Consider the following 113,892-nt stretch of genomic DNA (forward strand, 5'->3'; position numbering starts at 1 on the left):
TGGATAAAGATGTGTTTTTCTGTGAGTCCATCCCTGCATGGTCACTCAGCTCCTCCTCCAAGGGCAGCCCTCCCCCTCCCATACCAGCCAAGCACTCTGTTCATATTTGGACAGGGCTGGCTTTTCTGAGCAGAATGTGTCAAGGGACAGGAGGCAAAGGACTGCAGGTGAGTGGCACAAAGGTGTCCTCTATTCTGAAGCCCTTCCATGTTGCTGAGGCTTTGGTTTATCTGAAAAGAAGAGAGAAACAATAAAAGAAATAAAATGCAGTAAGACCAAAGCAGTGCAAAACATCACCTCATGCTGCCTGCCACCAGAAATGAGTCTCCAGCACATCCTCTCCCTGCAGGATCCTGGGATATCCTGCCCTCCATCTCTTCCAAGCAGCAGTGCAGGGGACAGGCAGATGCTCTTCTCTGCATCTCGACCACAAGGGAAGAAGCTCAGCATTTTAAACTCTCACTGTTCTTCTCCTGAGCACAGTGAAGAGGTCAGTGATGATGACAGCAGCAATAATATCCCCCAGCTGTCCTTGGGATGTCCCTTGCTCTGCAGAGGAAGAGAAGGGTCACTGATGTTGCGTTGCCTGGAGCAGTGGAGGAGCCAGTGAGTTGTCACAGCTAAAACAACACAGCAGGTGGCCGTGTGCGTGCTCCTGCCACACGTGTGACAGGAAACAAGTGAGCCAAAGCCACACAGACTCAGGGCCAGGTGTGCTGGCTGCACTGATGTGTCATAACTCGTTAAACTGCAGGCATGGCTTGCTGTTCCCTGCTGGGTCAGAAGGAGATGCAGGAGCAATGTGGCATCAGCAAGGAGAGTGCCAGCCCCAGCAGCTCCAACAGGGGGAAGCATTTTTTGCTATAGCTCTCTAGTAGCTTCAGCATCCAGCTGAACACTGGGTGCAGCCGTGTGCCTAACTCCTTGGGGCTTGGCCGCTTTCTTGTGCCTGTCCACTGGGGTCCAGCCCACTTGCTACAGACTTTTGTTCTGTTGCTTCACCTTCACTCATAAAATCTTTTTTCCCCTGAAGGAAATGAGATGTTTGCTCCCTCAGAACCTCAGGGAGTTAAATAAAAGATGAAGAAGTGAAAGGGTAGAGGAGGACAGAGAGAATGGGTATGAGAGCACACCAGAAAGAAACCATGGGGAACCAGGAAGATGTGGAGTGACTCAGAGGTTTTGATCCCCATGGTGGGTAGATGAGGTGTGGGGAGGTCTGGGCAGGATGAAGCACTTGTCCCTCTGCCCCTGATGCCCACCTGGTGCCTTGGTGAGATGGGCACCCACAGAGATGGGCTCTGCCAGGGCAGCTCTAGGTGGCTGGAGCCTGTGCTGGGACTGAGCTGATGCTGAGGCAGGAGGTGATGCTGGAGGGGCCATCTCAGCTTTGCCAGTGCCTGGAGAAATGTGTGTGTGGGAGAGGAATTTCTGCGTTGGGGCAGGTCAGACTAGTCTTCACATCTTTCTGAAATGATGCCACTGCTGGAATGACATGAAACTTGGAAGTTCTGGAGGAGGTAAACAGGGAATTGATTTGTTGATAGCACAGTACACAAGTCTGTGACAATGGAAAGAAGTTGAGCAGCCTGTGACGATGGGTGTTGGGAGCAGTGGTAGGAGAGTGCAGGGCAGTTTCAATTCCTGAGGACAGGGGACTCTTGTTGCCCCCCAGGCACTTCCCTTCCTCACTGGCAAACACAGCTGGGTGATTGCTGGGCTTGGTGCTGTGGGGTGGACACACAAACAAATGCTACATCTCTTGTCTCCCAGGCTCAGTCCTTGCAGCCAAGGGATGGGTCCCCATTTCTCAGCAGCTTCGATACAGCCTCATTGACTTTTGGCCATCTGGTCACCTGTAGCCAGCCCTGTTCCCTCCTTGGCTGCTGCAGTGGGTTTTTCTGAGCAGCAGGACAGTGCTGACCCTGCTGGAGAGCCACAGAGTGACCATGAGCCAGGACACAGGGCAGAGTCCTCACCAGCCTGCTGAAAGCTGTGTGTGGGGATCTCAGGGTCCACCTCCTCCCCATCCTAGACCATACACAGCAGGGATTCTGCGTGGGGGATGGATACTGACTGTCAGTGGATCCCTCTCACCCTGTACCATTTTCCTCTCTGGAAGAGCATTCACCTTTGGGAGGACCCTCTTTTCGCTGGGTGACCTTCACTACAGGGGTGGGGGTGCAGGAGAAGCCTCACACTTGCCACCAGAGCTGCTTCACTTTCACTCTGACAAAGCTGCAGGGAAAAAACCCCTACATTTACGCCTATAAACTCTTCCTGCACCAAGCTTGGGAGCCTGGAGGCAGCAGGGAAATGAGGCACAACCACTGGGGTCGAGGAGACCTTCCCAACCTGCAGTGTTTGAAAGCAGTCACCTCTCTGCATATTTGCTTTTTAGACTACTTTATCTTTGTGAAAAACTTGGAGGCTGAAGTGGGTTTCTCTTTTTCTTTTTCTTTTTCTTTTTCTTTTTCTTTTTCTTTTCCTTTTCCTTTTCCTTTTCCTTTTTCTTTCTTTTTCTTTTTCTTTTTTCTTTTTCTTCCCCGCAAAACCTTCTTCAGCTGGAAAGAAGATGGTTGCTCTGCAGTGTCATGAGCAGCTCCAGCTCCCCTTTAGCCCAGTGGGCGTGTAGTGCCACCAGCAGCTGCCAATTCAGCCCTGGCTTTGCAGGAAGAAATGTCAGTGGGGATAAAACAAGCTGCGAGAAAGGAAATGGATGAGCTCTGAGGGTGTTTAACTGCATTTTCTCTGTCTTTCAAACACACAGGGAGAAGTTGGCTGCTTCTCTGCTTCTCTGTTTCCTCTCCCCACAGTAACAGAACTTACCTCGCTGTGGCCAGCTAAAATCATGGATACACATCTGCAGGAAACCATGATAACCACCAGACACAGCTCAGAGGTCTGGGTACAGCCTTACCCTTTGCATCCCAGTCCCTTCTTCACCCACCAGTTCGGTCCTGCTTGGAAAAGCCTCACAAGGAATATTAACTCTTCCTGCAGGAGCTATGCTTAGGAGCCTTGAGCTGTCAGATGTGGCCAGCTGCTCTGCCTGGTGCTCCCACTGCCTCTCCAGGGTAAGAACACACACCTACCAGCACACTCTGTGAGTCCCTGCCAGTCTGAGATGCACTCACCTGTGCTCCCTGGCCCTACTGGTTATTGTCCAGCACTATCCATGCTCTCAGAGGGGCACCCACATATTCCAACAAAGCACAGCTTTACCATGAAGGCGTCGAGTTCAAGGGAGCCATTCAGTGGTGCTACAGCTGCTGGGAGAGCGCTGTGGATCTGTTTTCCTACTCAGGGAGATCAAAACCTGCTAAATCACTATGTGATGACAGATAAGGAGGTATCAGTGAGCAGAGGCCTAGACATCAAGGGGAGAGAATACACTCATTGTGATGAGAGAAGCAGCAGCAGACAAAAGCAGCAGCCAAAGGACCATCTAGTATGGGAAGCAGGTGAGGCCAGGGCGGCAGATGCCGGTGTGCTGAGGGAATCTCAAGTGATGCTGAGGAATCAGAGGAGTGATGCTGGGAGGAGACTCCAGAGGCCTCTGCTCCAACCTCTGACTCACTCTCAGGTCACCATAATTTTGTCTAACCAAATCTGGAAACCTTCCAAGAGTGGAGATACTGCCACCTTTCTGGGGACCTGTTCCAGTGCTGCTTTTTTATCCTTCTGGTAAAAAACTCATTCCTGAGGTTCAGCCTGAACATACCAAGTTTCAGCTTGTTGCCACTGTCCCTTGATCACATCAGCTGCTACTATTGAGAAGACCTTGGCTCCATTATCTTTGTAATCACCTTCTAGATATTGGTAGGAAACAACACAGGGTGTAAACTAGACACCAGGCAAGTACCAGGAACATGGTAGTTTAACAGTCATCTCTGGTGTAAAATATTCTGCTGTTCAGGGCTGGTAAAAAGGAAAATAAAACCAGTTCATTAATATCACATGTATGATGTTACAGGTTGTTTAGATGGAACTCAGAAAGATAAAAGAGGCTTTTCTCTGGTGCAGCTCAGTGCCAGCCATGAACTGCTTGAGTTCATACCTGGGTATGTAAGGAGAGAGCAAATATTAAAAGAGATAAACCCCAGTAAGGACTCTGCCGACATGGGGAAAACAGCTTCAGAGTTATGGACCAGTGAATCATCTCTCATCATCATAATGGGCCTCAGGCCTATGATTCTCAGCATGACATGACAAATTCCGTCACCAAACCATCACTGAACTTACAAAAGATTTGTTAGCTGTAAATAGCAATTAAGTCATAGAGCAGGTGGCCATCAAAAATAAATTTGGAACGTGTGATCATAATTTCCTTACATATAAATTCTGTGGGAAGATAAATAAGAATAAGCCTGCACTGCACATGCATGTTTTGTTTCAAAAGAAATTAAACCCCAAGGAATTTGAGACTCTTTAGTGTGGAATGCAGTGGTAAGGAAACTGCATGTGAAAGATGCTCAGAATTTCTGACAGAGATCTGGAACCTGCAAAGCAAAGAAGCAAAAGCCCCTCTGTAGCTATCTGGATGAACAACCACAAAGTGAAGGGTAAGGAGAAAACTTTTCTTCATATGTTTGTACATATAATGTAGCATTAATCTGGAAAATGGATTTTTTAAAGAAGAGATAGCTTTTCATTTAAGTAAATAACTGAACCAGGAAGGAGAAAGTGGCTTGCAAAGAAGATGAGGTCAAACATAAAAATATTTGTTAAAATTAAATAAATATAAAACATACATAAATAAAAGTCTTCAACAAGGAAAATGATAATGAAGAGCAGAGCAGAGGACAGGAGCATAATGAATATGAGAGTACAGGAACTGCCACACCTGATTTGAAGGCAAAACATACATTTATGTGATGAAGTCAAGAAAAAAAGGTAAGACCTGAATTTGAATGGATTTTTTAATGTCATAATAATTTTTATTCCTAAGAATGCAACAAGGAGTTACAGAGTTTCACAAAACAACAGGCACTGTTCAGATAAACATCACCTTATCTGTGCTCTCTCAGTTTTGGGAGTTGGAGGTCCATCAAAAAATTCCGCCCTTCAACCCAGACTTAGGATACATGTCAGTAGGTCACTTGCCCTTTCACCCCTTAAAAATTATCATCTGCCCCATGTTACTGTTGGGAATTTCCAGAATCTTTGTGAAGGAAATGCTTTTATCTGGAAAACCTCTGGTTTTGGCAGCACATCCCAACTCCTTTCATTCCTGTGCCCTTTCACCTGTCTCCTCTGGCCTCTCCTGACACCACCTACAAAGAGGCAGGTCTCTCTATCCAAACCCATTACCTTTTCTCTTTCCTGTCTTCTCTTGTCATGAGTTTTTTTGCCCTGCTCTGACCTTTCTGATTTCCACGATTCCTTCATTTCACTTCCACTCTTCCAGTGAGAGGAAACACTGCAAGACACATCAGCCTGGAGTGTGTGGAGTATTGCTCTTGCACTTCACAGGACTTGTGGACAGCACAAACAAGATCAAAGTCATGAAGATCCAGAGTGTGGGGGCTGGACTGAGAGCAACCTCAATGCTCTGCTGGAATTGGATCCCCTTTTCCAGTTCAGACCCTGCCAAAACAATAGACTATTTTGAAAAACACCACATGCTCAGTTTCTTCTAATCAAATTACTCAAACTGAGATTTAACCAGTTTTCTTTTCCAAATTATAAACTCAAACCAGGAGCTAAGGACTTGCTGAACCCAAACCAGAGCCTCTCACCTTTTAAATAAGCCAGCATTGTGCTCACCAAGACACACAGTGCAGGAAAATTCAGTTCCTTCCAGCTCCTAAATCTTCTGCTGATTCTGCTAATAGCAGGACCATCAACACTGAGCTAGCTTGGCATGTTCCTTTGATTAATAAAACTGCACCTGACACCAGGTCACAGCTCTCCACTCCTGGTAAGGCTGGGATGAAGTGAGAAGCAGCTCCCTGCTGACATTGGCCAGGTGGGTATGCAGAAATGCAAGGGTGATCTCCCCTTCCCTGTACAGCTTTGCCTCTCCCAGATCAGGTTGACCAGACTAACCTGGAGATTTTGGCTGTGGATTTTCAGCTTTGACTGGATATGCTGAAAGTTACTTAATCAAATTTACAGTTTGATTAAGTACAGAAATACACCTATATATTCACAGGAGCAAATATGTCTCTCTGTGAATGAACACTCTGTGTCTCTCCAGCATGCCCTGTAGGAATACCAGAAGGGAAATGATCCTGGATGTTCCATGCACACCCTGGCTGATCCCACGAGGTAGAGGTTGCGATATTCCTAACTGTGACCTGCACCATCAACCATTGTATTTCCAAAGGTTGCACCCCCTGAAGTCTGACTCAGGCACCTCCTGTGGAGGGAAGAAGCAGGATCCATTTTAATAAGGCTGGAACTGAAGTCATGCCATCTCCAGGAGCAGGGAGTGGCAAGAACAAAATCCTCTGGAACTGACAGAAGGCAGCCAGGAGCAGAAAGGCAGCAGTGCTGGTGACACTGGCACTAAAGGTAAAACGAGCCAAATTCACACCTAACATAGGCCACAAGTTCAGGGCAGCCACAGCACTTCACAGCAGCTAAAGTGGCTGATCATGTGAGATCTTGTTCACGGGCTGAAATTTTTCATGGTCTCCTGCCAGCCTTGAACACTGACTTACTCTGAGACCTTATTATTTAAGCAACCCTTTTTCCATCCTCCCCAGATTATCCATAAAAGTAAGTGGCTCCATTTTCAAGCACCGAGCATAGATTCTGGCACCCAATTTTTGGACATGCACTTGCAGATACTGTGGTCTGCAGCTACAGTTGGGTGCTCGGCATCTTTCAAAATCAGATACATGATAAGTGAAGAATGAGGCCCTGATGTAGAGACTTAGGAATTCTAAGTTTCTTAGGAATTCCTAGAGACCTAGGAAGTCTAGGAATTCTGGCTGTATGTTTTCACATCTGTCAACTTTGCTGGGTAAAACAAGGAGATAATATTGGGCAACTCATGTTATATGGAATGTTTTGAGCACAGGAGAGTTTTTGTAAGCTGCTTTAAAGGATGGACAGTTTGTTTTTGTGCAGAGGCTTAAACCTCAGGACGAAGGATCAGAGTGGTTCTAACTGCTCCTAGCCCAGCTTAGGTTCCATGTGTTCATTTCCTTCTCTTTCCTCTTCATAAACCTGGGATGCTACTTGAGTTTTCTACAGGATACCTGTGCAGAGAAGTTTATTTCATGTCTAAAGCATTATGAGACTTCCCAGAAAGGATCTCTAGGGGCAGAAAATAGAGTAGAATAAAGAAAAAGAAGAGAAAGAAGAGAGAAAGAAAAAAGAAGAAGAAAAAGAAGAAGAAAAAGAGTGCTGCTTTTCTTGTTACTGGGACCATTCCACTGTCCTCACAGCTCAGACTGTAAGCTCCTGAAGGTGTGTGTCTGGAAATGAAAAATATCCTCATCTGGTTAAAAATCTCACTGGGACCACTTAAGCTGCAGATGTAGGCAAGGCTGAGCTGCACTCGGGGTGGTTTGGGTCACCACACAATTCATGCCTTTGGTTACCAAGCACTCAGCTCAGGTGCATCAGCAACCTCTCTGGGTAAGAGAGGGCTCCTTGCATGGCCACCTCATCCCTGCACCAGGGTCAAGGATGGCAAGTGCACACGTATCCATCTGCCTGAGCCAGTCTGCACCTGGCCAGCCCAGGTGAGAAGAGTGGTGGTCCAGGCCAGCAAATACCCCAGCTCCCAGCTACGTTCTCCTGCTGAAGACAGAGAGATGAAAGCCAGACCTGTCCTGAGCTCACACTTCTGGGTATGAACTTAACAAAGAAAGGGTGTGAGTCAGCACCCTGTGGCAGTGCAGTGGCTGGAAATTGTCCTAAGCTGACACATAAATTTATGGCTGTTTCAGAGGAATCTCACCCGCCACCACATCCATGGCATTTCTGACTAGCACCACTGGAATGGTTTCAAGTAGTGTAATGAGACAGACACTGCTGGTAACATGCCTTTTCCTCTCATCTGTTGCCTCAGCAAGCCCATTCTGGTTTAAGATAGTGTATTTATTAAAAGATAAACCAAATCCTAATCACTCTTCTGCTCTGTAAAAATGCTATGCTCCAGACCATTCAGCTGAAGCAAACATTATCCATACTGTTACTGAATGGGTTATGAATTACTTTCCTTTTATGGAAAAGTATATTATTTCTTTGACATCCTGTTTTCAGTTGCTTGCAATTAGAATTTGCAATTTACAACTGCATAAGTGAGTTGGTAAGGCATTCTAAAAATATTCTTCAAATATTCTTTAGTGGCTTTAATGAATTTTCAGATAAAACACAGAAAGCTGTTACCTTAAAATATGAAAAGTCAATTGAGCCTCTGAAATTGTTTGCCACTTGGTTACTTCTAAAAAAGAACAAGTTTGCTTGCATTGGTTTGGTTTGAATGCTCCCATGAGCTCAGCTTTAGGCTTGCACTCAACTGGGTGTGCTTGCCTTAGTCAGGGTCCTAAATGATGGTCTGTGGCTGCTTGAATTCCCAAGTTCTCAATGGAGTTCTAATTAATTCACCTAATTTTGGGGTGTCCTTTTCTTTTGCCCACATCTCAGAGCAGGTTAGCAGTCCCTAGGTCTGCCAGGCAGGAGGACACCTACTTGTGCTCCAAGAACTTGGCTTTCCAGACAAACCTAAAGTGTTTCACATCTATTTGAGCTAAGTACATTAACTGCTCTTGCTTCTCTCAGGCATATGGTAAAGGAGCAGCAGCCTACCTTCAAGGATGTAAAAATGCTGTTTTCAAATAAGATCCTCATTGCTTTCTTCAGGATGCTGTATTAAACCAGGAACAGAAAACAGAAAGCATGTGATGTTAGTAAGCAGTGGTTGAAGCTTTAACAATTTAACGCAGGGAAAAAAAATGCAGAGGTTTCAAACGCAGGTGGGGAGAAGCCAATTTTGTACGTCCAAAGGAGAGTTGGAAGCAACAATCTTTACACCTGAATCCCCAAATCTTCATCTCAGAGCCCTGAAGGGAGCATGTCAGAGGGGAAGAAAGTTGTTCAGACTCTGTGCTTGAAAGTAGAGACCAAAGTCTTTCGAGTCTGCTCCCGGGATTCGCTCATGCCCATCAGCAGCACGGGGTCTGTCCTGTGCTCTGCCTGGTAGAAGGGACAATTCCTCAGGTGCTCTGACATGCTTGGGACATCGCTGTGCTGCCAGTTGTGAACTCTGGAGAAAAGGCTGCTGAACTGCCAGATCTAATGCAAGAGAGGAGAAAGGAATTGGGGAGAGGAAATGAGGATTTTAAATACCTGTTTATGCCTACAGTGGGTGTGCATTACTCACTCTGGACACTGCAATGAATGTCTGATGGTGCAGGGCTGGCATAGCAAGTGAAAAGGGGGTCTGGATTGTTATGTACCTCACACTTGCTGGTTTTGCTGCTTTAGTTATCACCCGCCATTTTTAATGGGGATGGTAATACTTAAATATCAGGAATTCTTGTTCTCAGTGCCTAGAAATGGTGCACATGGAAACCCAAGATGAGCTTGGGTGGGGACTTTCAGCTAGTCAGAGAATGTCTAGTTACACCTTCATCCTTTTGCTAGATGTACTGCACTCTACAGCCCTGGGCCCTGAAAACAAACCCCCATGCAAATTCACAACCTCATGAACCTTCCCCACATCTGCATGTTTATATGCAGCTTTTCTTGTTGTTCCCATGTTTTATCTGAAGAGAACTCATGACTCTTTTCCCCAGTGTCACAGCCACTTGCCTTTTTGCGACCTCTCCAAGAAGTACCACCATGGGAAAATCTTTTTTTCTCCCAGACCAGCAGGACCATTCCCCTCTCTTGAAGAAGAGTGGCACAGATGTCCCTCATGAGCACTGACACTTGTGATAGCTGAGATAAACTGAAGCTGTCCAGGAATCCTGCAATGTACTTGAGCACTTCCACTGGGAGGCTGCTCAGCAAGTCCTTGTTTCTCCCTCGAATATCCACTATGGGATTGCCTGGTTCAGCAAGAAGGGTGTCCACTTCTGGTTTAATAGCAAATGTCTTGAGAGGTTTGCTGTAAATAACCTTGGCCTTAAGTCCCTCGGGGCGGAAGTGATTTTGGACAAAAGGACACCCCAAGTAGGCCAGTGGGCAGCGATGCTGGAACCATCCATCCAGGCATGACTGGATATCAGCATGCACATTCTTGAAGTGGAATGGGAACTCATCCCTCCTAAAGAAATGACTGCAAGTGAACGTGAAAGCTGAACTGCTTTTGTTGTGTCTTCTGGTTACACATTCAGTGTAGAGCTCCATGTGCAGTTCTGGTGGGCTGTTTTCATCCAGAATATCTGCTAGAACTGCACTGGAGGAGAAGGGCTCCAAAGGAAAGCTGTATGTCTGTGTTGCAAAATCCACAAAGAGTCCATCGATACCTCTTGCTTCAGAGATCTCATGACCTTTCAGCTCTTTCTCCAGAGCACACAGCAGTGTGGCTTCAACTATATTTGTCTTAGGTAGTTCTTCTATGTTTATTCCCAGTTCTGAGGTATCCACTGACTTGTCTGAAGTTGGCATCTTGTGGCCCAGTGCATCTCCTAGTCGTGCTCTTTTGCCACAGTAACTAACTGGCACTTTGAAGGTATAGACAGTCTTCACCTCCTGGGCTTCCAAGTTCCCATAGACAAAGTCTTTTTCTCTGGGAGTGCAAGCAGCCATCTGGCCAAAGCGGATGAGCATTCCCCCGTGATGTACCAGATACATGTTGTAATCCGCTACACCGACTTCCTTCTTCAGCCTCTCCAGGACCCCTTCCTGCCAGGGAGCCAGTCCATTCAGCTCTCTACTCGGTGTTACTTGTTCAGACTTTTGACCCTTTCCCTCTTCTGCATTACCAGCTACTTCCTTTGCCTTCTCTGTGGAGCTGGCAGCACGAGAGGCTGCTGCTGTTTTCTTGGAAGCCTCCTCTGTCTTTTTTCCTGAGCTGGTTGCTGAGCCTGTTACCTGGCAAGCCAGAAGCTCTTTGCTGAAAATGTTCTCCCATGTTTTGTAACTCCCCAGATCCATTCCCTCTTTGTCCTTTGCCAAATCTTCCCGCTCACGTTGGCTGAGCTCAGACTGGTCATTGCCCTCTTGGGAACCACAGGCAGCTCCTCCCACAGCACCTGCTTCCCCACCCATGGCTTGATCCATTAGTTCTTCCAGTTCATCCTTCTTCCTCCACTCTGGAAATAATTCAGCTACTTTCAAAGCCCTGAAAAGTATCTTCTGGTCTCTGAGTGCCAAAGCTGTGTCCAGACATTCTTCATTCAAGGTCTCTTTCATAATGTTCTTGTGCAGCGTTGTGTCAGAATCCACGTTTGGCCAGCGGTTCCATTCCATGGAGCAGCAGACAACACTGGCTGGACAGACCTGGAGGTGCTTCCCCAGCTTAAAGCGGGCCATGGTGAAAGGGCAGCCATAGGCTGAGTTGAGGCAGGACACCTGCTCCAAGGGGCAGAGCAATTTGTGCTCCTCCTCCTTGCACATGTGGAAGGTGGCCCCACAGTGGAGGTGGCAGCTGATCACCATGCAGGACACGGAGACCTCAATGGGCGCGCGGCAGTGCCGGCTGAAACATCGCTCGCAGTGCCTGTGTTGCCCAGGGGGAGATTTCTGGGCCCGGTGCTGTGTGTGGCAAAGGCAAGAAGACAAGAGTTATTGTCTGAAGGAAGGAGGGTGGCCACAGACCCTCCATGCCAGTAGTTGGTTTCCACTCATGAGGTGCTCACGTGCACGTCTGGTGGGAATGAGGCTGCCAGCTCCACACAGTCACATACCACCTCTGACCCCCATGGTACAACCTGGCCTGGTAGCAGCACACATACAGACAAGGTCTTTACTCCTTAGCTCAGGCAGCCAGGGTATGAGCTGTTTTCTGTCCCAATATTTCACCAGGCTGCTGAAATCAAGACTGCTAGGGGCACAGTGAAGGAGCATCCCACTTCCTCAACACTGAGTAGGAAAAATTACATTCCTTTTTCCTCTCTAGATTTGGCCTAGGCCTCTTCTCATCTCCCCACAAAGACATGAATGTTGAACAATGAACCTTCCTTTGCTCTACACCACCAAGGTCAAGAGTGAGAATTGTCTTCAGGATGCCAGCTCCCACTGTGGAAAACATCCTGGGTAAGAGCTAGTTTCCTTGGCCCTCTTTACTCTGCTTTCCTGATTTACCCTTACACTCCAATTGTTGGCTTACAGAACTAGAGGCTGCTCAGTCACTACTTCCCTGGATACCTTCAACTGCTATCAGTAACTTGGCCCATAGAAGACCTGCTGCAAGTAGAAACCTCCCAGCTTTTCACTTCCTGCTCCTTACTACAGGAGTTGCATTCCAGCCTGATTCTGGAATCACAGTGAGTCTTTGTGGAAAGAAAAAAGCTAATGATAAGGAGGAACTCAAGTTTTCTTTTCAAACAGGACCCAGGCTTTTCTTTTTCATGTGGAAATAGGAAAAAAATGTTGACAAACCTTCACACACTCCTCCCCCCCACCCACCCTGCTCCATTTCATGCAGTAAGAGCTACCATAGGCCCAACAGACTCTCACTTGGCTCTGAGAAAAGACAGGTATTGGTAGTAAAATAATTTAGACTTTGTTTTATTTTTCCTAGGTTAAAGAAAACAAGTTATAGAAAAGTAGTGTTTACCTAGATGTGTTTTCTTTTGCAAACCCGGGGTTAAGTGACCTAGCCCTTGGGGGGAGAGGTGTGCTGCAGAGGAAGTGGGCTCGGGCTTGGGGGAAGAGGTTCTATGTGAAGAACTTCCTCTCTCTTTCTTGAAGGTGTTCTCTTAGCTTCATATCTTTCACACCTTTACACCCTGGCAGTGGAAGCCATGACCACCACCAGAGAAGGAAAGACGTCTGGGAAAGGCAATGCTTGTGGGTCTCTGCACTAAATACCAACACTCATATTTGAAAATTTGATGTGCGTTAATTGCTCAACACAACTTTGTTCCATCTTTTGCAATTTCCAGTGCTGATCAATACCTGCTTACACCTCCTAATGAATTAACCCCATTCCCTCTTGGCCCTGCAGAGTAAAGGAACACACAGCCTTGGTGGAACCTTTGCTCAGAGACAAACTTGCACTCTCAAGTGAAAGGTACCATCACCTTTGAGGGAAAGAGCTCAAGAGAGCAATGCAGAAAATACAACTTTCTGACTTACCATTATAACATCCCTGCCTTGCCTTAGGAAACACTGGCTTCTGCACAGAGGTGCCACCAGGGTGCTGGCCAGTGTGGCCTCAGCCACACCAAGCCCTTAAATACATGTGGTTTGGGGTGGCACCTGTCCTGCTTTAGGCTGTTCAGTTACATCTACTTTTATGCAGCTCGGAGAAGCAGGAGATACAGATGGGTTTATTTCACACTGGCGGCATCCTTGCCGCTCTCATTCTTGTAGCATTTTGCTGCAAATATAATCTCTAAAAATAGTCCCAGACATGACTTGCATAAGGTCAGAGGAAGGCTGGGTACATTACACTGCAATAAAACACGACTGTGTGAACAATACTTTCCACTGCAAAAGTAACTCTTGGGGAGAAATAGTTGATAAAAAACCCCCCTACATTAGAGGCATAGGCCTTATTGTTCTCCAAAACACAGAAAGGGCTGATGACAAAGTTTCTGGAGAGAAGCCTGCTTTCACATTGTTGCATGCTGAAATAAACCCCATCCAAATCATGTGTAGAGAAAGAAAATACATGCTTTGTTTATGAAAAGTGACCATATCACAGCATTCAGATGCAGAATCAGTCTTCCTCGTTATTCAGGCATTTTTTAGTTTAGTTTACCTCATCTCTAACTTGCATATGCTGTTCTTTTCAGACAAAAGATGTCTATTCCTTTCTTCTCATTGTCAAATCTGTGAACATATAGGGCAGGAAGAATGGACAGAGAGTTTCTTTCTGACATTTATCAGGGTTTGAATGCTTCTTATATTCTGACATGCCAGTAATCAGGAGCTCTGTATTTTAATTGATAATTTAGTTGGCTGTGGTTTCGTTGATGGTATTATTGCAAGTACAGAAACTGAAAACTCAAAACACTCAGCAGAAAGTTTACAAATTTTGCCTCAGTAGGTTTGATACATAACATAGAGAGGCAGGTGACACACAGATAAGTCAGGTGACAAAACATTTCTCTAAACTTGTACACTTCTTGATTCCCTGCAACTTGCAAAATTTCTCAAGGTCTGGGTTAGGAAACAAAAAAACCAAACAAGCCAGAAATTATTATTTCAATCATGTTCAAGCTACTGTGTAAGGAAAGAATGCACATTACAGTCCATAGTCTGTCCACTTTGGTAAATATTTTTAGACCATCATGACAGCAAATCAAGTAAGGTTTAAAAATATACAGCTGCTATTTTAACTGCAGCTATGTCTGTGTCTGGAGAGGGCCTGTTCAGTGGTAATAACTTACACTTTATCAACCAATTAAAATTTATTTCCAGGAGACATATATTTAATTAATTTGCAGTCAATGAACCAAAATAATACAAGTATTTTCTCATTTGGCATGTGACTGACCATTTGACATACTAAGGTCATACACTGTACCTGAGCTCTTTGCACAGAATCAAGGGGTACTTCCCAGTTTGAAGAAACATCAAAAAGGGCCACCAGAAACCCAGATAATGACCTTAAAGAGTGCCTCTGAGATGAGATTGCAAATGACCATAAAACAAACTTTCTAAATATTACAACATGATAACAAGCTCCTAAAAAAAATCTCATGAAAGTTCACATCCAAATGCTGGAGCCAAGAATGCTGAAGTTATATATAATGTTACAACAGAAGAATGTGAATACTTTTGGTGAACTGGCAGATAGGCAGCGTTCTCTATTTCTTTTAACCCTTGTTACCTAGCATATAGTGTTTATCTCATCTTTATCATACTGAAATCGTGAGGGGAATAGTCATTAATTTTCTTACAATATAAGAATTTTCATGTCAGTATATTTACTATCTTAGATCTGATTGTGTTCACAATAATGAATTTATCTTTGCAATACTAGAGGAGCACTTGAGGTTGAAAAATACTATTATTTCTATTTGACAGATATAGAATTAAAGTTTAGAAAGATGAAAATACATAGAATTAAATATGGTATTTTATACAAATATGTAAATGCCAGGCAAAAATGCCAAGCATGGAGATGCTCAGGTTCTTATGTTTCGCTTGCAGTTGCATGCCTCCTGCACAAAAACTGTGGCAGAGCCAGATGTAGAATCACATTTTCTAGGACACCAAGTAAGTCTTCTTTAACTAGTGATTTTCTTTTCCTTTCCTGCACTGCTCTTCCTCAATCACTACTTGCTTAACAACCTTGTCAAGAAATCAGACTTGGGTCTCCTTTTGATAAATAGATGTTTTTACTTCTTAGAGGTGAGGACAAAATCACTGTGCCATTGGAAATCATAGTGTATTGCATTTGTACATGAATCCCAGGAGCCCAAGTTTTCTTAATTCCCCTCCTTAGACACAAAATAAAAAGCAAATCCAAGAATGCCACCACCTGGAATCGTGGAGACCTCTAAATAAGTAAAACTCCACACCTCAACACCCACAGCAGGGTCAGCTAGAGCTTGGGTGACCCCCTTGGCACTCAGCACAGTGGGTCACTGTCCTTCATGGCACCCCTGCTCTGCAGTTGCCATTCAGACTGACCTTGTACATACAAGCTGCTAGCCAAGCTTCAAATGAGGTAGGCAGTGAGTATGGTACAGCTCAGGGCAGGTGGAAAGGGAGAATTAAAGGTGTAGATGAAATCTTCATCAATAACACTAATAGTGAGCATAAACAAGACTTACTTTTGAGGTGACCTCAAACGAGTTCACATGGATTTTACAGGGGCACTTTGAATCCAGGACAATCCTGGTGAACTTCAAATCCTTAGTATAAGACATGAGGAGGAGTAAGATTTTCTGTGAAACAACTGACTTGTTGGATAAGCCCAACAATGGAAGGATGAAACTGTGAGAATTAGGGAGCTACTGCCTGTATTTCCTACCTGGGGATCATCTGGATGAGGCTGTGGTGTTTCATAGCAATAGCCACTATTTCAGAGTTACTGAACAAGCTGGAATTGCTTTATACGGAAAAAAATAAATCCACAGTATAGTGCATCTGTTGGGCAAGGACTTCAATCCATCTCCTTGCCTTTCTTCCGGAGCATGCCTGTTGCTCAAGTTCTCAGAACAGCACATCAGCTTCTCCTCAGCTCCCTGCACCTGACACGCAGGACCATGGAGATCGAGAGAAGCTGTTGCACCATCAGGCCTCCCCCTTGCCTGGAAAATCTGTGCTGCACACAGGCAGTAAAGTGGCACCAAAATTTGCCTGTGCAATTTCTGTCTGGTGAAATGCACTAAAGCTGTTACAGGAGGAGCAGGGAGACTTCAGAGCAGTGAGGTACAGGTAACACAGGGCACTGCTGGTGGGAACCCTGCTCTGCACTCCCCACTAGAACATCTGGATCAGCAATGTTTCTTGCTTCTCCCTACCTGGTGCAATGTAGCCATAGGTCATCTGAGAGAAACCCACCCAAAAATTCCAGGCTTTGAAATGGTCCCCTGGGCTGGTGGCATAGTGCAGGATAGCTCAGCATCAGTATCATGTGTAGGGCTTGTTGGGGAGTCCCGTGGGAGACAGGCAGATCAGCAGGCTGTGCCATGGAACTGCTCTGCTGCTCCTCGGACATGTCAGGGGTCCCTGTGCTGTCCTTGGTAGACACAGTCAAGCAAACTTTCGCTTTGCATTGGTAACTAGGAAATGGGTTTGGTTTTGGTTTGAGTTCAACAAACCAAAAGAATAGGTCCAGTATGGTTGCAGTATAAGGAAAAAAAAAAAAAAAAAAAAAAAGGAGGGTAATGGTCCAAACCGTGTTTTTTTTCTCTTTGGGCTCAGGATCTATTTTATGCTCTGGTAACAATCTCATTAACATACTTTTCTGAAAGGTGCCCAGGGTAAAGAATCTCAGAGCTATTGGTTAAGATCTAAGTCATAAAATAAAAAGAGATTCATTAATAAAAATTGCTAAGCAGTTACAAGACTAAATGGTACGTAATACCTTTAACTCTTGCAGTTCTTACTTCATCATTCATTCAGTCTAGATTGCCAACGTAAAGTTTGCAGTCTCAATCTACAAAACTCATTTAATTTTAAGTACAAGCACTTTTGCCAAGAGATTGCTCTTGCCTTTCCTCTGACCCTTACTATATCTTCTTGCCTTCTCTGAATTTCCTGAAAATAACAGAAATTGAATTTTTGATTTATCATCTGATCTGCTGCTGAAGCTCCCATCTTACAATCAGCATCTTAGGTTTTTTTTAAATCCTGCATACAGTGCTGCAAACTACAGCTAATTCACTGAATATATTATGGAGGGTTTTTTTTAGAGTAGTATGTCACAGAAGTGCTCACAGTTACCAGCTGCCTCTGTTTTAGAGTGTCATTTAAGACATCTCATGATTATTCTATTTCATCTTAATTACTAAGGCTGTTTTGAAGATGTCTTGATTTTCATAGCTTGCTACAGTAACCATTACAGTGCATCAAGGTTTGTCCAAAAAACCCTCCAACTCTATTTACAAAGTCTTACCTTGATCATAGAGTCCCTGTGCACGTACCAAACACTTGTCTCCTGGTTGTGCTCAGCTGGGCTGAAGTGAGGTGGGTGAGGGAGAACTGCACACAAAGAAAGAGATCAGAAGGACACGGAGCAAGCCCAGGCAGAAACATCAAGTAGTTTTGGGATGTTAAAAATAAAACCTGTGCATGTGACCATGTAGCTCAGCTTACAGAGCTGTCTCTTCCACTGTATTTGTTAACTCTGTCACTCCTGGAGTGATGCTCTGCACACAAGTGGAGAGGCAGAACCAATAGCACTCTGTGTCCCCTGCATGAGAGGAAAAGATCAAACCCCTTCCCCAGCCCTGTGTCAGCTGCCTGCTGCTCTCTGATGGAGGTTTGCCCTTTACAACTTCACTCCCTTTAGCGCCCACACCAGTTTGTGGTTTCTGCAATTAGAATTGTCACCCAGTTCCCATTGTCACTGGACACAGCAGCTGGCACAGACAGCAATGGTGGTTTTCTGATCTGTCCAGGCAGGGTGGACATAAGGAGAGGAAAGTGGGAATGGCCTAGACTTGAGCAGCTGGGCAAAGGTGCCTGCCCTCCTCCTAGGGACCCCCAGGAGACTCCCAAGCTTCAATCCCTCCACTGCACAGTGCAAAGATCCCACCAGCCACCAAGAGTAAGCCTGAGGGAACAGCTCCCAGCCCCACCCTTCCTCAGCCAAACCTGGGGAAGCAAAGGAGCAGAGCAGAGCAGTCATGCTGTAGTGCAGGCATGGACTCATTAAAGCATTTCATAGTGACTTCCATGGTGAGCACTTCATACTGATGGTGAGTATGGACAGGTCGTCCATGCCAGTGAGGTTCAGGGGTGCAGATGGGGCAGGTGCTGCTTCTCCTCGGGGGTGCTCACCCCATCTGGCTGCAGACATCCCTTGTGACCCTGCTGCTGTTTGCTGCCACCTCTCACTGCCTCACAAACACAGAACAATCCTTTTGGCTGTGGCGGCCTTGAGATCCTAAATCATTATGAACTTGATACTTTGCCTTATCTTTCTCTTTCCCATCTGTGAGTCCTCAGTGACTCTCACGGCTTGAAACATTGCAGGCAACTGTTTTCATTTTTAGGGCTGAACAAAATGTCAGTGGGTGACAACCAAGGCTTGCTGGTGCCAGTTGCAACTTAGTAGAGCTAAATATGGTCAGCAGTCTGGCTCTGTGGCCTTTTTTAGAAAGGGCTGTATTATCGTGATACCATTTTCTGGCATCCCATTGCACTGGGGGAAACAAGAACCAGGGGTATTTTGCCTAAACTTGAATTTAACCCAATCACAGCGTGATGGCTGATCTGTTTACTCTGTCCACTTCCACTTTTCCTCCCCCAGCTCACGGTCATTTGTCAGCCTTCAATGTTGTTGTCATCTTTTCAGGCTGTGTTTAAAAACATGCTGAGGGTGTGCCTCATTTTTGCATGAAGAAAAATTCTGCTCAAAACTGTGTATTGGTTTAAGAGTAAATTCCCTCCAGCTGAATTAACTCAGGTTACAAAAACTCTCAGGGCTTCAGAAGTTGTTGTCAGAAATGAAGCTACCTTCTGTCTTAATTTTACCTGCATCTGATGTCAGTCTGGTCCCAGGTATCTCTGTTTTCAGACAGTTGGAATTCTGGTGGTGCTTTTTGCTGTGACCACAGACCCAGACAGCCTGGACCTGCCTCTCTCTCTGGTAGGCTGCCCCACAGCCTCACCCCACACAAGGCTCCACACAAGTTTTGCAAATCCTTGCCTGCAGGTGATGACTGTGATCCAAAAAGGTGTCATCTGTGATGGCTGTTAAGGGCAGGTTATCACAAGACATGCAGAATGAACATAACTCACCATGCCTGAAAATATGGGCTTGGTGGGGAGAAGGGAGCAGAAGAGCAGAGAGACAGGAAACAGGAATTCATCCTTGTACCTGCATTGCATTAGCTCTGTTGCATCTGAAGCCAGACTTTCACCAAAACCAGGAGAACCTGAAGATCTCTGCTGCCACCCATAACTGTGCTAATTTGATTCAAGGTATAGCAGGAATGCCAGCCAGTACTGTAACCAGACCTCCTGCTGCATTACAGATGTGCTTAGGTAGGGTGCAAGAAATGCGAAATCCCTGAAAGAAAAGCGGAACTGTTTTTTTTGTATGTTTATTTGGTTTTTTTTTTTTGGTGAAGATGCTTTGGGAGAAAGCTGTTGCCTCTCTGCTTTAATCTATCTTATCTCAATTCAATGCGTACAAATGCTGTGCTTCTATATGAAGCCCTGTGAAATATACCAGTGTGTGTATGTACACAAATATATATTGATGTGGCAAAATTGTCTGAGATCTGGTAGCCTGAGAGAGGTGAGGCTGCTGCAGCCCCATGCCCATGTCCAAGCAATAGCCAGACAGAGTTTGTATTCCCAACATGCACAAATTCACGTATGCACCAATTAAGCACACATGGACACAGATTACACAGATCCATCCACACAGAGCACTGCCACACAGCACTGGCAGCCTCATCCCACACTCTGCTCCAGCTGAGCAGGACGGAGGTGCACTAGTGAGTGTCCGTGTATATCTGTGTATTTACAGAAGTATTTACACACGTGTACAGTGTCTCCTTCCAGCAGCTGGCCTCAGGCAGTGCCCAGAAGCTGCCCCTCAATCCCAGCCCCTCCAGCCCCCAGCAGCAGCTCCCTGTGGTGCTCTGACCACGAGTTCCTCACGCAGGGCAAAGTGCAAAAGGAGTTTCGTGGGAAGACCCGACAGGCTGCGCAGATCAGGTGCAGGACGTGGACAAATCATCACAAACCATTGACACATGACTGGCCCTTTTATTCCTGTATGCTGTATTTGTTTCTCTGTGTGACCTAGATCACCCCTGGCTCCTGCCCTAATCACTCCCTAATGAGTCCTGTGCAATCCCCAAATGCTCTTCCCCTGCGTCTCGTCCTGTGTCCCACACCCCTGGAGACAGCTACACCTCTAATCCTAAAGGTGCTCTGGGGCTGAGGCTCCTGGGATGGGGCTGGACAGGGTGTTCCTTTCTCTGAGTCCTTAATTTGTGTTCCCACCTGCCACTGTGCTCCTCAAAATGGGTCTTTATTGGGCTGATGGCTCCTGGGACGGGCCTGGAAGTGGATACTGCCTGGGCTCCCCCTCCTGCCACCATCACCCTGTGCTCCTGTGTGGGTGTGCGGGCCCGCTTGTGCCACACAATCCAATGTACGTGTCTGTCCGTCACACACCGTGGCTGACCCGCAGCCTCTCCGGCCGCGGCATCGCCCGTGCCACAGCGAAATGGCTCCGCTGCTTGCCGCACCCGCAGTGACGCGGTCTGCGGTGGCACCGAGGCCACCGCTAGGGGACCTGCATTAATTAAAGTGGAAACATCAGCCCGCTGCGCTGTTCTGGGCCGTAACAGCCCCGGGAACATCCCTGCCCCTTTCAGCGCTCCCCAGCACGGAGCTCCCTGGCGGCGGCGCTGGCGGGCGGCGCGTTGGGGCCTAACACCGCCGTGACATTGGCGGCTGCTGCGCCATCGCTACCACCGCCTCCGTGTCCCGGCACACGACCCCCGGCCGGCGGCCAGCGCCCCTCAGGCGGGGAAGGGACGGGGCACCTCCTCCCCTCTCCCCAAACCCCCCCGGGCGCGGCGCCACCACCCATCGGACTACAACTCCCGGCGTGCCCCGTGGCGGGAGAGACGCGCCCGCGCGGCGGCGCGCGCTGCTTGTCGGGAGCCGTAGTCTTTCCTTCGGGGCCGCGCCGTCCTGAGGAGGGCGCCGCCGCCGCCGGCCGGTCTCGCCGGAAGGGCTCTTCCTCCCAGAGGGCGCCGCGGCGCGCCGCGCGCGTGCGCAGTGCCGCTGCCAGCCAGCGCCGGGCAGGCAGGGAGGGAAGGAGGGAGGCAGGGAGGGAGCGGCGCTCGCGCGCCTCGGGCCCGAGAGGAGACAGCGCGGTGCCGCGCCGGGCCGGCAGCAGGTACGGGGGCGGGGGGGGAGCCCCGTTACCTCGGCTCCGGCGGAGCGAGCGTGACGGCAGCCGGCGGCGCGCGGGGCCGCGTCCCCGCGGGAGGAGGGACCGGGCGGGGATCCGCTGCCGGCGGCTCGGGCCGGCGCGGTGGGAGCGGCGCGCGCGTGGGCCGGGATCGGAGCGGGACCGGGACCCGCACCTCGCGGGGGAAATGGGGAGAGGCGGGCCGGTCTCGCTCTGTCCGGGGAGAGGCTCCTCGTGGCTGGAGGGACTCTCTTGGCTTGTGCCGGTGGCGGGGCCGCGCGCGCCGGCTTTGGAAGTCATCGTGGTTGGCTGAGCGGAGTCGCACAAGTCCGTGCCGCGGGGACGGGATGGCCCCGTGCCGCTGCTCCCACGGCGGGACGGCGTGCGAGCGGAGGCAGGGCATCAGCTGGACGAGAGGGCATCGTCGTAGGCTGAGCCGGGGGAGGTTTAGCTTGGACAGCAGGAGGAATCTCTTAACGTGGTTAAGCATTGGAATGGGCTGCCCTAGGAGATGGTGGAGTCACCGGCTCTGGAGGTGTTTGAGGAAAGACTGGACGTGGCGCTCAGTTCCGTGGTCTGTTTGGCGTGGTGGTGTTGGGTCGCAGTTGGACTCGGTGATCTAAGAGGTCTTTTCCAACCTGATTAATTCCGTGGAGGGGAAGGGAAACTTTCTCCTGGATCTTCCAAGCTTTTGGTTTTTTGAATTTTTCCCCTTGTGTTAGTTGTTCTTAAAAGGCTCTGCCATCTTCCTGCAAATATCACCCCGTAGCCTCGCATTATGTCACTTACGATGTTATTTCTCTGACTGCCCGTGTACGATGGAAGGTTAGTGCTGGGTGGCCGTTTCCAGTTGTCCTGTTCCAGAGACTTTATATGCAACAGAAACTTGTCCCATTCATAGTCTGTAAATCTGTGCTGCCCGTAGCGCGGTCCCTGTAACAATGATTTTAAGCTTTGCCTCTTGAGGGCGTTTCATGAAAATGAAACTCCGGGCTGAAAGGATACGTCATGAGCTGTGAAAATACCGGGCTGCTGTTTCTGCAGAATTCCCAAATGGTGCTGAATGGTGGTGTTTAATGGTCCCTTTATCCTTTTTTAAGCTGGTGTTCCTCTGGATTTTTTTGTTTGCTGGCGTTTTTTCTGCTCTGACTGCTTGATGTTAATGAAAGACTTACCAAAGTTGGGATATGTCAGTGAGCTCTCAGGAAATGGAATTGCAACTTTATCCTCAGAAGCTCTTTATTTTAAAGCTGTTTTGTATATACCTCGGGCAGTTAGTAGTTGGAGTAGAATTTCCTCCAGCTGTTAATGAAGTGCTGTGTAAATTAATAGGTTGTATCAAGCTGGTCTTTTGTGTATTTGGGCTTATTTTTATTGTAATTTCATTGTGTTCTCCTTTCAGTGTTACCACCTGCATTGTATTGTGAACTAGCTCATTCAAAACAAGTTTTGAAGTTTCTACTTGAACTGTGGTTGCACCTTTTAATTACCCTTTAGACATACCCATAGGCACAGGGGAAATGAATCGTAGCTTGAGGCACGGTAACTTAAGGTGCCACATGAGGTAGAGATTTTTCTCAGCATGGATTTTCTTGTCACAGTCTTTCAGAGAGATTCAGTGATGCTTCGCTTCTGAGAGATGTGACTGTTTTGGACCTTGGCATCCCCCCACTGACCCCCAGCTTCAAAGCAGAGTCTTTGTTACATCCCATCTCTCACTGACACTGTACCAGGGTGTTCCCCTCTTGCTGTCAGTGTGCCATGTGCTGATTTTCTCTGATGCTGTGTTCTGTTGATGACTTCAGAGCTGGCATGCTCATGTGGTCCTCTATATTCAGCTGAGTGCTGGCTCCTGGAGAAGTCCCAGTTTAGTCCATTTGGAAATGGAAAGGCAGCAACAGCCCGTGGGCAGCAGCGCTGGCCCAAATCACCACGAGAACTAAAAAGTCCTACAGTCAGTTGTAGCAGTTTCTGAAAGGTTCTTTATAGAAACTTCTTATTTAAGCAGGTTATTTGATAGTCTTATTTCAGCTTTGGTGTTTCTGTACAGTGCTCTTTACTTTCTTTTTTTTTTTTTTTTTTTTTTTTTATTTCTGACACTTCTGTTGAATAAGCTCATGTTAATAGACTGATACATTTTCTTTTATGGTCCTGTTTCTGCAGGCTTGCTTTAAAATCTTTCTGTTTGTCCCTCAAAAAGGCTGTGAATTTTTTCTTCTGAAGTGTTTCACAAGTTCTTGAGGGGGCTCAATTTCTGTCTTTAAGAGCACAAAAGTACCTTAAAAGGCAACTAAAAAAGTTCTTAAGTTGCAAAATATAACTTTTATGGCAAGAGGTTAATGGATGTAAACCAGTGCCTCCCTGAAAAACTGAAATCAAGTTTTTCCAAAATAGCATATAGCACATAAAAAAACCTGAGTGATGTGATTTAGGGCTAGAGGCTTTAATGTTAATTTGCAGCATAAACATAAGAGAAGAACAGCAGCAAATAGCTTAATTTATGGTATTTGTTTAAATACTTCTGAAGGCTAAAGGGAATAGTGAGCAAACCTAGTAGGCTGTGAGCAAGTCAAGAAAAAAAAAAAGACATTAAAGGAATTACACACTTGATGAAATATTCTGAGTGGCTGAAATATCTGCACAGTAGGTTCTGGAATGATGTAATGGACAAACAAGTTAGAAAGACCAGACCACCTCTTTTTCAGAGAACAAGTGGAAGCTGAACTGATAGAAAAATTATTCAGCTTCACACTAAGGAGCAAAAGCATAATGGATGTACTTGTTTAAATAATGCAATAATACTAATAAAGAGATGTTGATGTAAATTACAGAGAATGGAGGCAGCATTATGAGAGCGAGTCAGCTTTTTTCTGCTCTGAAGGAAAAGACTGTTACAGTTTTTAAAGTCTGTTAAGCAAGTAAGTGGATTAAACTGCTCGATGTTATTTCCAAAAATAAATGTGGAGTTTTCAAGATACAAAATGCTAGCAGTAGAATGCAAGGCCTGTAGAAGTATCAGTGCTTTTAAATTATTGTGGACAAGGTAAAAGGACTCTGGAAAAACAGAAGAGGTAATTTTAAGCTAAACACTCTAAAAGCCTCTACTGAATATAAAATCTGTAGGCCAGTAGGACTGGAAATGATATTATGCCACCTCCTGAGTGTCTTAAATTGCATTAAACATTGTGCAGACTTAATAATTCATTTTGAGGATAAAAACTAGGGATAGTCTAAGACAGGTGACAGTAAATTTCCTTTCACCAGGATTGATTTATAAGGGATGTTAGTAGCAGGAAGGTATGAAAAAGTGTTAGAAAGTTGTGGTAGGCTGCACATCACAGGGTCACTTCTGCTGGTCTGTTCATGTTAGGCAGGAATAAATGGAGTTCAGTGACAGAAGAAATTTGGTTTGGAATAATGTGAACGCTTTATTGAAACAAAATTATTGCGTAGTGTCCTGAGGAGACAGACGCTAAAGCTCATTGGACCTGAAAGACAAACAACTGTTCCTGGATGTGTGTGGAGAGTTACGGACTCTGAGCTTTCAGAGTGGCACATAAGATTTAAGATTTAGCCAGTCACCTGCTGCTGACAGTTTCCTTGTGATCCAGAGTATTTATTTTCTCTGGTTTTGTGTTTTTGTTGGTAGTTCCGAGTGCTTGTCAGGCTCAGCAGGAGGATTCATCTGTTCTGTGAGATGCCAACTGGTTTGACACGCACAGATCTTTATTTTATTTTATATAACTATTATATGTAAGTGATGTGCTGCTTCTAAAACCATAAAATAAATACCCTGTGGCTAAATATCCTGAACGTATCTTGAAACAAGGCTTTGTAAGCCTGTCAAATTTAGTGCCAAGGTAACACTTGAAAGCAAATTCACCTGTTGAATTACGAAAATGGGCAAACAAGCCACCTATTGGTGGATCACAAACTATAAGTATCTATAAATAAAGTCCTATGATGTTGTGATTAACATTAGGTTTTTGTGGTTTTTGTCTGAAAAACAGACAAAAGGGTCTGACTGCCTCTTAAAAGACACAGGGATTCTTTGTAGAGGTTCCACATGATCCTTTCTTCAACTGCCTACGTGTTCTTATTCTACCATTTTGTTGGTATTGATGAGTTACCAGAAAATAGAAGAGGTGTCTCTGTGAATGTGCTGTTAGTTGGATTCAGGAGCTTTTGGTGGGAGGGGTATTGGGTGTAAATGGGACGAGGGAGGCAGAATGAGTGTAACTAAGCTTTGAAGGGCCTGTGGGTTTTGGCTTGATGTGGTTGATACCTCAGTGCTGTGTGACTCTTTCATTGCTGATGTCCAAAGCTAGGATGAAATCAGAAGAATTTTGATGTACTGTTATTTTGTTGGTTTGCACACATATCTTCCATAGTGCTGAGTCACAGCAAATGATACAATTGTGGCAGGCAGATTTGTCATCATGGGAAGCATGAGGTAGCTTTGCTTTCAGTGCCTTCTGATATTTCCAACCCTAAACAAAAGCTGCTTGAAACTACAAAGTCGACTTAATTATTAATTTATTTTTAACCTAATTTGTTTTAAGCTGTCAGAGCTTTCTTCTTTTTGTTGTGTGAAATTCTGAAAGGTGCACTCTTGTTCACTTATAAATAATGTTTAAGGCAAGTTAGGATTTTGGAAATGTTAGAGTGATCTTTTTTTCTGATAGGTGATTGTCAAATGTGGTTTTTCAAGCAGTCCCTCTTTTAGATATGACCTTACAGAAAATACATAGTTGGCCAGCCCATTTTGTGAATGCTGGGGGGATGTGCTGTAATCTTGATCAAAATACAAATGTATCTCCTCTTCAAAAGAAAAACAGATTACATTTTCATTTGGCACACAGGAATAATCACTTCTGTTGTTTCATGTGGACCGACACATTAACATGATTTTTTTTTTTTTTTTTTTTTTTTTTTTTTTTTTTTTTTTTTTTTTAACGTCAGTATAATCCTGTGTGGCTGAATAGTTTAATTCCCCATCACTTGCTGCTTTGTGTTGTGACTTGTGGGACCTTTTGGTTCCAGGTTGATTGTGGATTGTGGGGTTATAGAAATGAAGGTGAGGGTTTTTAAATTTAAACAGATTTATTGCACTGCTGCATCTTTGAACACAGCAAAGGAATTTTGTGTTTTCAGCTCAAGTCAGAAAGTCTCAGTTAACAAATTTGAAGATGTTTTCATTTTAAATTGACCTGACTTTGACAGTCAGTCTTTTTTACCTTCTCACTGAAGTTAAAAGCTTTCTGGAACTTTGAAAACTGTATCTGCTGCCTTGTTAAGTCAAAAGGGACCTTTTAAAAATGGAACTCAACATCTTGTAAATATCTTCATGGTAGTAAATGTATAGTGAAGTGCTAGATACACTGTATATAATTTTTACTGTACGTGTTGCCTTGCTAAAACTGTTTTCCAGTAAACCTTTAAATGCATTACTTCTTAATCTGTTCAGCAGTGTTTCTTCAAAAAAGAGCAAAAAAAAAAAAACCAAAACCCACACAATCCTCAAACTTTTAAAAATTAAGTGTCCAGCTCTATGGCTGTCAGTGGGTTTAACTAGTAATGCAGGCTGATGTGCCAGGTCAGTTTCTGAGGTAGTGCCAAGTGTCAGGTAATTCTGTTTCTGTTAGTGGTTGGTTTCTTTATGCAACCAGAAATATATTTCCTTAATTTTTTTTCCCTATGGGTTTGTTTTTTTTTTTAGTGTAAAGAAGATCAGGAGCCTGGCAGGCTGATGTTGGCCTGGTTTTAAGTACATCTCTTAAAAAATAGGTACTTTTTTTTGTAGGGACAGAAGATCTTTCTGAATGTTACCTGGAGATATAATCAATATATCCTTCAAGATCAGTAATTTCGCAGAAATATCTTTGATGTGGTAGTTGTTTGTCTTTACTTTAGCCAACTTTTCAGCCCTTTCTTTGTTTGTGGGTGAGAAAGTCAGGATGAGGTGTTGAAATGTGACAATCTGACATCCCTGCAGATTTGACAGAGGTGTCTCAACATTGTTCAGATAGCACACAATGTATTACTCCCCCCCTTTTTTTTTTTTGCCTTTGAGCAATATTAAAGTTTGTAATTTGTAATATCACATTCCATGTTGTGCAATGTTGTTTGTCTTTTAGGTCTTGTATTAATTGTTTTAAGGTTATTCTTATTTTTAAGCAAGAAACAGTCCAACTTGCCAAGTGGTCTAGAGCTAGAACATGCCAACTTAGCCATAGATTAGGGGGGTTGGTACTTGTTTTGCTATTTCACAGGGTTATAAAAGTGCTAGAACGGAAACAATTGTGAATTAAGGCTTACCACTGGGCAGGGAAAAAACCCTAAGAGGACTAGGAAGCCTGCAAAATAAAGCAGATTTGAAAGATATGGAAATGGGCAGCAGTTCCATGAAGGAATCCACTTCTTAATTCCAGTTTTTAACAGAAAGTCTCTTAAAGTCTGAACCCTGTTTTGAGGCTATACATTCTATTCATGTTTGGCTACCATTCTTATGTTACATTTGAAGCTCCTTTAATCTTCTGGCCTTTTGGATAGCAGAGGGTGGTGGTTCCTTTTCTTCTCCATTGTTCTTGTATGCTTGTTTCCCTAGGAGTGTGGATCCCTGCTGGTCGGCTGCTGCAGCTTTCATAAACCACAGAAAATGAAATTCACAGGATTGTTTTGTTTCTTTGTTAGGGCTGGAGCAAAACTTACTTTACAGGTCTTTACAAATACTGTAACTACTGATTTTATAGTGACTGTGAGATGTGTTTCCCAATCCTCTTTTACAGCTAGAGAAAGGCAAGCAGAAGTCTTGGAAATTGGCTGTGCTTTGCTTGAACAATAGCTATTTGTAGTTGAGATGATTAAATATCCTTTCCTGTAGATGTCCTGAGCTTTACAAGAGTCTGAGGACAGAAAGTATCGCCTGTCCCTCAGGTGATAGGGACCTTCTGCTGATGGGCATTCCCACAGACCCCTGTAAGCCAGTATGGTTTGTCAAATAGTTTTACATTAGAAGTCAGTACAACCTCATCAAAGTGTTTATCTGGCTGAGCTGGCTTTTGAAAAACAGGGGACAGCAGTGAAGAGGGAAGTCAATCTGTTGATTTCCTTTATTTTTCTTTTTCTCTCAGATAACACTGTCAACAGCATAGAGACTTGGTGGATATGTTTTCATCTCTGTAGGATGATGCCAAATGTAGGGTTTTGCTCTAGAAGTTTTTCCAGGGAAATAGCATTAATCCCAGGTGACACTTGTATCATTCTATGCCCTGTATTATTCATGGTTTTGTTATGAAGGGTTTTTGTTTTCTGTCTTCTCAAGAAAGCTGACTGTTTACTTCCCCGAGATTTGCGTCTGTTAGCATCCTGACTCGTTGCCTGTTAATTGCCAAAAAGCAAAAATCATAAGGACTTTCCAAAATCTACACTTCGTAGGGAAAAAGCCCAGACACATTTGTGGCCAAAATTCTGATTTTTTTTTTTTTCTTTTTTGAGAATGTGTTCATGAGGGCAGTGAATGACCAAGTGCTGCTGATTTCTGGTTGGCTTTTTAAATTGGATAGGTTTTCTAGTCTCACACAGAAGAGTGTCAGAAGGTGATGTATCCTGTAATCAGAGCTCAGTGAATTGCTCAAACATCTGTCCAGGCTGTGCTGTAGGTATTTGGCTTGATGTCAAGAAGTGTGATTGGGAGGAAACTTCTTCTCTAGGACATGTAGAATTTCATGGCAGAGCCAGTAAACAAACTAAAATCTCCTTGGAAGTAAAGCTTTTCTTCCTTGAGTAATTCCAGCTTCTCTCACTGCTTGACAGTGCCATTTCTAACATGAGTTGTCCTTTCAGGCCTGATAGTGCCTCTTGTATCTTTTCTGTGTCTCTCTGGCAGCAATCTAAAGGAGAGACAGCAGTGTGACAGCACAACAGAGCTCCCAAGTCTGCCTCCAGTGACTCCTTTCCTTCTGACAGCCACCTCAGTTCGGAAATGTACTCTCATAATATGGCAAATCATGGGTATTCTGATAATTTTTTATCACACTGTTTCTCTTCAAACTCCTATTCTGCCTTAATTTTCAAGTCTTCCCCTTCTGACCTATTCCCATTGTGAGGCATACTGTCATGTATAGATCTACACTTCTGAAACATATTTTTTTTTCATATTCTTGCCCCTATTTCCAAAGAAGTAAAGTCTGTCTGTAATAGTCTTTAATATTGGGAGTGTATTTGGTAATCTTATTTTCATTATGTATACATAATGAAATATGGTACATATATGGTACCTATATGCTATTACATGTGTAAAACAAATGGAATATATATATATATATATAATTATACAGCTCTTGATTTGTAAGGGCTTTATTTTTACATTTCGGTACCTCTGACGTGTGAAATATCCAAGAGTATTAGTCACTAGGTATTCCTTCTGGCAAAGCCCTTAAGTCTAGTGACAGTGATAGCTGATTTAAGAAGGCAGGGAGTTCATTTTTATTCCTATCTAGATGATTGCTTAGGACAAGGTAGCTCATGGCAGTAAGTGACTCTGTGTTTCCCAGTGCTTCAGAGTTTCTTTGACTTGATGAGCAAGGAGAAATGCAGAACTTCCTATCTCCCCTAAAAACGTGTGCTTAGAATACATCCACATTCAGTATGGTTCTTGTCTTAATCAGCAAAAAAATTTGGGATCATGTTTGCCCTATGGAAATGCAGATATCCAGGAACAGTGAGTTTGATTTTGCTAAAATTTGTTTTTATGCAGACAAACTGAGAAGGAGAAAGTGTCATATGGGGCTTGAGTGGTGTTTCACAAAAGCCCAAGAAATACACCGTGAAAATTCCTTACCAGATCTCCAGAGGTTTTTATCTGTAGCCAGGAGTATCAAAAACTGTGGACAATGCTGTGCTATCTTTAGGAAAGAAAAGATGGGTAGAACATTTCCATGACAACCACCACAGATTTTCTCCAGAAGCAGCATTAATTTTGACAATGCAGAGAAGATCGAGGGTATGCTATTTGCTGCAAGGTTGAACTTGAAGTAACCACTGAAAGATTTTCAGCTAAGTCACACCAAAGCTGCTGAAGACCAGAGAGACAATTTGAGGTTGTTTTGCTTCTGTGGTTTAGTCTGGGGAAAAAGCTACATCCTCAAAAATGGAGGAGGAGATTTATAGCAAACAATCCTTGGATGACTGTAACAACTAACACAGAGTTATTACATTTTTAGTCCTAAAAAGCCGTTGTGTGCTCACACATTTGAATAGGTCCAAAGATGCTGTCAGTATGTGTGGGCTGGATGGAATCCTTGTTGCACTCGTTGAATTTTTCACCAGTACTCAGGAAACCAGTAAAAGAATAGTAAAGAAAAAACTGATATTAAGGTATGTTCAGAATGTAAGAATTACTAATAGAAAATAACTATGGGTTTAACAGTTATAGAGATTAGACAGACAGGTGTATAAAATAGGTGTGTGGCTGTGTGCTGGGATTCTATTTACTGCCAGTGACAGCCTAGTATAAAATAAGGTATTGAACCCATCTCTAGTTTGATTGGTAACTTCTCAGTGATGAAGAGAGTTTAATCTTTTCACCTTTAATGAACAAAACTCCTTCCCAGTCATTTGGTGGTGGGTGTTTGTACTCCCAGGCAAAGGACAGTATACTATTTTGAAAGGATTTTAAGTGTACGGTTTACTCATGAAGTAGAGGAAGGGGTTAGTCAGCTGTGAGCTGTCTTGAAAGTTAGAAATAAGCATAACAAAAACCTGCATCTACAGCTTGTAGAGGGTGTAGGAAAGATAATACCTGTGAAGCTGTTGGGTAGAGAGCTTGCAATAAAGTCAGAGAAAGAATTCTAAGTAAATCCTGTACCTGTATTTTCAATGAGTGAAACAATAATTTTGGGTACAAGAGGAGGGGCTAAGAGTATTCTGAGAGGAAAATGGAAATTATTACCTTAAAGACAGAAGCAAAATTAATTGGAAGAAAATCAGTATGCATACTGGGAGACGGGGGGGAAACTAGGTTAATCAGTACAGAAAGGAAGAATACACTTGAGGAAACTTACTTGTGACGAAGTTGGTTGTGTCATTGATGTTTAGAAACATTGGAACATTATATGGAGGCTACATAATAGAAATTAGATGAAATTCAGTATTAAGTGAAGTAGATGTTCCCTGTCAAGAATTCAATTAAATGAAGAACTTGTAGGTGTTGAAAGTGAAGGTGTGAAATGACCATAGGAGTTATCGAAGTCCTGAAATCCCAAATAAAGGCAAATACAGTCTCATGAGTTGGAGAAGACAGACTTCAGACAAAAATGGAGAATTTTTAATAACACTGGGGAAGGCCTGAGATGTTATCTGGGCTGTAGTGTATGCCTGTGTTTATTCATGGTCAGGAACTGAATGACCAGAGTGTCTGCAAAGCCATTTTCCTGTTAGGAATGTCCTTCTAGCTCATGATTGTCCACCTAGTTTGAGTTCAACTTGCTTATTCTAAAATATATAAAATACTTCGTTCAAAATATTTTAGGAATGCAAGAAATTTTGAGTGTTTGTTGACTGAACTTCTTTTTACAGTTAAAATCCTAGGCTTATTTAAATAGTATGTGTGTTGAATATGAAGGTAGTAGTCACTTAAACTAAAAATGTGAAGGACATTTAATTGCCACGCATACTGTAAGAAACACAAACACTTGAAGCGCAAACATGTAAACACAGGAAGAAAGGTGTCTCAAAGCTGTTAAGAAAGATGTAGGGAACTTCTGGTGCTGTGAGGTTTATCTTTTTGTCATATCTTTACTAAAAAAAGGCCATTTCAGGAGAGCCTTTTCAGCCAAATTAGGCTGCTGAATTGCTTACCCATATGCTCGGGTTGTTAGTGTTGCATTTGGTGCAATCTGTGATTGACCATCAATGTAGTAGTTCTGTGTCCCTGAACAGTTTTTTGAATCTCAGTTTTCAGAATACAGTAACACTTAAAAGTGATGTCCAAAATGTTTTCTGTGAAAGTCAGTTCTGATTGTCAGAATTCTTGTAAATGGTTGTCAGGTAGTAGCAACTTAAAAAGAGGCTCTCTAACAAGAAGCATATTTGAGTATCTTTTTTAAAATTACTATTCTGTTACAGCTCTTTGTGCTAACTGAAAGAAGAGTAGTTAGAGTAGACTCGATATACATTTGATGTATTTTAAAGAGGAAACCTAAGCTGTTGAGAATCTGTACAGACTCATGTTGCTTCATTTTAAAGTAGAAAATGCACAGGAGATCATTTATCATCGGGTGATTCTGTGCTTATGGAATTTGAGGTAGGTAGCTTATTTAATACAACACATTAGAGCATTTGAAAGAGACCTTTGAAAGTCCTGTAGAGTAACTTTTTATATAGTGCAGCTTGCTAAATTCTATGTTACAGGATTTACAGTATGTTGGAGACTCTGCATCTCTGTGAAGATGCATGGAAACACTGACGTGTTGAGAATTTGATTCCCGAACTCTTTGGATTTAAAGGGATGATGTAAGGAGAGAAGTAGCAGCAGAATGGAGCACTAAGAGTAGAGACCTGATCCAGACCCATTACTTTCAGGGGAATGAGTTCTTTCCACACAGTTCTCCACCTACTGCTTTATGCTAAGTGGCTCCAAAGTGTGGTGTTGTACATGTGCAAATCATCATGGGCAGCTATAAATGCCGACCCACTGAGTTACATAAGACAGATGGAAATCACAGACTGAAAAAAGGCCCCTCTGCATAAACAGTGGCAGCATTGGGGGGTGGGGAGGAGGGGAACAATAGCACTGCTTTCTTTGCAGGACAGAGCATTTTCAATGGTTAAACCGTCTTCACCTAAAATTCTTCTTTTTGTTTCAATTTCCTTGTAGCCCTTGTCTGGATAGGAAGAACACACGGTTTCTTCAAGTTTCTTCAACAGAGTTGTGTTGAATTAGCTTGAAATGTTGGCTATGAAGTGTGAAAAAAAAGCCCCTGTACTAACATGCAAAGTAAATTAAGATAAAAAGCAGCCAAGACGTCTTTACTTTTGAGTAAAAACAGGAGTATGTAATTTGGCTAATTCTCTGTGTGGAGAAACATTAAAATTTTTAGTATAGTTTTCTTTTTAGCCCGTGCTATATACTCTGCCTTGTAGACCTTAGTTCTTAGTAAAATATTTAATCTCCAGTGCCTCAAAATGATAAAATAAAAGGTTATTGAACTGATGTAAAGAACTTGAAGTGACACTTGAAGTGCCACACTGAAGTGACAATTCTGTGAAATTTTGATTTCCACCTTCTAAATTTTATTAGAAGTTAGGTGATGAAATACAGGGGGGCAGCGGCTGGAAGTTCATGGCTGCAGAGTTGAAGGAGTGGACACAATATAAAATTATGTGTTGTTGAAGAGTAATTATGTCTTCTTTTTTAAATTGTATTGTGAAGGAATCATGACGACCTCAGGAAAAGAGAATTTCCGGCTGAAGAGCTACAAGAACAAATCTCTAAACCCTGATGAGATGCGTCGAAGGCGGGAGGAAGAGGGTCTTCAGCTACGGAAGCAAAAGAGAGAGGAGCAGGTAAGGCACAGCAGTTGAGATATCTGTGTCCAGTCCTTTAACAGTCCTGTCTTAGTGTCTCTGACTCTGCTTCTCTCAAACCCCGTAGTTGTTCCTGCCCTCCAAATTCATACACGGTCAGTCTGAAATCAGAATCACTTGCACACTTAACTGCTTCTTCTGCAGGCTCTACAAGACATAGAGTGAGTGCTCCTCATTCACTCAAGAGTAACATTGGCCAGGGCAGCTTGAGGGTTTGAAAAAAACTGTCTGACCAGTAGCTGTAGCCTCTCCAGCTCTTCTCCAGGCATCTTAAACTGGATACCTTCTCTAAGTCATAGCAACCAAATTCTGCTCATTCCAGTACAATAACCTATGGATAATCATCCTCCAAAGCCCTCTTTGCTTCTGTAACTCGACTGTCAGAGCCCCTGCAGGTGTTCTATGAAGATGTGTAACACACAGGAGTTTATCAGGTCTCTGAACCCCAGCATCCTCTGCAAGAAAGCAATGGTGTGGAAGCTAGAGAGCTTGTAGATGGAGGCAGATGGTGAAGAGGAGAAGGGCACATCAGTGAATAGTTTTCCAGAACTGTTAGGAACCAATATTTTAGCACATTGCTGTTTTAGTTTTCTCCATGTGCTGTCAGTTGAAGTGCTGTAGCCAGTGTGCTGCCTTCTCTCGGGTGATAGCATATGTAGTTTTTATAGCAGCCTAATGCAACATGCTGTGTATATATTAGCTATCTGTATATTGGCTATGTATATTAGATATATATGTTAAATGCTTCCTCTCTTTAGTTGTTTAAACGCCGAAATGTTGCAACGGCTGAGGAAGAAGCGGAGGAGGAAGTGATGTCAGATGGGGGCTTCCATGAGGCTCAGATGAACAACATGGAGATGACTTCTGTAAGTGATGAGAAATGAATACAGTGTTGGTTGAAGCTGGGCAAGTCTATTGTGAAGTAATATGATGGAAATGAAATTCCAGAATGATGTGAAGAATGCATTCAGAGATGGGCAACTCTGAAACACCCATGTCAATGAACCACCCTGAAAAAGATTACACGAGAGAAAAATGCAAGGGACATATACCGAGTGGTTTTTCAGAGGATTTGTGCTCAAGAAAATGAAATAAAATGTCATTGTCCTGGCAGGCTGATCACTTCCTGGATTTAGTGTTCACCATTATGGGTGATTCTGTCAACTGTTGCCCAGAGTTTTTTTTGATCTGAAATTCATACTGCTTGAAACATGAAAATGCAAATCAGGCAGTGTGTTATTGCAATTTACGAAGTTAAAAAGGGCTCAGTGGAAAGCTTTCTTAGCAGACTTTCAAGTGGCACCATTTTTAACCTAAATGTTGGAAACACTGCTAGACCTAGCTTAACTGTCTGCATGAGACCTTGAACCCCTTTCCGTGCTAGAATTTAAAACTACAGAAAAATACTTTTGTGGGAATTAGACTTTTTTACTTTCTCTCTGGAAAGAAAAATGGTAAAGGTTTCAGTTCTACAACAGAAAAGTTTAAAGAAAGTGCAGTTCTCACTTAAAAGTGTCGCTGATCTTCACAGTGTCTGTGTTCAGAGTATGCAAGTGATGTTTCCATAGAAATCAGGCTGAGCTATTGGTATTTGTATGAGCCTTGAAAATTACTGGGAAACAGAGAAATGCTTATAAACAGTGTGGTAGATCCATAGTAGAATATATGGTCTTACTCATCAAGATAGTATTCAAGTATTGGGCAAGTCCTAAATACCATTAATCATTTGTGTGGCAGCTTATATTAAACAACTAGAGAGTAAAAAGTAAGGAAAGGCTTTTGCCTAATTGATAGTGTCATTACACAGTTTGCTGTGTTAAATGCCATTAATTTCAGGCTCTTAACAGTTGGAGCTGTTGGCTGTTACAGACAATGCTTAGGTATTTTCAGCACTGTCATCTGTCTCCCTGTCTGTCTAAGGGTTGGGATCAGATGGATCTGAAGATTAGATTAGAAGTGGAAGAAAAAAAATCTGACTTTTCTTATGCTTCTTTTCATGGGTACATGTGTGGTGAACAGAATGTCAGATTTTACCTAGCATAAGAAAGGTTGCTGATTTAAGTTATTCATATTATTGGAAACTGTCAGTATTATGTAAAATTTAATACCTCTACTTGATGTTGATAACAAGCATTAGGGTTTGTCAACTCTTCTAGAAATGACAGGTCTTATACAGTTTGGTGTAAGAGAGTAAGTCAAAGTGTACATCTTAGGGAAATCTAAATGCTAACATAATTACTTTTTGTTAAAGCTGACAATTTTACATTTATTTTAGAGGGAAGGAGAGAATACTAGTGAAAAATTCTGAAGAGTAATTTTCTTGCCATATCTTGAGGAAAATTTGAATTTTGGCTTTCAGTAAAGCTGAGTTGCATTTGAGAAAGATGCTGCCTTATGTAGATGTTCATATATAATGATTCCTTTGTTGTCCATAATGGTTTTACTTAAGTTTTTATTCAGTAAGAAATAAACTTTATACTGGTTTAGCAAATGTAACCTATATGTCGCTAATTCCAGATTTTTCCCCCTTTTGCTCTCTATCACCCTCATTCTGTTTCCCCATGTAAATCCTAGAGTGCAGTCATCACTGCTGATATGATTGAGATGATTTTCTCCAATAGTCCAGAGCAGCAGCTCTCAGCCACCCAGAAGTTCCGAAAGCTGCTTTCTAAAGGTAAGGGCTGAAATTACTTAGAGAAAAATGTAGAAGGCTCCCTAGCATGTGGTTTTACTTTGACAGCAATAAAAATTGAGTTTCACACTGAAATTTCAGGGTCAAGCTCTGCTTGACACAATGTCAGCTTGATGTATGTAATAGTCACTTCTTTCCTTGAAATGTGTACTGAGTGTTGCAGATGTGAGATCTCCTCTTGGATGTGAGTTTAAATGTTGGAGGCAGTGCCCAAACATGCTGTACACCAAAGGTCCTCTGCATGTGTGCCTGCCAGAGTGACTGCACAGAGCTGCTGCTCTGAAATAGTGTGCCTAAACTACTGAGTGCATCAGTGCTTTGAATCACATTGTCTTATTACCTCAAAACTCTGGAGTTTTCTTATGTTGACAGATAGGAATCCATTGCTTTTTAGTGAAGTATTGTAGAAAAAGAACACACTCCAAGAAAAGAGCAGTCAGTTTGTCACTGGATATTGTTTTGATACAGTAATTTGAGAATTTTCTTACATAGAAATGAGTGTATCTAACTTAACTTCTTATTTTAAACAGAACCAAATCCTCCAATAGATGAAGTCATAAGCACACAAGGAGTAGTGGCCAGGTTTGTGGAGTTCCTGAAGCGGAAAGAAAACTGTACATTACAGGTACAAAAATATAAATGTATCTGCATTCCTAGTTTAGGAAGGCATTTGGTGATGCAAATTAGATAGGAAAAAAAATTAGTGATTTGTTCAGCTGTACTTCCTCTCTTTCCTCACTATGTTAAAAAAGCTATTTTATCTTCAGAATTTCTGGCAAGACCTCTGGGTGCAGGACAGGATGGAGATGTCTGACGTGCATTGAGTGATTGATAGGATGGGATCTTCAGACTTCAGCAAATACAGAACTTGAAATCTGAAACTCAAAAGATGAAAAGCTATTAAACAAAACTTTGTCTTCTTTGTATGAATTGAAGTCAGTTTTAAATCTTTAGAATTAGATTTAAGTTTTTTGATTAAAATAAAAGAAGCTGAGAATTAGAAATACAATTAGAATTACAATTTTTATGCTTATCTGTGGTGATAAGCATAGAAAGCTGGAAACCTTACTATGGTTTGAAAAAACTGAATAATACTTGCTGCAATGGTGGTTAATTTTTCTTTACCTTTGTCTTATTTCCAGCTGTGCATTTTTCTGGTCAGTCTTCTTGGCTAAGAGAAAGTGAAAGAAAACAAATCATCTGGTTAAGGAAAAAATATGTTAACATGTAACCATTAAATACAACACTTAGATTAGAATCATTGTTCTTTCAAAATGCATAAGACAACAGGTTTATGAATGCCATGTGAAATCCAAATTTTGTTGACTGGAAATATGCAAAAAATTAGGTTTTTTACACATTAGAGAAAGCATCTACAGGTATTACTTTTCAGATTGTTATCGATGGACTTCCAGAGGTCTGTTAGCTTCCTTTGAGGAGTCTAGGGACAGTAACTAGGAATATGTATCAGATTTAAGCTGGATGGTTTGCAGCTCAAATGGAAGATTTGTAAGCCATCTGTTGTTAAAAAAAAAGAATCAAATGCCTTTTATTTCTTATTGGGGCCAAGCATAGAAACCTATGCTTGATAAATGGAAGCAATTCTTGTGGCCTCATTAGTGTAACGTTTATTGATTTTTACATTAAATGGGAAAAATCAGTCAGAGTGGAAATGTGCAAGCTTGTCCTAAAGAGGTGGTAGGAAAGCAGTGAAAATACAAGCTTGAGTATGTTGCTCCTGATACTCCATTCTGCCTGGGTAATTTTCCTTCATCTTGCCAAATCTCTCTGCCTGCTTGGCAGTTTAGTGTCTTCAGGCAGAATTTTTTGCTGTGATCAGCTGGGAAATTCTCTGGAACTCACCTTTTAATGTTTTTACTTGTTCTGTCATTGTTTCCAAAAATATTCCTTTGGGCTTGGCATTCTAGGCATTTCTAACTGTAACCTAGTCTAGTAGGAAAGGATTTTAACTCATTTTGAGACAGTGAAGTATAATTTATAGCTGCTTTCATGATGGATTGAATATGGCAACTTCCATGTTAATGAACTTGGGACTTTATGGGAATTTATGGTCTGTTTTTCTTCTATGTTGTCAATGGAATATCCTGTAAAAACTAGGCCTCTGAGATCAGTGATAGGAAGGCCTAATTTGTTAGTAATTCCTCTGTCTTGTTTTTGCTCAAGGTAAATGGAAGACTTTAAAAAGCTCCCTTGTTCTCCAGGGTCACTTTAGCCATACTTGAGCAAGTGCATTTGTCCCATGTGGAGAGAGGAATATTATAAAAGAACAGCACCACAAAGATATCTTTGCCATTAATGTGTGACTGTTCCTTAGTTTATACATCCTGGAGCATCAGGTGTCCGCAGAGAAGAAGGAGGAAACTGTCACTCTCTAACCTTTCTTGACTTGAGACAGTGTGAGTCTCCAAGCTGTGAATTGTTCAGGCTGGTGGTACCAGTAGGAAGCTGGAGGACAAACTTTAAAATATGGATAAGAGACCTTTGTGGTTGAAAGATGAGTAATAGCTACGTTATAATGTACCCCAGAACACTGGATACTCACTTCAGAGAAAGTAGAATTGCAGGAAAGCAATGTTTTATGTTTGCCTAAGTTCTGGTCACACTGTTTTGCTTGTTGTTCATTAATGATGAATCTTGCCGTTTTGACTTGGTTGCTACTTTATTTTGCAAACCATGCTCCTCGTGCATTGCAGTGATGTATTTTGAAATTGTTTATTCTGATCACATCTTACTAGAATGTTCAGTTTATCAGAAGGGCAGGATTAATTGTATTGTATTAATTGTATTAATTAATTGTATTTTCAAAACCAAAATCTTTAACAACATTTAGAAATGAAAACCCTTATAAGTGTGAGCTTAATTCTTGAGTTCATATTTCAGGCACATTTCAGGATTTGGTGAAACTCCTTAGCAGGAGTTGTTTTTGTAACTAAACCCCAAATATAAATCCTGCTCTGTCTCTTCAGACAGAGGCAGACAGTTTTTAAAGGTATGTTAGTATTTCCACTGGAATACTGCTGGATCAGCATCTTTCGCTTATGTCAAAATCATTCATTTATGGCTTACAACTTTCCATTTTTACTGTTTGTTAGATTTTACTTTTCATTCAACTTTTAGCAGTCTTTTAATTCTATAGATTCTGAATGTACCTAATGAGTTGTAAATTTGCTAGAGTAGTGTAATAATCTTCGGGCTGAAAGCATGCAGAAACCTACTCAAACATGGATTTCTGGAATCTGTTTTCTGAGGCCTGAGGTCTCAGGTAGGGTTAAAATTTGCATTTCATCTTTATGCTTTTGCAAGTTGACTTTAAAATAATAAATGACAAAAACAGTTGAAAATGCAAAGTGTTCATCTGGATCTCACTTTTTCTTCAAGTCGTGAATAAAAACATCATACGCTAATAACATTTGGCATCAGTACTGATCACCAGAGGTGGAGAGAAGTTCTTTGTGTTGTTTCTTAGAAATCTGTTTTTGTTTGTTTGGTTTTTTAAATCTCTTTTAGATCTTTTTTTTGCTTCATATCCATGCAGTTTTGTCAAACAATGTCTTCTCCTGCATCTTCAGGAATATCTGTGGTGATTCAGTGAATGCAGGTGTCATGTTGTGGGAAAGCACATTGTTTTGTGTACAAGTTCTTAGCTAGTAAGAAAGGCAAAGGTAACATAAATGCATAGCAAAAAAAAAAAAAAGATTTGAAAAGCCACAGCCAACCCAATGTTCTCCTAAGGAGCTGCTACAAATTTTTGTTTCAAGTGATAGTGATAACTCTTAAATACATGGTTCTGGTTCTTTGCAAATTGTCTGTTAATTAGTAATGCCTCTCATTTTCCCTATGCCAAATCTGCCAGATCTCTCTGGTTTTAGAAGACATTTAGTCTCCATGTTTGGTGTGGCATAGAAAGCTCCTAGTAAACTGACTTGTATTTTGTTTTACAGTTCGAAGCTGCGTGGGTGCTGACAAATATCGCCTCCGGAAATTCCCTTCAGACTCGAATAGTTATCCAAGCAGGAGCTGTCCCCATCTTCATAGAGCTGCTTAGTTCAGAGTTTGAAGATGTACAGGAACAGGTAAAGATTGAGAACAGTGTTGAATTTTGGGTGTGTGTTAATTTGTGGAATTTGAGGCTTTTTTGTTTGTTTTGTTTGTTTGGTGTTTTGTTGGGTTTTTTTTCCCTTCTCTGGAAAGGAACAAGGCTATCCTGTAAGAAAGCCTTTAGAGAAAATGCAGTGTATGGCAATTTCACACAACAGTTGCTTTGTGCTTAGTATGTGTTAAGTTACCTAAGCAAGTATTGTATTTTTCTCTTTCTGAAAATTATATACTTAACCATAGCTAATGAGGTAATTAATTTTGTTCTCTTAACAGGTTGGTATATTTTTGTCTGTTGAGGAATTCAGGGAACCTTGATTGAATAATTGCTTTAGACATGAAAAGTTTGTGCCTGTTTCTCCTGAAGATAAAGCATGAGTAGAAATTATAGTTTGTTCTCCAAGCTCCTTACAGCATAGATGAATATTCTTCAAGGCCCACAGGGATCAGTATAAAGTGCAGACCAAACATTTGATTCAGTAGTTTCCATTTGAAGTCTGTAACTTGTATTTAAGCAAGGATGTACTTCAGACATATAATCTTGCTTTGAAGACTTAGGGTGATGAAATATTAATGATGTTAACAAATTTAGTTTCAGCCAATCTTAATTCTAACTTGAAAGTATGTACCTTTACTATACAAATTTGACTAGCTTTGGGTCCAAGTATTGCTTTTGTTACATTCTTTACTCCATTAGTAAGTTCTGTGGTTTTTCCTGTAGCTACTTGCAGACCATGGCTTAGGCTTTACTTGAGTAAATGAATTCAGTGAGCACTGAATTCTCATTTTGAGAATGTTTGTGTTGGCTGGTTTGTTTTTTGGTGACCTTTTTCTGAACATTTCTTTGTTTCAGTATCTTTTCGTGGTAGTGAAAGGGACAAGCGCTGGTTCAATACTTTGGTGTGTAAATATTCAGTGTCTTTGTGGGCTCCTTGCCGCAGAAGCTGGCTGTGTGCTCAGGTTAAGCTGATTATCCAATATGATCCATTGTTCTTTTCAGAGTCACTGACTTCCAGGGTTCAGTTCTCCATCCTGTAAGTGTGACCTCTGTTCTGTGTTCCTAGATATCTGACCTTGCATTTGGCTGAATTGAGATGCATGATTGATTGGAGGAGTCCCAGCTCATAAACATTGGACTGCTTTGTGTAACTTGCCTTTCTTTCTTGTAGCTGGCTCAGAGTGTACCACCTGTATTTAAGGTTGCATAACATTTTCCACAACACAGATTTTTTTCTTAGTTGTTTGTAGCTTTCAAGTTACTCCACTTTGTATCTTTCCATTTTCAATGTTCTGTGTCAGACTATTATTGTTGAGAAGGTTTTTAAAGAGGAGTGGAATTCAGATGTTTGGAAAAATGTTAAAGAAAATAAGAAATATTTTTGTCCGTTACTTTAGCTTTGAGGATTTGAGTCTGCTGTCATTGTAGAAATAGAAATGTGATAGGGAGCTTGCCAGAATGGCAGATAAATGCTGTGTTCTGGCTGTGTGAAAATCCATCCAGCCTTAGCTATACGGATCCTTTCTGATTTTGTGTTTTGGGGGTTGAACTGGGTAGCATTGCTTTCCAAATTCAGCCATCACTTGAAGAGTGCTGTTCCTGCAGAATGATTGGTGCTTTGTACATAGTAAAGGCTGCTCTTACTTATTTCTCTCCTAATGGCTGATCTTCTGTGCAAGAGCTAACTTGCTTTTTTTGTTAGGTTGTTATCATGCCTGCTGATGTTCAGGGAGCAGGTGGGAAGAGCAAACCTGTTTAGATTAAGTTGTGCAGCCTTCAATCTTTAAATGGGTGAATTAATGGAAGAGCTTAGGGGACACAGTTAAGTAGTTTATCCGGCTCTTTCCCCCCTCCTTGCCTCCTAATAAACTGGTGACATATTAAAATTCAGATTGCAGGCAGGCAGAGTGGCTTGGTTGTCATTACTGAAAAATATTCTTCCATGCAGTTCAAGTGCTGCCAAATTCATGATCTCTCTCTTACTGGTATTCTCAAAGTACCAGTGACAAATTGCTCCTAGTAAGCTGTGCTGAAGAAGGAAAATGTTCCATGGCAAAGTGTTACACTGTTTTGTTGTGGGTTTCTCTGCTGCAGCTCTGGACCTTGCAGCCCTGCTCACAGCTGACTGACATGGGGTTTAATGCTGGCTAACAAAAGAGGAGTTCTGCTTTTTTTCCCCAAGAGCTTTAAAAAGCCCCAAGCACTTCACCACAGTATCCTCTGAAACAAAAATTAGGAGCATATAAGCACTGAGAAGTTAGCTCCTGTACTTCTGAATTACAGGATAGCAGTAGTACGCAATTGCATAGTATTGTTCCAGATGACTCTTGTCTCATTCAGTATATGCACAGATTGTTGCCCTGGTAACAGATGAGTGGGTAGTAAAGGAGGCTTTTATTTGTCACACTATGACCCTGTTTGTTAAAGTTGGAACAAATTATAGTGCATGGAGGAGCATAGGGAAGAAATTCTTACAGTTAAGCCTGATAGTAGGTTTGTGAGAAAAATGTTTCTACTGCTTAGTGTCTGATGCGGGATGATTTCCTTCTCTGAGTTTTCAGTAAGTGGGTACTTGTTCTGGGGTTTTTAAATGCTCAAGGTGAAATATTTCTTTTTCATTTTGATGTTGAGGACAACTCAGCAGTGATTTTTATAGTTATGTGTTTTGAGCAGGTCTGATCCTGGAGTTCTCAAGTTGGATCTGTGATATTTCCCTACAGTTTTCTCCTAAAATGATCACCCTAATTATTTCTCACAGTAGTACTGTGAAGATTATTATTTGCAAGCAACTGCATTTGTAGCAAATTATAAAATACAGAAAATATAACAATGTGTTCAGGGCAGAGGGGCCAGAAGCTAACCGTGTAATCATATAGGAAAAGATGAGGAGAGAAAGAAGTATTGAAGGCTGTGTTCTAATTGGGATGGCAATTCTTTAGAAGGAAACGTTAGGTGGTAACATTATTTTGGATATGTAGCATGGCATAAACAAAAAATATGTACAATATCTTACTTATTGGCTAGTCATGATCCACTGTTTTTGTTTTACAGTAAGTCAGTTTTAAAGATTTATGTGTCTACTTTGTCTTTTATTTCTAACTTCCCTTAGCAATAGCTCAGGAATGGATATCAGTGTACTTTATCTTCTGATCACAATGTTCCTAACATGTGTTTTTCATATCTATAAGTCAGTTTTAATTTTACACTTTTTCCTTTGCATATGCTAGTTTCTGAGTCTAGTGAAGATTCTAAATCAGCTGTTTTATAGAAGTCTGTCAGGGAATCTTTATAGCTATGTTTAATAAGCAACATGTATGTTAATGAAATGATTCCTTACGTCCTTTTACAAGATCTGTTTCCCATTAAGTTGTGCAGGCCTGATTTAATTAGCCTACCATCCTTTAACTCTTTCATTGCTTGTATTGGATGTCAGTCTTCCTCTGTGATCAGTGGTCAAACCATTTAGCATACGTTTTTCCATCAGAGAAATTGAATTTATCACAGAATCTACATCTGCATTATTTATGAAAAACACTGGCTACATCTCCCTTTTCTCCCCATTTCTGTTTTTGGTGTACTGACTTTTAGGTTTAGTCAGGGGCACATGTCCTAGCCCTTTTCCACTTAACACAGGTTTTTTGTTCCAAAAGACATCTATAAATTTTGATCTACCTGTCTGAAAGGATTTGTATTGAAAGATTTGATCAAAGCTCTTTAGACACACCTAAGATTGATGTGGCTTCAGCAGTGTCTTAGCTGCAATTCTTTTCTGACTTCCCCTGCTGTGGTACTTAAAACCCAGATGTCAGCTTGGGTTTCCGTGATGAACATGGAATTTCCTTCCAAACCCATGCAAGGCGTTGTGCTGCCTGTCGAGGAGGATCATGATTGTCTCACAGTGGCAGGTATGTGACAGATGGTGGCATGAGCATCTCCTGCTGCCCTGTTCCCCTTTGGGAAAGTTTGCATTTTCAGCTGAGGCAACCAGTATGTTTCTCCCTCAGTATTTTTCCATTTCTAGTTGTACTGCTATTCCTTTTGGTTACCATCACTTTCTTGGCAGAGCTGACCTGTGAGTCTGGTGTCCAGGCTCTGTTTGGCTTTTACATCAGCAGTCCTATTAACAAGCTCTCGGTAATCAAAATCAGGACAAACAGTCAAGGTGTGAGGATGAGCTACTTTCTCTGTTTGTCAGATGAGATATGAGAAGGAACTATAACCACCCCAGCCACTGAAAGGATGATGTTTTCTGTGTTAGGACATGGTAGCAGTCATCTCCTAGGAATGTGTCCTTCTGTATCTTTCCCTGTGTTCACTTAGCCAATCACACTTGCATGCAAGCTAATCTCCACCATCTTCATCTCAGCATTGGATCCTTTTCCCAAGTCAGCATCCAGATGTTGAGAAAGGGTTGATTCTTCGTCATATTTCTTCTCCACTGAGAGGCAAACTCTGCACACTGTTGGTGATTGGCTTAAGCACTTAGTTTAAATATCCAAAGAAATAATGGCTGAGAGTCTTCAGAATCCAGGGGATAGTGGAGAGTTGTCAGAAAGCACATGGATTATTCACAGAAGGCATCATGTAGTTCTGCAGTACTCCACAAGACTTGCACTTTACTTTTACTAACTATTGAAGTTGTCCAGCACTGCAGGAAAAAACTGGAGTTCAGTGATGAGTAAAATAAATTGAAGATTTACAACAAACCTTACTCCGTTGTTAACAACAAATGGAAAAGTGTATAAAAATAGGTGCTGTCAGTTAACAAGGCAACATTTGCACTTTCAGTTTGCACAGAGCTTTCTACCTAAGATGTGGGTCAAAATCAGGCTACAAATCTTAAAATCAATGTAATTTTTAAGTTGGGCTTTAGATAGTAGAAGGTACTGAAATGGATTTTTTTTAGTCAAATAATTTTTGATTGATTAAGCTCTAAAATCGAATGAACATGAAAACATTTAAGTTGTGTAGAACGAAGCCAAAGCCAAAATGTTGTGGCAAATATTTGCGTCTTGAGGAGTGCATAAAAGAAGAAATGGAGATCATTTAACATTATTCAGACAAACAAACTCTGAAGAAACTTGTCATTGTTCATGTGTTTGTGGAAACCATGGCAGAGCTTTGTATTTATGGCAGTGTTTGATGAGAAGAGTTTAGATGAGCTTGACTTCCATTCCTTACTTATCTGAAGAGCTGAAGTAATTCCCTAAGGAGAGACATCTTCCTTATTGAATGAAACATTGCATATTTTTCTAAAGTCTAAGGTCACCCCAGGACATGGTATTTAAATTAATTGGCATCTTGTGTCCTATCAGTGATTAGCATTACGAGGATTTGTTACAACGTCTCTTACCAGCTCCTGTGACACCAGACCACACAGCCAGACTTTCCTTGCCTTAAAAACAGTGAAGAATGTGAAAACAGAGGTGCTATTTGACTTCTCTGGTCAGACTTTTTGATGTGAGATTTGCTGTTGCAAAACTAGTCAGTCATTCAGGGTCAGAATGGATTCTTGGATTAAGTGATTATCACTCTTGTCAACCTTAAAAATAGCTATCGCTATAATGGCAGAAACAAAGACCACAGAAAATGAAACAGGGCTTCCTTGTTTTTCACCTGTGTAAGGGTGTCCAGGCAAGGAGATTGTGCCTTCATACAAAATCACTCACATCTTCAGTGAAAGAGAATTATTCTTCCCTGCCCGAGTATTTTCAGAAGATTCACAAACTTATTTAGGACTCTCTGAAATCTTTGGTTCATTCCTCAGGCTTCTCCTTGCTGTAGAAATGCAAGTATTGGAGTGAACAACAGGTGTGGCTCCTTAAAGTTCTGATGTGAATGACATTTACAGGAGGTTGCATATATTCTGACTCTTAAGCTAATTTTTTCTGGTAGCTGTCTTCTGTGTGCTGAGTCCAAGAGGCTGCCAAATCAAAGTTACACTTTTTATATCAACTGTTGTCACAATAGTTGTAAAAAAGAATAAGAGCTAGAATGAGAAATGATGATGAAGTTCAGTTTTGGGAAAACATTGTGAAGTTATAATGGCTGTGCTGTTTCATAGCAAACACAGGTCAGTAAAGTCTCGTGCCCTGCCTCTGACTGTGGCTGACAGCAGAAGCCTGGAAAAGAGTAGAAAACAAAACAAACTAATCCTACCCCAGAACAGTCGCCTGCTCTCTTCACAACTTGCAGTTTAATGGCTCCGATCCTGTGCTGCTGTTGGTACAGAGGAGGAGTCTTTTTATTTTCTATCTAGCATGCTGACATCTCCATCTGCATTCTGTATGTACTTCTGGTTTTAGCTGTATTAATTTTGCAGGGTTTGCTAGTGCATTTGGGCCTCTAGAGTGGTTGGAGTCTTGTTTTTTAAAGTAGAATCTTCTTGCCACCATTTAAAAACATCATACAGGAGAAACCTAATACATTTGATTTCATTGGCACCATATTGAAAATTAATAAATACATTTATTTCAGGTTACCCAAAAATTTCCTTTAGGTAAAAAAATTGGCAATTATGTTAGTTTTTTTGAGGAGCATTTTATTTTAAATAGGTATAGAGAGATGGAAGAACATGTTTGTTGTGTGTGAGGAACTTGCTTTGTTCAATTGGAGAAATGGTTATGCACTATAACTCATTTTACTGCAGCTAAATATGTAGCCTTCAACTGAAGAGAAATTTGGGGAGGACATTCAGCTGCTATCCATGACAAACAGAATTGCTTTTGTCTTCTGTATGTAGAATTTGGAGTACTTCAGTGGTTGTGTAGATCTGTGTGTAAAGCCAAAAGCCAAATGAGCCGACCAAATAAACAGATACATGTATCTATTTGATATGACACTTAGTTTTCTGCTAACTTGAAGTAAATAGCAAATGTGAACTTCATAAGCTTTCTTGTGTGACAAAATATTGTAATTTGCATGGAATTCATAAAATTGCTTTTATACTTTACATATTTCTACTTTGTAAAGTTATAACTCTCATACGATTGGACAGTGATATATATAAAACACCACTTGGCCCAAATGTATAAATCAAAACCAATTGAATCTTTTGTTCTCAACATATTACACAGGATGGATTTCATGCTGCTTTAATTCTGGTATTTTTGATCTTCTCAAAATGAAGTTGGGGTAGTACTGATAGCCAAACCCTTACATTTTGCCATGCATATGACTTAATCAGCAAAACTGGTTCTTTCTCATAAAGTTTTATTTTAAAGAATGTATGTCCAGGCCCACCTGAACTCTTTGGTTCTGAGTATTGGTTTATCTTGAACATAGATTCTCATTTTTATCTATGATTGTGTAAACAATGTTTGCTTTTGTACCTTTGTAGTAAATACTAATGTGGGCCGTTCCACACAAACATTTTTGGGTAGATACAGACTTGCTTGACCTGTGCTACAAACATCTGGTTTTAAATTAGGTGTGAACAGGGAGGGTAGAATTAGAATGTTCCTAAGCCTGTGGAGGTGAGCTCATCTCTTACATTGTGGTCAGAGCAAGGGTATGTCTGCCTTCACAGTCTGTGGAGACATATGTCTTTGCTGTTATGGTGTTCTTCTTAGATATCCACAAATATTCCTGAATCATATAATGAGCTCGAGTGTATATATGCAATACGCAACCAGAATGCATTTCCCTTCTGTACATTGTCCAGGACCTAACAGAGAGAACAGATTATCTCACAATTCTATTACATATGTTAAACTGGTGGAATTTTGAGAATAAAAGCAATTATTACTCTGTTTTTCATTGCAGGCCGTATGGGCTCTTGGCAACATTGCTGGAGACAGCACTATGTGCAGAGACTATGTTTTGGACTGTAATATCTTGCCCCCTTTGTTGCAGTAAGTTTGTTTTAATATGTTTTTCAGAATTTTGCTTGAGTGCCTGATAGGACTGAAATTTGGGTTTTGCCTTGAAGAATAATAATACTGTTTTCTTTTATTGTGGACTAACCACAGTTTTTAAAGGGGAGTCCTGAACTACTTTTAAAATGAAGCTAAAATGGAAACATTTTAGAAGCAGCTAAGCTGGAACTATTTTGTCCTACAGTGTGGGTGGATGTCAGGGCTTATTGTAGACTCACAGAATAATTTAAATTGAAAGGCACCTTTGGAGGTCATCTAGTCAAAGCCTTTCTTCACAGCAAGTGAGATCAGATTAGATTGCTCAACTACTTAACCAGTCAAATTTGGAACATCAAAAGTAGATTCTGTAACTACCTGGGGTAACCTGTTGCAGTGTTTGACCATGGTGTGGTGAAACACAGTGTTCTGATACCTAATCAGAATTTTCTGTATTTTACCTCTTGATGTTGCCTCCTGTCACTGTGCACCTTTGAGAAGGATCTGCCTTCCTCTTTTGTATATCCACCTGTTAAAGTGTTGTTGGCAGCAGCTGTGTCTCCTCTCGCAGCTTCTCCTTCTAAGGCTGAACAAATCCAGGTCACTGAAGTCCCACTGCATGTCATTTCTCTAGCCTGCTAATTATCTTGATGATCCTCTGTTTAAGAAGCATATCATTGCTGAAACAGTGACACCATCTTGTGTTGTCATGTCCAAATTACAATTACTTAGTCTCTGTCCTTTGCAGACTCTGCAGCAGGAGAATTCTCCTGTCCTCTCATAAAGACATTGGTACAGTGGGAGATGGCTATGAGAAAAATAAACTGAATTGTTACACTTGTGGGAAAATTAGGTCTTTCTGCATTTTCCTAGGCCAAAGTGGCATTCATAGTCTGAGACTGACATAAAAATGCAATTTAGCTATGAGAGTTCTCTTCAAAACTACCTACATGTCCTCCTCCTTAGAGTAATTTTGTCACAATTCCTGCACCTCATTTGACTGTTAATCTGCCACGTCAAGCATCTAAGTATTTGAGTGAAATTTTGTGTAATGTTTACTGTTCTTGTTGAGATACTAGGTACTGTGTCTAGCATGTGTGTTAGTAGCCATCAAGGATGATTTTCTTTAGGATGTGTTTTCATAGAAAAAAACTATCATATTTTGCCCTGGTGTATGTTAAAAAGAATTTGATTTAATGGTTCACACAATTAATGGGATTGCCTGGCTTTGATTTTTTAAAAGCAAGGGTTAGAATTTTTTGTTGGTTTGTTTTAGATTGCTTTCAAAACAGAATCGTCTCACTATGACCCGAAATGCTGTATGGGCTCTGTCCAACCTCTGCAGAGGGAAAAATCCTCCTCCTGATTTTGCCAAGGTAAGAGATGCTTGAAAGAAAATGTGAAGTAGTGGTAACAAAATTATTAGTTTAAGGTGGTGAAACTTAAACTAAACAGAAGGAATGTTTCATCAGAGAAATTCTGAAATACTTGATGGCCGTCTTCCAGGTGAAGTTTTTTGTTTAGTCCTTTGGGCAGACATTCACAACCATTGTTTTAACACGGCTGTCTTACACTTTTTTGTTACTGTTCATGTACTGGAGATGACTGTCCCACAGCAGAACAGAACTCTGCACATCTTGGCTGCTGTAGAGCAGCACCTGGCAAATCTTAGTGAACAAGTCTGAGTTTCAGTTGTAGATGTTGTTCTGTAGAGGCTGAAGAGTTGCTGCGATGCTGTTCTGGAGACATGCTTCTCTATGCTTGTACAGCTACAGGCCTGCACAGAAGGGCTGGCTAGGTCTGAAATTTTCTGGGTATTGAATCTTAAGATGCCACTGCCTAATCCAGTAATGACATACAAAATTAGCTGACATAATAATAGGTCTTCTGGCCCTTTTAATTGTATGTATCTCCTCTTAATGTCTTACAGGTTTCACCTTGTCTTAGTGTGCTTTCCTGGCTGCTCTTTGTTAATGATACAGATGTATTAGCTGATGCCTGCTGGGCTTTGTCCTATTTGTCTGATGGCCCCAATGATAAAATCCAGGCTGTGATTGATGCAGGAGTCTGCAGAAGACTTGTGGAACTGCTGATGTAAGAAATCTGTTGCAAGAAAGCGTCACTCTTTTCCCTGACATCAAGATTATAACAATAAGGAGTTTAATTAAATAGGTCTTGAAATGTTGTGATTTCCAAAGAGCAAGATTTGATTTTTTTATTTTACCTGTCTGTTCAGTGTTCTCTATTTGTCATGAGTAACAAAAGCAATGGACTAAGTGCTTTTCTTGTACTAATTTTGCTGTTTCTCAAGAGATTTTTTTTCCTGCATCTAAAAGCTACATTTTTGTAAAATCCATAATGCATATTGGAATTTTCCTTGTGTCATTGAAGTCCATATTATAGTTACCTAACAAGGAAATTACCTAAAGGATATCAAAGATAAACTATAAGAAATAGTTCAATTTACTGGAGTTGATAGTACCAGGGACTTGAAATATAAGTAATTTCCTCAACCCGTAGTGTAGAAGAGTAGATGAGCATTTTGGTCAGTAAAGTGTAGCTGTGAGAGTTGGGGTCACTGAGACTGGCCTTGTTCAGAGCTGTTCCTTCAGATCCAAGGTCAGGACATGGACCATTCAATGGCCTAAGAAAAAGGAATAATGGTTTTCAGCGATGTAAATAAAAAGACATTTCAGTGATGTAAATAAAAAGACAATTAAGACCTCTAACATTAGAGCAAATGTATTGCTGGATTAATGAATGGAATATATTACCTCTAAGTAGCTTTTTATAAAGAAGTTTTGATTTGAGAAAAACATTTCTCACTTCACCTTTCCTATTCCAGTTCTGATTTAACAGTGATGATGAAGGGATGAATATGATGATGGAACATGACAAATAGCTTTAGATGGGTTAAACACACAACTTCTATCCCTGTTCTTCTGTCTCATTCTTGGCCTTTGTGCATGCTACATTAAGTGTATTTTATAGTTAATGATAATTACTTTTTCCTCCCAAGGATGCTTGGAAGTACTCTGAAGTGCTTTTATTCTTCTAATGTTTTATTTTTATGCTGCTGAATGACATCTAAAGGTCTAAATATTTAGAAACACTAGAAAGGTTTGCCATTAGTTTAAAATCAGTTTGTTTATTTAGATAGTGAAAGTCAGATTTATCAGGGAAGTTTTCCCCTAGCTGGTAGATGTTCCTTCCTTGAGAATGTGAAGCTGGGGATGCTTTGGGAAGGTTAATACTTGCATTTTTCTTTGTGAATTTTAGGCACAATGACTACAAAGTTGTATCTCCTGCCTTACGAGCTGTGGGAAACATCGTTACAGGAGATGATATCCAGACCCAGGTATGGATGAACTTTCTCTTGTGTTGTACTGCAGTTCATCTTTCTGTTAATTGTGGTAACCTGTTCACAAGCACCTCCTCTTGTTCCTTTTGAAGTTTGAAAATGAAGGTTGATGACACTAATTGCTTCAAAGTGTGGTGGTTTTCCATTTTTCTGTTCAGTCCTGAACTGGTGATGGTTCTTAGGTAGCTGTGTCTGGGGCTTTTGGGCACCTGTGCAGTACCCCTCAAGGGTGGGATGTTTTTGGTGTATTTAAAGCAAATCTGTCTCTTAGGCTGAATTTTGTGCTGAGTGATGTACGCTGGTAGTGCCGTCAAAGGCCTGTCACATTCAGTGCTGTTGCCAGTCTTTGATGAATCTGTCATATATGTGATGAAAATATGTCATATTTATGGTGGAAAACTATGGTTGGTGCCCCATGTGAGGAGATGCGAATCTTGACTCCATGTTTCAGAAGGCTGATTTATTATGATATAATTATATTAAAAATTATATACCAAAACTATACTAAAAGAATAGAGAGAAAAGATTCATCAAAAGGCTAGAAAGAGCACGAAAAGAATGAATAACAAAAGCTTGTGACTCTCAGAGAGTCTGAGCCAGCTGACTGTGATTGGCCATTAATTGGAAACAACCAACATGCACCAATCACAGCTGCACCTGTTGCATTCCACAGCAGCAGGTAGTTATTGTTTACATTTCTTTCCTGAGGCTCCTCAGCTCCTCAGGAGAAAAATCATGGCAAAAGGATTTTTCACAAGATATCATGGCTACAGAAAACAAGTGTCCGGTCATATTTTGGGTGGTGTGTGGCTGTGTCTGGACATTTTTTTGGAGAAACATAGGTAGGAGGCAGTGACTCCCACCACTGTATTGGAATTAAACTGGAAGGCAGGAAACCTGGTGCTTCAGAGGCACTAGGTTGTCACTGGGATGCTTCTGTAGTTCTGTGACTCTGAGACCAGAGTTAGAGATGGGTTAGCAGCACTAGGGCAGTGTTTCAGTGTCTTATTCCTAGGAGGAAGATAACATGATTTTTTGATTGTTACAATGTATTTTGTTTTGCTGAATTGCAGAGGCATTGTTGTATTCTTCTCAGTGGCAGTTTTTTCACAGATCAGTCATAAAGAATGATTGAGGTGGGATTTCATAATTTCATTAAAGATAAAACCACAAGGGATCACTAATTCACATGCAATACAGGTTATTAAATACTGCACAAATCTTAGATTTTAATTAAAAATTTAAACATTTTTGTTGTGCATAATTTTTTCCGAGGAGCATACCATGGGCATTCCTAAAATTCTGGAGAACTATATAGGTAGGATAGTATGATAGTCCTGCCCACAGACTGTGCTGTATGCTAAAAAGTGATACAGGATGCATGTAAAAATCACTAATTAGAAGGAAGAGCCCAGCACTGAGAGCTGATACATTTCTGAATGTGAATGCAGCATACAAGTTTTTCAAGAACTTCTCTGTAAAACCTTTGGGCACAAACTTGCTTTTACTTTTTCTTTCATTTTCAGCTATTAACAATTGGCTTGAACATGGCTAAAACCATGAAGTATGCATGAAGAAAAAAAAAATTGTCCCAGTAGACACCTGAAAAAAATACTGAATCATAATCTTTGGTATTTTGATCTTATTGGGGAGTATAAAGATTTTAACACTATGGGGTGTTGCAAGCAAGGGAATTAAGTCCTCAGATTCCATGATCAGAAGTCATGACCGTGATTCAGCTTGACTGGAGTATTTCTCATAAAATTCTGTACCACACTGTACTTTCTGAGGTGCTGCTTTTGCTGCACGAGGCAAAACTGCTGTGCCTCTTGGTATACTCTCCCAATTTTTGGCTTCATTGTTAGAAGTTAGAATTGATTTTTTTTTATATAAAAAGACTGTTAATTTGTCAGCTTTTGAATCTTGTTATGCCCTTTTAGCAAATCAAGAAGTCCTTCACTATCGCACATGACATAATGAAGAGTGCTGTCTTGTAACATCGAAGTTCCAAGGCATTTTCTGTTGTATTTCTGTCATTTAGGAAAAGGAAATTTTATTGCAGTTTTTCTGCACTGTAAAATTGCAGGGTTTTGGCAATTTTTAAGTAAGAATTGTCCATTTGTAATGTCACTGCATACAATACTGGTCACACTCTGCACCATAGTGCCAGCAGATGGGGAAACAGAAGTAGTTGATGCTTACAATTGTACAAAAATACGGTAAAATACCATAATTTTTGTTTGGTCATAATTGCTTAGTATCTTCTTGTTTTCATATCACACTGAAGTCATTATGAAGCTGTAATCTCTTACCTGAAAAACTTGGTAGTTTTTCTCTTTAGTTTTTCTGCAAACATTTATTTCTTAATTCTTGCTATGGGTTTTCTTTTTTTTTTTTTTTTTTTTTGGGGGTTTTTTTTTTTTGATGCATATATTTAGTGGGTTTTTAAAAAAAAAAAACAAACAAAACCTCTGTGATCATCTAATGGAGTATGCTTTTTATATTTTCAAGACATTGTACTCCTTGTTCCTGTGGTTCTTTATCCTAAATTTCTTCTATGGTGTGTTTTGTTTTTCCTGTTGTATTCAGGTAATTCTGAATTGTTCAGCTCTGCAGAGTTTGCTGCACTTGCTAAGCAGCCCAAAAGAATCTATCAAAAAGGAAGCATGCTGGACAATATCTAATATAACAGCTGGAAACAAAGCCCAGATCCAGGTAAGCTTTTCAGCTATGATCAGTAATATTTGTCCTGCAGACTAGAAGAAACACAGGTGATTTTTTTGTGTATAAAGTGCATTTTTGTGTGTATGCGCTCTCACAGATGTATAATTACATACAAGAAGTACAGTACTGTGTGTAATTAGTATATTTCAATGGCCCAGTCATCTCCAAATTAAAATAACTTAATTTTCTAATCCTCTACACATTATAAGGGGGCAGACAGTCATGGCAGAAAATGCCAAAACCTGGCTAAGCTCAAGAAAATTGTCTTAAATAATTTGCTTTGTGCTTTTGACAGTCGCTAAGATACAGAAATTCTCAAGTATGAAAAGAATAGGCTACAAACTTTGAGAATCAAATAATTTCACATATTTCTTGGTTTCACCATCAGACACAGACATACATTTGAAAGTACTTTTTATTTCTGTTTTATATATTTTTCTTATAATTCCTTTTATAAGTTTCATAAAGGGCCTTATAATGCCCCATTGTAGGCATGTGTGCTTAGCCAAATCTAAGTCTACTATTTATAAAACTGAACAGTAATGGAGGCTATCTAACATGTTGTCCTGGGATTTGCCCTTTCTGATTACACTAAATGTTGTAATCCCTTCATATTAAGTGGTAGCACACAGAAGCAAATGAGTCCCATTCTCTTACGTCAGCCATTACAATTAGGCTCCAAAAGATCAAATCGTTGTTCTGAGTCTGGACTGAGAAGAATTCCTAGGACTTGTCTCCAGGTGGTATAAATGAGAGATGGAATATTTTTTCCTCAGAGAAAAGGCTTTGGCTAGATGAAGAAGAAACAGCTCAATATATTTTGTTTTCCCTGAATATCAGGTTTTGTTCAAGAACAGCTCTACTAGGGAATATTTTACTTATCTTTCAGAGATGTGGTTTGGCCTGATGGGATGTCAGGTGTTCCCCATAGGTGCTCTGTGACTCTTCTTGTCAACTGTTCAGGGGGGAGAAAACACAAGGGAAGTTTCATGAGTTGAGGTTAAGGACGGGGAGAGATCTCTCACTGATTACTGTCATAGGCAAATCCAGACTCAACTTGAGAAATTAATAGAATTTATTACCAATCAAAATCAGAGTGGATAATGAGAAGTAAAACTAATCTTGAAAGCACCATTCCCCCACCCCTCCCTCCTTTCTGGACTTAACTTTATCCCTGATTCTTTTCCTCCTCTCCTTGGCAGTGCAGAATACAATCAGTTCATCACAGGTTGTTTCTGCTGCTGCTTCCTCCTCAGGGAGGGAAGTCCTTTGCCTGCTCCAGCGTGGGGTTCCTCCCAGGAGAGATAGTCCTTCAGAAACTGGCTACTCCAGCATGGGTTCCCTCTGGGGTCACCAGTCCCACCAGCAAACCTGCTCCAGAGTGGGCTTCTCTCTCCAAGGGGCCACAAGTCCTACCAGGACTCTGCTCCAGTGTGGACTTCCCAGGGGTCACAGACTCCATCAGGCATCCACCTGCTCTGGGGTCTTCCATGGGCTGCAGGAGGGAATCCTGCCCCACCATAGTCTGCACCACGGGGCTGCAGGGGAATCTGTGCTCTGGCACCTGGAGCACCTCCTGCCCTTCCTTCTGCACCGACCTTGGTGTCTGCAGGGCTGATTCTCTCACATAGCCTCACTCCTCTCTCTGGCTGCAATTACTTTTGCCCAATAATTTTTTCCCCTTCTTAAATGAGTTGTCACAGAGCTGCTGTTACCATCTCTGGTGGGCTCAGCCATGGCCAGTTGCAGGTCCATCTTAGAGCCAGCTGGCATTAGCTCTGTCAAGCAGAGGGGAAGCTTCTGGCAGCTTCTCTCAGAAGCTGGTCCTGTAGCTCCCCCCACTGCTGCCAAAACCTTGTCATGCAAACCCAATACAAAGAACATTGCCTTGTTCCTTCTCTTTTGCAAAAGTGTTGGAAAAAGAGATTGTAGTCAATGATAAAATCATGAAGGCTTGGTTTGGAAGGTACCTTAAAGGTCATCTAGTTTCAGCCCCTCTGCCATGGGCAGGTATGCCATTCAATAGATCAAGTTGCCCATCTAACCTGGCCCTGAAACCAGGCTTTATCTGATAAATGCAAGTGTTTCTATCAAGGCAGATAAATAAGAGTCTCATGTAAATCAAATTTAGTTCTGAGGTTTTGTTTTTCAATTCTTTTTTCCCTCATTGGATACATAAAGTATTTTCAGAGATTGCAGAGGGTGCATGAAAGTCTGGCTGGAAACATTTGTTCTTTTAGAAATGGCAATAAATGTCAGAAATATTAGACTCTAAAAATATTTATCTTACACACTAGTAACCTGGAAGAAACAATGTTTACACAGAAAGTGAACCAAACCTCTTAATACATTGACAAAAGTAGCCAAGATGTACTTGTTGCCTCTGTTTTCCTTGGAAGGCAGCCTGATTGCTGCTTTTACAATAATGACTCTGGATTACTCATTCTGTATGATCAGAATTAGCATGAAGTGGTTAACCTTCTACACCTATGAGGTGGAGTTACTTCTCTTTTTGCAGAAAATTTGCACCATGAAAAGGCTGCATATTTTTCCTGAGGAATAAGTGTATTGTACCCTTTGCAGGTGACGCTTGGAATCTTTTCAGTTTACACTTCCCTTACAAAGAACATTCAGCTGCTGAAGGAACAAGCATAAAGCTTTAATGCCTTCAGTGAGAGCTTCATCTCAGAAGGCATAGGAAATAAAATTAATACCTTTGTGAAAGATACTTCAGTCTTTGCTAAGATACCTGAAATTCCTGAAAATGAGAGCCAGTGATTATCTAACGTTCAGAGATCCTTATGTTAGGAAATCAGTAGGCAAAACCCAAAAACTTAGGTGGAAAGCTCTGTAGGTCCTTCTTGTTTGATGTAAAGATGTGACTAAGATGGAAGTGGGATTGTGAGGAAAGGAACCCCCTACAGTGGTATTTGCTCTGGCTTTCTCGGTCAGGATTTTGTTTTTACCACTGGAGGTCATGTTTTTTGTCAGATACAGAGAATGATATCTAACCTTGGCAGAGCTCCAAGAATTTTGATTCTGCTTTTATTGTGGTTTGTGTGTTAATCTGTGGATTAGCTGAATTTCTAACAAAAAGTGCTGTGTAAAATCAGCAACTGTACCACTGTTTTTTTTCTCACATCAGCAATTGTAATTGCTGTGCAAGTAGCAATGCCCAGAAGCTAGTTACTGCTGCTTGTACCAAGGTAAAAATGTTTTTGCCTTTGTATTTCTTGTGTTTCTTCTTCTTCTTTCTTTGCTCTTTATCTCTTCAACACCCACCTTTGAAATACAATATTTTATCTCTAGAAGGGCATTTCTGCTTTTTCTGGAAAGTCTAATAATATCTTCTGAGGAACAGTACATCAAATATATTGTCTTAAGTTTGCGCTTTTTCTCAACTCTATTGGAGGGTTGCTTCAGGGTGTGTAATTGTATAGGGATGTTCCAAACTTAAGAAGAGCTTCAAAAAGCCAGATACCTATACAAGTCATTCCATAAAGACATATCAGAAGTGGCAATGGAAAGTAGTTTGTTGTTAGAGCATTTGTTCAAAGCTTTGGAATCTCTATTTTTCGTATTCTTCATCTACTGAAGATACAGTTATGAAGAGTCCTAGAGGTAACTCGAATTCTAGTGCACCAGAAGCTATTTCAGTAGTGTAATCACTTCTGTAACTTCTTTGTAAGTATTCACTGTACCACATTGTCCCGTTTTCAAGTGAAGGAGGAGATGCCTGTCCTTGTTTGCACACAACTCTTGCACCTGGTATTCACTGCTCAGGCACAAGTGAGGCTTTAGCTGAAGAGTCCTGTCTGTATCCTGGTAATCCTTGGTCTTCTAACGCGTCTAAAGACGTGTTATCACGTCTTTATTTGAAAGTGAGTGAGGATAAAATAACCTCTCCATTGTTAAATCAGAATTTGCCTAATCTACCTGAACAAAATCGTTAGTCTATGCATGTGTGTGTTTAGCAGTTTTTAACTGTTTTGGGGTATTTTATCATAGATCAGCTGCCTTTCTATTGAGAACAGATGAGAATTGTATGGTGACTTGAAAAGGTGAGGTCAGAAGGGAGAGGGAAATTAATGCTATGAGCCATTATATTACATCCTAATTTCTAGCAGTGACTCTTTTAAAAGTGCAAAAAAAGCCTTTTAACTCTCCATAGAAGAATACTTGTGGTTATGTGCTTAGAAGCTCTCTTTCTCGGGAGTCTTGTATCAAGAAGAAAGCAGTGTCAAACAAATCACCGGAATGGATGTGGATTTAAAAGAATCCAGCTTAAAAGCAGCTGTCTTAGGATATGTCACAGACAAGGTTGGGAAGCGTGTTGGTGCATTATGCAAGTCCAGGGAAAAAGAATGTAAGAAGCATCTTCTCAAAGGTGAAAGCTGCATTTCATTTAGGAGTCCCTCGGGCCCCATTCAGAGTAATTGATCTGCCTTCAAACTCCAAGCACACACTTGCTTGGTAGTGAAAAAGTGACTGCCCTAAGTGCATACCCTATACTGACAGTTACAAAAATTAAATTAAAAGCCAGTGTTTCTGATTGTGAGTGGTATATAACTATCCTGGTAATGATGGCATGCTGCAAGTTGTGACCACCATGAGGCCTTGATTTTTGGAACTGCAGAAAATGGCTCATTAGAGAAAGTTGTGAAGTAAAGCACAGTGGAGAATGCTAACAACATGCTTGATTGAAGAGCTCAAACTCAGTGTTTCTTGGAAGTAAAATTGGCAATTGCAGGTGCAATTGCAATGATTGCCTTGTGTTGAAAGGAAAGTACCATCACAGATGTGTAACAATTTCCAGAAAGACCCTTGATTCTTTAGTTTCTAGTCTCAGCCTAGAGAATTTGGTGTGAGATACAAGGTGTGATGAAGCCTCTTTTCAGCTCCAGAGCTGATAAATCTGAATTTCTTAGAAAATGCCTTTGAGGTATTACTTCAGACAACTCCTATTTAATGGCAAAATCATTGTAAACATTTGAGCTGAAAAGCATTTAAAAAGAAGGATTTCTGAAGTTAAAAAATGCTGTTTGGTAAAATGTTTCTTGAAGATGGTCATATGCTAAAATGGAGAATAAAAGTGTAGTCTGTTTTTAATTGCTGTGATGATAAAGGATAATTCCCATCTGGGATGAATACTTGATTTAAATAAGTTCATGGGTGAACCTGTTTCATCTATGAGTTGAGGTAGGTTTTTTTTTTCTTTCTCTACATGAATTTCACATTGTGATGAATTCAAACATTACTTCTTGAGAACTGGTCTTCCTTACTTAAGAAATTCTAAGATACTAGATGCAGCTCTAAATTAAATTATTTATTCTGCTTTCTTCCCAGTCCCTCTAAATTACTCAATAGTTGTTATGAGAGGTCATAAACTGGAGCAGATCTGTTCTGCACTCTGTGATGTTTACTGGATTTTGAACATGCACAATCTTTAGCCAGAAATCAGACACAAATGTTTTTAGCACACAGTAATTTTTTTCACATCTGCCTGGCATAGTAACCCACATTTTTGCAAGTTACCAGCTGATCTAACTAGTGGATTGTTGCTTCAGAGCAGTTGGGATGTTAAAATTCTATGGAACTTCGGGTAGTGCTCAAGCCATAATCTAGCAATCCCTTCTGCACACCACGAAGACATTAAAATATTTTGATGAATCTAATAGGTATTTTGCCTAACCAGCATTAACAGACAGAACTATATTTAGTGTTGTCTGAGATTGCATTGGGTTGCATTCCCTCCATCCACCCACTGTAAAGTATAGAAATATAAAGGCAGAGGGAAGGACTTTTATATTCATCCCCACTTTCATACTGCCTACAATGCTGTTTGGTAGCACACTCCAAAGGCTTTCACTGCCATTTCTAAAAGATAAAGGCAGCAGCCTATCACTATTAGATTTGCACTATAACACAAAAAGTAAACTCTTTCTAGCATTAAGGCAATGTAAATTAACATGCATGAAATGTGTGAAAGTGCGTGCTGAACTTTCTTTGGTGGCTCTTACTAAAGCTCAGGAGGTTTGGGGTTTTTTCCCCACCAAAGGTGGAAGTGAAAGCCTTTCAGAGTGTGTTATCAACAGTGCCTAGGCAACAGAAAAGTGTGGTGGAATGCAGCAGTCTTTCCCCTCTTTATTTCTGTGCTTTCAAGGTTTGGGGTGGATGTGTATATCCTGATGCAGTCGTGATTGTCACTAAGTATAGTTTTTGTTTGTTAATTTCCTAGTTTGTATACAGCTTTGCTGTACTTCAGTGGATAGCTTCCCCAGTCAGGGAGAAGGGGAACTACATCTTCCTGGGAGTCAGAAGGAGAACTGCACAACTGAAGCTTAATCCTGACTGTCGACCCTTCTGAAGGGTATGAAAGGCTGTCACATACCTCAGAAAATGTTCTGTGTCTTAACTTCGCAACCCGTTGAAAAGCTATGGAGGGCAGTACATCAGACACAGTCTTCCATGTCTGACAGTGAAGACATCATAGGAGTTCTCTGCTCTTGACAGGTTAAGAAACTTCTCACTTCTTTTCTAACATACCTTAAATTTTCACAAGAACATCTGGAAATCTGGGTATGGATAGGCATGGTAGCCACAGGATCTGTGCCATATTTTTCCTCCTCTAGAGTCTCTTAACCTTGCAGAAAAGTGAAGTGGGCAAATGATATATTGCGTGTCACTTTTAAAAACTCTGGAATGAAATGCATTTTTACAAAATGTGGTGAAAGTTACAAGCTCAAATTTTTCAGAGGTTCTTCTCCAAAAGGACCACTGGAGACCACTCCAAAAGCGGTGCTGGAGACATGGAAAAGAAGTTACATGATTCACACAGAGCTGTGGTTTATACAGGCATCAAGTTACCTTAAATATAAAGTGTGTTTAGTTTCTCATAGTTTGCATAAGTAACCTAAGAATCTTAACAAGTATATTCATTAAGAGTAAAATACGGCATTGCTGACAAGGTCATATTGGTTTGCAGACTAGTGAAAGCCAAAGATTAATCTCTTTCAGGTTTGACTTTGTGTTTAAGTACAAAATCTGCTTTCAGGCTTCTGCGTACCTTATACTGCATTGAGGGCAGCAGAGCTAGAATACCTTTAATTTAAGAAACCCCTTAAATGGGGTTCTTTATTCTGTCTGAAAACCACAGCAGTCAGTGGTGTGTTACTGCCTTTTGGGAGGCTGGTTGGTCTGTTTGGTTTTTTCTTCCTTTGTTTTGTTTTTTTTTTTGGATTGACTTATCCTAAAAGCAGGAAAGAGCTCAACAAGATGCTGCTCATTATGCTGTAGGTTCTTCCTGATGGCAATAACAGCCTTGTGTAAACTGGCTAGAAGTTTGCTTCACACACAGTTTGGAGGATAGGTTTAGGTGTCTGTGTCAACAACATAAAGGTTCATTAGAACTGAGATCTGAAGTGCTTCCTCTCTGACTCTGGGAGGGCAGTGTTCTTTGTACCCATGCCATAGTGTGAAGTAGTTTCAGCTTACAAATATTTGCTAAGTGATTTATGAAGCAGTTGTAAATTGAATGAATAAACAAGGTAACTGGAAAAGAAGTCAGAAGCTTCTTTGAACTAAAATTTCCAGACATGAGGGGAAGATCATAGCAGTAGGGCTGTACTGGCAGCTGCCAATTATAGGGTGACTGTAATTTTGATTTGTTAAAGGTAATGTGAGAGGTTGCAGGAGCAGGAAAAAAAATCACAGTCTAAGACTTGTTTGCTTTCACATTTATGTGATGAATGATATGTAGACATGTGGTGCCAGCACGTGCACACTAAATATGTGTGTGTGTTTGCATATCACAAGTGATTTAGGTGTGGGAACCCAAAGGGGGAGAAGCAGATTCTCACAGGGCTCAAGATATGAATTTAATATACTATGGCTGAAGACCTCCCTGACACTGACTGCAACATATTTAGATTAAACATCCATGCTGGTGTAATGAAAAATTCATTAATGTAATCTAGCTTCACTCTTTAAGAATCCAATACTGTGAAGTGAAGAAACTTATTAAAATAAGACAGGTACGGTGTTTCCAAGAGACAGGCAACTCTCCTAGAGGACTACACCACTGGGATACGACGTATTAAAAAAACCACCCCAAACCAAAACAACATACAGACGCCAAACTAAACATAGAAAAGTTGACACTTTAGAAGTGAGGGTCAGGTTTGATGTAGTACTGAGCATTAGAAATTAAGTTTGAAAGTTCGTGTTTCAATTAAAATTCAATTTCAGTTAAAATTCAGTTTCAGTTAAAATTCAGTTTTGGTTTTCTGAAAGACTTGCAATTACAACTCCAGATGGGGTTCAGTTCCAACAAATACTACTAGATGCAGCTGGGCAAAAACTTCAGTGTTAGTTTAATGTATTAAAGGATGGACTTTGGATTGCCTGCTGTCCAAAAAGATATTTCTAGTGCATTTTGTAGATAGCACATCCGTGCCTAGTAGTGACAGCTTAAAACCTTTTTATTTCTTTCATGTTTTTAAAATTCTTGTTGAGCTGAAATCCTCAACTCTGTTCCTTGTGTTGGAAAACTATACTTATCTTGAGCATTTTCTATGCACTACATTTCTGTAGTCTTAAACACACTTCCATATCAGGCACACACATTATAGGAATGCTATAAAAAAGTAAAGTAATTTGAATTAAGCCAATCTAAGTCCTTAGAAATTTTAAGTGCCACATCCTGCCACAGTTCTTTAGGCTTTGCTCTGCCTGGCGCTTGCTTTTCTTAAAAAAACCAAGAAACCAAACGACAACAACAACAAAAAAACCCCTCACTAAATCAAATTCTGTTTTAGCATTTACTGTTTTATCACTTAAAAGAAGTTTACCTGAAAGGGAAACGTGACCTGTTTCCACAGTAACTATTGTTCCCACATAACATATCATAGAGATGGAAATCCTTAGGCATTCTAGTGTGCTTTCAAGAGTAACTGCTGTGGGCAGGCTACAAGTCATAGGGTGTAAGTATAGATGATGCCTGGCAATTACTCTGTATTGATACTTTATTGTTTCCTCCCTTGCTGACCTTAACTAGACTTTTAAAATCCAGTGGAGATACTAAGGTTAAAGCAGACCATTTTCTCACCTAGTTAATGTGGGGTTTTTTGGTAAACCTGAGCTCTGAGAATTTCAGCTCTTTGAGAGGATGCTAGTGGAAAAACGTTGTGGTGTTACAGAGGGAGAGTTGAGAACCTTTCACTAACACTCAAGCTAGGGTGAGATGGCAACACTTATGTTGCCTGTCAGGCAGTAGAAAACATAAAAGCGTACTGACTGGTAATCATGTCTCTTGAGTCAGTCTCTTTGAGAGAAGTGCCTTATGAGAGGCTGAGATTCATTGTGGTGCTTTACCTTGTTCTGCTTGGGTAGAGATCGCCAATTTCCTTGTAGAGCAGAAACGAAGCATGGTCCCCATAGCCTGTTATGCAATAGAAAGAGAAGTAAGAGCACTCAGCCAAGAGATGTGAGATCTGGATTCAGTTCTTTCTGAGAAGGTGCAAGTGTGTATTTCTCCACTCCTAAGAAGAGTAATTTTACCCACTGAGCTGAAGCATCTAAGCACTGAAGCAAAGAGTTCAAAGTTGACTGAGTGAAGAAAAACAGTAACAATCTTTTGTGTTTCTCCCACTTAATTGCTGTCCTGTTGCTAGGTCCCTTTATTCTGAAATTGTCTTACTGTTTTACAAATTTTAAGTTGAAACATTTTAAGGTAACTTTTTTTTTTTTTTGGCAGTAAGAAGACTCAGACTCAAGTGTTAGTTACTGCCTGTCGGATAAGGTGTGCCGATGTAGTTGCACACTATCATGTAACATACTCTGATTTTAGTATTTGTTATAAAAGTTGGTTTTGAGAAGATGCTTTCTAAGGAAATTAATCTCCTGTAAAAGGATTGTTTTGGGGAGAGGATTTAAGAAGTGATAATGAGATTTTTTTGACTTGTTTTTTGCCACAATAGTAAAATCCTAATGCCCTCAAATATCCCTGTCCTAGATCCATATCAAGATCTTTCAGCAGGCAGTGCTTGACATCCTGAAACACATTGTTCTTCTTAGGGCTTCTGCCTCAACAACACCCTATAGAATTCTCTGGACTCACATAAATGAAAGTATAGACTGACAAGTCTCCTTTCTCCTCTCCATCTGATAAGAACTGAAGTTCACTGGTGAAAACATTTATGTTCTCTCTAGGTGCATGGTCACAGTTATGTCAAGTACCAGTGTTGGTTCTCTGCTCAGCTGCTGTCCATGGCTGCATCAGGAGCTCTTTTAACTCCCCATGCTTGGGTTCTACTCACTGTCTGGTTCAGCTTGATTCTCACTGGCAAACAGATGAACACGTTTGTCTTGGGCTTGCAGACCCACTGAATATCAGCACAAACCCTTTGTCCATGCCAGGATCCTGGACCTCCCAGTTGCTGCCCAGTCAGTTTGCCATCAATCTAAGTTCACTGTGATCTTCCATCCCCACCACTGCTTTTGGGGATAACATAAATTCCCCCACCACACTTGGCAGGTGCCCAGACAAATGGGTTCTGTGACCTGCAGCCCCTTTGCAGCTGAGATGCTGGGATGTTCATTAGACTTTGCTCCAGTCCCTCTAGTGGCTGGCATCCAGGCACATGGGTCCTATAGGCTGTGATCCTGCCCCAGTAGTTGATGCTGAGACCTTCACCTGCTCCAGTTGCAGGTGACCCTTTCATCCAAGACTTGACACCATTTGCTGACCCCAAATTCATGTTTTACGGGACCTGATTTCATGGCCTGTTTTGCTGCTGAGACACCCCCACCCACTGTAGCTGCTGCCCCACAGACACAAAGGGTTCTCCTGAGGTCTGGTCCAATCCCTGGCCCAAAGTGAGTTGTGCTCAGTTGCTAGCACCTAATCTTTACAGTGCTCAGGTGGCACAGAGAGTGGTTATGTGGTAAAATAGTTAAGAAAAGATTTGTTATTAAGTTTTGCGCAGTTGCACTTATCCCTGTCATCAGCTACAAAGTCCAGGCTGGCTCTCTGCCTGTAGTTTCTTAATGACCTATTGATTAGTGACTGGAACCTTTTCTTCTTTGTGATTGTTTCCTTATCTCTTGTCTATCGGGTTTGTGTCACTGTGTGTTTTATTTATTACTTCCCTCTTATTTGTATCTGCCTTTGAGCTGGAAAGGTCCTTGATCTGATAACCTTAATGAAGCAGATGCTCTCATGTTCCAAATACCCCACAGTGATAATTTCACAAATTAATTGGGTTTTTTTGCAGTAAAATATGTGAGGGGGTAAAGTGCATCTCTTTTTAAGATATTTCCTTTTATCTTTTTCGTTTTTTTAAAATAGCTGGCTCCTGTTTATGACCTATCACTTTCAGTAGTCATGTTCTAAAATTTCAGTTAAGGATAGTTTTTGAAATATTCTTGGCAATGTACAAATGTAGTACAACACGGCATGGTGGAAGTAATAGGTTCCTTGAGGACCCCAGATTACTGTATCAGAAGTGTGGATTCTTTGGCAAAGGAGATGATGTTCGTGGGCTTGTTGGTACAACTGAGAGGCTGTATGGATTTACAAAGCAGAGGCAGTGTGATGCCCAGACACACGGGAAGGATAAAAGAAATATCAAACAATTGTTTTATTTTTACCAGGTTAGCCATTTACTTTATGAATTGACTGTAGCTTTTTCCTGTATGTAATATATTTTCTTCCTCAGAGCTCTGTGCAAAGGATCTTTTTGGCTTTCTTTGGATTTCCCTTTGTTAGTTCTGTGATGATTTATACTTGTAAAGTGGTAGATTGAAAAAGTAATCCTGAGATCTTGCTTGTTTGAATGAGCCTTATCAAAGTGTTTGAAATCGTTGTCATAGGTGTGTAACAAAACTGGTTTAATTTTGGTCTTATAGCAAAAGGCTGTTTTCAGAAGGAGTTACCAGAAACTTAAAGTTGCTGCCCAAATGCTCATTTGGTTTCTATCACTTTGTTGAGCTAAGCAGAGAACCCTACTGCCAAACCACCATCAGTGCTTTGTCTTTTCATCAGGTGATTGCTTGTTTTAAGCAGTTCTTACATGAACAACTTTGCTCTCTTGTCTCGCCCACTGGAAATGTATTATGGCACACAGGCCTATGAAGTTTAGGGGATCTTAATGATTTAATGGTTTACTGACTTTATAGCTGAGAGGTTTACTACCTGGAAAAATAAGGGAAGTATTGCATTCTTGTGCCGTCAGGGTATGATTAAGTAACTCATTAGATATGGCAGTCACTTGAGTCTGAATGTGTTTTGAATTCATTTAGAGTAAGAACAGACCACAGCAACAACTAAGGTTTTGAATGTAAAGCTGAAAACTGATTTATCAGTTTCGGTGTTTGATAAAGTGACATTTCATTGTTTAATGTGTTGTGCTGGGCATGGACATGAACTAACTCAGGACAAAGAAATTATTTCTAATTTTTATTTTGACCCTGCCATGTAATTTGTTTTTGCAGACAGTCATAGACGCCCATATCTTCCCAGCTCTTATAAATATTTTGCAAACGGCTGAGTTTCGGACAAGGAAGGAAGCTGCTTGGGCAATCACAAATGCGACATCAGGAGGCTCTGCTGAACAGATCAAGTACTAAATGGTTTAAATCTTTCCATGCAATAGACTGAGTTAGTGGTTGTGCAAGAAAACAAACTATCAGCCTAGAAACTGAAAAAGCTTTCGCTGTGCTTTCAGTGCTGAATCCAGAGAGACCATGTCCTTGTTATGAATGAGTCTTTCGTTCCTTCAGGGAGAAATCATAAAAGTATTTCAGCTGTAATACTTATTTACATAATTGAACCATTTGTCTTATATGGAAAAAACTAAATGCAGCTTTTAAACTAACTTCTGAGGGGTGTAGAGTATAACAGAGCGCAGTAACAGTCTGGAGAGGAATAGCTCAGCCCCTTGGACTATGGCATCATGTGCGTTGTTTCTTCTGTTTAGCTTATACCGGTACATTATGCTTATATGTGGTTTTGTATTAAAAAAAAAAGACTTCACAAGCATGTTAAATTAATATAATTGCTCTTTATAGAAAATATTTATAAGTTACCATTATAGAAATATGATTTACAAAAATAGAAATATGGTACAAAAAATAAAGTATTATTTCATAGCTATATGATATGGAGAGAGTGAGACAGAGAAAGGATTTTAAAGTTATTTTCATTATTTCAGCAGAATTGACTAGATAGAAATGGATGTGTTTAATTTCTCTAATTTTTCCAGTCAAGTTAATACTTTATCTCATTGTGTTGATTTGTTTGACCTTCATATTATGTGCTTAAATGGCTACGCCAATTACAATTTTGCAGAAAATTTACTGGGTTCCATATGATATTTTTCAGGTATTTAGTAGAACTGGGATGCATCAAACCACTCTGTGACCTCCTTACAGTAATGGACTCCAAGATTGTGCAAGTGGCTCTGAATGGGCTGGAGAACATCCTGAGGCTTGGAGAGCAGGAATCCAAACGCAGCGGCAGTGGCATTAATCCTTACTGCGCTCTTATTGAAGAAGCGTATGGTATGAGCAACACACCTGGGGAAATCAGGGCATACTGAAATGGTCACAAACTCATTGGGGTCTCAGCAGGCCCACTTCTGTTAGTTCCCTTATCACTGTTACTGAAAATAACCTGTTCTTTGATAAGTCTCCAGAGTATTCCATCTTCTACATGATCTTTGTGTACAGATTGGAGACAGAATGTGCAGATCTTATTTTCTTGATTCATACAAAGTAAAATGTGTTAACAAGAAAACCACTACAATTCCCAGAGGTAGAGATTTACTAGAATGGCTAACATTTGGATTTCATTATAGCATCATTCCTTGCTGTATTACTTTTCTTTGTGTCTGACTTCAAGGCTTGAGTTTGCCCATGTGCTTTAATGCCTGCCCAAAAACTGGTTGCCTGGGTTTAACTGCATTGTACACATATATATTATACAGGTTAGGAAATGGAGTCTCCACCCTTGGAAGTTTGGAATACTTGTCCAGACACATCAGATCTTATCTGGTGTTGGTTAGTACTGCTGGGATGGGCTGCAGGTTGGACTAGATGATTATCAGAAGTCTGTTTCAGCTTACACGTAGGTGATTCTGTAGGCACAGTCTTCATAAAGAAAGCACTGTGAACATGCTTTTGGGAAACACGGTCCTAAAAGTCTCTTCAGAAAAAGTCTTTGAGTTGAGGCCTTGTTGTTTACTCATTCAAGCTTGTTGATTTAATTTTTAAGTGAAAGGGTAAAGGCAGAGAGAAGATATGAAACACATGTCACAGTTACGGCAATCTCTGTAGTTCAAACTGGCTTTCCTTGGTTCTGGAGGGTACAAGCTGGATGCAGGTCTCTATAGAGGAGCCTGTTCTTTCTGAAGGTGGGAGAGAATGATGGAACAGACTGAAAATTAATGTGGTCATATCCTTTGACTAAGCTGTCACTTTCATGTACTGCTTTTCTCTGCAGGCCTGGACAAGATTGAATTCCTGCAGAGCCATGAGAATCAAGAGATTTATCAGAAGGCCTTTGATCTGATTGAGCACTACTTTGGAACAGAGGATGAAGACAGCAGCATTGCCCCACAAGTGGATATCAACCAGCAACAATACATCTTCCAGCAGTGTGAGGCTCCCATGGAAGGTTTCCAGCTTTGAGGTGCCCCTGTGCTGTGTGCTCCTCTACCTAGCCAATCCTGTTGTCGAGCCACAAGCCACCCGTGGAGTGATTCTCTCAATGTTTTCCATAACCCTGTTTGCGCTCATTCGCTTGCCTTGTGCACATGCTCTTACATACGTCTGGAAAACTTTTGGCTCTCCGTGGCAGGATGCCCCCTCCTTGGCAAGGGGTCACCAGAATCACCCTTCTCCTCTAGATTCTGAATCTCTCCACTGTCATCTTTGTGGAGTTGAGGCACCTTTCTATACTTTGAGATATTCCCTGTTCCTATTACAGGAAAGTAATCCCTCCTCCACTTGGCCCCCCCACTCCTGGCATCCAAGAGAAGGCTGCCTTTCTCTTGTGTTTGCTGCAGAGTGTGCCTGCAGTCCAGGGAGACATTCAGCCTTTCTGAGAACGTAGCTGAATTCATCCCTCATGTTCTCCCCTGGATGCCTCTTTGGATGGCTGCGAGAGATGCGTTAAACCTTCACACGCGTTCTATCTACCTTGCTGTATGTGCCAGCTGGGGTTATTGGCATGAGGAACATGTTACAAACAATGGAGTAAGTTCTCTGTCCCCTGCAACAACAGGCTGCAATGGACATGTTTTGTGGTTCTTAGGAATACTGAACACATCTGGCCCCATCCCGTCTCAACACTGAGCTCCCAAGTTGGATTGCAGACCACTGTGGAGATTTATATACCTTTTCAGTTTGTCCTCTCCATCCACAAAAAAAGAACCTGTGAACAGGTCACTCTTAACACCTCCCCCGAAATGACTTTCCAAAACAGCTTCTAGAATGGAGAAACTGCCCCCACTTCTGCTTTCCAGCACAGTATGATCCAGCTGGGCCTTCCTTAAAGATCAAGCCCTTTCTGGCTCCATGCTCCAGAGTCTGGTTCCTAGTATTCTAGTTATGGCTGAAAAGTTCCTGTCTGCCTCTTTACATTTTTACACAGCGTGACTTGAACAGATTTGTCTTCTGAAAAGTTAACTTCTGAATACAGAATTCTTAATTTGTAAAACTTGGCACAAGGAGCGTTAGATCTCCGTTTCATTTTCACGAGACAAGAGCTTCCTCTCCAGCTCACCTGATGGAATATAGTCCTCCTGGTCAAGGCCCTTATTTAACTAAAATGACACTACATTCACAGGGTAGTACTATTACATCTGGATCCACCTGGCCTTCTCATTTCACTTTTCCCTTTTGCTGTTGATGAGACTTCAGGTGAATTAGCATGGAACTCATGGTTCCTCCAGGTGACATCTGTAAGGCATCGTTGACTGCATGGCAGCTGCTGCGTGCAGCTGGAGACTGCCCTTCTGCTAGCGGCATGTTCTTGGCTCTGCAACCTGCTTGGATCACAGACCTCTGATGCAAAGGCCAGCCACTCCTCACTGAGTTCAGCTGACATGGCACCAAACTTCACACAGCAGGGAAGATGCTGCCTGATTGAAAGTGGCAGTTCCATTTCAGAGAATGCAATGGGTTCCCTAGGCCGTCCGCTCCCCCCTGCATCGGGCTATGTTCTTTCAAGCCATTTTGGATGCTCGGAACACACATTTGTCCAGTGTAAACATTTCAAAATCGCCACTGGCAACTGCAGCGTCATGTACCTGTGGTAAATGTTTGTGGCAGAACTGTCTTCAAGATCCTCATGACTCCTCTCAGTGATAGCCACTGCAAAAGCAAAACCAGCCCATTGGATACAGAGTTATAAAAACACATAAGTCACTTGTCATACTGCTGAAAGAAGCTAGGCAAAGGCCTGAACATCAGCTCTGTGTGACCATTATTTAAATAAAGTCTTCTGTCTCTGCTTCAGGATGGAGACTCTGACCTGTGTGGCCACTGCAGAAGCCACCTGCTGCCTCCCTAGCTAAGCCAGTTGGCCTCCACTTTCCCTCTCCCAGTTATTTTCTCTAGTGCTGCTTTGTGCTGAAGGAACATTTAGTTTACTGCACTTGATCTGTAAATGGACTTCAATTCTTTGTAATTTTAGGGGGTTAAATTTGGTGGTTAATTTAAAAAAGCAAAAAAACCCCTCAATGTTGCCTTTACATCACATATAAATAACTGTGTTTCTCTTTTCTTGAAGGGTGATAGAAGCACTGATTAGTAGCAAAATCTTGTTTTAGCTTTTGGATTTTTTTGTGCTGGATTTTTTTACGTGTAAATTTCCAATAACATGTCATTTCTATAAGATTTGTTTAAAACCATGTACCTCTTATTGGATGGTATAAAAATGCTACATATTTTGTAAACAAATCTGAGCAAAGTGTGTGTGCATATATTCTGTATATTCATATATGTATATTCTGTGTATATATACACTAGCGTGTATATATACATATATACACACACACATATATATACACACACGCATAAAGTGTGTGTATATATATACATACCTATATATCTATATATATAAGTGTTTCCTCTTCCAGGCTAGTGAAAACAATGTGGTGCATTGGCGTTTCCCTCCCCTGCCCCCAAGAAAGTAATGACAATTGCCTCTAAATGAGTGAATTAAAAAAAGAGTCCATTTAAGCTGACTGGTGTGCCTTCCTGTGTAAGGAGCCTGGCCAGTATTTGTTACTTTTGCCGTGGATATGTGAATTCAGAGCAGATAAGTATAAATCTTTAAATTTGATATGTTTGTTTAAAGTGACAGGCCTGGTTGATGCAGGTAATATTGTTGTCCTAAATACTTAGACTGTGTAAGGCATTTGACTGGTACTACATAATATTTTGAGTGAAAACCACACCAATACAAGAGTCAACATGGCACACATTAAATGGATTAAAATGTGGCTAACTCATAGGTCTCAATGTAATTTTAAATGGTGCTTAATTGAGTGTATTTCCATCAGGATCTTCCAGCAACCAGTTCTTGGCGTTGCTTTACTTAGCCTTATTAATAGGTTGAAAAGAAACAAAATCTACTTCTAACAAAGGCTGCACATTAAATGGGTACAGAAGGGAGATCAGACTTGTGAATTATAAAAGGAAAAGCTCACTGATACAGACTGACCAGAATTACTTGGTAAGCCAAGGGCATCTAAACTACTTGCATTTTAACAGAGCCAAACATGTAGTGTAACCCATCTAATAAGTAACATTCAGGCCACAGATGAAGGACTCTGTTCTGGAGGAAAAGTGCCAGTGAAAGTAGAAGGATCGTTATTGCTTGAACACTGCTTCCTAACACAGCTCTGTTGGCTGTTTCCCCTCCTAGAAGCACTGAAAACAGTATTCTCTGCTCTCCTGAAGGATGTGCTCAGATAGGGACCATCTCAGAGAATGCCTCTAGCTGACACTTTTGTGTAGGCCTCGCTGTGTTTTGAATGATCTGTTGTTGTTTTGTGTCTAAGTAAGAGGCAGCATGGTCTCATGTAGAGGGTAGGTGAGGGAGTTGTGGGAGTTCTTGTATTCTTCTCTTAGCTCTATCAGGCAGCATGTAATGCTAGAAAAGTGTCTCATATTTTCTTCAAAATTAAAATACACACATTGGTTTCTGTCTGCTTGTGGAGATCTGATCTAAGCGTCTTCCAAAAGACCCACAGGGTGGTAATGAGAATTTATTGCTTTTTTTTTTTTGAAACATCAGGAATGAGGTGGAAGCACTGCACTGAGATTTTAACAATGTCTGTTTTAAACTGGGTGTTAGAGAAAGGAAGATGCAGGACTGCCTGGAATTGCTATCCAGCAGTCCAGCACGCAGATCTGTAATGCCATTAAGGTTGTGGTTATGTTTGGGCAGCAAACAGGACCCATCATTCTTTCTGTTTGTAAAGTTCCAGTGGAACATGGCAAGCAAGGTCAGTGTCTTGGATTCAGGAGGGTACAAAGGATGATGGAGCAGGTTACTGAAAGCTCAGTAACTAAGCCGGGGCCAGCACTTGGGGCTCCTGGGAAGGTATCACAATCATTTGAGGGAACTGCTGCCTGGAGACTTCAGCCTGTTGAGCCTGTTCCTAAATTCCTGTTTGTTCCTTGATGCCAACCAAACACAGGTGGTTGAAGACCCTTTGCCTAATGTTAGAAGAAGGGAGGAAGGCAGTGACCCTGGACCTACATGTTCTTGGATCTGCTTTTTTTTTTTTACTGTCAGCACCCAAGGGTATTGAAGAACAAGATTGCACCACATGGTCCTACAAGTGACAGTGCTCCTGGCAATACACTTCTGTGCTTCTCTGGGGACTTCCAGAACAGCTGTCTTATCTCTGTGCACTTTGATCTCTATGTCGGCTTAAAGTAAATCCCCATCTCTTCCAGTATGACTTTTTTTTTGCTTCTTGGAAATTGGCACAACACACCATTGGTACGCTCCCATGCCCGTGTTAGACTTGAAGGTCTTCAGGTGCCTGAGTCTTAATAGAAAAGTAAGCAAGACCCCTTTGTGTACTGCTATGGCTGTGTCCTGCTGTGGCTCCTGCATGTTCCATTGAGGCAGTGTTGGAGTTGTCAGGTGATTGCTGCATTAGGAAGCTTCAGTTGCCTCTGGACCAGGTACAGCAATAGGACTGATAAACTGGATTGTTCTGGATAAATGGGAATGGTGTTACAGACCAAGCCAAAGGGGAGAAAGAAAATGAGGTACCATTTCAGGCTTAGTATGTTCCTTCCATTGTGCATTGTTGAAAGGCTTTGGGCTGAAGCTGTGAGCTCTCAGTGATCTGAGGGGTGTTAAGTTCCCCCATAAGCTGGACTGGCTGCTTTGGCCAGAAACGTGTGTTGTTTTGTAACCACCGTTCCTGTTTATAAGTGCTTCTTGGAAGCCATCGTACCAGGAAAGAGGTGGTTCCTTTCACTGCCTCACTGAGAAAGATTTACATCATTTTATAGTACCCAGCTACTTGCAAAGACAACAGTACAGTGGTTGGGAGCAAGCTGGAGACCACACAAAGCCAATTGTTTTGGGCTTTGGTTTGAGACTTGAGCCTGTGCAGAAGCTGAAAGAAAACACAAAGTTGGGCAGTGATACAGAGTCTTTATGCCATATTTTGAAATGGTAGAGATACCAGGCTGACAGAAGGATACGTGGAGCTTTTGTCAAACCACTGGACCAGACTTCTGCTTTTGAGTAAATGGCATAAAACTTATAGAAATTTAAGTAAAATGAAACAATGGTTAGTGTTGCTGCTCTGACGTGTTGCTTTTGAAGTGGTGTTTTGCATATTTTTATTTGAAGTACTTTACCAGCTGAATGAGTCCAAATAGTTTAATTTCCAAAACTAGGAGAGATAGCTGCCAATTCTGTTCACAGAGTGCACTCAGAGATGTGTTGAAAGGGTGATATTTTTGAGATGCGCAGTTTTAAGCTTTGCCATCACCAAGCATAAATCACAAGTTTCTCTCCACAGAAACCTGAAATGCACGTTCTCTTTTTTGGTGTCATTTAGTACATGCATGACCACAGGCATGTAATTGGGCAGGATTTTGTTTTGGTTCCCACCTGTGTGCCTGCTGGTGTGGCAAAGAACCAGAGTTGTCATGGAAAATCTATTCACATACCTGCAGTGAAATTAAATATGGCTTGCATTCAGTGCTAATTAAGTGGACAAATCTGTGCAATACTGCTCTGCTTGATTGACAGTGTAGTTATGATTATTTCCATCCAGAGAATCTGATGACAGATCATTGCATCACCTGAAGGTTGTGACTTCTGTGATGGAATTGACTACACAGCTTTTCTGATAGGTTACATCTCACTGTGGTGCTCAGAAATGCAATTCATAGATGGAACTGCAGCAGCTACTGAAGATTTACCCTGCATTTTTGTAGGGCTTTTAATTATTCAGCAATACTGCTAATTTTTGGAGGTACAACAAAAATAATCTCCCTCTCACTCTGAGAAAGTTCACAAACTAATTTTGTGAAGCTGATATGTCTCTTTTGGTTTTGGAGTCCCCAGGGCCAGTCAGCAGGGTAGTGCTGGGCAGTAACATTTTGAGCAGTCCTGACACTTCCAATCTACATTTCCTTCCAGATGAAGTGAAAGGAGGAAGGAAAATACTTCCCTTGGTTACTGTGGGCTCTTCAGCAAGAATAGTGCGTGACTGGGCTCAATGCCAGAAATAGCACCCTTGAGGCAGGTGATCTCTAGGTGGGCCTAGTATGGTGAAACCACAGACAACAATTTAAAAGAGCAAAATACATATAAATCTAAGTGAGACTCATAAAGAAAGAGCTTAGTAGCAGAGAGCAAGAATGCCTGATTGACTTTCTCATATTCATGTGCCTCTAAAATAAATCTGACAGTACAGGTTGAATAGGTTGCTCAGTATTCCTTAAAACAGTCATCTCTGTTCCCTCAGCTTGGATGCTTTCTCATCTCACTGCCAGCTCTGCTGGGACCACTGTTAGGCATCAGCTGCAACACCATGGTTCTCTGGAATGCTACTTCACTCTTCATCTCCTTCCTCATTTTCTTGAGGGCAGACAGTTCTTCACAGGAAGTTATCCCTCACTTAACAAATGCAAACAGATTAACGGGACCTAGACCAGGGAATTAGGCTTTCTGATACCTTAGGATCATTTTGCTGATGTTAATGCAGGTCAGCCAATAACTTTTGGCTCAAGGGCTCCCTTAATAATTGTTCTGTCTTGCACAGAGGAACGTGTGGATTATTTGAAGTAGCCAGTACCAATAGAGAAAAAATAACAGTTCCATTCTTGCTGAGGAAACCTGAAATAGTCAGTGACAGTGGATGCTGGCTAGTGAAGGTATTTTGTTTGTACAAGTGGAAACCAAATGGACCCTTCTTTTGTGTTACAGCTACCTTCCTGTCAGTGGTAAGTAAGAGCCTAAGACTTCATGCAGGGGATTGGTACCAAGAATGCAGGTACAGGTCCTGCAGTACTTTAAAAGATGCTCTGGTGCACAGCACATGGGAAACAATTACATTACTTATCCACTGTGCTCATGTGTCCTGTCCCACTAACCGTGAAGAAAAGAGTTTGGAAGAAAGGGGCAGTTATAAAGGAAAAGAAAATAGGTATTTCTGGTTTTATTGATTACAAGACAGCATATTCATTCTTTCTTGGACAAGAGTGTACAGAACTAACATACAGGAAAGATGTGATGATATCCTCCTGTCAGTGCTAAAAGGGACTTTGCTTTTCTACCCCAGTCCTTGATCTCTTCATTTCCTCCTCTATGGTTTAGCAGATGCACCTTCCGCTCTCCACTGGGCTTTCTTCTCCAAGTTTATTTTTGTAAGAGATTCATGTCTTTTCATATCCTACAATGTAATGAGATCATCAGTTATCACCTGAAAGACCACAGAGTTGAAACTTGAATCAATATCTTACAAAATACCTGACCTATCCTTACCAAGGCACAGTTCTGTCAGCTTTAATGCCAGGAAGCCAAGAGGGTTAAAATAAAATACTGAGAGATTATTTTGGCTGAAAGTAATTACTTCTCTGGGAATAAATGAAACCTTTTTTTCAAGGCACTAGCAGATAGATTCTGTGCTTCTGGTCAGTATTTAATACTGATCTGATTTTAACGAGACAGAGAAACAAATCAAAAGTTAAACATAATCACAGACTCACAGAATATTTTGAGATGGAAGGGCCTACATGGATTATCAATTCCAGCTCTTCACTGAATGGCCCACTGTGGAATAAAACTTGTAACCTTGGCGTTACTGGCACCATTCTCTGGCCAACTGAGCTCATCTCAGGAAACATAAATAATTCCAGCTGCTTTGAAAACAAGGATTCCAAAGTAGCTGTCCTCTCTTCCTGGTACTTGCATTCATACTTCTCCAATACAGAGGAAAATGCTCTGGGAATCATCAGTGTTTGATCTCTGCTGTTAAAGCCTGGAAAAATCTTTCCACTGTTTCAGAGGGCTGCATCCTTTTCATTGTAATGGACAAATTCTGATGCAAAATGTCAGGTGAGATTCAGTAGCTCACAGTGCTGGGGTTAAGACTGTCACTACTTTCAAGGTTTCTCTAGAACACAGCAGTCCATAGAAACCAGACCTGAACATTGCCATCAGAAGAGAGGCAGCATAACAAATAAGGTTCTTCTTCCACACAGACGCTTTAACCTCAGGGGTTTTTGTTTAAAGGAAGCATCTTAATGGCGACATCATCCTTTTCTGATGAGAATTAGTCAATGAGGGTCACTTCTGGGGAACCAGGAGGACTTGTTAAAATTTATGATCAGTGATAAAATGACAAAATACCCCAAAACAAACAAAAAAACCCCAAAGCAAGACAGTACTAAAAATCCACAGAGGAACGAAGAAGTTTAAATGAAGGTTTATTTGCCCTCATCAGCCCAAATTCTGTGCTTACCTGCTTCCCTCTGATTACCATGACGATGCATCCCACTATTGTCAAGGCAATCATGACATAGCTGAACTTCACACGCAGCGTGGTTGTTGCTGCTCTCACTGTCTCAAGCCTCAAGAAGGAATAAAAGAACACACTCATTATCAGAGACCCAAATAATTCGCTTGGCTAATTATTTAATTTCTCCTAGTGTGCTGTCTTGGTAGTTCTGTGGAATGCTAACAGCACTTGGCTCTTTGCACAAAGAAGTTTTACAAGGAAAGGCTGATCTCTAAGTACCTTGGGAGATGCATGGTAACAGAGGCATTCCTCTCAAAGCTGGAAACAAGCCCAACTTTTTAAACTTAGCTCACTCTATTGATGAAATACTGCCTTTGCAGACCATTTGACTGCAATGCAAAGGAGGAAAGCTGCAGGATTTAAGTCTGTTTGTTCATTATGGAAAGAACTGGAAAAAGAGAGGAATGGTTTAACCAATACTGTGTTTTTCTTACTGTCAGCTCCCTCTGTGCTCATTACCACCTTCCAATATCCACAAAGTCAGGGAGAACTCATCTGTATTATAATTGTGATGTATTTAACATAGTAAAACATGCATCTTTTCTCTTAATAGCAGAAATCTGGTGAAACCCAAAATGTGGTGTTTTAACAGTTGAGACTTCATTGGGCAGAGGGAAGTGTTAGCACAGCTTTGCAATTTCTTCTGCCTGAACTTCACAGTGGTTTCATTTATGATGCAGTCTTATTTCCCAGCAAGGTGCTTCCTCTGCTACAGGACTTGAAAGTGCAATAAGTGACACACAGGCTGCTGAACGCAACATTCAGAAATTCTGAATAGGACTTGGTAAATGACAGTGGTCTCCACTCCTGCTGGAGTAAATAGTCCTAAAGTGATCTGCTTCCCTGAGAAACTGAGGCATGGAGGATTGTAAGCTTCCCTACATCAGCTCTGGACAGAGGAACTCTTTAATTTTAATTTTTTTTTAAATTTTTGGCAGGCTTAGCTAGCCACACCAGTAGCTATACCATCCTTTGCGAAACCTGTTGCCTACTCTGCTGTTATCTTTGAAAAACCAGAAGTCTTCCACCAGAAGAGTAGTAGTTATTGACACCTTCCAGCTGTGTAGAGAGTAAAAACAAAGATCATATTTTCTTGAGTTAACTCTGAAGATCATTCTACCCAAATGACATCTTGGTTACAGCAGGTTTTAAGTCTGTGTTAGAGAGAACAATGCAGGAAGGGCCATTGAAGCATTAATGCTTTTTAGAAGTGCTTTCCATAATAACCAAAGACCTACGCCCTGTATATTTAACTCTCCTGGCAGAACTTAGGGCAGATAACTCCCTTCTCAAGGAAGGCTGATACTCTCACTGATTACATTTGGCACATGACAAAATTCCAGAACACTGGAGAAGCACCAACACTGTGTAATGAAAAGAATAAATGCATCAAACTGGTTAATTATATCCCAGAAGTAATGTGGAGAATGTATTTAATGGAACTGGGAAATTATCACTGTACATAAACATGAGTGAATATGGAATCTGTTACTACATTTTGACCCTTACATTTGGTAGGAACAAAAAGGTACTTCAGGATCCAGGTAGTTCAGCGTGGTAAATCACACAGGACCTGAGAGCTGAGAAGTTTTGTTCTTGTTTTTGTCAGAGCATTGATTTGAGTACAAGATTTCTGATCATAGGGAACAAACACATCCATCTACAATGAAACTAATGGTTAATTTTAGCATCCAGGTTATTTGCTTCTGCTAATAATCTGCCGTGAAAGCCTTGAGTGCAGGCTGCAATTAAGCTGAAATGCACAGCAGTAGGATTAAAAAAGTTTGCTAGTTAATTTTGGAAATATCTTAGATGTGTTAAGAATTTACAAGAGCAAAAGGTAGATATCTAAACACAACTTGCATTTTAAATCAGTTCAGTGGCTAAGTTTAACGTTTGTTTAATAAATGGGTTGCTTCACCACATTTTACAAGATTACTGAGTTATAGCACGAGTCCTTACAACACATAATTAATCTCAGATTAATTAATTAATCTCAGAACAGGAAAACAAGTTTTTGTGCTTTTATAGTTCTCATTTGTCTTCTCAGATTTGGCTGAATTACTTGTCTAAATAAAAAGAATTCCCTATGCACTTGCAGAAATGGTCAGCTTTTATCAGAAGTTGGTTTGTCCTTTCAATAAACTACTGAAATCAATCACTCTGCTAGCTCTGTTTTCTTAAAAACACTCATAACAAGTGTTTGGTATGCAAAAATATATGAAGTGATAGTAAGTTTTAATAATTTACTCCTGTATGTATTTTAAATGTAGTTTTAAGAAAAATGATTCAATACAAAATGGAAGGATTCCACTTTTAACAAAATTCATTCATTCTGATACATTTAAATACAGGGGTGGAATTTCAATTCCCACGTGGTGCATCCAAACAGAAAATATGTAAGAGGGCAGCTACATCATTTTCTTACTCAAGTAGTGCAAGATATACTGTTTATTTTTAATTTAAATAAATACATGTATTTAAAAGCATTGCGAGCATGTTTTAAAAGCTAACTATACTACCACTAGGAATGTTTTTTAAGCTAGCAGTTGTCTGTTGTTGATAAGTTTGAGCTTTATTTTTGGTGTGCAAACCAGAAGATCCAGTTTTATTTTCTACTTTTCACACGGGACAAAGCTTTTGACATTTGGACTCAGCAGCAACAGGGAAATTTTGACTATAGTTAGGGAGCCTTAACACTGTTTGCTAGTTTAAATTCCAACAGTAAAGGAAGTTGGCCCATTCCCTTTAGGTATTCATTAATAAATACTTCTAAGAGTTTCACTTATTTTACAGCGGTATATGAAAGTTTCCCACTGCAAGAGACTGACATATAATGAAAAACATTATAAAAAGCTCACACTAATGTTTGAAAAAAGCTTTCTAATTGTGAGAGAAGAGTAAAAATGAACTGATCTGCCATGGTTTTCTAATGAAACAACTGATAAATGCTGGTCAACCCTTTGCAAAAAAAGGAAAAAAAAATCAAGAGTGATACATTATTTTAGCACAAGAGAATTGCTGAGGTCATTTCATCTACAAGGATGATATGCCAAACACTGCAGGGTTAAGGTTTTTCAGCTGTGCAAACCCATTCCTTTTCTAAAAAGTTACTCTGGAGTTCCATGCAAGTAACTTGTTTCTGCATAAACAAAATCTCTTTTACAGTTTCAAAAGCGACACTTACGAGACAGTCTCTGGAATATCCTCTGGCTTTTTGTAATGGCCTGCCCACAGCAAAAACCTTCTCTCCCAGGGTGTAGGCCTGTATCCAGGCACTCCCGAACGAGATCCACCTAAAAAACCCCAACAAAACACACAAAGACAAAACAAAACACCACCAAAACAAGTCAGAGAGGGTGGATGGTCAGAGCTGTAACAAAACCAGTTAGGATGGACAATGCAGAACTCTAAATATGATTGCTAGAGGTGGTTAGAGAATGAAAACTGTATCACAGATTAACACACTTGTGAACATGGATTAAACTGAAGCCATGTAAGGAAAGGCAAATTCTTCTCAAAACCTCGGTATCTGCAGAAGCTGCTCCAGCATCTAAGGTTCCTAACTGTTTTTCTATTTCATTTAAATAAGGTTTAAAAAAAAAAAATCAAATGGAACAGCTATAGAAAAGTCAACATGCTGCACAATAAAAGTCAATATAACGTCACAGAATGTTAACTTTTTCAGGCAGTGTAAGATTTTATCTGAAGGTATAAATAAACAGATAACCATAGGCAAAGATTGGGCACATAATTTGCAGGTCAGTCTTTCAAACTCCATTAACAAAATATCCATAATGTAACAGGGGAAGCTTTTCATATATAACATACCATTAAAATCTAAGAAACAAAGTGCAAAGATAGACAGCTTTTTCCTTATAAACAATAGGCAGTATCCTGTATGGCCATGTTCTCCCTCATGGATTCATGAATTATCTAGGAAGTGGGGTGGATACTGTTTGCTGACAACACCAGGTTATTAAAAAACATAAAGAAGAGAGCTGAGCCCAGAATACCACGGGACTTCAGACCTCAGAGTCAGTGAATTGGCCTGGGAACTCCCTTGTCCATAAACAGGAAGCAATTCCAGTTCACAGACACGTGACAGACTCTGCCCTCACTTATAAATCATTACCTAGGCCTTGGGGTTCCACAGTGGTTTTGGCAAATGAGAGAGGAAAACAGCCTAACTGTCAATGATCAGGAACTCAGACCAACACAACAGCATTACTGTGCCTCGGTGTGAAACTGTGACTCCAGCTTTTGGAAAAGCATGGGAAATACTCAGAGGAGCTGAAACAGAACAGGCACAGGTATGGAATGGTCACCATGTAAGAAACTGTCACAGACTGAGACCCTTTGGCCTGGAAAAGCAGCGACTGAAGCTCTCTTCAGCCCAGCAGAGCATTGTAAGAGACACTGGGAGTGTGGGTTATAATGAGGTCTTGGTTTGGAAGGGGTACTGAATACAGTAAAATCAGATTATAAAAAAGTGCACATCGGGTTAAAAAACAAACACAAGACTGTAGCTGAGGAATTTCTCCTTAGAGAAGAAATTCTTAGGGAATGTGGATGCTAAAAATACATCCAGCTTCCGGAAACTGGGCAAATTTGTTTGGAAAAAAAAATCCAGTGAGGCCTATTAAACACCAAGACGCCACCTCAGCGGTATAGAGGAACCCTCTTCCTGTTCTCTTCCTTAGGTTCTTGCTGTAGGTCACCATTCTCACTTCACAAAAACACAAGGGACTTCCTTTACTAGTCCCTGCTGGAGACAGCGCACTTTTAAGGAGACCTTTTTCCTACCCAGTACCGCTGATCCATGTTTTTAACAGAGTCATGCCAAATGCTTCACATGTGCTGCTCCTTTTCTCCTGCATGGTGGGCCATAAGGAACCTGTGATACAGGGAGCACAGAAACTGTCCCATGTATAGTGAAAAAATGTTTCATGGCCTGAGCTTTCCCTGACCAGCTCCACCCTTAAACGTGAACAATTCAGACTCTTCCCTGCAGGGCACGTTCAGTTTTTGGAACGGCTGGAGCTGGCTGCACTCCGAAAAACTGCAAAAGTCTTTTAGCTCACACAACATTCCTAAACATGAACAGTTTACACTGGGATGGAACAGGCAGTTCCAGAGCAGAGCTGAGGAGCCTCAGTGTAGGAGTGTGCACTAGATAAGGTTCTGGTGATCTGCTACAAAGTGAATGCTGTGTGACCGTCACAAGTGGAAACATTGACCTCTGGCTTTTTGTTGGAAAACAAGACTTCACCAAATTTAATGCTCCATTTTTCAGTCTAGAGACCAGAACTCTCACAAAATCAGGGATATGACCACCTGTGTCAGCCAAATTTCTGCAGAGATGTTTGCAGCACAGATATGCGAGTATTCCATGGAATGAAACATTCCATGACTTTATCAAAGACTCTTACTCTTTGTCTGATGGTCTTGCTGGGGTTTAGTGCACAGCCTTCTGCTTATCTTCGGGTCCACTCCCTCGGTCATCCTCAGAACTGAGGGAATATTTCTTGCCAGCAGTTTAACAGCCCTATCTGGAACAGAAAGCAGAGGAAGCAAAGAGGCCAAATTTAACTCAGAGCAGTAGAATGTGGGAACCAGCTTTTCAATTGAAGCATTTCGGGGGTTTTTTTTAACACAAGAGGAAAAAAAGAAAGAAAATAAATACATACAAATGAACTCAAGAAGTACCAGATTTAGTTGTAACAGCCTACCAAAGAAATTAAAGCTTATTTATAAGGTATGCCTTGAGCTTGCTCAGTAATCCTATGTAGAAAAATGTGAATGCAATTAAATTCATTTAGGAAAAAAAAATGCAAGACAATGTCCTGCCAGCAATTTCTAAAACACATTACAATTTCCAGGAACTAATCTATACATATGCTTCATGTACACTTTGGATGGTGCTGTTTCAAGGACTGCATTCTACCACGCCCCAAAAGCATTGACAGAGTAAGGACAAAAAGGCAGAATATTTAACACCGAGAGATAACTACTTTGTAGCACATTAGAAAAGGCCAGGGCACCTTAAATACCAACACACACTTCACAGAAGGTGCTTCTAATGCATTAATTAACACAATGAAAAAGTTCGGGGGAAAAAAAACCCAAACAACCAAATTAACTCAGAAAAGCAAAAAAGGGCACTTTAAAAACTAGAAAATGAGTTCTTTCTTTACTTTGTTATACTGTCGGAAGGTGTCTCTCCTAAGGCCCTTTACTTTCGAGGAATAATACACTCCCGCTCTGAAAGAACGGCACTTTACATTTACAGGCGACACCCCCAGCCAAACGGGCCCCTTTTCACGTTCTCTAGAGGAGCCGAGGCACAGCCCCGCTCCTGTCAGTGTTTTGGACGCCAGTCCATCACACAGGGCCCCTCACGCCCGGCTCCGCTCCCGCCGCAGCGCCGGCCGGGATCGCCCCGCTCCGCGCTCCGGGCCCGGCCGCTCGGCGTCCCGGGGAGGAGGCGAAGCGGCGGCAGCCCCGGCTCGGCCGCGGGGCTCGGTCACTCCCTGCCTCCCTCCCTGCCTGCCTCACTCACCGGCGCGGCCCCACATGGCGCTGCCCCGGCCCGGCTGGGCGCCGCTCAATGTCACCGCTGGGCCCCGCCCCGTGCCCGCGATTGGAGGGAGCCGCGCCGCGGGACGCTCGGGGCCGACACCGCCTCCGGTGGGGGCGGCCGGAGCTCCCGCAGCGGCTGAAGGAGGCGAAGGGGCCGCGAGGCCGCTGCCGGTAGTGATGCCCGACTGGGGGCCGCGGCGCCGGGGGCCGCGCTCCGGCGGGTCCCGCCCCGCTCCGCCCCGCGCGTCATCCCGGCTCCCCGCCGGATTGGGCGCCGCGGCTCCCTCGGCCGATCCAGGATGGCGGCGCCCAGCCGAGCCGCGAGCTGCGAGGACTTCGCCGAGTTCCAGGTAACCCGCGCGGGGCGGGCGGGGACAAGCCGGGCCGGGCCGGCGAACGGCCCCGCGGGAGCGCGCGCCCCGTGCGCGAGGTCACCCCGCTCCTCGCGGCCGGCGGGATGCGGCGGGAAGGGAGCAGGGTCCGGCCTTCCCCCCTCCCCTTCCCGCTTCCCTCCGGCAGGAGCCGGGCCGGACACCTCCCCTTCCCCGCAGGTCCCTTTCCCGGGACGGAGCGCTCGCGGCGCGGGAGCCACGCGGGCGGCGGGAGCTCCGCGGGCGCCTCCGCGGCTCTGAGGGAGCGTGGCACGGTGCCACCCGTGTTCGGCGGTGCGGCGGGGCCCAGGCCGGCGGGGCCGTGGGAACCGGCCTGTGTCTCGAACACGGGATCCCAGAATATCCTGAGTAGCTAGGGAGCCTCAGGAATCACCGAGTCCAGCTCCTGCCCTGCACAGGACACCCCAGGGGTCACACCAGGTGCCTGAGGGTGTTCTCCAAACACTTCTTGAACTCTGTCGGGATGGTGCTGTGACCACTGCCCTGAGGAGCCTGTTCCAGTGTTCAGCCACTCTCTGCATGAAAAACTTTTTCCTGCCACCCAACCGAAACCTCTCCCAGCTCAGCTTCAGGCCCCCAGAATGGTGGGGGCGTTTATTCAAAGTTTGCCGTTCTGCTGCAGGCTGTGCCCAGTTTCCTGTGTGGAAGTGGGGACGGGGACTTGGGCACAGGCTCTTCAGCTGCCTGCAGGGCCAGGGGACTTCAGGGGGCATCAGTTGCTCACCCCTGCTCTGGCCTTTGCTGCCAAGGAAGCTCCGTGGTTTGCAGCACATATTCCTGCATGTGGGATTGCTCCTTTGGTGTGCTTTTAACTCTTTGTAAGGAATCCTATTTAGTGTCTATTAAAATGCTTGGCTATGCAAATTTTTTGTAATCGGCTTTTCTGAGAGATATAACCAAGTATCTCTCTCTTTTTTAATACAGGAGCTGCTCAGGGTGATGAGGACAATCGACGATAGAATTGTTCATGAATTAAACACTACGATTCCAACAGCTTCCTTTGTGGGGAAAGTTGATCCTGGCCAGACGTGTAAAGAGCTGTACGAGTCTGTGAGTGTGCTCACCTTCCACTTCAGCTCCCTTCCCGCTGCTTTGTCATGTGCAGTGGCCAGTAAAGCATCCTCAGTGTCTGAGGAAAACACTTCCTGCTGTGTGTATTCCTGACTGTCCTGCTCAACATCTCCACACACTGCTTCAGTTTAAAACCATGCAGGGAAGTTCTGTGGTCTGCAGTACTGATCCTATGAGGACCTTTTAAAAAGGATGCATGCTTTTCCTGCTGCTCTGCAAGACTCCTCATGTTTACCTTTGACTTTTGGTCAACTTGGTAAGAGCAAGAATGACAGGATAGTCTAAGTTGAGAGTAGCTGCTGCTCAAAGCAGTTTTGTTTCCCACATGTAGGTTATGAAGGGATTTCTGTAGGCACAGCAATACCATGACTTTAGAAAGTGTCTCTTTAAACTTACAACTAGGAGGTTTTTATTCTCTGATGAGTCACTGAGACTTTATTTTTCTCCCCACTTAGTTGATGGATGCTCACACCAATAGAGAAAGAATCATCAAAAACTGCATCTCTCAGACTTCTGCTGTAGTGAAAACCCTCAAAGAGGAGAGGGAAAAGGCCCATGAAGATGCAGCATTATTAAAGCAACTCAGGAAAGAGCAGACAAAGGTGAGTGGTGGAGCCTTTGAGAGATCACTTGTAGAGGAAGAAATGGGTATCTTTCCCAAATGGAAAGACCAGTGTGATGGAGAGAACCTGAAGTGGATCCTCAGTCAAGCAGTCTTTTCCAAGGTTCTCATTGGATCTTGTTGGGTCTTGTGGGAATTATTTTCCCAAGGCCTCAAAAGGCAGAGAGCTGCTTTTATCCTGCAACTGGAGCATTTCCTGAGATTCTTCTACACAAATGCTGTAGCAAAACACACATTCTTTCCCATGGTGGATTTAACCTTCACTGACTGATACCACTGAGACAAAGCTTAACTTTTCCTGTTCGCTACAAGATGCTCCCAGGCAATCTTGAATTCCATTTACACAACCTTTTTGTGTTTGGTGTTTCTTGGATTAATATTTGGAGTACCTTGTGATGGTGTGAGAGAGAGAATTCTGGGTTTGCATACAGAATTCTAATGTGCAAATGCTCTCTCAGCCTTCTGGCATTTGGGTGGGAAGTACTTTACTAGAGGGGATTGAGTATCAGAAGTGGAGAAAGGAACCCCATTGAAGTTCTCACCTCACTTCCAGGGCCCCTTTTGTAACTGAGAGCAGCATGTAGCAGATGAGCAGTTTTATTCTTAAAGCCTCAGTTATTGAACTGCTAACAAGCATGGATATTAATTTGGAAAACTGGAGTGGTAGCACAGTATTTTCTACAAATTTTGTTAGCAGAGCCAGTTCTTTAAATCATTTAGTTACTGAGACTGAAATCTCTTACTGAAAACACTGGGAAGATCACAATGAAAGTGTTTAATGATTGGAGATGGCTTCAAATGTTGAAAGCATTCCGTGACTTAGAAACATTTCAGAATTTTTTTATGAGATCACCTCAGATTTGTACTTGGACCTTATGAGGTGTGATCACCCTGCTTTTTTTTTGTTTTGGCTCCCCAAAACACAGAGAGTTGTCTTTTTTCTACAAGTCAGAAAAGCTAACTTGACAGAACACATCCTAGTTTTAAGAGTGGGAATTTCAAATATTATTCACTTGCTTGCAGTATAGATCTCTTTTCCCTTGTTATGTGTGTTTCTCTGATCCTGCTACTTGTACAACTTGGAGGACTTCGTGCAAAATTATTACTTTTGAGTCACTGAATGAGAAAACTTGGAGTAGTAGTTTCTTTGAACTACTAAAGATCCTCTGAGTTTATTTTATAGAGACTTATCCTGGTGATCCAGTCACTCTGGATTGTTATTTCAGACAGATTGAAGTCCTGTTGAGTTCGGGAAAGTGCATACAACAGCTGTAGCAGCTCTGTGTTCCTGGATATCCTACTTGGAAGGTTTTAAATTGGATTGTTGTCTTGGCTTGCACCTGTTCACCAGGCCTCTAATTGGAACCATGTATTCAAAATAGATGAACTCTGACTCTTTGTCTGTTGTGTTAAAGACTCCAACAAGAATATATCCTAAATTTGGACAAAAATGGCAGATGGTTCTTAAATCTCCTACTACTGCCTCAGGACCAAATTACCCAAACATGTCACACCTGCCCCTTGTGGTTTCCAGCAGCTGTGAAACAAAGAGATTCTTACCCTTCTCACAGGTGAAGTGAGTGCTCAAGAGCTGTGTATTGGTGGTGGTTCTTGCCAGAGCTTTTGCATCTGTGTAGAGCTGGTTTGTCCTGCAGTGATGACATAAAATATTAACTGCTTCAGACAGCACGAGCAACACGTGATCAGACTGCAGACCCTTTTTGGTCAGTGCACTGAGTAGGTGGAAATGAAGCAGAGAGGGTCTGTTTGTAACCCTAGTTTTAAATCCAGAATCCTAGCTGGATTCCTAGCTTTGCTGCCAGCTTCATAAATGACTCTAATAATGCAAGAGTGGCAACTCAAGGCTGCAGAGCTAACCCCAGCCCTGGCATTCCCTGTGCTCAGGCTTGCATTAGGTGCAGTTATTTGTGCCTGTGAAGCCATTAATTTTAATCAGTTAATTGCTTGCAAATCTTGGTGGGCATTATTTAGGAATAGAGCATGAGTGATCAGGATCTACTGCCAGGCTTGCTTTGTGAGTCTGTGCCCTTGCAGAAGTGTGTGTGCCCTGAGCACTGGCTGACTGGAAGGGCCAGGCTCCCAGGGTGATTACACATCGTGCCCTTTGGTTTGCACCATCACAGGAGGTGTGCACCTGCTGCTGGGGTTGGGAGCTGGAAAGTTACACTTGTAATAAATACTGAAGGCTGCAGGGAGACCTGTTTGACAATAACCTTTTTATCTGTTATTTTCTGCAGTTGAAATTGATGCAGTCGGAGCTCAATGTTGAAGAAGTGGTAAACGACAGAAGCTGGAAGGTACTCAGTCATTTAGTAGTGGTGATGTTCTGTCCCAACAGACAGTCCTGCACTGGAGGTGTGGGACTGGTGCCTTGTGAAGCAGGTTAACTAGAAATAGATAAGGGCACTGCTGGGGGAAATGCTTCAAGTCAGTCATTTTCCCAGTTCTGGATGCAGAGATCAAAACTTTTCAGTTGCACTGCCAGGGGAAGAAAAGCATCTGATTTAGCATGGAGGAAGGACATTCCCTGTGTCTCTTTCTCCTCCTTGCCAGTGGCTGAGCACTTTGGTAGGCTTTTCTGTGGTGACTTCTGAGAAGCTTTTCAGGGCCTCTGGCAATGTCAGAGAGATGGGTCTTTCACATTTGCCTGTATCTGGTGCTGATCACAACTCTGAGCAGAGCCCAGGGGAGGGTGAGGCTGTGGAAGTTGAACCTTTTCCTGATGGAGTTTCTTCAGGCCTGAACAGACACTCCCTGGTGCAAAGGGCAGCCTTGCCATTGCTCTCCTGTGTCAGCAGAGGGTGCAGATCACCCTCTGGATTGATGGCCCTGAAGTCTATCTGGTGATTTTAACACTGAGCTGAAATTCTGAGGTGGCTGTATTGTGTCACTGCAGCATTTCACATCTGGCATCCTTTTCTGGTTTGATGTAGCTTTTCAGAGCTTTCAGTACTGTAGAGAACCTCTTTCCCTCTGTAAATGCAAAAAGGATTTTTGCAAATAGCCAGTACTAGCTGCACCTTCCTTTTTAATCACTACTTCATGATTTTAGTCCCCTAGATTGCACCAGTGTAAAACCAATGCAGCTTTATGTCTTGGGTGTTCATCAGTTATCTCAGTGCAGGCTGATGAAATGAGCATTTACACGGTTTTCTGCATATCTTTGCCATCAGCACACCTCTGTACTGTCCCAAAAAAGGTAAGCATGCACTTCAGTTTAATTTTAAAACCACTCAGATCTGACTAAACAGTGCCACAGCCTTTACAACAACATGATGCAGGTCACCGGGGGCAAATATCTTGTGGTGACTCTGCTATAGGGAACAGCCCCTACCCCAATCTTCATTCTGAAGCACCAAATTTAGTCATGATCCCAGAGGTTTCTTGTAGTTGCATTAAGATTTTACTGGTGACAGAACTGTCTAATTTTTCCTGAAGATGGAGAGTTGATAAAAAGTGAGGTATGTATGGTGTAGGGGTGCTTTAGCCTGCTAGTGTATTCCTCAGCCAGTGTTCAGAGTAGGGCTTGAAGAGATAAATATTTCTGGGTTTTATCTCCAGCCCTGCTGTACTGTGCTCTGAATATACACATAAATGTTTCCTTTAGCTGCCTGTTAAAACGTCAATTAGAGCCAGTCGTGGTTGCACACTGAACGCAATTTGTTACATGGAAGTGATTATTGGTGTGCAGGCTGGGGTGTTTTACTGTTGCAGACTTCTGGTTGGGAAGCACACTTGTGTATTTCCATTAATCCTAAACAACTGAAAGCTAATTGGAAAAATCTGATTAGGAAACAGATTTTTAAACACAGGCTGACTGTAGCAATAGTGGCATACAGAAGGATGCTACTTTACAGGAATGCATGTGAAATTTGGATGATACCAAACAAGGAATTGACTTTCAAACAAGACACGTGCATTAGTCTCTGTCCAGCACCTCCAGATTGGAGTTTATTGTTGGAACGGTTTATACAAATATGTAAAAGCCAGCAAAATCAAACTTTTGCCTAGTAACATGAATTTTAAGGTTTTTCAGCCATTGCTTTTCCTGAAAAATGTCTGAAAAAATGAGAATAGCACTTCACAGGTAGACCAGTGGATTTAAGTGGCCTGAGTAACACACTGAGATCTGTGAGCCAGTGATCCTAAAAGCAGGAGGCAGTGTTAGTAAAACTGTGGTATTGATTTTGCTGCCACAGGTTGTGGAGTTACTGTTGAAGATACTTTGAAAGTTAGCATGATAGCAAGCAAGCTGGTGTGTTGTTTGATGCTAGAGACACTTGCAGTGCTTTAGAGAGTATTTCCAGCACCCTTTTAGACATAATTGCCATTAAAATGTCATTAACAGACAATGGATGAAAAACTGTTCAATTTGTTTAGTAGTAAAATGTTTCTGCATTGGACTTGATGCTGTTGCTCTTAATTTCTACAGTTTCCTCCTATCACTGATCTCAAACCTTTACCTCATCTGAACTCTTCCAGAGGTGTCCATTCCATGTGGTAACATAATGGCTGCACATTTCTGTGTGTGAAAGAAACTATATCACAGCTTTTGTTTTCTGCAGTATGAAGCAGTTTGCAATACATGTCTACTTCTTTAAATAAATTAAATTTGAAAGGTAGTTGAAAATTGCTCCAAAATTGTTGAGAAGCAATGCTGTAATGAATGTGTGCTCCAGGCTTCACTTTTGCTGAAGTTGCCATAGGTTCTGAACTGTGAATAAGATCTGCTGTAGAAGATTCTAGGAAGATAGAGCTTGAAACCACGTATTTATATAAAGTGTTGGATAACTTCCCCAAAATTACAAGATCACTCACTTTGCACATAAAGCCAGTGGGAGAGTTCATGAAACTTCATATCCTGATGATCACAGGCACTTGGATCTGCCAAACCCCTGGACAGCTTGGCAAAATATGGTCTTGTGGGAATGCTGGTGGGACAACCAACACCTGCCAGAGCTCAGCTTGGTGTCAGGTGGCGCTTGTGTCGCTTTCATGACTCGTGCTGGACAAGTTGGGATAAAAATGGATAAATAACTAAATGGCTTGTGAAGAGCACTTGCAGCCTTGGTGGGAGCCTGTGTGTTTTGCTTTGGATTCAAGCTGCCTTACTTTAAACAGTCACGTTTTTTGGCCCTCCTTAGGGCAGGCTGGCGGCAGTTCAAGCTAAATATACACGATCCTCAGTATCCAGTTCTGGAGGCTAAATTTTACCCAGAGAAGGTGCCAGAGGTGAGTGAGGCAGGAGTGCTCTGCCCTTTGCAGGGAGTGCTGGCAGCATTGGCACAGGCAGGCAGAGCACTGGAAGTGTGCACGTGACTTTCAGGAGCCCTTGCCTCTCTTCTTGGCTGTCATGCCAATGTAAAATGTGCCTGCTCAGGAAAGACAGGAATACAGCACCCAAATTTGAAAGCCAGAGTGAACCTAACAGAACACAACCATTCAGGAGCCTTCCCATGATTATTTCCCTCTCTTTTAAAAACAAAAAGGCATCAGCATTTTTGATGGTAACAGCCTGCCAGGATTAAGAGTCTGCATTTTCTGAGGGAGAACACTTAGTGCTGTGCAGTTTCTCAACATCAGGCTGCATACTTTGGATTTACTAAAGCCAGGAGTGAAGGTGAATGGAGATGGATGTCTTGGTAAGTGTCATTTATTGATATCTCAGAGCTTGGGCAGCTTGAGATGGGTGCCCAGGTAGTTGAGGTAGTTGCCTGAACTGTCTGTGAAGTTCTGCTCATTTCCTGGATGGGGTTGATTCACTTTTGCTCTTCTGTTTTGGTGTTTCAGGTATTTAATGAGCGGTGCCGAATTCACTACAAGCCTCCGAAGAGTCAATGATGATGTGGGGTATTTTCCATCAAGGTGGTCCATAACTGTGAGAGCCAAACTGGAAAGAGACCTTGGGTGAGCTGAATTGGGACCCTCCAGAACCAGTAGAACCCAGTCTTGTTTTGTTTTGGACCTACTTAGCTGAATTCTCAAGCTTGAAATGATTCTCCTGTAATTAAGAGAAAACAACTCAACTTTTGTACAAAATATGTGAAAAAATGAGTTTTATAGTATTAAAACAATTTTCAATCGGAATGCAAAACTGGCATCTTTCTTGAACTTCCACAGCTTCAGTCATCCCAGAGGGGAAGAAAGAGTAAAACCTATCCTGAACAGGGAGGAGAAGGCTCTCCCTGAGCTGCTATCTGCTAAAATATCAGTGAACATGGTCTTTTTGTGGAAATAATCTGCTGAAGTCTGAAAAGAAATAAAAATTGCAGACTGATCAGCCAGTGTAGTAGGTTCAGCATCTCTGAAAGTAAGAAGTTACCAGCCTTGTTCTGAACTTCTCAACACGAGCAGCTCAGAGCTGTGTGTGGGTACAGGTTTGCCATTGGTGCTGCAATGCTGAGAGGCAGCATCTGTTGCTTACTGCCCTTTGGTGTGCGTTTCCATGTTCTGGAGTTTTCCTTTATATAGGGGATGTGGTCTCGATTAAAACCACTTTGGGTTGGAGCTGAAGGCATGTCTCATTTGGGAATGAGACTGTCCAGGGTCTCTTTTTTGTCCCTCCCTCTGAATATTTAAGAGTAGTTCTAAAGGTGAATTGTGTTTGAGCTGAGGAAACAGGTGTGCATACCTGATCTTGCTGATCCTGGCCATGGTGTTGTGTTTACAAAGCTTGAATGCAGCACCGCTGCAGTAACACAGCATTTAAAGGCAGATGAGTAGGAGGAAAGCTGAATTGCTGCAACTACACCTGTATATTTTACTTTTTATTTTGTATTTATCTCAGGCTGACAGTCAAGTGACAGGGTCTGTGTGGTTGCCAGCTGATATGATCTTAAGAACTACTGAATTTAAACAGAGCCTTAAAAATACAGGCTCTGTCTTGCAAACATTTTGGAATTCAGCAACAGCAATGAAATTACTGGATATACTTTCACATCCCTAAAACTTTGAATATATAGGAAGTGGGAAATAAATGAAGGAATGTACCTGTGTTACTGCGAGCTGGCAAAGATCTGTGCAGCAGCATCTGTTTTATAGTTGTTCAGGCAGTAAAGACTCAAACTGCTTGGAGGCCTTTTCTTTTTAGGCACCATGGTCATTTCATCTCACCTTTTTTTGAGAATGAGGTAGAAATATATTTTAAGTCTTTGAGGATGTAAATCCTAATGTTCAAACTTCATTTTCCCCCCTCTTTTTTTCTCAAGGTACTGCAACTGCTTTATGCAGAACTTTGAGTTGGAGCACTCATTCTTGAAGATTTCTCATTCTTTTTCTGCAACTCTGAAAGCAGAAAATGTGTTTGTTCTTCACTTGTTAAATTCTTATAATTGTTTATCATCAAAGTGTAAATCAAATACTGCTCATCACTCTGGGCTGAATTGGCACTGATGAAATTTCAACAGGAGATGATGGTCAATTAATGAGATGTTGAGAACAGTAAGTTTTGATTTCAAAGTTGGTACTTTATTATTGACCTCTAGTATAGGTGTCTGAAATATTTGTTCTCTCCTGGGCTTGGATCAACTGCAAGGACAAATTCTCCTTTTAAGTCAGTTGTACAAAGAAACTTCTATAAGTGTGTATGGACTTGGATCAATAGTCTTGAAATGTAGTTTTTTATTTCTGCATAAACTAGAATGTAATGAGAATTAATAATTGTCTTCCTTTATCTACCCAGATGGTTGCTCAGCTGTTGTGGAAAGCTTCTTCACTTAAGCAGATGCTGTGATAAATGACCTGTGAAATGGATGTGATACGCAGATTTTTTTTTTTTAAATTAGTTATGAGGAAACTATGCTAAAAAACCCCAAAATCCACAACTCCAAAAAATCAGCCCAACATAGAATTAATTTCAGTTTGGATATAAGGCCAAGCAAATAGTCCTTTACAAACCCGAGTATGAAAAACTGATACCATGAGAAGACTCCTAAATCCCCAGCATCCCTTCTTGGGGTGTTTGCACACAGAGGGTTGCAGTAAGACATTGAATTGCTTTATTTAGTTTGCTCTGAGCACAGAGGGTGTCTCTTACAGTAGTCCACGGCCAGTCAGGTGGCTCAGTTGCTGTTGAACTCGATGGAACACACGGTGAGTAAATGGAATTGCATGCCACACTTCGGGCGCGGGGCAGGAGGACGCGGCTCTGCTGGTTCCTGAGAACCTCGGAGCTGAACGTGGAGGGGGAGGGTTTGGCAAGTGTGCAAATGGCATCGGTGTGAGCTGTGTGCCACGCTGGACACAGGCAGGTAAATTCTGTGTCTAGGGGCCCCTGAGGATTCCAGGATGGTGTTTAGTCAGGGGTTGAACCTTGCTTCAATGTTACTGTTGAGGTAGTTACAAAATTACTGGGCTGTTTGCTGTCACATGGGGGTCAAACAGTGGACCCTACAAACAGCAGAATTTCATCCTTTCCCTGGTTTTAACTTCTGTTTCTTCTTCTTCTGCTGCAAATGGCATTTGAGCACAGTTGATGGCCATGTCCAGAGTCCTGTGCGTGCCTTACCTTCTCGACTGGGGCTTTCCCTTTGCTTGCAAGTGGTGAATAGAGGTGGGCAGATCCCACATGCTTGGAAAGTCTTCTCAAGCTTGAGCATCTTTCCTTCTGTGAAATAGAAAGAGGTGTTGTTCTTTTTCTAGCATTCAGTGCTGTTGTCTTCTGCAGCCTGTAGGCATGAAAGACTGATGAAACAGGTAATTTCTTTATAGAATATTTTTAACAGTAGATTTCAGTTGTCTTGAGGCAGACTGAGAGGAAGAGGCTCAGGATAGGCTGGGTTATGATAACTTTGTGCTGCTGAAGGTCAGGTTTCTGTTGATCCTTGTCCATGTACGATGTCAGAAATCTTGAAAAATCAGGATGGGTAGCAGGAGGGGAAACCTTTTTTGCAGACCAGCATGTTGAAAATCAAGGTGGCTGATCCTGTGACGATGAGAACAGATCTTCAGCTGGTACATGGAGGGCTGCTTTCCTCTAGGAGCTCTTAAAGACATTCAGACCATGTGTCATGTCCAGCCACAATTACATGTCACTGGGAAACCAGAAGACTGACCTTACTGGCTTGGCTTTCACAATCATTTCTACAGAGCTGACTTCATTCGTGGTTTAAAAATTACTTGTAAATACATAACCCTGGGGTTTGGATTTTGGTGGAGGTTATTCTGTTTGCTTTGTTTTGTACTGGTGTTTTTATCAACACTAGCTTGGCACTCTTAAAATTGCTGAAACAGAACCAGGGAGTAGTGGCCTGCAAGTGCTAAAGATCTGTTTCTTCTGTGTTGGAATACTACCTGGTGCAAGATGTTACTCAGCTTCAAAGCTGTACAGAATGCCAGTGGTGGTGTCCCAGCAGAGAGTCTCCAAGATAACAGCAGCACAGTGACGTGGGGGGAAGCTGCCAGTTGTGCTGATGGAGAGTGTACACTGGCCTGGTACGTGATAGCAGCCACATCTCAAACACTGCAGGGGGCACACTCGCCTTGTTGTGCAAGAGGTGGTGTGGGGGTGGCTGTTCTTTTCAAGGCAGTGTTCCAAATCCTGGTTCATTGCATCCAAAACTTAGTGTAGAGAGGGGTGGGTGGAGGTGGGAGTTGCCCCAGATAGGGTTGATCAGTTGCCTCTGGTCATCTTTGATCGCAGGTCTGTGAAATGTCAGCACTTAAGAGTGGTTTCATTGAATACTTGTGCAGGATTTCTAAGACTGGGAGTACTGCATCCCAGTCTTAGAAATATCACTGGATTTTGGGACAGCCATTAGCACTGCCGTGGAAAGAAAACAGTCTGATTTGCCTCTGTAAACTTCCGCATCAACTTGCTGACAATTAGTCTTGATTTTTTTTTCCCCTTCTGCACAACTGTGCATTCTGGGAAAAAAAAAAAAAAAAAAAAAAAGAAAGTTGTTATGCTTTAAAGTAAAAAACCAGCAAACCCAGAAGTAGGGAGTCCAGTGGATGACTTCCACACAACATTAATATCTTTAATTTCACACCTAGAGTCTTTCCAAGATTATAAATGAACCCTCCTATGTTCAGTGTATTTGTTGCTAGACAGAATCAGGAGTTCTCCAGGAATGTACTGCTGCCCTGGGGAATCTTAACATGCCTTCCCAAGGAAGTTAGCAGGATCTGTATCCTGGTGAGTGGAGAGGTTTATAAAATGCCCTGTTTTAGCACTGGTGCCGTGCAGTTGTTGGACACATTCTTTGATTTCTGGCCTCAGTAAGGTGAACTGGCTCTTCCAGTTCCTTAATTTATCTGTCCTGCTGTATGAATAAGGCACAGGTGGTGGAACATGATCAGCATTTGAGTGAATCAGCAGGGTCTTATGCAAAAGAAGGTTTGAGTTGTCATCAGCTCCATGAATAGGACTCTGAGGAACTCCTCATCTGGAGAGAAGCTGGTGAAAGTGGCAGAATTCCAGTTTTAAGAGCTGTCACTCCCTTTATTCCTGAGAACTGGAAGGATTTTTCTCTCTGTTCACAAAAATATTATCTCAGGACAATTGATTTTTCCTTAAATGCTTTTTGTCCACTTCCATAACACTGCTGCTCAAGTCTGGAAAATTCTGCAGTATCTTTTTCAGTAACATGCTGTAATACTCATCAGTACTGTTGAGTGTAGGGTCCCTACAGCCCCAGTTTCTCAATCTCAGGGGATTTGTACCAAAACCAGGCCTTGAAGTGAGATCTGAAGCACTTTTTACAGTGTCTTGCATCATTTGTTATCTGTGAGGAGGAGGTTCAGTAGTATGGGTAGGACACAGATAAGTTTGTTGCTATGGCCATAAACCCACCTCTTCCCAGCAAATTCCCTAATGCTGATCCCAGCAGAAATGCCCATTGCCTGTGTGCAGTATATATTCTCATTTCACCTGCTCCCATGTACCTGCCCCTATGGACCAAAAAGTCTCTGGTCTGTTTCTGCTTCTCTGGTCCTTGCTGTGGAACAAAATTCCTCATATTTGCTGGAGAGGGAGATGGCAGAAATATTGACAGGGACTAATTTTTTTCTGTGGTCTTGAAGTGTTAGTTGTCCCTTACCAGGGAGGGCTGCTAGCAGTTATTAGCCTTCCCCCAGTAGGATTTGAGCTTTGTACATTCATGAATGTGACTGTGCCCTGTGACTGTAATTGCAGAATGAATACTTCTGACTGTATGTTCTCATGTGATCTGGTTCAACAGCGTACGTCGAAAATGGGATAGCTTTTCTGTTTTTTGATTGTACTTTGTCTTCCAGGAAATTGGCACTGGAGTTAAAAAGTAGATTTTATTGCACATTCAGTTGCTATTATGATTGCCTGAATGCAGCTTTTGCTTTGATGGGAAAGAAGCAGAAATGCCTTATTTGCAGTACTTACCTGAATCTGGGATTGAATTATTTTTTACTTCTGTTGCTGGTGTTTACCTTGGCACCTTTTTGGTCAGGCAGAGGAAAGTCACGTCGCTGAATGCAAGATGCCATCTGCTCCCATTTCCCCACTTAGAAGGATATTGAGAAAATAAAATTTCAAGTTAAACGGGACCTACACTAAGGAAAGTGCTGCATCCTTTTCTGTGATCAGTAAAGGTGTTGGGAAATACTGGGTGTGTCTTTGATCAGTTTCCCAAGAGCTCAGCCTAGTCATCTGCACATGGGTGGGGAGGCAAGAGGTTCCAGCTGCAGCCCAAACCAACTCTCTTTAAGATGTGGGTGACTGGAGGATTTGCTTTTCTTTTGGATGTGAAGACCATAAACACTACTTTAAGTGCTTTTTACTTTTATTAATAACATTGCCAGTGCTTTACATTGCTTTTCCCCCTCTTTTCCCTGCTTGTCTCCTCCAGTTCAGTAATGGTAGGCTCCGTGTGTTGCAGGTCACATGGTTCCATGACACATGTGTGTGTGTGTGTATATATGTGAGATGCCTGGGGACTCTGCTCAGACTGCACTGAACTTCCCTCTTCAGAGCCACTCATCATTTCAGAGAAGTCACCTGCCAACATGATGCCTGGGGGCTTATCTGACACCAAGCCAGCCACTCCAGAAGTTCAGCAGCTTGTTAACCAGGTGAGTTGCACCCTCTCTCTAGATTAAGTTGTGTGCAAAGAGGCCATTCCTGAAGCTTGTGTAAAGCCAGGGAGACTGAGCCAGGTTTTAAACTGAAGAGGCTCATGCTGAAAGTGGGAATCCCCTTGACTGGTAGTGTTTTCTCAGCATTCTATGTAGGAAGTGCCTTGGTGAGACTGAGACAAGCCACTTCTCTGTCTGCTCTTTGTCCATGGCTAGGCATGGTACTGGCTACCTTCAGTTAATGTCTGTGTGGAGTTCCAAGCCCAGCTCTGCTATGCCAGCAGTGAGGTCACTTGTTTGAAATGAGAGGTGGCATATTGGAAGGGAAGAGGTTGTACCTGGTGGAGTTCATTCCTCAGTGAAGGACTGCACAGGACAAACCACATTCTGGTATGCAGTAAAGAATTATATATGCAGGACAAAGCTTTTAAATTGTGTTCCCTGCTGGCATTATGTGTTTTCTGGAGTCACAGCTGTGATACAGGGGCTGCTGGTGGGTCAAGATGAGCTTGGGACAAGGCAGGCCACTAAGTGAGCCCAGTTGTCAGGTGGTTGGTTACAGGCAGTGGTCCTGAACTAGAGCAGCTCTGTGAGCAGCACCTCTGCAGATCCCCTAATGCCCTGCAGTGCAGCAGCTCTTCTTAAAGAAAGTATAAAATGCATCCTGAGGAATAAAAGGGGTTCCTACCCACCCAATTGTCTTCACCCTTCTGCCTCTGAAAGATGAGCTCTTGTCCCTCTGGCAATTGCACTCAGGCACTCTTTGAGGAAACAAAAATTGGAAGTAGCAGGGCTGAATGCATTGGCCAATACTGCAGCGCACTCACTATACCTGAAATGCAGGGCTCCCAGCTCTCTCCTTTGCCGTGCCACCAAGGAGAGTTTGCACCAGCATCCTTCCACATCTTCTGTGATCTTGCAGTTGAGACCAGGCAGCCCAGTACTCTGACAGGGCTCTTTTCTGTAGTCCACAGGTGGAGGGAATTACTTTAACATTCAGTTTACTGATTAGAAGACACTCCTTGTTACACGAGGTGTCCGATTTACCAGAGTGATACAAATATGCTGGTAACTTGATACAGGTCTAAGTTACTCTTAGCAAAATGTAGCGACTGCAATCCCAGTTCTCTGAGGACACCAGGATGTTCTGCACTCCCGGTGTACAACACCCTCTGTGTCACCACACTGGGAATCCTCAGTGGCTGCGAAGGGGGGTGTGGGTTGAAGTCAGCTCTAGCCAGCAGTTTTCTTCAAAATTCTTTCCTCCAGCCGTTTAGTTTTTATACTCAGGATTGGGCAGAGCCATGTGTTCACTTCCCCCACGCTGGTCTGGCTAACTCAGGCGTGTGTTTGCTTTCTCTTAATGAACTCGGGGAGTTACATCACCACATGATCCCCTCTACTGACAGAGCTATTTATCAAAAAACACCCTGTGATCAACCTTTGTGTTGAGATAGTCATCTTATTTGCAAAAGCTGTGGTCAGTCACACCCTGCATTATTCCCCGAGTTTCATGGGTGGAACATCACCCTCCCCAGCTCCTCTGAGCCTTCTTCCATTATAGGGCTTTATTGGTCAGTCACAGCTGGGGTCACCAGAGCTGGGGACATGTACATGAGGAAGGGCTGGAGTTTGGGGTGACGGGTTAGTCAGAGATGATTTACTGCAGAGCAGAAAGAGAAGTGGATGATCTGCAATTGTTTGGGGGGCACTGACTGAATTACTTGGGAGCAGTACCACTGTTCCTTCTATGCTGGCAGGAATGTTTGAAGGAGCAGCATTTGCAGAGAGCAGAAATTCCCTTCTACCTATGGAGGGGTGACCCTAGCAAGGGACTTGCAGCACCTTTGTGTATTTGCCATTCTTGTTTCCTCATGTTTAAGATGGGGCCAGCTGAGGGCTGTGAAATTTAATTAACGAGTCTGTGAAATGCCTGGAGCACCATACCAGATACTGAGCTTCGTTTTCAGTGCTGGGCTGTGTTATTTATGGGTCATCAGAAGTCTTGCAGTGTGTATTGGAGGTGAAACCACAGCACTTGGGTGTCCGTGAGCAAACAGGCACTTGAAAATGTGCATGCTGGTTTCAGGCAGTGCTAATGCTCCCAGAGTACAGGGCACGTATGGAATCTGAAATGTGGATAGTGCAAAGTTTCTGTTTGATTCCAGAAAAGGACTGATCCTAATTTTAGTGTTCTTTTATTCTCAGTAGCTTCAGGAAAATGAAAACAGATTGTTTATTGCTCTTATTTTCTGCAAGGTGAAATTTCTGCCCTGTGCTGAGAGCAGGAGAGAGAACACTTCCTGGTCCTTTCCCCCTTTGCAGAGGCTTTGGTATAGCTCTCTAAGGAAAATATTTTTATAGAAACCTTATGCTGGGGAAATCTGCTATCCTTCCAGCATGTGTAACCTTTTCATGAAGCAATTTTAGGGGGCTTTTATGCTGAGCAGAGAAGCAATTCCTATGATTTCAGTGAAGCTGTGAAGAGCGTTTGCAGAACTTGGGATGCTCAGGGTCTGTCTGCTCATGGGATTACATAATTATTTACTTATACCTGTGCCTTGTCTCTAGCCATCATTAGTGAGCTGAGGAATGTTATTTATTTGGTCTCCCTGTTGCACAGCTGTTGCCCAAAACTGAGGAGTGTTTTGGGTTTAGGATGCTGTTAGATAAGAACTTAGGAATGTTAATTTTTTCACCTGAGGATTAAGGAGCTGTTTGCCTTCTTGATTTTACTGAAGGCTCAGTCTGTAAATAACTAATGGGGGAAATAGTGGCCAGAGGAGAGAGAGCAAAACTGGAGAGAAGTGGCTTTGTTTTGTTCTGAGAGAGGAATATCATGCACCAAAAGTTGCCACTTAGGAGCGTTCTAGGAGGCCCCAGCCCCGGTCAGCTGGAAGGTTGTTGGGAATTAAAATTTCCCTGGTTTACCAGAGTTAGCAGCTCCTCAGCTGAAAGTATACTTGTCTGTTCCTGGGGACAGAAACCCTGTGGAAGCTACTCAGCAGAAGAGCAGGGTAAGAGATCATGAGGAAGCTGAACAGGATGATAATGTCTGGCTCTTAGGAAATGATCTGGATGTTGCTTGGGTGCTTTTCTGTGGCCTTCCTGCTAGGAAGGAATGTCATGGGAGTGGCAGCCAGCTATAGATGCTTGTACAGGGAAAGTTAATTAATTCAGTGGGTTCCTGTGAAACAGGTGGGTGGTGAGAAGTGCTGAGGTGCTGCTGGCCCGGCCCAGGGCAGCCTGAGCAGGCTGGCACTGACGCTGCTCCTCTGCCCAAACTCAGTAATGCATCCGGTCATCAGCGTGGGTGTCATGTGCAGAGGGGCACCGCGTCACCCAGCCTAGGAGAGGCTGTCTGCTTTCTGTGTGGTGCTCGTGCGGTGATCATGAAATAGGAGAGTTTTTATTTCTTGGAGAAGTAAGGAGGGGCAATAGCAAAACCACTGCCTTGGACTTGTGGAGGGAAGACTTTGGCCTGTTTGGCAGACTGGTTGAAAGAGTCCCTTGGGAGGCAGTCCTGAAGGGCAAAGAGATCCAGGAAGGCTGGGCATTCTTCAAGCAGGAAATCCTAAAGGTGCAAGAGCAGGGTGTCTCCATGTGCCAAAAGACAAGCAGGTGGGGAGGAAGACTGGACTGGCTGAACAGAGGGTTTTGGCTGGAACCCAGGGTAAAAAACAGAGTTTATAAGCTTTGGAAGATGGGGCAGGCAATTCAGGAGGATTACAAAGTGTTGTGAGGTTATGCAGAAAGTCAGAAAGGCAAAAGCCCTGTTAGAACTTAACTCTGGTCACTGCCAAAACCAATGACAAAAAGTGTTCTTATGAATACATAAGTAATAAAAAGAGGGCTAAGGAGAATCTTCATCATTTGCTGGATGTTGAGGAAATCACTGCCTCAAAAAAATACAAAAAAGGATGAGGTACTTAAAGCCTTTTTGATTTCAATCATTAATAGTCAGACCAGTTTTCCTCCCAGCTCCCTGAGCTGTAAGACAGAGACAAGGAACACAATGAAGCTCCCACGATCCAGCAGGAAACAGTGACCTGCTTCTCCACTTAAACATGTGTAAGTCTATGGGGCTGGATGGAATCCACCTGAGGATACTGAGGGAGCTCGTGGAAGAGCTCTCCAAGCCACTGTCCGTGATTTACCAGTGGTCCCGGTGAACCAGGGAGGTCTCACACAACTGGAGTTTGGCTAATTTGATGCCCCTCTAAAAGAACATTTACAAGAATGGCAGGAAGGAGGATCCAGGGAACTACAGACCTGTCAGGCTGACCTCAGTGCCAGGGAAGGTCAAGGAACAGCTCATACTGAGTGCCATCACACAGCATGTGCAGGACAACCAGGGATTCAAGCCCAGCCAGGATGGGTTCATGCAAGGCAGGTTCTGCTTGACCAACCTGATCTCTTTCCATGACCTGCCTAGTGGGTGAGGGAAAGGCTGTGGATATTGTCTCCCTGGACCTTAGCAAAGCCTCTGACTCCAGTTCCTGCTGCATTCCTCTGAAGAAGCCTGGACAGGTGCACTGCTCACTGGGTGAAAACGCTGGATGGTGGGGCCCAGGGAGAGGTGGTTACATCTGGCTGGGCAGAGGTGGTGCACCCAGGGCTCAGTGTTGGGGCCAGTCCTGTGTAATATCTTTATTGATGATTTGGATGAGGGGCTGGAGGGCTACAAGAACGGCAGGAAGGAGGATCCAGAGAACTACAGACCTGTCAGGCTGACCTCAGTGCCAGGGAAGGTCAAGGAACAGCTCATACTGAGTGCCATCACACAGCATGTGCAGGACAACCAGGGATTCAAGCCCAGCCAGGATGGGTTCATGCAAGGCAGGTTCTGCTTGACCAACCTGATCTCTTTCCATGACCTGCCTAGTGGGTGAGGGAAAGGCTGTGGATGTTGTCTCCCTGGACCTTAGCAAAGCCTTTGACTCCAGTTCCTGCTGCATTCCTCTGAAGAAGCCTGGACAGGTGCACTGCTCACTGGGTGAAAACACTGGCTGGATGGCAGGGCCCAGGGAGAGGTGGTTACATCTGGCTGGGCAGAGGTGGTGCACCCAGGGCTCAGTGTTGGGGCCAGTCCTGTGTAATATCTTTATTGATGATTTGGATGAGGGGCTGGAGGGTGCCCTCAGTCACTTTGTGGCATTTCATTAAGGAAGTATGTGTGGAAGGATGAAAATTGGAGTGGTATATGTGAAAGAAATCCCTTAGTATGAACCTGCCAATCATTTTTCCCTTTCTTTTTACAGGTGAAGCCACAGTTTGAAAGCCAGGCAAACGTGAACTGTGCTGTCTTTACAGCCATAGCATATAAGACTCAAGTGGTTGCTGGGACAATGTACTTTATTAAGGTTTGTATATGTTGTAGGAGGGAGTGTTGTGGAATTAAATGCTACAGGTGACTTGCAGAGTGGCTTAAGCTAGGAAGAGAAGCAAACATCATAGAAAACTGTCTGATGTGAGTAACAGAAGTTGGGACTACCTCCAAATGCTTATAAAATTCCTCTGTTTGGCACTACTGTGAGCAGGAATACAAATATTATAAAACATGCCCTATGCTTATTCAGATGTGACTGGTAAGCTTCTTGGGATCATCCCCCTCAAGGACTAGAGATTACCTTCCCAACTCAAATTATTTCAGCAAGTCATAACTGGTCTCCTGTTTCCTTTCATGACAAAATAGTGTCTGAGTCCTTCAGTTGTGTTTGTTAGGATGAAACTGAAGTCAACTTGAGGAACTGATGGAAAGAGAGAATCAATTTTGTGATGCAGTGCACACATGTCTGCTGACTAGTTTTGCATGCAAGCAGGTGTGTTGATGTTTTGGTTCTGTGTCAGGTGCTGCAGAGGTACACAGCCTGCCTGCTGCTTCCTTCTGAATTTTCAAAACCCCCTCTCTGCTCCAGAGGAAAAATGAGTAATGCTTAATTTGGAGCCCTCTGATTGCACCATTCCTCCTCTACTGGAAACCCTGACCGATGGATGTGAGCAGCTTTCTGTGAAGTAGCACAGAAGAAATGTCTGGGTGTGTTATTCATCTGAAGGCCAGCAAGCACTTCTGGAGCAGAGCAGGCATGGCCTGTGACTGCTGAAACCCCACAAGGGTGTGGGCATGTGCCTGACAGGGTATGTCATATTCCAAGGGAACTGGAATAATTCTTTTATTAGAGGAATTGGCCTGTAATGTTTGGGGGAGAGTAATTCTGCAGAGACACTGTGAGCATTAGCTCCACACTTCTCATACTTAGTTGATCCAGGAAGGACAGATGCTGCCAAACCTTCTTCTTTCCCAGGTGCTTCCTTAAAAGAACTCTTAACTCAGAAACAAAGATTGATCTATTACTGAACTTAGCAGAAATCCATTTGCAACACTGGAAATGGATGATTTGTCTCTTCTTTCCCAATTTTACCAGTGATGGAAAACATCACTGATGGAATACATCCTCATTTTAGCATTAACTGGAACAAACTCCATCACAAGATGCATTCTTTTATATTACTGAATCTTCCACTTCACTGATGTTTTACCTGCAGACTTACAGCTGAAATGCAACCCAGACCAAGCATAGTGCCTCACTGCAGCCACCAGAAAGCATGTAAAATCCTCTTGGAGCCTAAGGCATTAAAGTTTCCATGTCCCTCACCAAGGGAGAGTTTAGCACTATTTGCTTGGCTCTTTAAGAATGAAATTTTACAGCTTCCTACCAAGTCTTTATGTGAGGACTTTCTAGGGGGGAAGGTGAATTTCTTTGGAAGAGTATTTATTCCAGGCATTCCCATGCACTCCCAAAAGCACAGGATATGTCAGGTTCCCTGTTCAGGCACTGATGTGTTTGGAGTAACTCCGCAGACCAGGGATCCTGGCTTTCAGGTTGTCATTGCTTCTCAGGACCATGTGCTGGTCTTTCTGTACTAGATCTTTCTGTACCCCTTGGGAGCTGACATGGTGTCTGCACTGTGTCCCACCCCCAAGTCACGGAGGTTTCCTCATTGTCTCATCTCCTACGAGTGTGTCAGGAAGCTGTGAGCAAATGTGCTGGCATCCTGGTGACTGAAATAGGACACCATCAAAACCTTTCTCCTATTGCTTCCGCACCCAAGCAGTTCTGCTCATCTTCCCTTCACCTGAGGCTGAGCGTTTTTAATAGTTTTCTACAGGTGTAGACATTTTCTGCCAGCAGTTACTGCCCAGACTTGGATAAGAGCTGTTGAAGTAAAAATGAAGGCACATCTGCAATTAAGATCCTGAGTCAAGATGTTCTTTCAAGAATGTAAAGAACAGCCTTTTGTTTGAACCTGCCCTTGATTCTCACTTCCCCGCTCTTTTGGTTTCTAGGTCCAAGTTTCAGATGCCGAATATGTCCACTTAAAGGTGTTCCAGAGTCTTCCTCATGAGAACCTAGGTCCCAGCCTTGTCAGTTTTCAGACTGGCAAAACCAGAGACGACCCTCTGACCTATTTCTAAGACAGTGTGTTGCAGTGCCTCACCTCTGCAAATCCTATGGGGATTCTGCTTGTGACAGTAAAATAAAATAAGTTTGGAAAGCTACTGTCCATATTTTCCTTTTGCTGCTGATATGCCTGCATATGTCTTTCTTGTTATCTTTCATATCTGTCACAAGACTAAAATAAAGTATTTTTAGTTAAGATATAGAATAAACATAAGGTTATCTGGATATAAAAAACAGTTAAGGGAAAAAAAGCTGAGCAAGATAATCAATAGTGAAAACCAGAGAAGAGAACACTAAAGCACCAGTCAAAGATGCCATCTCAAGTCAAAAGAAATGTTTATTGTTATAAATGCAGAAATGCTTGTCCAGCTTAAGTTCCTTTCCAGGACTTTTCCATAGGACCGAAAACATTAGCAAGCTGGTTTGGTATTTTAAACTCACACACCCTCTATGGGACACTACATGCTACTGCTGCAAGAGGATGAGCATGATTACCAAGGGAATGTTTGTCTCAAACTGCTGTAAGCCTCTTTCTCTTCCTTGCAAAATTGCTTCAGCTCGAGTCTCTCATCAGGTCTTTGCCCATAAAATACAAAGTACAATTTAAATCTACACATATATTCACAGTTGCAAAACAGCACAGAAAAGACCGAGGCTTTCCTCTTGTTCCTTGCTGCAAATATATGAGTTCTGGTGTCATTCCCCTTCCGATTTCCAGACCAAGGAAGTCCACAAACAGGACTCAGCCACAGTATTCTTGTTAAGTTGCACTAAAGCCTAAGTTGCAATAAAAGTAGGGTTTACATTAGTGCAGGTAATAGGAGAGCCCTGTGACTCTCCAGTTTGGAGATTGCACAGGAAGGGAATGGCATAAAAGAAATTGATTTTTCACACCATGATGTTAAAAAAAACCCACTTTTTTCTGCCTTTGTTGGTGCAGGAATCAACATTTTACAGCCTGTAGAAAATGCACATAAGAACCAACCAGGGAAACACAGAGAAGGTTGCTAGAAATAAGCCAGTTCATCGTGCTTTGTCTTGCTGCCCTGGTAACTGTGGAGGCTCAGCTGCTCATTCTCGTGGGGGAGGCTCTTGAACACCCGCAGGTGCATGAACTCCTCATTCCCAACATGGACCTGCAAAGCACGAAATCCAGTGAGATCCCTGCAGGGGGAGCCTGCAGCAGGAGGGGTGGCAGAGGCTGGGCTGGTTTGAGGATGGAGCAGCTGACAGGCAGCGAGAAAAACCATTGGCTTGTTTTAAACCAGACTAGGAGCCGTGACTTTGCAGAAATACCACCTAATTTCCCATGAAAATGGAGAAAAGAGGATCTCTGTATTTAACAGATAGGGAGAGGGACTGGGAGGTGGATATTTGTGGTTTTTTAATGCACAATTTTTTTTTTTCTTATTAAGGTCAAATCATAAGCATTTTCCTCCAGTTCAGAAAGGAAAAAACCCCACCATTCCAAAGATTATACACATTAATATAAGAGAAACAACCCAGTGTCCTCTACCTTGATGAAGTAGTTTGTTCCAGCAACCAGCTGAGTTTTAAACTCCACTGCAGTGAAGACATCAAAGGTTTTCCCTTCTTTTTCTTCTAGCTGAGCTTTTACCTTAAGGAAACAATAGGTTCTTTAAGAATGATGCAAAATTCAAGTATTTAGGACTTCAGGCTTACAGTTCACTTCTGCTGAATTCCCCAACACAGAAATTCCCCTGCTTTTCCAAGACATTAAAAGATCAAAATGAATCATGTTAAGTTTTGTGTGAAAGCAGGACCAGGAATCTAGGGAGGTGGCAAAGCTGAGTTGGAGGTGGGAGTCAATCACTACAGGCTGACACCAAATCTGGAAAACACTTGGCAGTTCTTTCAGCATGTCTGCTGGAATCTGTGTTTTCAAACTGCAAAACAGTGCTCAAGAAGTCAAAATAACCTGTCCAGTACCCAAGAGGGAGCCATGAACTCCTGAGATGCAGCTCTTCTCTCCTGCACCGGGCACTGTAGCACATTGTGGCTATATGGAAAAAACTTGGTCAGGAAAGCAGATTTCAGCCTTTGTTTTGCAGGGCAAGATGAGTTAGTCTTGAAGTTCTTGCTTGAAAGTCCTTGCCTGCTCCAGGCTGCACCTCCTGCACTGCATCACTGCAGAGCCCTCCCTTCACTCCCAAGGCAGTAGTACCAGCAATGAGCAGATTCTCCAGCTATATGGTGTACCTCTCCTTCTCCCTAAATTCAAGGAAAATAGATACATCTGCACTCCTGCTTAAATCCCACAGGCTTCCTTGGGGAAGAACAAGTGCCAACTTGCCACTGGTCAAGTGCTGCTGTAGGTGAAGCAGGAACAGAAGAACCATTCCTGCAACAGGGTGTGTTCTCACACCTCTCAGCTCCCAGAACTCTGGTACCTTTTCAGTGACCATCCTGTCCCTGTGAGCTGTGTCCATGCTTTTTACCTTCTCTCTCAGAGGCCATACCTCTGCAGTGTCTCCAGGTTATGATCAGCATGTCACAAGCAAGATAATGATGTTTGGACACTCTCCTGTTTGTTTTTTGCCATAGGGAAATCCAAGCTGCATTCTAAGATGCACTGAAGGGCACAGCCCCAGAAGCACCACGATTCACTCCTGCCTCCTCCCCTTCTCAGTCGGAGGTTGGAGCAAGTGGTTTCAGTTTTTCATCACACTTTTACAAATTTTAAGCAGCAGGGCAGACATAAGTCTCCTGCTGACCCTATCCTGTCCTGTACTCCATTAGCAATCCTAGGCACTGGGCAGCTTTGGTTTCTGAGGTCAGTAAATCACCCCAGCTCAGCACATTTTGTATTTCCACCAGCGAGCTGAACACTGGGCCCTGGGTGCAGACAGCTCAGAGTCCTGCAGCTGCAAACTTGCCACTTGTTTGTGGCAGTGAGTCACCACAGCATGTGACAAACCAGCATCCTGAGTCAGTGTGCAGAGGGAGATCCCAGACAGAAATACTCTCCCAAAGACCTGGTTCTTGATCTCTGTCTGGATTTGGGAGTCCTGGAGGACAGGAGCCAGCCTGGAGGACAGGAGCCAGCACTGTGGCCTGGTGGTACCAAAGTTAATGGCATCCTGGGCTGCATCAGCAGGAGCCTAGCCAGAAGACAGGCGAGTGATTATTGCCCTTTACTCGGCCTTTGTTAGGAAATGTGGAATCCTGTGCCCAGTTCTGGGCCCCCAGTACAAGCCAGACACCAATAAACTGTAGTGAGCCCAGTGAAGGCTCACCAGGAGCACTCCATGAGCACACCAGGATGGCTGGAGCACTTGTGCTGTGAGGAGAGGAATAAAATGAGCTTGCTCAGCTCAGCTCAGAGGGCTTTGAAGAAAACTTTCCAGTACCAGGGTCTTTCCAGGGATGAAACTTTCCAGATGCCAGAAGAATGAGACACAATGGTCACAAACTGAAACTGGAGGCTCAGACTGGATATAAAGAGAAACATTTTTCCTGCAGTACAGCAGGAGTGTTCAGAGAAGCTGTGCAGTTTCCATCCGTGGAAGTTTCAAGACATGACAGGACAAAGCTCTGAGCAGCCTGAGGATGCTGACCCTGTGCTCAGGCAGGAGGTGCAGTCCCTTCCCACCCAAACAATCCATGATTCAGGCACAGGGCTGGAAATGATCGTGCTCTGAGGGCTCTCCACTGCCCTGCACGGCCTGTTCGCCCTGCACTGCCAGAGCAGTTAACTAAAAAGCAGATGGTTCAGAATTTCAGAATGACCCTGGATAAGCTCTGCCACATTGCCAGTGAGGTGCCAAAGCTGAACAGGCCTGGATGGAAATCCTTGCCTTGAGGAGGCTGTTCCTATGGGATTACCAAGCCAGACGCTGCCAAAGGAAGCTTTCCTGCCCCGTGTGACACTACATCCACTGTGGGTCACGAAACTGAACAGCATTCGGCCATCACAAGGATTCTTACGAAACTGTAAAACGAAGGCAAGAACTGGAAAAGCAGGAACAGACAATATGTTTATGGCAAGCAAACTGGCAGGCTGTAATAAATCTCCAAAAAGATCTGACTTTAAGCAAATAATGCTATTTGAGAAGGCTACCTCGATTTAACAAAACTAGTATTTTCTCCAGCAGCGTCCAGATGAGGATATAAGTACATCGGCAAGCTTCAAGTTTGGGTTTTCCCACCTGTATTTCATTAAAGGAAGTAATTTCAACTGTTAGTCAAAACAAGCTGGATAAATTTTAAAGTATTTAGGCGATTTAGATGAAAACATCAGATTTTTGGTTAGTTCTGTTCACTTCTGAATCCAACAGGGTTTTGTTTTTGGATTACCAAACAACTGCAGCGTGCTACAGAACAGAAAGTCAGGATTTCAAATCTAGTTTTAAGCCATGTTAATTGCATATCTGCATTACCTTTAACATGACATGTAGGCCTTTCAGGTCAAAGCAATAATTGTGACTCTCAGCAATTCTCAATCATGTTCTTATTACTGCAAACTCAGGCTGGTGCTTAGGAGATGCACATCTAAAACACAGAATCCTTTTCCTAAAACACAGAATCCTCAGACTGTACAAGCTAAATGTTAATTTCAGTGGCTGCTGTGCCTTTGGGTGCTCTGTATGTGTTTGGGAATTCCTCCTGCACGGGGAACAGGCCCAGGCATTGACAAAGCATCAGAGGCTGGAGCGCATCCTTCCTCTTCGCTCCCCAGCTTACCACATCCTAGCCGACAAAGCCAAAAAGCAGAAGGAACTTGAGTTTCCATGACAAAAAGAAGAACATGTGCTTTGAAAGAACTTAGTTGCACAATGGCATTTTTAGAGTAAAAGCATGTGCTCCAATAACATGAGCAGTAATCTCAGGTACTGCAAGTAGTATCAGGATTTGGAGCCGGCAGTGCTTGGAGCTGAATTCTGTGTTGGGGAAAAGCAGAAGCAGCGAAGAAGCTTTCTTACTTATTCTACGTTTCACCCCCTCAAAAAAAAAACCCAAAAAACCAAAAAAACCAAACAATCCCCCCCTTCCCAGGCAAACAACAAAGAACCAAAACCCCAAACGTATGCACAGATTCGGTAAGGAGCACAGGAGCTCGTTCCCCGAGCTCAAGGCAATGGCTCCGTCGCGTTTCCCCGCGCACCCAGCGCTGCCCACGGTCCCTCTGGAGCCAACAGGGCCACGCCAGGCGGGCGCAGGGAAGGAGAGCCCCGGGAGCCGGGGATTGCTCCGTGCATTCCCCATTCCTTCCACCTTTCACTGGGGGGCGGTGTCTCTGCCCAGCCGCGCAGAGCAATGGCCGAGCACAGCCTGGCCCCCGTCTGGCCCTGCACGGGCCTTTCCCGGCCTGCGGGATCCTCCCGGAGCGCGCCCGGCCCTCACCTGCTCCGCGATCCGCTGCGTCTCGTCGGTGGCGGGCCGGGCCGCCGAGGCACCCCCGCACAACATGGTGGCACCGCTCCGCTCCGCTCCGGGCCGATCCTGATCCTCGGGCGTGCCGGGGCGGTGTCGAGGGCGGTACCGGACCCGGGGCTGGCTCCGCGGGCGGGGGCTCGGCGGCCGAGGCGGCGGCGGCGGGCGGGAGCGGCCGGGCATGGCTCCGCCCAGCCGGGCTGGGAGTCAGTGCTGCCCGGCGGGGCCATCGCGGCCCGGCGGCCGATTGAAGACAAAACCAGCCCGAAGCGGCACTTGCAGTGAAAGCTGGCGGCAGAATTTATTCTGCGCCCTGGACAGAAGGGCTGCAGCCGCTCCTCAGCGAGCGGCGGCTCCATGACAGCCCCGCGGGAGGACAGGGCTGCCCTCAGCCGCTGTTTTCCCTTCCCGTGTGCCGCCTTTACCAGCAGCGGCCTGTTCCCTTAGCTGCATGGAAAGGTCCATCTCCAGGCTTCTCGTTCACCGCGTTCATCATTCCCTCTCCCGGGCTGATTTTGCCGCTCCTCAGCCAGCAAGCTGAAGGCGGTGGTGAATTATCCAGCCTCTGGGAAATCCCTGCGGAGATTTTAGTCTGAATGTTCGTGTCTTTACCTAAATTTCCCCACAATTTAAACATCCAGATTCCTGCAAAACCAACAACAACAACACCAAACACCTACCTTCCTCCTCCTGCTTTGCAGCACCCCTTGGTAAAGTTGGTCAATATAAACTAAATTTAATAACAGCAGGTATTGCAAATTGAACAGAGCTCATGGGCTGACAAGGAGGACACGGTGACTAGCATGAAATATAATGGGGAATTTTCTTTCCTCTGGTATCATCTATAAATAAATTCTCTGCTGGGGCTTTGAGTAGGCAGAGTTCTGCCAGGTTTGTCAGGAGACTGGGAATCAAGGGTTGGGCTCTTCACTGGGATGGTTCCCAAGTTTTCCAGTGGAAATCCCACCAGAGAGCAGATACACTGTTGTTGCTTCACTGCTGGACAGTTAAGGAAACCTCACACTGAGGCAAGCTTTCCACGGGATTTTTGAGCCATGCTGGGTGGGATGAGGCATTCATGTGGGCATCTTCTGGTAGGAAATATCAGTGGAGGTTCTCAGGCTCATGGTTTCAACAGAAGAATGTTCCCCAGCGTGGCTTCATCAGTTGTCATGTGTGATACACTGACAGGCTTTGGGACAGGTGCCCTCCTGGACTTGGCAGGATGAGAACATATCCCCCCTCTCCGTGCATGGGGAAAGGGGTTTGGTTACAAAGCACCTTCACAAGGGGGTCTTTTATTAGTGAACTGCCCTTGTGTCCAGCCTGTGTGTGGCTGCTATCAGCTGCAGCAGCAGCTCTCATGCAGCATTGGAGCTGGAGGCTTAGGGCTCCACATATGAGAGCAGGGAGGGTGGAAGGGGCTTCCCCAGCAAATACAGCACAGTTGGCCGTGCTAAAAAATTATTGCAGCTCTTGATGATGCATTGTGTGCCAGGGTATAAATTCCTTTTAAGTAAAGAATGGATAACACCCAAGGAATGAAAAGCACCCAAAGGTCAATATCATCTACTGTATACATAGCTAGTGAATATTGCCCTCCAGACAAGGCAGCTGATGGAGACTTTCTGTTTCTTACATTTCCTGTGTTCTTACACAATCTTTGGTTTGTAAATTGTGTTGTTTTCATTTCACTCATTGAATTTTTATGTTTCAGTACCGTCAGCTTCACTTCAGGGGCTGCTGAGCTGGGTTTGCTCCAGTAGGAATGATTCATGTAGCACTAAAACCACTCAGCTATTGGAATTTTTGGAAGTGTAGGCCATAACCAAGGCAAAAAGGCAGAGAGGGCCTTTTTTTAGCCCTCTCTGCCATCTAGTGCTCATCCCTGTTTGTGCAGTTAGACTCAGAAGACCCCAGGGCTCAATTCCATACCCTAAACTGAGCCCACGGGCCTCAGTCAGCATCCTGGGGAAGGGACCTAGGTTTCAGAAGCAGTCAGCAGCTCTTGACTGGCTCCAGGGGTAGAATGTATTTTCCAAAATTTGGGCTAGAAGGATTTGTGTTTTCAAACTCACTTTTTTTTTTCTCCCCCAATCATCTGAGCCAGACTTGAAATCAAATATTGTCATTTGGAAGCCTTACAGTTATAGTTGGGTTGGTTCTTATGTGGTGTAGTTAAAATTTGAGCCCACTCCAAGGGGGATGTAACAGATCAACAAAAGGGTTAAAACAACTTGTCTGAATAGCCTGCTTCT

The 113,892-nt window shown here is 42.6% G+C and overlaps 6 protein-coding genes across 8 annotated transcripts; 3 read left to right on the forward strand and 3 right to left on the reverse strand.

Moving 5' to 3' along the window:
• Nucleotides 1–2,445: 2,445 nt before the first annotated feature.
• Nucleotides 2,446–18,729, reverse strand: FBXO40 (F-box protein 40). Of its 3 annotated transcripts, none has more exons than XM_041410804.1 (5): nucleotides 18,538–18,729; nucleotides 17,651–17,736; nucleotides 9,775–11,664; nucleotides 8,770–9,255; nucleotides 2,446–5,589 (listed from the first exon to the last, which is right to left on the reverse strand). In XM_041410804.1, exons 1-4 carry the CDS (start codon nucleotides 18,554–18,556, stop codon nucleotides 9,058–9,060), a joined length of 2,193 nt encoding a protein of 730 aa, XP_041266738.1. In that variant the 5' UTR covers nucleotides 18,557–18,729; the 3' UTR covers nucleotides 2,446–5,589; nucleotides 8,770–9,057. The 3 variants fall into 3 exon arrangements, with proteins under 3 accessions (XP_041266738.1, XP_041266737.1, XP_041266739.1); XM_041410803.1 differs by having other exon boundaries at nucleotides 18,352–18,729; XM_041410805.1 differs by lacking the exon at nucleotides 18,538–18,729 and adding an exon at nucleotides 13,838–13,908 and having other exon boundaries at nucleotides 17,651–17,981.
• Nucleotides 18,730–21,518: 2,789 nt separating this feature from the next.
• Nucleotides 21,519–74,817, forward strand: KPNA1 (karyopherin subunit alpha 1). The gene is made up of 14 exons (XM_041410910.1): nucleotides 21,519–21,625; nucleotides 34,074–34,207; nucleotides 34,987–35,094; nucleotides 36,803–36,902; nucleotides 37,451–37,545; nucleotides 40,883–41,014; nucleotides 48,799–48,887; nucleotides 50,164–50,263; nucleotides 50,818–50,981; nucleotides 52,167–52,245; nucleotides 54,838–54,963; nucleotides 67,465–67,592; nucleotides 68,354–68,532; nucleotides 69,473–74,817. The coding sequence occupies exons 2-14, from the start codon at nucleotides 34,079–34,081 to the stop codon at nucleotides 69,658–69,660; spliced, it is 1,617 nt and encodes a 538-aa protein (XP_041266844.1). The 5' UTR covers nucleotides 21,519–21,625; nucleotides 34,074–34,078; the 3' UTR covers nucleotides 69,661–74,817.
• A 1,847-nt stretch (nucleotides 74,818–76,664) lies between these two features.
• On the reverse strand, nucleotides 76,665–84,736 carry FAM162A (family with sequence similarity 162 member A). Its single transcript, XM_041410911.1, has 5 exons — nucleotides 84,604–84,736; nucleotides 83,474–83,593; nucleotides 81,229–81,337; nucleotides 77,985–78,093; nucleotides 76,665–76,913 (listed from the first exon to the last, which is right to left on the reverse strand). Exons 1-5 carry the CDS (start codon nucleotides 84,617–84,619, stop codon nucleotides 76,827–76,829), a joined length of 441 nt encoding a protein of 146 aa, XP_041266845.1. The 5' UTR covers nucleotides 84,620–84,736; the 3' UTR covers nucleotides 76,665–76,826.
• A 108-nt stretch (nucleotides 84,737–84,844) lies between these two features.
• MIX23 (mitochondrial matrix import factor 23) lies at nucleotides 84,845–92,812 on the forward strand. The gene is made up of 5 exons (XM_041410912.1): nucleotides 84,845–84,973; nucleotides 85,940–86,065; nucleotides 86,542–86,688; nucleotides 88,967–89,026; nucleotides 92,520–92,812. Exons 1-5 carry the CDS (start codon nucleotides 84,923–84,925, stop codon nucleotides 92,568–92,570), a joined length of 435 nt encoding a protein of 144 aa, XP_041266846.1. The 5' UTR covers nucleotides 84,845–84,922; the 3' UTR covers nucleotides 92,571–92,812.
• Nucleotides 92,813–96,760: 3,948 nt separating this feature from the next.
• On the forward strand, nucleotides 96,761–106,325 carry CSTA (cystatin A). The gene is made up of 3 exons (XM_041410913.1): nucleotides 96,761–98,774; nucleotides 104,039–104,140; nucleotides 106,126–106,325. Exons 1-3 carry the CDS (start codon nucleotides 98,709–98,711, stop codon nucleotides 106,252–106,254), a joined length of 297 nt encoding a protein of 98 aa, XP_041266847.1. The 5' UTR covers nucleotides 96,761–98,708; the 3' UTR covers nucleotides 106,255–106,325.
• A 234-nt stretch (nucleotides 106,326–106,559) lies between these two features.
• Nucleotides 106,560–111,758, reverse strand: LOC121339235 (cystatin-B-like). Its single transcript, XM_041410889.1, has 3 exons — nucleotides 111,605–111,758; nucleotides 107,757–107,858; nucleotides 106,560–107,376 (listed from the first exon to the last, which is right to left on the reverse strand). Exons 1-3 carry the CDS (start codon nucleotides 111,668–111,670, stop codon nucleotides 107,248–107,250), a joined length of 297 nt encoding a protein of 98 aa, XP_041266823.1. The 5' UTR covers nucleotides 111,671–111,758; the 3' UTR covers nucleotides 106,560–107,247.
• Between the last annotated feature and the right edge of the window lie 2,134 nt (nucleotides 111,759–113,892).

This window comes from Onychostruthus taczanowskii, unplaced genomic scaffold, assembly GCF_017590055.1.
Source record: "Onychostruthus taczanowskii isolate IOZ18803 unplaced genomic scaffold, ASM1759005v1 scaffold34, whole genome shotgun sequence".
Taxonomy (NCBI): Eukaryota; Metazoa; Chordata; class Aves; order Passeriformes; family Passeridae; genus Onychostruthus; species Onychostruthus taczanowskii.

What these genes read in the sequence shown, in the direction of transcription:
- FBXO40 (XM_041410803.1), bottom strand. Translation starts at nt 18,409, where the DNA reads ATGAGTCCATGCCTGCACTACAGCATGACTGCTCTGCTCTGCTCCTTT. An exon ending in CTGCTCCTTTGCTTCCCCAG is followed by an intron (nt 17,737 to 18,351) that starts GTTTGGCTGAGG and finishes CTTTGTGTGCAG; the next exon opens with TTCTCCCTCACCCACCTCAC. An exon ending in CTTGGAGAGGTCGCAAAAAG is followed by an intron (nt 9,256 to 9,774) that starts GCAAGTGGCTGT and finishes CTCTTGCATTAG; the next exon opens with ATCTGGCAGTTCAGCAGCCT.
- KPNA1 (XM_041410910.1), top strand. Translation starts at nt 34,079, where the DNA reads ATGACGACCTCAGGAAAAGAGAATTTCCGGCTGAAGAGCTACAAGAAC. An exon ending in AGCAAAAGAGAGAGGAGCAG is followed by an intron (nt 34,208 to 34,986) that starts GTAAGGCACAGC and finishes TCCTCTCTTTAG; the next exon opens with TTGTTTAAACGCCGAAATGT. An exon ending in GAAACAAAGCCCAGATCCAG is followed by an intron (nt 54,964 to 67,464) that starts GTAAGCTTTTCA and finishes TTGTTTTTGCAG; the next exon opens with ACAGTCATAGACGCCCATAT.
- FAM162A (XM_041410911.1), bottom strand. An exon ending in GCAAGACCATCAGACAAAGA is followed by an intron (nt 81,338 to 83,473) that starts GTAAGAGTCTTT and finishes GGGGTTTTTTAG; the next exon opens with GTGGATCTCGTTCGGGAGTG. An exon ending in TGGTAATCAGAGGGAAGCAG is followed by an intron (nt 76,914 to 77,984) that starts GTAAGCACAGAA and finishes ATTACATTGTAG; the next exon opens with GATATGAAAAGACATGAATC.
- MIX23 (XM_041410912.1), top strand. Translation starts at nt 84,923, where the DNA reads ATGGCGGCGCCCAGCCGAGCCGCGAGCTGCGAGGACTTCGCCGAGTTC. An exon ending in GTAAAGAGCTGTACGAGTCT is followed by an intron (nt 86,066 to 86,541) that starts GTGAGTGTGCTC and finishes CTCCCCACTTAG; the next exon opens with TTGATGGATGCTCACACCAA. An exon ending in TCAGGAAAGAGCAGACAAAG is followed by an intron (nt 86,689 to 88,966) that starts GTGAGTGGTGGA and finishes TATTTTCTGCAG; the next exon opens with TTGAAATTGATGCAGTCGGA.
- CSTA (XM_041410913.1), top strand. Translation starts at nt 98,709, where the DNA reads ATGATGCCTGGGGGCTTATCTGACACCAAGCCAGCCACTCCAGAAGTT. An exon ending in TTCAGCAGCTTGTTAACCAG is followed by an intron (nt 98,775 to 104,038) that starts GTGAGTTGCACC and finishes TTCTTTTTACAG; the next exon opens with GTGAAGCCACAGTTTGAAAG. An exon ending in GGACAATGTACTTTATTAAG is followed by an intron (nt 104,141 to 106,125) that starts GTTTGTATATGT and finishes TTTGGTTTCTAG; the next exon opens with GTCCAAGTTTCAGATGCCGA.
- LOC121339235 (XM_041410889.1), bottom strand. Translation starts at nt 111,670, where the DNA reads ATGTTGTGCGGGGGTGCCTCGGCGGCCCGGCCCGCCACCGACGAGACG. An exon ending in CGCAGCGGATCGCGGAGCAG is followed by an intron (nt 107,859 to 111,604) that starts GTGAGGGCCGGG and finishes TGTTTCCTTAAG; the next exon opens with GTAAAAGCTCAGCTAGAAGA. An exon ending in GAACAAACTACTTCATCAAG is followed by an intron (nt 107,377 to 107,756) that starts GTAGAGGACACT and finishes CGTGCTTTGCAG; the next exon opens with GTCCATGTTGGGAATGAGGA.